General features: G+C 37.8%; 1 protein-coding gene across 3 annotated transcripts; it reads right to left on the bottom strand.

Annotated features, from left to right (window-relative positions):
• Positions 1–44,304: 44,304 nt before the first annotated feature.
• LOC102234981 (ephrin-A3-like) lies at positions 44,305–115,783 on the bottom strand. Of its 3 annotated transcripts, none has more exons than XM_014472541.2 (6): positions 115,129–115,783; positions 114,759–114,982; positions 59,381–59,673; positions 57,453–57,518; positions 56,514–56,591; positions 44,305–48,542 (listed from the first exon to the last, which is right to left on the bottom strand). In XM_014472541.2, exons 2-6 carry the CDS (start codon positions 114,866–114,868, stop codon positions 48,424–48,426), a joined length of 666 nt encoding a protein of 221 aa, XP_014328027.1. In that variant the 5' UTR covers positions 114,869–114,982; positions 115,129–115,783; the 3' UTR covers positions 44,305–48,423. The 3 variants fall into 3 exon arrangements, with proteins under 3 accessions (XP_014328027.1, XP_023187155.1, XP_023187156.1); XM_023331387.1 differs by having other exon boundaries at positions 115,231–115,783; XM_023331388.1 differs by having other exon boundaries at positions 115,064–115,149.
• Positions 115,784–144,179: the final 28,396 nt, after the last annotated feature.

Raw genomic sequence — 144,179 nt, 5'->3', positions numbered from 1 at the left:
CTACTTTTCAGTTAAGCTGAAGAGGAAAAATACATAAATATGACCAGTAATAACATTAAATAGTTTGTGTAAAATATTTCCAGAATAGGGAGCTTAACCAAGGTTTTCTAAACACAGAGGAATTGCACTGTGTTACATTACAATATGTTAACAAAGATGTTTTTTTTTCTTTTCTTTTCTGTTCAGGGCGCAACACAAGCAACTACAAAAAATAAAAAGGTAACTGCAAAAAGTTTAGCCATAAATGTTTTCCCAGGTCAAACAAAAGCCTATTAAGTTAGCTTTAAATAGTTAACTTAATTCTGAATGCTTTCTTTAGTACATGTTCATTGCTGTATTTTCCTACTTGTCCTTTGTGAATTCAAGCTCTTTTTGAGCCCCACTCCAGCAGGGTGCCCTAAGCAGTTAAAAGCCGATCCTATACTGCGTATGCGTATTCAGATAATAAACTTAAGATTTTCTTTGGTGTATCTTAAAGGGCTGGTTCAGGATCCCCAAAGAGAGGTTCTGTGTGAAGGTTATAAGCAGTTAATATCTGACCTGGAGTAAACAACTCTCTAGCATCATGCCAGGAACAATGACGAGGGTTTATATCCATATAAAACCTCAGTTCTTTGGCTGGAGCTGTTTATCCTCTCCAACAGAGGCTGGTTGAAATGACAGATTTTGCTCCTATTACTAATATTAAAACACCCAGTGCAAACATGACAGTGGTTTGGATGTAATAAAAACAGTATCTGTAAAAAGCTCAAAGATAATTTTAGGATTGGTGCCACACAGTTGTTTGCTGTGGTCTAGCCACTCAGAAAAGCGGTTAGCATCAACCTCTGGGATCCACTGGATTTATACTGGAGCTGCTCAACCCATCAAATTGATGTAATTGCAATATTAATGTCATAATATTGTAGTCATCATATCGCATGATTAGATGCAATAGTTCAAGCAACAATAGTGTATGCACTGCATATAGATAATATCTCTTGACAAACTGTCGTTACCCTTGATGGCCAGAATTGTCAAAAATTTGGATGGACAAAATATTTAAGATCACTGAAATAGATGGTAAATAAGAATGATGGAAAACAAAGACAAGGTTAAGAAAAGATGGTGATAAATTGCAACAGATATCATCATCAAACAAGAAAAAGTAAGTTCTCTTCTGCAAAACGTAGCCAGGAGGGAGAAAGTTATATTGATAATGGCTTTCTATGGCATTTTAAGAGAACCTCACTACAAAAATTTAGAACTATATCATTAAAATCTTACATTAAAGTTATAAAACCCCTGGAACAAGCTGCACAACATGTGACAGTTTTTTTTATGACAAATGTCTCCAGTCTGTGTTATAGCATGACAAAGAAGGATTATAATTATCTCTGTGGGAACATGTAAGCATTAGTTTCATAATGTTGTTGTTTTAAGTGATTTTAACCATTTATATCACTGCATAAGCTAAAAATATTTCCTCTGCAGTATTAGTGTTTACTGTTGTAAACACTAATTCTTTTTTATCTAGAATACAAAGATAAAGTAAAATCCTACAGACAATGTTTTGTGCCAGTCTGATTTGGTGATGGCATATTTGTTTTTATGTGTCGTAACGCTATTCTCAGTTGCTTTAAAGTTAAGCTAGATGCCTCTATGACGAAGTTTGTGTTGCAATTAATTGCATGTTGTGCTTACTTGGTATTTATGTGATGCAGCCTGTAAATATGGACTAAACTGTATTGTTTGTAGTTACTCTCTTTATCTTTTTGCAGCTCAATAGATTGTTGCATGTTTTTTCTTCAATGTTTTGCACTATCTGCATTTAAGTCCTATAAATCTTTACAACTAAGCATGTGTGGGCCCAATTTTCCTGCAAGTTGTTGCTCAGACATGCAGATGCACAGATTATGTTTTGTCAGATAGTAAAGCATTATTATCATCTTGTCAGTGAGTTTTATCTCAGAGTCTCCACTTGGCTGTGTCACCAGACAGGTAACTACAATAAAAAAAAGTTGGCAGATGGAGGAGATAAAGTCCAGAGTGTTGAATGTCTGCGAGACTGTGGCCTCAGCAGGAGAGGGGCTACCCTCGGGCAGGGATGAACTCATGCTGAGGTGATCTGGTGAGGAGCTTTGTGCGTCTGAGTGTTATGAGTATAGAGTCTAGCTGTCCCAAAGCTTGGTTGGGCAAGCACACACATGTCTTAGCTCTCTGATCACCAAGACACATGCTCAGGATAGATATTGAAGGCAGTGGGGCGGGGGTGCTTTTCCACTCTGTAATAGCTCCCAAATAGGAGTGGCAAGACATAACAAAGACCAAGAAATACTACTAATCAGTAGTTGGGCTGTAAGATTACCTACAGGAGGCAATTCAACACAATACACAACACGGGGTTCAGAATAGTGAACAGGAGTTTCAATATTTGAGTGAAACTAACTTTTTTTGTTTGTTTCCACAAATGGAGCAAAGGTTTCACAAATCGTAAGATTCTATGACCAGTGAAGGATAATCATAGCCACAGGTTTGACTAATCCATATTTTGTGGTTCATTTCATTAGAAATAGATCCCAACAAGGAATAAAAGTTTTTTTAAACTGAAACTTTGTTTTATAAAAAATCTAATCAGCATCAGAATTTTCCAAATGAGCTTAGGCTTGTCTGTGTTCAGCAGCTTGCAACAAAAGTATTACAGAGGAGGTGAAGTGCTAATCCTACACAATTTACACAACAACTACTCAGATATCAAAGCAATGACCAAATAATGATATTATTGAATTTCATGTAACACAATGCAAACTGTATGTGGATGTAATTTGAATGGATGCCTTGATTGAGATAAAAAGAAAACTGTTTGGGGGACAAGAAATTGGTAAAATACACTATAAATAAATGAATCAAATACTGTGATTTATCCAGAGACGTGAGATTTTACATTTACATCCCATTTTGACTGTAAGTCACAATGTTTCGGGGCTGGTGCTAACTCTCCAATAGCAGCAAAAAAGTTTCTAGATTTTTTTTTTTTTTTTTTTTTTAAATTGCCACTAGAAGTGAATACTTGCTGAATATAGGGTCAATCACCAACTGTGAAACGCTGCAATTGAAGGTGTAGTCTGGATTAGTTCAAGCACAAAGGGACAACTAAAGAAACACGTAATTTTCTCACATTAAAATAAGAAATCTCAAACAGATTTGGGTTTCTAAAAAGCACTTATACTTTATCTACACCTCCTTCACAAGACAAAGCCATGTTGACAACAACTTATTAGCTCTTTGCATAAGAGACTCAACAATAAATAGCTTGGCAGCCAAATATTCTGTCATTTTCTGAGTTATTGGAGTGTATACAGTACTATCAATTTCTTGCTTACTGGTAGTCGTGCAAAGTAAGATATTCAACATCTTGCCCTCTGGAGACATTACACGTCCGACCTATGGATTGATTTCCAAAGTGGAACGTCAGAAATGAAAATACTGTCTCAGCAGCTCCAAAACTAGCCTGTGATTCACTGACCTCGGAGTACCAGCAACAGGATCCCAGTTCTCACTTTGAACACAACACTCAGAGAGACGGCTGAGTGTCCCCTCATTGCCAGCAGACTTCCGCTGCTCATGCATGGGTTCTCCTCACTATCCATTTATCTAGTGCATCACATGTACCAGAATGATTCAGAAATTCACAGTCTACAAATACACCTCCATTTTATTGCTGCAGCATCCGACAGTGAGCTAATTGGGGTCTCCTCTGCCAGCTCTACCCATTTCTCTACACATGAATTCTGTGGATGTACACAAACAGGAAAAGTCTTCATCTTTGACAGTGTTGTGAGTAGAAACCGCAGATGACACTCAGTCTTCCCACAGCCCATACAGGCACACTCAGGCTGCCAAGATCGGGGCAAAAAAAAAAGAAAAAAAAGTTAAAAAAAAAATTATGACAGGGAAGCGTTTGAGGAGATGGAAAACTTGACAGGTCTGAAAGTGGATTTAAAGGAAGTTGGGGGAAGAACTGACAGCCGAACAAACCATTCAACGGGCGGAAATCAGGCTTGTTTGTTTCCAAAGAACTTGTCTCTAGGCTTCACGGTATCTACCACGAGTTATTTAGATTAATGTTGAAATACCACAGTTGCATAACCTGTATAATTAAAAAGAACTTGTGGTGCTACTGGTTCCTGATGATACTTAGTTTTGTTTCAACCAAGGTGTATGATAATTGTTTTAGTAGAAGGAAGCAAACCACAGAGTTTTGACTGCTCATGAGACTCATGTATTCCTGGTCGCAGGAAATAATTTGAAATAATTTAGATGTTATGGACCAGTAGCTAGTTTTGCAATATTACAAAAGGAATTAAGGTGAGTGTGAAATGAATTAGCTGGGGGCAGGAAATGAGCAAAAATTTTTTATAATTAGTTAGAAAAAGATCAAATAAAATAGTTCAACAATCACATTTAGCAAGCACAATAATAATAATAATAATGATAACAACAACAACAACAACAATAATAATAATAATAATAATAATAATAATAAAAACAATTATAATAATAACAAGCCAGTATATCAAAAATTAAACCCAAGTCCTATTGAGCTCAATGTTCCTTCAAGTTGTTCATTAAGTCAAATTGTGTTTTTGGGTTCAGCTCCTCTTTTAGTTTGGTTTGTTACCACTATGATGTTCCCGCTGAAGAGAAAATCATTCATTCTTCTCTGGGTCGTGCTCTCATTGAATTAACATAATAAATATTTAGAATTACCGTAGCTTCTGGAAAGTGCAGTTACTTTTATATAATACTTTTTCAGTTAAAAAGAACACAAGTGTATTAAAGTGAATAAAATTAGAGGAAAGGGTCGTTTTCTTTTCTGGGTTACACACATACTAGACAAAGAAGACAAGAAAATTGCATAAATTTAAAAAAAAGTCCCTTGAATGCATGGAACACTACAACATACATAAAGACAGATCCCCCTCAGCCTGTTAGCCTATTAAATTTTCAGTCCTGCCTCTCTGTTATACTCCTTCTTTGCTGGCATTTTGTTGGCCTCAGGCAGGGATCAGAGCTGGCCAGGGACCTCTGTCAAAAGACTTAGAGGGTTTTCTTCAAACACACACAGACTGTGAAATATGACGTAGAAGGGCTTATTAAAAGAGGGGAAAAAATCAATCAAAACGAGGTAGAGTGAAACTTTTGAAAAGAAGTTACTGAGAAATCAGTAAAAGAAAAGAGGTGGTAAAAAGAAGGTGTTAAGCCACACCAAACCATAATAATTACTAAACAGGGATGGGAGAGAAAGGGCTTGTAAGCCGTTTAAACAAGTTTGTGAAACAATCTGTGTAAACATTATGGCTTTTACAGGAGTATTCTGATTTCTAATGCTGCTGCCTGTTTTGTTTTATGGCGGCATATTTCCATTTTCTACTTAACTTGAATTAATATTTTCTATATTAATTTGATTTGAAGAATTATGCTGACAGAAAAAGAAATATCCTCATCAAAGTAGCAGTTATTAAATATCAAACTGCTACAACCTCTTGTATAATTAATTGAATCCTTGAATATAATCCAATTGTAAATTATTTACTGAAGTTTACCGTTTTTCTTTTGATTGATGTGTTGAGCAAAATCTGGACAAGACACGTTTTATTAGGTATATGAGATTTTTGTCCCCAAACAAAACCCAAAAACAAAATGATCTGCTGATGGATAACTATATTTATGGAAGTAAAACAAAACAACACATTGTTCAAACAGGACATGCAGAGCATAGTTTTACACGCATCACAGACTGTTTTCTTCACACACACATACAACCTGTAAATTTTATCTGCCATTATTTATCTATAATCCATTCCCTAACATTCTTGTATATTCTGTGTAATTTGTGCATATAGCTCCCATATTTATATTTATACACAATATCTACAGTATATCTCTTGCTATAACCCCTTATAGTCCATACATACATAGTCTTGTACATCTGTGAATAAATATTTATATCTCGTAGAGCACTTCTGGATAGATGCAAACTACATCTCGTTGCTTGTACTTGTGACAGTGCAATGACAATAAAGTTGAATTCTATTCTATTCTATTCTATTCAAATTATTCTATTTATTTATTTTTCTCATGTTCTGAAATGTAATTGTTTTTGCTGATACTTCAGGATCATTGTTTTTACATTTCACAATCTAAAATTACTCTGCCAACTACTCCAGAGACATTTGACATTAGAAGATCTTATTCTATGTATTAAGGGGGATAAGGGGCTGGAAATCACTGTAATAGTCTTCCTATTGACTCTAACTGATAACAGATTGCATTTCAAAATGCCTTTTGTAAGTCCGAACTCTGTCATTACTGTTAGTTTAAGCTTGTCAACACTTGGTATTGTTTCACCTCCATTTGGACAGCTTGTCACCCCGCTGCCCTCTGTCCTCTTTACCCCCCAACTTTGTCCCTCTGGCGCATATTGGCACACTTTCCCTGTGTCTTCTGGCTCCTCTGTTCAAGCCCATTCATCTGCGTACAGGTGGTCCTTCACTGCCCCCCTTGTTGGCACACTTCTTGCTTCACTGAGTTCAGCTGCTAGTGGTGGGGAAAATGTTCATTCTTGCTGTGATAAACTCGTTATAACATTGCGGTTCTGCTTTGAGCATCTTCTGGAGAGTTGCCAAGGAAGCTGTTCTGTTTTCAGCCATGCAGCACATAAAGCAATCAAAACAAACTCCATCGACACACAAACCATAGATGCTGCTGCATGAGTGTGTCAGCAGGAGGTAAATGAGCAACCTTCCTCTTTCCAGGATTAATACTGTCTCACTATTCAGACCACAGGAATCATTAACTCTCCCAGTCAACAGGCACACTCCACTTGTTAGCTCTCTCTGTCCTCCTTTAAACACACACACACACACACACACACGCACACACACACACACACACACACACACACACACACACACACACACACACACACACACACACACACACACACACACACACACACACACACACACACACGCGCGCCTATACATGCCCACACACCCACAAAGGCACAAACAGACCCTGGTGAAATATTTAACCACAGAGCCCATTCAGCTGCCATCATTTTTTATACTGTAGCTCCTTGTCTGTACCCCTGTTTGTTCTCTCGGCTCATCTGCTGTCTCTGCTGTCTTTCCTTCCTTCCCTTTCTTCTGTTCATCTGTTCAGCTATTTCCATAAAGCTCTCATCTGCCCCTGGTGAGAACATACCAAGTACAGCTCGTCGTGACTCTGCTTTCTGTTGTTTTATTTTTGCATCTCCCTGCTTTGTAAGTGCCGCCGGTTTCTTCCTCACGTTTTTGAGTCCTGTTGCTTTCAGGACTCCAAGCAACAGGACTCCTCTTTCTCATGCCCGTATTTTTGGCCCTAGAAGTCTCTCAAACAGTGCATTTTGTTAGGAGAGAATCCATTATCCTCCCCCATCTTCTCGCCTTCTATCCTCTTTATCCAACTCCTTCCAGCCTTTTCTTTCCCTGTCATTTCCTCACATGCTCTGGGCCCCGTCCCTATATTCATTAACATAGCGTTAATGATCCCAGATGGACTGACATGTAGTCAACGGGGGCGAAGTGTGAGAGCCTTCTTCCAAGGGTTCCAAAGGATGAGCGTGGGAGTATGCATGTGCTTGAGTGTGGGCATGCATGGCTGGTGGGTACATGTGTGCATAACCCTGTCTACATGTGAGGATGATGGGGTGTGCATGTGTGCATGTTGTCTGGTTTACATGCCTTCATGCAAGCTTCTGAAGAGTGATTGCTTGTTTTCCTCCTGGCAAAATATTTCTATGTTATGATGACTGTGCCTGGTTGGGTTCATGACGAACTGTGATGGCATTTGAATTTAAAAGGTAATGCACCTGTTTTTTCATGGAAGTCTTAAAAACGTAAAGACGTTTTACAACCATTCTGCTTTTTTGCACAAATGGCCTTTATTGAACAGTACTAAGAGAGGAAATAGAGAGGAGAGAGAGGGGAAAACATACCACCAGACCTGGTATCCAACACAGGACAACCAGAACGAGAACTATAGTCTCTACACAATGATCTATGAAATGAGCCACCCAGCACCACCAACACTTTAAGACCATTCTTAATATTCTGCTGCTCGAAAAATAAGCTTGATAGGTTTGCATGCTAAATCCAATTACATACAGTGTTGCAATAAAGTATTTTCTCTCTTACATAATTATTCAGGCTTTTGATTGTTTCATCTTATCAAACAAATTTTAATATCAAACCGAGATAACCCGAGTGAATGCAAAGTTCTTAATTCATAAAATTAAAAGACGAAATGAAATTATGAGGATACTGTATACAAAGAGTACTACTCTCTTGCTATATAATTAATTAACAACAATTTTTTACTTCAGGTTATCTAGATACACGCAGGACTGATTACAGTCAGATCTGACAAGAAGTAGACTAGTAAATCTTGAAAAGCAACAAATTATGTCCCAGACCTAAGAAATTTAGGAAGAAATTAGAACCATATTCACTGACACCCATCAGTCTGGAAATGGTGTCAAAGAAATAAGAAAGAGTCAAAAAGTGACATTCATGGGAGAGATCCAAGTCCAACATCTCAGATACCAAGATATGCCTCATATAATCATCTTTTGCAAAATATTTTGGATTTCTCATTGCATTTATTAATTTTATCTTGGTCTGATATACATATCTTTATCTGATGTCATTGTGGCATAAAAGAGCAGAAAACTGTAAGGGGACAACCACACTTTCACAGCATTGTAGAAACAAACAGGTTAATGAGGAAACAGCTCATAATGCTTACCTACTCCTGCATCAGTTAAGGCCTGGTCAATATTTAAAGGCGGGGGGTCAGATGGTAAATTTCTGGACATTTTAGTTAAAACCCTCAATAGGATTGTGCCTATTTGTGCTAAGCGAGAAGTGAAAGGACAGAGTCTAGCGGCGTAATGTGTAATGTTTTAACACGTTTGTTGTGTAAGAACTCGACCTGCCAGCAAGGCAGCCTTGATCTCTGCCTTGTTCACTTCCAACAAGACAGATTGGAGTGATGACAGTGAGCCAAGGTTTATCACCTGACACCAGAGATCCATTCCACTATAATGTTCTTATGTTCTTATGGACTGGAGGAGATCCCTCTAATAATGTTCCAGCATTTTTTGGAAGTCATTCATGTTTTACATATTCATGTGGTGTTGGTCATGTTTTATAGCTATTATATGTTATTTCAAAAACAAAAAATACCCAGATCTCCATTTATTGATTTTGTTGTTCCAGTCACAGATCACACATTGTTTTCACTCACATGAATCTAAGCTATGCAAAATGACTCAACAGGCCAAAAGCATTAACAAGTCACAGAAGCCAAGAAGTTAAAACCCTGCTGCTAAACAAGTTTAGGTGCAAGTGGTTCACATGCACAAACAAACATGTGGACACACACACTGTGTGCTAAGGTTACAATGTTACAGGTGCAAGGTCAAAGTGCATGCATGCCATGGATACACAGGGATTCTTCAAATGCATACACTCACTGGCTGACACCCCCTCCTTCCAAAAATAGTTTGCTAGTTTTTTTCACTTGTTACAAAAGATCACTTGTGTAGAAACTATAAAAACAAGATTCACCCCAGCTTCTCTGCAAACCCCTAACATGTCATATAACTTAACATTCAAATCTGTCTCTGCTGCAAAACCTTTTTTTTCTTACTGGATTTTCTGTTTTCTTTTTCAGGAAGTTTTCCAGTCCTTTCATGCTGTGCTCTCTCTCAGCCTCCTGTTCTGTCTCTCTGTTCTTTCTTTGTCCATCATTTCGCATGGTCACGATTGTTGCATAATTGCACAGTTGCCTAATTGTCAAGAACGCTCAGTCTAGCACTTACCATGCCAGGAGTCTGTCCTAATTCCCATTCTACACCAGAGGCTTCAACCTAAGCAATCATGCACACAAAACTGATCACTGTTCTTATCTGATCAATCATCCATGCCTCTGTTGTTTTCCCTCTTGAGAAGAAGTGGGGCGTAAATTTGACGCACCGCTGCAAAAAAACACCTGTCAATGCAATTATAGCAAGCGCAGCATCGCATAACAAAACCAGATTTACTACCATTTAGCGACGCAGTCACACTGACAATCATCATGCACCTCTGGGGGATGAACAGTTTTTTGTATATGCCATTTTGCAAAGATCCCAACAATTAATTGATCAAAATGGTGAATGTGATAATGGGTGCAAGGAGAAATCCCTCTACACCAGAACCCAGATGTGATTCTTGTGGAGACAGTCTTTAATGGACCTGGAAATCAATTTAGAAATTGAAGCTTACTAATTACTGATGTATTTTCTGGTCAAGCAGATGTGTATTTGTGTGTTTTTTGTGTGCAGCCTTGGGCAAAGAACTGTCGCCATGGTGATCTTTTAAACCAGGTTCTTTTAAGTGACACAAGTGGGTGGTAAAGTCTGCCTATCAGACTTTAGCACAAACACACATTGGCTTTTCTATTACATTCTGTACTCTGCTTTGACAGTGTTTAGCAGCAGAAGTGTTTTCTTGACAAATTTAATACCTACAAATGCACAAATGAAGTAATGGAGCAATAATGCAACAGAGTAAGGTCTACATATTCTTAAATATTGTTCATAATTTCTATAAACACGCAATCCACTTACTGACTTTCCATGAATCATTGAAAAGCTGTGGAGTAAAACAATTCACCTCCTCCATCTATAGACAGTAAACTATCCTTGGCTCATGTGATCATTCACTTCTCCTCTGTTTACTAGAGAGGTTGGGCTAACCTGCTGGTGATCCATATCTGAGAGCTATGTATTGCATACTGCATTTATACTTGTGTTTTGCAGGAAAAAAAAAACGCAAGAAAGGTTTCCCTCCAAAACACTCATTATATATATATTTTTTTACAAACTCTGTCTATGCGTTTAAAAAGTTAAAAAAGTAAAATAAGGTATCTCCCATGCTGAAGGTTATTTTGGGCCACTTTGAGACTAATAAACTGTAGAAATTATTTCATTGACTAAGCATTATTTCAAGACTACATAGACAATCATGTGCTTTTGACTTCCATTGATAGAAGTAAATTCATACATTACTTTTGATGTAGGCTAGCAGGTACGTTATGTTACCACATAATGATGTGTCTACTTTATAGAAGATGAAAACTAGATTTCCTTTTTCATAAATCAAAATAGCGCAATCTGAACTGTCACATTGCCTTCTACAGTCAGTAGGTGGACTCAGAAATGTCCTCATCTGATCTCAGAGCTAAGGTCTGTCCTCATACAGCAGCTTAAGCAGACCACACACAAGCAAACATACACACACATGCTTGTCCGTGGCAGATGGACACATGGACAGCATGTTCATGCGTGGATGTTTTGAACCATCACTAAAGCTGATCAGCAAAAGGTCATTCATGCACAAAGACAGGCATGCTTAGCTTGAGTGATTTATAGAAATCCGAGCACCAAAATGATGACCAAAATGGGTTGAGGAAGTTCAGGTCAGACTTTGGATATTATAGGGAGTTAAAACAGGCAGTGACAGAAGAGGGTGGTGGTCTTCACCCAAATTCTTAATGACTAACAGATGGCGTCCCTTACTAGAATGAAGCAAAGGAATAAAACTACCATGATTCACTAAGAAAAAGGCAGAAACACATTTATCCTGCCAGGGAAGAGTCTCATAGCTGAGGAGAAATGACTCTGAGATCATTCAGTTTTAAAAGAAAGGGAGGTTTATTGAAAGAATGATATTTTGTAAGCAAAATCTTCAGCACATTGGCACATTCTCAGAAATTAAAATGAAGCTGTTCAGAAAATGCATCTTGCAATTAGATTTAATCATGATAAAGACACTTAAGATAAAAGTCAACTTAGAAAGAAATCCAAATTAGATGGGCGTGTTGAGGGATAAAAGGGATTTTTTTGATCATATTTGGCTTTGATTGCTACCGTCTGTGCAGACTCGTTGGCCAAATCTATTGAGATTTTGGAACAGTTTCCACATGTGGATCGCTCAGATCTGGGTGTTGACTTGTCCTAGATATGAGATAATTGAAAACCTAATTCTTGAATGCATTACGAATGATTAATTCATACAATGATCATATCCCAAAATGATCATATCCCAAAACCTCCCATGTTCAGCTACAAGTCCCAATTTCAAAGCTTCTCTATTTCTTCTCATCTTCATGCATCATTGTGTCTGCAGTGGAGGTAAGAAACCCATTGTAACTCACAAACGTAGCGTAGAACATTGTGAACAACTAGCAGTAAAAGAATAGCCTACGGCTGGATTACAATGTTCTTGGAAGTCTGTATTATTAGGCCATTAAAACCAATTGCATTATAGGGGCCCCATCTATAGAAAGCTGATAAAGTGTGAAAAGAAAGCGCTCTAAGTCTGGTCTTTACAGGCTTACAGCTAAATGCTATGAGCGTCAAATCACCTCGGATTATTGTTGTTAGCTCTCAGTATTTGTCCACTAATCCAAATGGCGCCTCACCTGTAAAATGTCAGACCTGTTATGGCTGTAAACATCTTTGAGATGGAAAACTGTGGTATTATAATAAATTATACTGTTTCCCTGAGAATCAATTTTTATAATTTCTTCAGTTCACATGATACTTCCTTCCTTTTGCTTTACATCCAAAGAATAAAAACCCGATCCCTGAGAGATATTTTATAGAAGTGGGTTAACTGGACTAGAAATGCTTATTACTATCCCTATTTCAACCTGGATATACTCACATGGAGAGAAGCTGCAATTATAATGTTTTATTGACATGAATGAATTAAAGTTTTGGCGCTCAGACTCTGGCAGAAGACGTGGGCGGACACTGTTGATGGAGGTCAAAGAGTGGATGGAAGCCTGAAGGAGTTTCACGAAGGTGGAGCAGAGACAGAGGAGGTTTGAGCTCCTGGGCAAATAGAGCCATGGATAGAGGTCCATGTAAATGAAGGCTTGTTTGATGATTGGCTTTGATGAGGCACAGTAAAACACTGATGGGCTGTGGTAAACATGCAAGATGCACCGTTTGGATGATGTAGGGGAGTCTGTAGAGTCTTACAGTTTGAATTTATCCCAAGGCTCCATTTCATACCTGTAGCAATGTAGAAGGAAAACTCAAATACAACTTACTTGTAGGATGAAAGTGAAAAAAAGGATATGTAAGAAGGATGCTACTAAGCTGAGGATGGTTATACAAAAACTAAAATAATAATTATAAAAAAATAACACAAACATGGATAAAAATTGATATATACACACATATATTTATTACTTCTTTTAGGAAGTAAGAAGTATACTTCCATAGGTTTTTGTGGTAATGAAGGAACATCTTATTCAAGACCTTAATGTTAATAGTTTAACATTTATGATGAGTCCTATTCTTTATGTTCATGGGTTAATACCTGTAATCCCATCTAGATAGCCATGAAAATAATTCTTTTATGTTTTTTTAAACAGCAGTTTTCTGAATATTTCTTGAAAAATTCTTACAAACCTTAGCGTGTTAGTTCTTAGTGCTAATATTTAATACTTGAATTAAACTTTTCACGGATATTTTATTTCCACAAAATCTTTCTGACAGATAGTTTTTTTATAAACTTAGAAACTGTGCATTTCTCCACACTTCTTATAGTTCTTTTAAAATGATTGAGATTCCTACACAAGATTTTCTTGAGGAAATCTGTGTTTGTCCCATCAATACAAATAATTTCAAAACTTTTTACATCGTGTAGCAACAGAGAGGAATTGATCTGCGCATCAGTGAGGTTTGAGTCTGTGTTGTGGCTCAGACTCTCTATGTATGGTTTGGCACTGTCCACATGCTGCCCTTCAGAGAACCGTAAGAGTTGGTTATAATAAAGCCAGAGTGAGGGAAGTGTAAGAGCTAATCCAGGAGGATGTGTGCACGGAACTGTAGAGAGTTTAATATATACAGTTACCGTGCAAGGCAGGCCAAGCTCGAGTCAACTGACTTCAGTTTGTTAAATTACATAGAGCCAGTTTACGACAGCAGCAATCTCAGGGCACTTCTCAAATGGAGCAGACAAGCTCTTGGTCCAGTCAGTGTGAAATGTTCTGCAGGTCTTTCCAGCAGCCCTGAGAGATAAGTGAGATTGATGGCTTTACAATCATGTTCTTTCGGAAGAGACAAGCAATGTAACAATTGGCACTTTAATACAGAAAGCAACAAAGCTCAAAAGTATTTCATCTTGCTTACTCTGCTAAGCTTGATTGTGCAGAGAGGCTTGTTTGTTCTTTCATTATTTTATTTGATCTTATTGTCCGTGGGGTGCTGAGTGTCTCAGAAAACACAGAGACCATCTTTTCCCAAACTTTGGAAGGCTGCAGAGAGGAAGAGCCTTTGGGATAGTCTAGAAAAGCTGTTAAAACACTTTGGGTTGAAATGAGAAGAATTGTGTTTAATGCAAAATACAACAAGATATGCTGTATATGCATTTATTTTTCCATCCGCTCTGTGTAGAGGGACTTCCAAAAGCCCAGTAATATGCATCATATTCAATGCAGTGCATGTTTTTCAACGGAGGCAACAACCTGACTGGACCACCTATGCATCATTTGCTTTTGCAAGAACAAAAGTCAAACTGCTTGTCTGAGTGTCCTTTCCAACAAATGGCCATATATGGGCATATAGGTAATCCACCAAACAACCTTGATGTAATTCAATCAAATGTCTCCTTTTGGAAATGATTAGTCTCTAAGTCACATGGCTCAGCACTGCATATTCAGTGAACTGGAAATTTTAGTAGAGGTAAGAGTGTTGGAAATTTGAAATGTGATTAAAGAAAAGTCGGTGCATGATGTGAATACAAAGTGATAAAAAAAACCTTGTGACTGAGGAAAAAGTTCTCAAACTAAGCTCTCCCGAGGTTGTTAAACAACCTAGTTTGCTGATAATAAAACACACATATTGATTTTATCTTATTTTTTTGCAAGTTCGACACAAGACTTTGAGTCCATCGCATACTGTAACAACACAAGTTGTATAATTTATATTTTGACAATCTTTTCCTCAGTATTCTCAATAAACCTCCATCTTAATTACATCCCTTCACGGTGGTTTGCAAAGCTCTATTCATGTGCTTTATCAAATGCACACACATGCTTAAAATCAAGGTCATGGGTTTAGTCCCTGTAGTTTTGCATCATCTCTCTACTAGCCTTCTCTCCATCACAACCACACTGGATTCCCTCACTGCGAATCGCTGCCAGCGGGGTTGCCGGTTTAACTCCCACCATCTGTTTGTCTTGTTTGTCTAAGCAGAAGCAGGTCAGTAAAACAAGCAACGATACACAAAAGGTTAGCTCTGATATTTCTAATTAAAGAACAGGGCATGGTAGACAGGAAGAGAGAGAGAGAGGCTTTTAATGCACTGTGGTCTGCTCAGTCCAGCCGCTGTAATTATGAGTTGCCTGGACTCAGCCTGGCACAGCCCCACTTTAACTGTCTATAGGGCCGAGGTGTTAAACCACCCGTGGTGCTCATTAGAAGACATGGACTAATGAGTGCACCACACACACATGCAACAGCAATACAATGAAACACATTCAAGTCATGTCAGAAGTTCACTGTGCTTTTATTACACTCTGGCAAGCTTAATTTCACACTTCTGCCCTCAGTAACACACGCGCCCGTGCCCTGATATTATGGTTGTGATTTCAAATGCCACTATTATGAGTGTGCCTGGAAAAAAAGCTAATTACAAGTTCATGATTCTAATTATTTCATCTGTTTTACTGCATAGAAAACACACACTGCAGGAAATGAGCATGAGGCTAGCATTTTTTTTGTTTGTTGTTTTTAAAAAAGCTAATAAAATCATTGAAATGTAGGAAATGTTTGCAGGAGTTTGAAGAAACTGGAGAGATTGAAGAAGTTATAGAGGGGGGGTCACTGAGAGAGCAAAGAGAGGGAATAAGAGAGCTGGATAGTGGAAAAGGGTGAGGTGTGTAACTCGATCCTTACCCCGAGAAAGCCAAATTTATTTTGAGGGGGCAGAAACAGCTCAGGGTTACTATGCAGATTAACAGAGAAAAAAAACAAGTACACTGTTGAATAGGGCTGCAGTCATTAGGCAAGGTGTGGTGTGAAATTCTCACCATATAATAACCTTAAGTAAATTAATTATTGTAAATTTTTGTGGTTATAAAATTTACAATAATGTATAAAATGATCTATTTAAAAGGTTTTACTACAGAATATCAAAAACTAAAACATATCTAACATGTTGACCTTCACTGTCACCCCAAAAACACTTTCATGCAAATCAATGGGTCCATGAGGAAACCAGTGTCTGCATGACACTTAACGGGTTAATTGGACATCTGTGTTATTTGAAACTAAAAATAATTCAACCCAATGATATTTTTGTTGTAATCAAAGAAAAAGCAAAGCAGTCTTCTATTAGTCAGTTACGTGAAAGTGCACAGCAACATGGGGAAGGGTATTTCTGTCTTAGCTTGGCTTCATACAGACAGACAAAAAATAGTGGTTTTGAAACTAGAACTTTTATATCAAGAGCCAGCCCAAGTCATTTGACAGTATATTTAAGTAATAAAAATGAGATAAAATGAGCCATGAACATGGCTACTTCCATGGACTACTTCCTGTCTTAAAAACATATTACATTGCAAGTAAGGGAGAACTAGGACAGATCAGAGGTAGCGACCCAATTATTGATATTAGGTCCAGTGAAAAACTGGTGAGAAATCCTACTGATGTAAATAAAAGGAGTTTAACTTGGTGATGTCAGTGGAAAACACCATGTTGGTGAGATCATAACTTCATGAGTCTCAGGGGCTTGGGTGGCTTGTTTCAGAGTTTTAGGTGGGCTCCAAGAGCGTTTAGATTAGATGCTTCCATGTTCCTGTTGGCTCTGAAGATACTTTATGACTGTTGCTGTTGACTTTTCTGGGTTATATGACGAAATGTGGACTAAATGAGACCAGCATCTCTCAGATTGTCTGTCTGACCCAGTAAAGGATAGACCAGATTAAAACACATACACACATGTTGCTCGTTCAACTTGTCAGCCTTTGTCCAAACGGATTGCCTTGACCTATATCCAACCGTCCGTATTGTATCAGACAGTTAACAGTAGGCTAAGCCCTACTTATGCATATCATTGCACCGCAGGATGCTTACCGGATCTTGTTCTACTACCATAAGAACATTGTTCACACAGAAAATAAAAGCTGTACATTTGTTTATGAGCTAGGTTGAATGGTAGCCATAGAACAAATTGCATTTGGGTCACTTTCCGCTTTGATCCCAATGCCTTTAATGAAGGGTCCAGTCCATGGGAGTCTCAACAAAAAGGACGAGTTATTAGAGTCAAACCTGGATTGGCCATTTAAAGTCCCTGAGGTCAGGAGGATCAGACAGATTCAGACTGACTGAATTTAATTCACTGACGCAAACGGTACATACTGAGTCAGATACCAATAAAATAGTTGTTCTTTGTAGTTTCTGTCAAGCTGAGAATCCAGCAGATGAAAGGGGAGGAAGAGTTCTTCAGAAGGAGAAAGATGGGTTTAGGAACAGAAACATGGGACGCAAGCGGGGGGGGGGGCAGACTGTAATTACGGCCTTCATTAATGGGTAGTAAGCCTGAGAATATCAATCAGCCATAACCGAATAAGTGAAATCTTGGTGAAATATCCGCCCATCCTGGGAAGGTTGGACAGATCCTCCCCAGGATAGATAAATAGATAGGTAGAAATTTATTTATACACTCTGATCATAAAATGGAATGATTCATTCTAATAGGTTGACAAGAACACAATGAGAGTTCAATTATTTTGGGAAGACTTAAAATCCCATTTTATTTTATAGAAAGAGATAGAAGGCTTAAAGAATCAGTGTAAAACATTCCAGTCCCATTTTGACCAGGTCTCTACATAGAAGTTTTTATGGTGGCCTATTTCCAAGATGATCCAAATGAAGGTGGCCTGGAGGGCGGGTGACGTGCTAAAACAAGTTTAATACACTTCAAATCATATTTTTAATATCCTCTTACATTGTAAAGAGACACTGAGGTTTAAAATGCAATCAATGTGTTTTAGACATTTAGTTAGAGACACATAAATGTAGTCCAGATTCCACCTTTAGTTTTCTTAGCAGTAGTTACCCACTTACAATGATGCACTGTCATGTTGTCTGTCACAGTTGGTGTTCCTTAATTTACCTGAGAACCCAAACTGTATTCACATACGACATTAGTGATGTATGGATGTAATTAGTGTTGGCGACCACGCCACTGAACATCCTCATTAGTTAACACCGTAAAAGATCAACAAATTTAGAAGTTCTTCCTTTCTTACATCAAAATAAGAATTTCAAACATGGATACAGTAAGGTGTACGTAAAAAGCACCACTCTATCATAATTACACCCCTAAAGATAAGTCCAGGAAATAAAAACAGACAACTCTCTCCCCAGTGACACACTCCAGCTGAGGTATCCTTAAACATTCTCCTATACTCAGAAGGGATCTATAGTAACTCAAGAAAGTGTTAGAGCTGCTTTTGTTTGTACCGCTTGGCTCCCAACAGTATAAACACCCCTAGTAAAATGCCAGATTTTTTTCTGTAATTTTGTTCCTTTTTTATATCCTGTGCAGTTAAACTAAAGAACATAGTGATTTGAAAACAATCTGCAGCAATCCAGCAAGGTAACTGCTCATATATTGTTCATATTAACACTTTATTAAAGCACCATTTGATTCAAACTCAGCATGTAATCGTCTTTGGTTGGAGTCCCCATCATGTCCACAGATTCTCTCTCAAAGTTAGTTCTGATCTCTGGCTTGGTCATTCCAAAACTTTAGCCCTATTTTTTTATGAAGTTAGTCATGAATTTAGATATATGCTTAGATTAAATGTGATGAAAACCTCCTCCCGAAATGCCTCCTCGTCTTCTCCTTTCTAACCAACTCCTGAAAGTTTTGGATTCAAAGCTGACTTGTATTTGCAAATACAAGTCCGTTTCTGCATTCTGTTCCACAAAAACTCCAGCACCGTCTGAAGAAAATTAATCCCAGAACAAGATTCTGACACCAACATGTTTCACTGTAGGTGTGGTCATTTGTTGGTATTGCTGCTGTTTTTTTCTTTCTTTCTTTTTTTTTTTTTGCCAAACACACCTTTTGGAGCTACGGCCTAAAACTGCCAGGTTAGTTTCAGGCACATCCTCCCACAAGGTTTGGGGACATTTTTGTGAGGTCTAGTTGATTTCTTTTGAAGAAAAGGTTTCTGCTTAGTAACCACAACCCTAATCATAAACAAATGAGTTATGCAGGAGATTACTGTCACAACACGAATGGTAGTTGGAAATTCCTGCAGCAATCTCCACTGTTCCTGAAGTTTCTCTATTGTCCATTCAGTCATTTTGGAGAAATAAATAGTTTTGTAATGTCGCATACTTTTGTGGGTCCTATGGAATAAATGGAGTGCTGTTGAACATTTATATTGCCATCTAATGACTGAGGTTTTTGTATAATGAGACCCATGATATGCTTTCTGCAAACTATGGTTGCAGCTCAAGAAAACAAATGGGTGAAAATCTAGAAGGCCAGACAAGGACATACTAACTTTTTCAGCATACTGAAGACTGATTGTTGAAAGTAATTCAGAATGTGCTTAGTCCAAGATGGTGCACAGCTCTGTAAATGGCACATTAAATGTGGAAATGAGTTATCGTGGTCTCATTTTGTCTTTCAGTACAACTGGACAGACCAGCATTCATTTTACTGCAGTTGAGTCTAATCTGTGTCTCCATCTCCCATTTTAACCCACGATCGCTCACAAACAACATTTTGTGATGCTTCTGTTTCTTTTCTCGAGTAAAATCCAATATAAAACTGGTGGTATTTTCTCATAGTACTGACTGTTGTTACACAACCACTCTTCTAAAAGAGGTCAAAAGTGCTATATTGATGTTAAAAGAAAGCAAGCCTTGAACATGACAAATTGCTCGCACAATGCCAATGTTACGTGATATTTTCATCATGCCCGTGATTAGTCACTAGAACTAGCGTACGTGCATTTGATCATGCCAAACTGTATTCAATTGCAAAGGTGTGCGAGTGTGCACTTTTCACTAGAGCAGATAAGAACATTGTGAAGAGAAAGAGTTGTAAAATAATAACCTGGCAACTTCTTGTAACTGTTATCATGCACTGATAAAACTTTTATTACATAAGGGTTTGTGCAAAGTCCAACTGTGTTTCTGAAGAAGATACTGTGAAAGCTGGGTTATTTTGGCCGAACAATAAGAAACATGAAACTCAGCTCTGAAACCTTCCTTTCTGCGGAACTGTAGAATAAATTAAACTCCCACAGAGACAGGCACAGTGACGCTCTCTAGGCTCTCACAGGACGTATTGTGCCAGCATCAAACCACCATTGTCCCTGTTTGTGCATGGATGTGCATTTTGCATTGTGCATCATGGTGTGGAAGGTATCTGTTAGTGTACATAGGGCTGTAAATTAATGCACACACAGATTATAAATTCTCAAAGTTCACAAAGAGTCAGTGAACTTTGGTATTCATGGACAAAAACACAAGAACCTCCCTGTGGAACTTTGTCTTATCATATTAAACAAGGTGACATCATGAGTGCCGGTAAGGTGGACCACTGATACTACACTATTTGCATCACCAGAAACACTACTCGTGTTTACCTCACCATACACTACGTGTTCCCCGACATGACTCAACCACTAAGGTGCTGCATTGTCCTCTGCTGCTTGATGTTGGGATGTGCTCAGCAATATTCCTGGCAGTGCAATCTGAAACCCCCTGCGTTAGAGATATAGTCTTTAATGCCAGATTAGTGATTGCACTCTGCTATGGGTAATTGCAGCTTGCCTCTTCTTGTTTGTTTAAACAGGGTTACGGTAAGTTTGATTTGTTTTCAGGAGACAAGCAGATTTAGAAGAGCAAACAGGGAAATTTAGAGGAAAGGTGAAGCAACATCAGCTCAGAATCGTAATTTTTCCATCTGCCACACAAGAACACAATGAGGCTTCTTCTTTTTAAGCTCTGAAATGCTGTTGATTATCTGCAGGGGCTATTGATACAAATAATATGCTTCACCACCAGGGTGCCAGAGTGCAGGTGAGCTCAAGCACTCAGGGAACAAAGTGTCATTTATCTACTGCACATGCAACATGTATTTGTTGTGTTATGCTTGTCTCTGGGTGCTCCTATTGAGATTAATTTAGCGATCAGGAGTACTGCTCTTTCTCCCACTTCCACACATTGTATTAAATTCATTGACTACACAACAAAAGATACTCACTAATAACTGACACATATCTATTGGATGTTAGACTGTTGTGATTGTGCATTATTCACCCATCCACTACATTTGTTAAAAGGATAAAATGGAGTGTTGTTTCTTTAAATTTCAACTATCCAATTTAATAAATCACACCAGACATGAGTCAATAGCAGAAAAAGCTATTTTGAATTAACAGCATTTGGTAAGTTCTTTGGTTGCTTGTTTTGCTTGTTTTGGGTGGCCAATTATTGCCACTAACAAGAATGTTACAACAAATAAACAAGTTTGACTTTTCATTGTCTCTTGACTAGTATATTGGTAGAGGACTTCCTGAAAACATTTCTTAAGGCGCCTACCCAGAGATAGTCAAAAATGTATCAGCTCCGGTTTCAAAGCCCATAAGAAATTAGGAAATTTGTGACTTATCATACGCGAACTGCCACTGCAGCAACAACAAATCAAAACAACTGACAAAATAGTTTAAAATCAAGTGATATTTCACAAGTACAATTGATGAAAAGTTGGTGTTTGTTAACTTCTTACACATGGCCCATGGGAGGGAACTGCAGCCAATGATGCCCTGGACTGCATCTTAGGTTCTTAAAAGAACCAAGGTGGAAGAAGACCAGAGAAACATCCATGCTCACACCTGAAGGTAATTTAGAGCCCCTGGTTAATCTTACATGGAAGTTTTTTCACTGTGGGAGGAATATGAAGTACCTGGAGAAAACCCACACATAGAAAAATCATCTACACACAGAAAAGGCCATGACTGAAAGTGATGACCTTCTAGTTGTGAGGCAACATAGCAGACAAGCTGATCAGCCTTTATTTTGTACTTGATTTATTTTATTGTAAAATGAATAAGCTCTGGAAGCTTTCTATTGTATTAAATTTATTTTAACTGGGTAGCTACTTTCTGTTTGCCACACTATGCGAGTCTCAACTCCTTTGTGATGCTCCATGCAACAACAAACCCTGACTGTCATGTTTAATTTAAGGAAGGATTGCAGCTATGTTCTCCAGAAATAAGCCCATCTAAATAGATCTGTAAGGAGTTTTATCTGTTTCCAATGCATTGGTGTCGTCTTCATACAGTAAAAGCATTGGTGCTGGCTAACATGAATCATCTGTTACTCCAAGATCTCCTCCTATAACCTCCTCCTGTCTATATCTTACACATGATCCCACATATGATGTCAGACACATGCTCTTTGGAATCCAGCAGAACAAAATCCATCTGGGTGCTGGGGAACTTTGATTCCTGTATGTTCCTCATGTTACCTGTTCACTATCTGCCCATGAGTCACAAAAGAGATGATGATACTTTCAGTTTTTTCCTTTGGAGCTTGGTCAAGTCATTTTGTCTGAGCATCATACCTTATTGTGTACATCAATATGAGTAAATTGAATAACTGGACATTGATAAGAGGAGTCATAACAAAACTAAACAATGTCCAGCAGATAAACAGTATCTGACAGATATGTCATTACTGAATATGAGCAAACAAGTACAGCAAGTGTTTATTAATTATTTGTTAATGAAAACATGAAGAAATGCACAGTGGTGCATTCCTTGAGTTTCAGGACCTGTGAATGATTCATAGATCAGAGGTACAGTGCCTTCCAAAACATATTCATACCCCCTGATTTTTTGCACTGTTTTTTCTATTGCTACACATACACTTTCAAGTATTCTGGGGGGATTTCATGTGATAGGAAGTGGATTTGAATATTACATCAGACCAATAACAATACATTTACAATACAGAAATGTAGGCTAAACAAAATGTATTTCCAACTTACATGTTGTTTTCACCAGGTAGTCTAAAAAACAAGCCTTATCAGACTCATGTGTTATTTCACTGAATATGACTGCATAAAATACTCAGAGATGACAAGGCACAGTGCCTCAAGTTTATGATGTTTTGCAAGCTGTTGTTTTTAGAATTAAGCACGCAAAGCTTTTACCCAGGCTGTCTGATTTTTTGAACTGTAGTAATGCTGGTTGCAAGTTTCTTACTACACGTGCAGAGTTAACAGGTTTTCTGATTATTTGTCAAATACCTTAGGGCTATTATTTTACTGTTCTTGTCCTAGCTTTTATGTCTGTATTTAGTCGACAACTAGTGTGATCCAGCTCCCAGTTTTAGCTCAGAAAAGATCAAAGATTCTTCTCTGCTCCTCCTTGTGATTGGAATCATTTCATGTGGCTATCAATTAGACAATTTCCGTTAGGTTTCCTTGTTGCACAGAGCTCCCTGTGAGAGTGTCAAAAACCTGTTTGTTTCTGCCTGGTGATGGATCTAAAAAGAATTCTGTTTTTGTCCAAAGGGAAACAATTAGAGCAGTGTGTGCCTGGCTTGGTGGGTGTATGTACCATCGTGGGAAGAGCGGGCTTTCAAGGCCGTCTCTGAACAAACTTGTTAACTGACCATTTGTTAGCCCTGAGACAGGTCCAAACAAAACCCAAAGAAAAGAGGAAAATAGAAGGAATTTGGGGATTAATGAAGGAGAAGAGAGAGAATTGAATTTGTGGCAGAGGGAGAGAGAACGTTTGTTCAGGCTTAATGATTATGCAACATTTGCTAATCGTCTCGGTCAATCTGAAAATCCCTCTCTTTTGAGTCAGCCATGGCAGTCAGTGCTGAGACACCCACAAATCGGATTCTGGGTTCGCAATAAACACGTTTGTTTTCGACATTAAAAGTCATACAAATAAAAAAAGACAAGCCAAAGTTCAAACATGGTCAGTTTTAGTTACTTTCTCGTGTTGGAAATCCTCCTACCTTGGAGTCATCTTGCAAAAACCTTTTGTGGGGTTTCATACTTCAGCACCATAATGGGACAGCTAGTTTTAAACCGGGTTTAGGATCATTAATGAGCTTTTGGCACTTATCAGGCAGAACTTCTGTTTGATTTGGTCTGTTTTTTCTTTTTCATGAAACGTTGAAGCATGCCTAAGTAACATTAAGACCCCGCTGTGGCATAAATAAAATTGCCACAACAGGCATTGTCTTCTTTGCAAATTTTCAGCAGCCTATGAAGAGCACAGCATGGTAACCATTATGTGTAATAGGTCACGGAGGGTTATGAGCACACACAGAACTCGTACCAATTTTGTGATTGTTGACAATATACCTTTAGATACTAATTACAGTTGAAACCAGAAGTTTGCCAGGCCAGAAAACTTTGAAAGAACTTTTTGTTTTAGATTTTTTGGACATTTTCTTCCAAAAAGGAAAATGTCCAATTGTCTTTACTAACATACTAACACATTTACTAACATACAACATATATAGAATTTATTCACTTGTTTCATTTTACTTTGACTTCATCAGTTCTCAGAACCATCCTAATAGAGGCAAAATGTGATACAGCAGTTAAAACCTTGAAAGTGAATGACTTTTTTCTATAGTTTTGTGACTCTTCTGACTAATATGAAAGACTCAAAGAAAACAAGGCCAGGTTTTTCATGAGAAGCCATCATTACGTTTTTTCTGGGAAGGAAAAATTAACACTTCTGGTAAGTTCTTTATGCTTTGATATATTCTGGTAAATCACAAATGAGTAATAAAAACATGCACATTCCCATAGACCCTATTTTGTTTATTTGTTGATTAAAAGCAACTTTCTAAACAAAGCGTACTATATAATGCAGCTATAATCTCATAGCTAATGGAAACATGAAGCCGTTCCAGAATGAAACAAACCAAAACTTGTGATGTGGGCTTCATAATAACAAATCAATTGGTGCACTTGAGCATTACTGCATTGTGTGCCATAAAGAATCACTTGTGGATACAGAAGCTGATTACAAACACTAATCTCCTACAGAGTTCAGTTTTTTATGTTCATTAAATTCAATCACGTTCCTTCAAAGCATCCTAATTATTTCATATATATATATAAATATATATATATGAAATAATTATTGAACTAGGATGCTTTGAATATATATATATATATATATATATATATATATATATGTGTGGCGGGGGGCGGGGGGGGGGGGGGGTGTATGTGTCTGCTGATCTTTTTAATTGCAGACATTTGTACTTGTTATTCCTACAACATCACACATTTGACTCCAGTGATTGAAAATGGCCTTGTTATGCACCTGTTTCTTAGCAGTGAAGGACAAGATAATACATTCGTATAACAAAAACTTGTTTAGTTGAAAAGGTTTACACTACTGGGTCTGCTGGTCCATGGCTGCAATTTCAAAATGACTACATTGAATAAATAGAGATATATTATTTTAACTTTAGTACTTATTTCTAATCTTGAGGTAAAACACTCGCTGCACATTTATCAACAGAAAATCTTTATTTCTTTTATGCAACAAATGCTGCTTTATTGCCATATTACTATATTCAATAATATACTCCTCCTACTATTATTATTTTAATGTGATCAGCTCAGAATCACAAATATTCTGATTGCATTGAGGTGTGCAATCACCTCAATGTAAATTGTCCAGTACAATATAAAAAATAATAACAATTAATGCTTTCATAGATGATATTGCATTATGATTCTCTTTAATGTTGACCTGTGCATTTTTATTTGAAGCACATTATTATGTGAAAGAGAAGATAATGAACTGCATCTTCCTTCATAGAGGTACTGGTTACGAATACACTAGATAATGAAGGACTTACAAGATTACAACACATTTCTACATTAACTCATATGTACTTAGTTATTATCTGTTTTTTATCAAGTTAAAAAAAGAAGAAACTTAGTTAATAGACCAAAAATCCATTTTTTCTGATCTGCATTAGACATGCAGATCCACTAAGAGCCGATCAATAAATTTCTGGCCAATTAATTGATGTATCTGTGGAAAATAGGCTTTATTTTTCAGATCACAATAAGCTGCTAAAATGTTTTGATTCACATCCAGTTAAAACATTCAATTTCTCTGATATGACACTTAATGATTTCTGCCATTGATGTTGATCAAAAATAGTCTTGTTCCTTTATGAGACTATTTTATTTTGAAACACTTGCCAACATAAAAGTCCCAACATCTGATGGAAGGCATTTTTGTTTTTGCGAGATTTCGGATCAAATTTTACAAATGCATTGGTCAAAATTAGTTTGTTCACAAATATATTTTTAAAACCTGCTTGATCATAATGAGACAACAACAAATCTCAAGATAAAATAATTTCTTAACATGCCCTCATTTCACCTGTGTACTTCTGTCAGTCCTTGGGTGTGCTTTGTGTTTTCCATGGCTGCTTTTTTTATTTCTTCCGATCTTCAAGTGGAGCTGATCACTTACAGGTTGTGCAGCTCTCCCACCTGCATGTCATCAACTAATCAAGCCATGGCACAAAAAGACCAGCAAGGATCACAATTGGTACCAGATTGTCCATCTTGTTTGAAATAATACAAACCCTCCTTGATGCCTTGTGTCTGTTTTATCCAGGAGTTTTTTTTTTCTTTGTTTAGTAGTTCTCTAGAATGATACATTTATATGAAACGTTTACATTGCACAAACAACAGCATAGTCCAAAAGAACAACATGACGACATGAATCATGTATGTCAACATAACAAGACAGAAGAGGTTGGAGTCAAAATTATGACATGCAATGTCCTGGTTAAAAAAAAGCAAAACATTATAGGCCAAAGATAACCATAGCTTTTGTTTAAAACAGTTACATCTTAAAACTTTATTTGTCGGCACAGATATCTAATTACTGTGGGTGCTCAATTGTAAACATTACAGTTATGAAATACAAAAGCAGCCAAAATTCATGATTATAATTAGAAAGTGAGTCTGGCATCTAAATACATGACTCTACAATTTGATTTTCCTTGTTTGTGCATACCTCTGGCTATTATAGTATGCTAAGTGTCACAATGATTCTTGTGATAATTTCATGAAAAGAACACAATGGGTAACATTTTTACCTGTTAGTTGCCAGTAATACATTTTGTTTTGTGCATGTTTTACAGTGCGAGTGATCGAGTAGGAGGGTCAAAAACTAGCAATATCATTCCAGGTGGAAGAGTCAGTGAATCCAAATATAACGTGGTCAGAAACATTTTGTGTTTTCTACAAAGTACACACCAACTCCCATGTCCTCCCACCTCAGGACTCTTGCTGTCTGTTATCATTATTCGCTTTGCTGTTACTGCTGAGAGCTGCACCTGGATGTGAATGGCTCCGTTTCCAGAAGGACTGTGAAAGATGTTACAGGAAATCATCATGAATAGAGTGTTGGAAAAGAGATTGCCACGCAGCGTTTTAACTGAGAGGCGATGAATAAAGAAGCAGCGAAGGAAACGGGACACAATGTTGTGTTTTAAGCAGGAGATTAACAATAAACTATTTCTGGTCACATTTTTGTTCTGTCAGCCTATGAGAAAAGGGAAGAGCACATGAACAGACATTTTCCAGTATAAGACACCACCTCGGAGACAGCATGTCCAGATGTTCCCAGATTATTTCTCCATCATCCATCATCCCTCCCTCCCTCTTCTGTGACGTCCCACTGACTTAGTGCTGCTGATATGTGTAATCCCCTCTTTTATCTCCTTTTTTGCTTCCACCCATAGCCACGTCGTCATGTATTTGTCTGTCCATCAATCATTTCCTTTAATCTTTTCTCTAATTCAAGTTTTATTTTTGGATGTCTTGTATAACCCCTTTTCAGATGGGCCTATAAAACGGAGAGGTTGAGTACAGTAAGGCTTCAATAAATGTGCATATGTGGTGTTAATGTGAAATCATATGTAGCCAATACTGCATGTTATTTAAAAAGCATTTGTATTTGACAACAATTTAACAAAAAACTAAAAAGGAAATAAGTAATATAATAAACAAACAGTAAAAACTATGAACATTTTAAAACAAAGAAAAATTGAACAGAAAATGCAAATTCCAGTGAGGAATAAATGAGGACATCTTGACACTTATTCCCACTTTGGCTAGAATCACACACTGATGTGTCACATTGAGCTAACAGGAGGTTTGCTCCGTCTACAGCTCAGACATTTCCAGTGATGTTATCTTGAACGAGACTCAACAAGTTGAGAAACTTTCAAACAACTCCAACATGCCTTGGTCTGGTCATCTAAGAAAGTTCATCCAATCTAGCGGACTACAAGATGCTAGAAGTCTCCACAAAACCTTAAAATGACCTCATAAGACATACTGTAGATTACTTCTACTATTAATACGACACTGCATGTCTGTGAAGACAGAAAGAGATGGCAGATGTTCAAGTGTGAACTTTTTAAAATTGTAGTATTAGGACACCAGGACAGAGGATATTGTTGGCATGAACCTAATGCAGCATTGCAGGAAAAGAACTGAACCCTATAAGATAATAAATATAAAACATAAGATCATGGGATCTCATAAGCCGTTGGGGTGTTGAAAACCAATGTTTGGTGACAATTTTGATTCATGACTTGTAAACGTTTTTCAGCTGTAAAGAAGTCACCTACCACAGAAAAAAAAAACCACACAGACATATGACCCTTTCTTGACAAAGAACTGAATTTTTAATATCTTTTACTTTTCCCATTGTTGTGGATTAAGTAGGTTATGTTCTGTATTATGTGTCCACTGCTGTTTGTGCATACTGAGTGTGTTCCTCTTTTACTGGAGTACTCTTCCAAATATGATCATCCTGAGCAAAGACCCAGAGAACATCGGATCAAATCGTCTCTAATGCATTACATCACTCCTACACACATAGTCATTTTTATCATAAAAACCCCTAAATGTGGGGTTTTAAATGATCATTCCGAGTTTTAGATAAAACCAGGATTAAAACCTTAGCTCAATGTATGCTCTCAATGACGAAAATGGTGAAGAATCAAGTTAAGTGCCCATAAGGAGTGGGTTGATTTGGACACATTGTTCGGCATGCATACCCCACACGGGTGTGTAGATCTGAACAAGCCCCAGAGGGCTTATATAATGATTATAATCATAATGGTGACAATAAAACATGTATTTATAAAGCACTTTACGGGCTGCTTAATTATGCTTTACATAATAACCTAGAATGAAATATGATGCAAAAATTTTTAAAAAGAATAAGTAATATGCAGCTGGGTTAAATGTTGGAAGTCTTTGAAAGGAGGAGATTGAAATTGGGACAATTCTAAACACAAATATTTCAGTCATCAGTTTTTTCTGTCTAAATGTAGTCTATTTTACTTATTTGTTCTCTTTGTGACATGTTTACACTTTTATAGAATCTTAGTGAAAAAATGTATTGCTATAGTAATACTTTTGTTCACTAAATAACAGATACCTTATAAGAAAACAGGACAATATAGTTTCCAACTGATTGAGTAGTCTTTAATTTCATATAAATCCAGAGAATCTTTGGGTTAAACTGGGCTGATGAATGCAGTGAGATTACTTTTCACATGTATTTCCTTAATTGGCAACCATAGTTTACTGTAGAACATTGACTGAAAGTTTGGCTTTCTCTAAACAACACCAATTCATTTAAACAGCTTTTATATTCATGTTTTTTCTGGTCTTAAAAACTTGGGGCCTCATCGAGTCTAGTGGCCGATACCTGAATGAATTGCCCTCTTTGGGTTAATAATTAGATATTCTACTCTGATTAGCTCAAAAAAGTGAAGTGCTGACTAATAAAATGTTTCAGTTTTATTTTTCAAGAAATGTGGCATCAGTGATTTTAATTATTTCTTAATATGAGATGTTTTTCCTTCACTGAATAAATGTATTCAAATGAAGAGTTGGATTTTTCTAAACTTGTCAGCATGAAACTATGCCACTGCAGGAAAAGATCACTTTATTTTATTCTTTAATCCTTTTAATTAGGTGCTAATTAGGTGTTTTGAAAATGTTCAAAATGTTAAAGATAAAATAATTTGAACTTTGAAATCATTCTTATATGGACACAAATATAACACAATATACATTACGATTGAAATGACAAACATACTGATTCTAATACAGGTCATTTTTGACCCACTTATGGGTCAATCATGCATATAAGAGTTATCTGCTCACCTTAAAAGGGTCAACAAGTTTGGATAGCACAAAAAAATAAAGCTGTGAAAACTTATGCCATAATTCGAAGAGCTCACAAGACACGATGTGGTTTGTTTTTCTTCTGGCCCAAAGCCCCAGGTCCTCACCATCTGAGGAGAAGAAACAAGCTTTTTTTAGGATGTCAGTTACACTGAGGGTGTGAGCAGCACTGGTACAGTGTCTCTGTAATGTGTTCAGGCACAAATACTCTGGTTTTTGGCTCAAACGGCTTCATAAAAGCGAATTGTTGATGATTTCTGATTACACACTGATGATTCTAGAACACACAGCGGAAAGCAACACACGCCACAGCATTTTGCAACATCCTCTCAACAATACAGCTTATGGTTACAGATGATTGACAAAAAGCACACAATAGTGATTGTTGAGAAACAAGTGACTTTTTAATGAGCAAACATTGCGTACAGCAAAATGAGCATTAACACAGTTTAAGACCTTCCCTGACTGCAGTGGATCAGTGCAGTGATTACATTGGACAGATTGAAATATTAGATAACATAACTTTGAATTAGATAACACTCAACTGTGTCATGCAGGTCATTAAAAACATATTTTTTCCTACAAAATGATGCCTCTAATACACTTGACTTCAGGGTCACTGGACTTAGATTGCAGTCCACTGTTTTAATGGGACATCATCAATATTAACCAGAACGACTCAATCCATATTATGAAATTCCCTATTTGAAAGCATCAGCTTATACTTAGATTTGTCACAGTAATAGCCATAATTGTGTTATACAATGGTCATCATAATACCCAAGTTTTCATTGTCATTATGAAAACAGTTGGTGTGTATCTGGCATCTGGTGGATGCCGGGGTCAGGCCAGAGGAGGGCATGTCATGGCGGAGCAATGAAAAAGTCAATAGATTAGGTTATGAAACCAGAGCAAAGAATGTTTGAAATGAAATCTCATTTTGAAGAAAGAACTTGCATCAGCTTATTTGTGCAGATTAATAGAATAATGTTGACATCACCAAAAAGAAACAAAATGCAAAAGCATGAAGGCTTAAACCTGTTTGTATTAGTTATATATATATATATATATATATATATATATATATATATATATATATATATATATATATATATATATATATGACATCTGGTGTTTATTCTGCAACTTTTTCTCCAGATATATTGTAGAAACTGTTCAGATTGTGGGTAGATAAAGATTGATCTGTAGATAAAGATAAACCTAAAATCCTACTTGGAATTTCAATTTTAGACTCAAACAGGTTACTTGAGGTAAAATACCCACATAAAAAAATAGAAGTTTAGGACATGAGAACAACGCTGGAATAAAGCTAAACATGAACCTCTTGCAGCATTAAGCCAATGCTGGAGTGTAATTACACGAGCTAAGAAGATGAGCTGAGGTTTAGCACATGTCTTGACAAAATGAGAGAGGTTATTTGAGGTCCAGCAGCCAGTAGGATGATTTAAACCGGTGCACTGCTTATACAGGGAGTGGCTCCACAGATTGATGTCGTCTTTTTTCTTCCATGTACAAACACACGTGTGATAATTAGACACAGGATGAAACTCAACCATGTGCTCGTGCTCACATGTGGTGCTAATTTTATGAAATGTTTTTCCTGTTTTCCATTTCCTGTGTCATGCAAACATGTCCTCACCTTCACTGAGCTATGTGGCTGACAGCCTGATGATCAGTGTTTGAGTAACTGTGTAAAATAAGAATGTAACAAGATCTGGTGGCACAAGATTTCACAATATTAACACAACACTTCTCATCATTGTGAACGATGTCTTGTGTGCTGCTGTCAGCGCGTGATTTATAATGGGTGTCAGAAGGTGTCTGCTTTCAGCGTGATGACCTAAGTTTGAAACAATTATTTTCTCATTTCTCGAGTTGCCCAGTTACGATGAAACATCTTTTTTTTGGTAAAAGTCAGGACTCCATTTGACATTCTCCAGTTCAAGATCTGAAATATTTAGAGACATTCATAAAGACATTTGCAGTTGCTAAATGTGAGCAAACCTTTGTTTATGTCTACTTCTAATTCAGAAAGTCTTGTGATACCCAATTCAACTGAGGGCAAACTGTATTGTGTACAGAGTTATGGGAAAAATCTGCTAATATTTATTAATGTTCATGCTAATTGCAGCTAGAACAAATTACTTAACATTCTCAAAGTTACGTTATTGCAGTTTTGTGGAGAGATACCATTCACTGAAAACTATTCTTTATTTTGCTTATTGGGACAAAAGGGGTAAAACTGACCTGCTGCACTGTTGCTTTCACATAAATAGGTCAGAGATGTCATAGAAGGCTAAATTTATTACTTTTTGCAAAAAAAAATTATTTTTTTTTGTTTGTGAAAATTTCAAATCCAATAAACTGCCTGACTTTTTATTAAGTCTCTCACTGGCGAAAATAAATTTTGTGGGAGGTTCTATGAAATCTTTCGCAACCAGAGATTAATTTACAGAAAACCTGACACCAACCTGGGTGCAAAATATCTACTGGGATTGATGAAATAAGAGGGAAAATTTGCTTTACAACTGAGGTACATGCTTTTCTAATCGTGATTCAATATTTGCAGAATCACCTATTTGCAATTTGTTTCTGTGGAGCACAACTTCAAATATTTTGTGAAAATTTTTCAAGAAAATACATCTAATATATATTAGAAAAAGCAGTTTAGAAAGCTTAAATATCTAGTGAGAAGGCTTTTTGACACGCTACTGGCTGGCATTTGCAAAGCATCCAATCTAAGTGCATTATTCATTTTCCTTGCCACTGACTAGCTGTAGAGCAAAGACAAGGAAAGGAAGACTGTAGAAATTAGCTTCTCTGATAGCGGCTAAGTGTTTTAGCGGGGGTTCCAGGTATTGAGTTGCTGTAGTCCCTAACCCTACAAATGCATAAGAAAAAATATCTGAATGGAGACATTTTACACAAACAAATGTTTTAAACACATCTATTTCTTAAGGTTTTTGTGGCAGTAGTGACCTTAATTCAGCAGTTAATGTAAAGTAATGTATGTAGAGAGCCATGTGGCTCCCCGTTGGAACACACTTTCTAATTTAACAATAATTGTTGCTTCTTTGACATTAAAACCAGCCAGTCATAAAAACTGTAGGGGGCTGGTCAAACTGAGACCTGAAATCTGTACTTATTACAGAGGCTTTAAAACAGCATGATTTTGTGTGACCTTAACATTACTGATGTCTTTTTAAAGAGGGGACAGTTTTGAATTTTTCCAAAATTCTGACTAAAACCAAATCTTATTTTGTTCTTGTGAACTCGGCACCATGTATCATGTCTTTGTTAACTTGATGTAGCTTCATCCCCCTTGTGTAAAACAACGGAAAGTGTCTATTGCACCTGCAATGAGTCATTTCAAGGTTTCAGGTTTGTTTCTAAAGTTCTTTAGAGAGATTTGGGAAACCAGAGCTGTTTTCTTGGAATTGCTTTATGGCCCAGTTTCAGAAAAGGATCAACATCACCAATTGTCAGAAACCAAAACCAACACAGTGATCTGTAAGAAATGATAATAAAAAAGATTTATAAAATATATTGTGCATGCCTTGCCACACACTGCTCAGCATATCACAGCCATTTGAGATCTGCTATGCACTCTCACAGACACATTGTCCCACCAGGCCATCCTGTTATTTATTTTTCTCATTAAATCCTCAATTTGGCCGGAGCAGCACTTATCACGTTCCAACGTGCTCACAGCTTCAGTCATGCCCAGCAGCTTCTATAAGTGTGTGCGCAGGCCAGATGGTTCAGCTGTTTACCTCAAAGTTGTTGGGTATTTGAGCGACTACTTTGGGGTTAGAGCTCTCGTAGTAAAGAGGTCTGTCTGTTTTTTTTGTTTTTCATTTGCAGAAAAAGAAAAAAAAAGAAAAACAGTTGGACAAAATGAGACTCAGGAGAGATTTAGAGGAAATCTAGCGAGAAAAGAGGGCGCCATATGCTCCATGTTCCATTACCCAACACTTCACTGTAACTCGCTTTTATAAATGCCATGGATTTTAAAGGCTCTTCAAAGAATGGCAACAAAAAGTAGAGCATTTAACCATTTTTGAGGCTGTTTATCGTTTAATAATAAGTTACTAGAAAGGGGATTGAGGAAAACGGGGGATTTTGATTTTTAATAGTAAAATTCACAGAAAATCATTCTGAGATAAATACTTACCCAAATGTATCTTTGATTGTCGACCAATAATCCTGAGGATTAAAACATCCTCTCATTATTTAAAGGAGTTGTTCAACATTTTTGGGAACAATAACAAAGTTTAATCTTCAGCTGTGACATAGGTTTAGCAGAAATTCTGGGAAAGCTACTTAAGAGTCTGACCCCGGCTGAAGTCTAAGGATTGACTCTCAAAATTATTGAGTTTTAACATGATCAACATGCAAAATACAATGTTACAATTGAAAAGTTTACAAGAAAAAAAACCATGTCACTGTTCTACATTTGAAGTGAGGTATTTCTGAACTGGAATGACAGATTGTTGCCCTCCCCTGTCCTCAATGTCTTCATCAGGACTCACAGTTACAATTTTATACTGCCTAATAATTTCTTAGATCTGGTTGAAGTAGGCTTTTTTGATCAGAAAGGGGCTTAGCTGAGCAAGTGACTGAGACATAAAAAAGCAGTGACTAATGTTTGAAGCTGATTAAATGCTCTAACTTCTTAATGGAAAACAGTTTGATTGTGATATTACTTACTTTGAGCCTAGTCATCATCTACACATATACATTCATCCATATGTATAGACCCACAAGCACAGTTGGTTTACTTTTTTTACATTCGTCTTCACTTGTTGCACCAGCTTTCGCTAAAAGAAGAAAACAGGGTTGGATCAGCAGATTACCTCAAACCTGCTAATTAAAAATAATCAACAGGTTTGACTATTTTTAAGGCGATCAAGGTGTGTATGCAATCACACGTATATAAGTAGCTGCGCAAAGTTGTGCTGCGTAATTGTGGAGGCTCTGATGGAGAACATCGCCAATGGAAGGATTCAGAGGGAGCGATTGTTCAGAGATCATATTGATCTGCTGGGAAATGTTGATGATGGTTTATGAGCGTTTAGATTGCTCTGACTGATCATCCTGGAGCTCTGAGCAAAAGAGCCGTACCGGTACCGGTCCAGCGACAGGGCGGACCAGCAGCTGCGCTCTATTTTCAACAAATTAGGATTTATAAAGGAAAGGTGCGCGGCCACGGCTTTATGCATCTGATTTTTTTTTTTTTTTTTTTTTGTGCGCCGCACTTTTCAAAAATTTGCCTACGCCAAGTTTTAGTGTGAAAACTGCACACTCTCTTATGCATGAGGCCCCTGGGGATTGCACAGTACAAACAGTGTTTAACTGAATATAATCAGAAGAATCTGTAAAAGATTTTACTAACAAATTGCCAAAGCCAATATTAAAAGCAATATTTTCAGTTATGCCAAAATTACATATGATCAGTTTATCTCTTAGTTATATATTTTATGTGTATGTTGGCAGCCATCCATCCATCCATCCATCCATCCATCCATCCATCCATCCATCCATCCATCCATCCATCCATCCATCCATCCATCCATCCATCAGATCCAGATGGGAAACCAAACATGCCTCTCCCCAGTAGTGGTGTGTAACTCATTTGGGGGAATCCCAAAGCATCCCCAGGCCAGAAGGGATATTTAGTTACTCCAGCAAGTTAATTTAACGCAGGAGAGCAGAGGCTATTCTGTAAACCCTTCCATAATTACGCAGCGCTCACCTCAATTTATACAGCTGAATTCAACTGGCCCAGGGGCAGCAGAACTTGGGTTAATTTCAGCCACTTGAATTCCCCTCCACAGTATCCCCACTTTAACACGGTGGAGGGGTTAGAGTACCCTTATGACAACAGTGTTTCTCTCCCAGTTGTCCTTCAGAGTCAGACTGCTGGTCCTGATGGCATGCAGAGGGCAGATAGCCTTACCCACTCCTGCAGGCTCCCTCAACATGAGCCCACGAGCAAAAACAGAAGCTGAAGTTGGGCGCCATGTGAGCTGGGTGGAAGGCAACAGTAGAGGCCTGGACCTCATAATTTAAATAAGCATTTCAGATCTTTTAAAAGAGAAATAAGTTTAGCTTTGTTCAAATTGAAATAAGTTTGATTTTAAATCTATCTTTAACAAAATGATTTAATGTAAGATATTATGACACAAAGAGTCAAATACTCTCTAAGGTCTCTAATGGCTAAATTTTAGTAGTAAGTTGAACATTTTCCTTCACACTAGGCATTTTTTTCTATGTCATTTGCACTAGTTATCAGCTTTTTGAATTTAAAATCTGTAAGCAAAGTGGGGTTATGGTTTAGTATTTTGTTGTTGACACCTATTCATTATCTGAACCAGTGGAATACGCTGTTGTTGTTGGGATCAACAAAAGAAAAGAGACTAGATTGTCACACCGGAAATCTTATCAAAGCGCAGATAATCTGGCGATAAGCGGATACAAGGGGAGAACATGGCTTGTTAGCTGTCCAATTACGACACTGAAGATCAGATTAACTCATTAGGTCTAAATTAATTAAGTCAATCTGAAACTTGGTCCCAAAGTCCTATCCATTTAAAGAAATTTTCCACACAGGCAGGTTCAAGTCAGGCCTTAAGTAATGCCAGGAGCATTTCAGGTACACAGGAACAAATGGAAAACATCTACACAGAAAACTGAACATGATATGTCTTTCACCTTGGTGTTTCTGTTTCTATGTGTGCTGTGAAGTCACTCTATGAATGTGCATGCCAGACAGTGTAAATGTTATTGTCCTTCTCTGTTGGGTCTGTACATATGCTGTCTGAAAAACAGTAAATTAAGGCTAAAGTTAGAGAGAGAGGAAGAGAGAGAGCGTGCAGGGGGTATGTGATGAGTGGATGAGGGATAGGCCAGGCAGTGACTAACAAAAGGAGGCGACTGACTAAAGCCTGACAGCTGTTTAGAGGGAGGATGAGAGAAAAGATGGAGGATGTTAAAGTAGGGAGTTAGGGATGCAGAAATAGGGTTAGGAAAATGTCCAAATAAAGAAAATTACAAAATAAAGAGAAGAGATCAAATTATTTCTGTAGCTATAATGCTTTGTGCACTATTAAATAAATATGTCCAGTCATTACAAAATAACGAAAGTGCTTTAAGGGGATAAAACCTCTTCTTCTACTTAAACTGACATTTATTTTACTTTACTTTACTTCACAGAACAGTATATGGGTATATTTTCACTTGGTGTAGCCGAGCTAAAACAAGAAAAACAAACAAACAAAAAATAACCTTAAATGAAAAACATGAACAGCTAGAGAGAGCACATTATCAGGCCCTAAGGGACACTCGAACAGTAAGAATATCATCTGTTTGCAATGGTCAAAAAAGATGTGAAAGTAAAGAAATAAAAAAAAAATCTGATTTCACAAACTTTCAGCATACAATGGTTTTCAGTGGCAGATGGTTATTTTCCAGGTTCACAAATACTAGTCTAAGGAAAGAAAACATATAATGAGTTGTTGATTTTGTATTTCAGAGGAGAATGGACAGATTGGTTTTGGAATAAAGAAAAACAGCAGTAAATAACTACTCCTCACGACTAAGATATATGCAAAATGTCATCTCTGAATACACAAAATACAGCTTCCACAGGGTCACCACAATTAGACAGTAACTGTTTATGAAGACATTACCTCAGGGGTCTCAAACTCCAGTCCTCGAGGGCCGCAGTCCTGCAGTTTTTAGATGTGCCACAGGTACAAAACGCTGGAATGAAATGGCTTAATTACCTCCTCCTTGTGTAGATCAGTTCTCCCAGCCTTGCTAATGACCTAATTATTCTTTTCAGGTGTGGTGCAGCAGAGGCACATCTAAAAGTTGCAGGACTGCGGCCCTCAAGGACTGGAGTTTGAGACCCCTGCATTACCTAGTTTAATGAGTCTGGATTTCACCTGTAACATTCAGGTGGTAATGTCAGAAACAAGAATGCACAACATGAAAACATGAAAAAAATTCTGTATAAAAGTTTAGGTTTGTGGTGTAATAATGATGGGAATATTTTATTAGGACACTTTGGACCTTTCAATATCAACACCAAATCAACCCCACAGCCTACCTGAGTGTTGTTACTGAGCAAATGCATCCCATAATAACCACAGTGTACCTGTCTTCCAATTTCTATGTTAAGCAGGATCAAACTCAATGTCTTCAAGCAAAAATCATTTCAAACTAATTGATCATGACAGTGAGTTCACTGTACGCCAATGGCGTCCACGGTCACATCTGAGATTCTCATAAAACAGCAGAGGAATGTTTCCAACACCTTATTGAACTCTTGCCCTGAAGCATTAGGGTGGTTTTAAAGACAAGGTGTACCTAATAAAACTGATCATTGAGTTAATGTTGTTGTAAAACTTACTAGCCTGCAGTGTTTATCTGTACAAAGAATTTTAACCCAAACTGCTTTTTTGTATTCTTAGTGGTCATCAGTCTTGGCATCTTGGAGTGAAAGCTTTAAGTAAAAACTTATTCCTTTTTGATTGCTGTTCTTAACCTGGCTAAATCTTATCCTTACTAGAGTATTTTTCATCATCCACTTCTCTTTTATCATTTTCTAGTTTAATAAAAATTACACCAACTTCTAAAATTTTCCAGCTTTCTGAGTTTGTGCCCTTTCCTTGAGAGTTTTGCCTATATGCTGTCAATCTCAAGAGTCACAAGGAGGCTTTTCTTTTCACTGTAACTTCCCCTGAAGCTGGTAGGAGACATTGATTTGAACTTTGAATAAACTTTTATTTCCACCCACAGGCAGCGAATACAAGTGTTTGAGAAGTATCACTGAAACAATGGCCGATCAATTTCTGTTAGCCTGAACTTCCAGACAGGTTGAGGAAGTACAACCAACTTGTTAAATGCTCAGAGGCACTAAGGAATAGTCCTTTTAAAAGGAAGGTTTACCTTGACCATAACATTGGTTTAAACCAAAAACTGTTTTTATTAAGATATACATATCTGGATAATAAAAGTTAACTTGGCCATAAAAAGCAAAATGAACACTTTGAATTAGGCACGTTCCAAATGGCAGATCAGGTTATTGATTTTAATTTCCTTAAATAATTTGTAACCAAATCACTGGTTATCAGTGGTTATTCTTTTATCCCAGTTATTGATCCACACTCTGCAATTTTAGCATGCTGTGTACAAACCATTTGCATGTGTCTGTTCACGTTGAGTACACTGGTTTCATTTCATTGCCCTTAGACATAAATGTCTGCATGGATGTATGACTTGTGTGTCTCCACGCTGCACTTTGAAGGACTGGAGATCCTGCCTAATACGTACTACACTTCTTGCCCATTGATCACTAGAGATGGTTTTCAATCTCCGAAACTCTGCCAGGATTAAACAGGTAAACAAAATGCATTTATAGGTGGAGAATACTGGTGGAGGTTGAACAGGAGTATCTGGTTTACTGTACTTATTTCTTGAGAAGGCAGAACAAATTTCCCCTTAGTGCTTCATCTGCAACACATGACTGATAATTGCATCACGCTGGTGATGAAGTAGGCTGACGGTTTTTGGATAGGGGTTGCAACATGACATTAGTAACTCAGTAGCTCTCACCTTCTGGAAAGGTTTTTCAGAGATACTGCGTCACCCTGCACACGCACAAACATATGCTCAGAGATCCACACATAAACGTGGGTTTATGTGTGGGTCTATGCATGTTACATAGCCAGTGAAACGTATTGATGGGGTGGCCCTTATGTTGAACAGATACACGTGGTAGCCATACAGCAAGGCACGTTCTCACTTGAGTCAGGCAGCAGGTGTTTTAGGCAGAGGGAGCATAAGGCTGAGTAGGAGCACTCTCCTGACCTCATGCAGCACAAATCACATGGCTCAACACCTAACAGGCAGGTTGTGGGAACATGGGGAGTGGGGTTTGTCAGCATGTATGAGGTCTCAAGATGCAGAAAAGAAAATTATATGGATACAAACTGGATCTTACGGCTTGTTTGATGACCTGTTTCAGACCATGACTTCATGTGGTTTTTGAAATCTAAATGTTAATCAGTTGGAGAAGACTGATATACTTTCTGTTTCCATGGTGTTGAAAACTGATTAGAAATATTAAGAGAACAGAGCTATAACTGGAAAGGGAAGAAGTCCCTTACAGTTGAAAATTCATAATTTCTGCCAAGCATATAAAATGTAATCCAAGTTCCCAGAATAAAGTTTATTTTTGTTTTAGGCCATCTGTATAGCATTAAACAGGCAGCACACAAGGTACTCTCTGTGCTTTAAAACTAAAACTGAACATCTTTTAGTATTTAGATGCAATAAAAAGAGAAGTATATTGTTATTGGCTTGCATTACAATTAGCTGTTTCCGTAGTACCTCCCCACAACAATTACCAAACCCAAATTTATTCCTTACATGCTACCAGGGAATCACTCAGGTGTGATGAGCTGAGTTTCAACCTTCAAAACATATTGAACACAGCCTGTATAAAGTGCTTTAACATGGGGCTTCACCTTGAATTCACTTATAAATTTATTGCATACAGTTTTCTGAACAGGAACAATAAGCTTAATTTTAACATAATATCATCATACAATATCTTCTAGAACTATTTATATGTGCAACCTTTAAATACCTCTCAACCCCAGTTTTATTTAGGTCCTGTGTAGTAGTCCAACAAACTGTTGAATGATTGTGACAAAATTTTATCAGCAATTATACTTATATTTACTTTCTCATTTTGGTTTCATTTCTATGAATATCAATTTTTCCTGATTGGTTTTGTTTTCAGTTTCCCATGGACCACATTTCCTTTCTCTGCTGTCACATTAGTATCTAAGTTCATATTTTGTGATGTCCCTTACCGTGCCTTTTTTAACATCAAGGTTGACTTTCAGACTCATTTTAGTGCCTATTCTCTCATTTAGCAAATGTTCATTATATTTCATACATTCTTACTAACACCACATATTTTTTAGCACAACTAAAATGACTTTGTTGTTTTTACAATGCAAAAATGTACAAAACTTCCAGTTTTTGACAGTAACTGTTATGCTTGAGATTCCAAAACATCCTCTGAATGTATTTTCAACCCCTACAGAACAATCCTACAGTCGACAGCTTCACATTCACAAGTTTCTCCATGCATAACATTGGTCCCTCTGTACAAAGACGCTCAGAAGACGTAAATGCTGTTTCTTCTCCGCCTGACTCATTGTGATAAATGAATGCAGCAAGAAAGGCTGCTTTCAAGTCCGTGACTGAAAGACCTTGAGTTTACACAGTCATTTGCAGACCTTGGATGTCTATTCATTGCACTGCTTTTTTCAGCTCACTCTGTGAGGGTGGAAGTTAACAGTCTGCACACAAACACTTTCACTTCTGAAGGAGCTAAAACAAAACCAAAAGCTTTGCTCTTATCATCATGTGCAAAACTAAGCTGTTATATCATCAGAGCTTAATGAATTTCTGTTTAATCTAACAGCTCCAGTTACACAACTGCCATTGTTGGTCTAATGCCTTTTTGTTTTCTAAAAGAGGGTAAGCACTCAGAAAGGAACAGCTCTAATAGCTGAAGCTATGACTGAATAGTGGCACCATGTGGTCATTACTCAGTATTACAGTGGGGATTAAAAGGATGCCTGATTTAAGGATGCCATACAATGCATGGCTCAATCTTATACACTGGGTGCATAATTATTAAGCAAGTGAATATTTTAACCATAACAGTTTAAGTATATTTTCTAACTCCCAGCTGGATGAATGTTTAATAGATTTAGCAGATTAAGTACATCTGTGTAATTAGGGAGGGTGTGGTCTAAGAAGGTCAACACTCTATATCAAAAAGTGCACAAAAAATTGATCATCAACAGATCAAGAAACGGTCAGACTTCATGAATGGAAGGGTGAAACCTGTTAAAAGAAGGCTGGCTACATTGGTGACAGATTCACTTTTGTATATTTCAGAAATTTTTATTGGAAAGTTTTGAGTTGTTTGTTTATAATTCTCACATAAAAATAAGAAGCAAGATACACCTGCGGTTGTTATTTAACTAAAATACATTGCAATCTGATGTAATGGTTTTGAAAAATTTCAAGCAGCAAGTAAACAGCAACTTGGACGAGAAGCGAATGAGCATCTGAGGAAACACAGGTGCAGTGTGCTAGGAAAGCAGCGTCAGTGCCAGATATGGGAGCAGACTGTTCCACCTCATTAAAAATGAAAATTGAAAACAAACCTGAACTTTGACTCAAACGACTCTCCATCATGGATAGTCCACTCCACCTTCTTCACAATACCCTGCCTGCCTGCTCCAACATTCAGTGGAGCTCTTTCTCCAATAAACTCAGAGCGTCACATTCACAAGAACTTCATCCTTAAATCATTTCTGACTTCAGAATAATGACTGAGAGCAGCTGGTAGAATCATATAAACTACTTGCTTTGACAGCAATCATTGTCAAACATTCATTGAAAAAGCAACATCAGTGGAGCTTAGAGATGATCAAGGATCCAAGTTATGCAGATATAACTGCATAACTTGGATCCTAGATCCTAGATTGAATAAATCCTGAGAACATCAAGGGACTACAGGAACAAACTGCTGGAACATCAACACATCAAGTGCTGAGAAAGTACTGAGTGATAAAGATGTGTCTGACACCTTTACCTCAACTGAAATGTGCAGCTGCCAATACTGGCTTGGCCAAATACCTTCTGAAGGAAGCTTTAAAGTTGATATGAGAAGATTGAGCTATTTAGACACAATGACAAAGAGCATGTTTTTTAGTGGTCAAGGTGAGGCTTTATATTTAGGTACATTGTATCAAGGACGGTGGTGATGGCATCATAGTTGACTGTTTAACTGACAGCAACATTACTGTATTGCAATGATAAATAATGAACAATAGTGAATAATGATGAAGGAGAATGACCTTCAGAATCATAAACGTAACAATAAAACCTACAGCTATGGATGTTCCAGTAAGACAAATATCTCAAACACATCTCAACTGGTTTTAGATTGAATTGAGCATGCTAACATTAAGCTTCTGGAATGGCACTTCCCGAAGCCCTGAACTCAAACATAATGAAAAACTGTGAACTTTAAAAACTGGGTCCATGATAGAATACCATCTAAATTAAACACTTGCTTTGCAAAGTAATAAAATATACAGTCATGTGCAAATTGCATAGAGAGATTTAACTAAATATTGGTGGAACTGCATGCATATATTTAGCAGTTTATCTATTTTTGTAAACCAAAAATAATAATTCAAATAAATCCTTACAAGTCACAAATAATTATGACATTTGGATCAATGGAGTGTGTTTATAATCTTCTGACAGGAGCATCATTTTGTCTCCAAATGTAGTTTTTTAATCTGCACTTTCTCTACACAGAACATTATGTTCTATTGGTGTCCTGTATGTGCTGCACTCATGTCTTGCTGTGGGATTAGATACTTCACACCTGTTTGACAAAACCTGTTGCATAAGATTACAGACAATCCTTCCTACCATAATATTATATCAGGAGCAGCTTTATCTCTTCATTATCCAGTTCAGACACTCCAGATGCTAACTGATGGTGTTTCCCCATTGCTATTCACATGTTCATCTGACGATTAAAATGATTCTCTTCCCTATTTAGAGCGGGTAAAGGTATTACTGCTTTACCCGCCTTGAAGCATCAACTTTGATATGTAAAATCACATATCCGTACATGGAAACAATATTATCAACAGAAAACTGAATTGAATTTCTCAGAAAACCTTCAACCTTATACCCGGTATAATATTCTGGGAAAATACTGACACTGTGTGGAAGGAGACGAGGAACTAAAAAGTGAGACAAATAAAGACACAAACAACAGTTTAATTAAAAGTAACATTTGTAAGCTTATTATTTTGTTATCTTGATCACTGTTATAACCTCTGTTATGGTTTGTTCAGTTTACATTTTATTTTTCAAGTTCACTTAAAGTCATTCCAGTCAAAGGTAAACATGATTGTAAATGTTGTTTCCAACGCTATTAAATGCTTTTGTTTTGCCAGACGGTTGGTCGCACATTCTCACTGAGCAAAGGAACAAAAACACAGACAGTGACTCACACAGTCTCTTACCTATTCATTCACACGCACGCACATTTACAGTGATGAACAGAAATCAGTTCTGCCTCTCACTCATTCACTCTCTTGCTCTCGTGTTTTGAGTTCGTAAGTGCAGCTTCTAGAAGAGTGATTTGCTCTTTCAGGGTGATCCTCAACCCTCCAACCCCAACATTTTAATACCTCACTTTTAATACTCACTCTTCCACTGAGAGCCATATGTACACATGGGCTGTTTCGCATAAGTCTGTTAAAGTTTGTTATTCATTTGTAGGCACAATCTCTTGTCTGTTTAACTTAGATTTTCTAGATGTGTGTTTGCACTTGTCAGTAAGAAATTCAAGACTTTAAAAATTTTAAAACTTTCATAACAATAATAGACTCTTTAACTACAAGCAAGAAGAGTAAACAGTAAGAGTTCTAATTTTCTGTGTTTTAAGTCATTGCAGTGACTGTTGATATAGTCAATTTTGGCCGAGTAGTTTCTGTTTGCCATTTCCGGATTTACGAGAATCAACACACATCTTCCATACTTACAATATGTTTTCTTGTCGTTACAAAGAGCGGATAAGAGAAATGGACCTCTGTATTTATGAACAAGGGACACAGAAAGTAACAGACTACTCATTAAATATTTTGAGACCTTGTCAAGTTTTAAAAGAAATATAAATTCAAATGCTTAAACCAGATTTATTTAGTAGAAACAGCTCAAGTTTCAAAAAAGCGTCTATTTCTAACTTTGTAAAGCAAAGAAAAAAGTTAAAGGTTGGATTTTTCATATTTTTTCAGGCTGAGATTATGCTACTGCAATTAAATGTCTATTTTGGGGTTTTTACACATCTTTAAAATAAATTTGGAAGTATATAATAACTCATTTGACCAGACATAAAATCATTAAAAAGCTTTGTGGGTTGTAGGCTATGCTTAACTCATACCTTTTCTAAAAGAATTTTCTTCATTGAAGGTAATACGAGGGACCAAGATTTTTTGTTTTTTTAAATATTATGACTAAGCAGTTTGTCTTGGTTCTCTTTCCTTAATTTATAAAGAACAACTATAAACAAATATTTCACAAAGTTTCTTATGATGGCTAACCTCATCACTAATTTCCAATGAGCTCCTTTTCAGATTCTTGCCTGTTTTGGACCCATGTCGTCGTTTTCTGCTCCCATTTTCTGCAAACTATTTTATACCCCTTGTACTTATGTATGAGTTCATTTTCCCAGGTGTTTAAGTGTTTAAAGTAATCATAGAGATAAAGAGTCAAATCTTGCATTCACATGTACTGTATGTTGCATATAATACCTTACTTTCATTGATTATGGTTGACTTGTGAGCAATAGACAGAATATGACCCCTTATCAAAACAACACAGGCGTGGCTTGTTGTTAGATCAATAAAAAAAAAACAAAGATGAAAAAAAAATTTAAATAAGTTAAAGAGATATTCCACAGCCCACATTTACATATGGCTCTCTCCATTTTAGTTTGCAAATTTTTACCCTAGATCATCCGCTCAACATAACCAAAATAAACATTTGAAGATAGATATTTACATACACTGTAAAAAAAGACCACCATTTTTCCTCTCAGTCTAAGTTGAGTTCTTTTAGGTCATTTAGAACAGCCAAAGTTAATTGTTGATGAAATTTAGACAACACCTTAAATTACAAACTTCCTTGTGTAATATCATGACAAAAATCTGAAGAGTCAAGATAACAGGAAGATGGCGGTGGATTTCCACAAGTTTTGTTAAACGTAGGGTAAAATTCCCAGATAACTAAAGGTGTCACCTGTTAAAACAATTACATTTGAGTAGCAGCCAAACTCAGTTCTAACATCTAACCAATTCTGTCAGGATCTGTTCCCCAGAAAATTATTCCGAGAAAATTAAGTAGAAGAATGGCCAAAATATTTGACCCAAGTCAAGATAATTCTTCCAAATATTGAGGAAATGTACAGTATGTGTTCTTAGTAGGTAAAAGGAGCTTTGCTCATCCTAAGTGACCCAAAATAGGAAATTGTTTGTCTGATTCAATGTGAGACAGGGAGGGAAAAAATGGACACGTCTTTTTACATAGTGTTAATATCTGGTTACAACTGTACCTCATTAATCAGCTACAGAAGAATGGAAAAGAAAACACAAATCACAAAAAAACAAACGGGAAAAAAACCCCAGAACTTCAAGTTTATAATGATTCTTACAGGACATTTCACTTCTGTATATTTCAAGACTTTGTAAATTTCATTCTATGTCTGTTGTGACATTTACACGAGTACCTGAATGCCTCATGTGCCGGTGGGTGAGCTGATGAATGACCTTATGGGCCAGCCATCAGCTCGCAGTCCATCATCATCATTCTTTTAATCAACAGTATAATCATCACCTCTGTCTGTGTTACCAGAGTCTACAGTGAACCACTCTCTACGGGAGATAATCAGGGGTGGGGGACCACGGTGAATAAGGTGCTAGTAACTATTGAAATGCTATTCTGATGCAACTGAATGATATAAATGAATTACTGTATCTCCCCACCGTAGCACTTAGTTTGCCTCTACAACGTGTTTTGTTTTTTGTTACTTGCCATACTTTTAACACCACCATGTGTGCATAAATTATCATTTGTTAGTACCATTTAAAACCCTTCTTTTAACTGCCAAGCATATTTTCTCACTCAAACAGAACCAGAACATCAAAGGTTTACAGAGAACATGGTGGAATCTTGGACCAGAGGGGAACTTGTTTGTTGATGCTTGTGGCTGTGTGAAGGAATCTCCTTCCTGCACGCTCCTCCTCTTCTCGTCTGAACAGTCTGTTGTGAGGAGGCGCGGTATTGCTGAGTGGCTGCTCCGTCGCCATCATGTGCTTTGTTAACCCCAGAGATGTCAGAAGAATAACTGAGTATTTTAACAAACAAGACGGAAATAATATCTAATTCGGAAAATTAAAACATTAACAAACCCTTGCAGTTTCTGTAAATGGCACATTTAAATTCTTTTTTTTTTCCCCCACAAAAAATTACAATATAGTAAAAGATTCATCTTTTAAATGCTCTGTATTTTCTCCGTTCCCCTTCTATAGAGTGATCAGACATAAATGTACAATGACACAGTTTAGATGGCTGATGAAACACTTGCATCTGAGCCCAGTGGTGTTCTTTTCTGGGTGTGTGTATAAACTATTAGCTACTCTGTCTAGTTTCCTAACCAGACCCAGCGCAGATCATTTGTTGGGTTCTATATATTTTCCTTTGCAGATTAGGACAAGCTCCCAGCATTAGAAACAAGAAAAGAAAAGGCATTATCAGTTCAGTTCTGCTGAAATCTGCTCCTTTCATCTTGGTGCAAGAAACTATGGCAACTAGCCCTAAGAAAGTGTTCTAGCCAATCAGGTCCAAAAAAAATTCTTCAAACCATTTATAATTGGGTGGCTGGAGTTCTTTCTTTTAAGTGGAGGTTTTAGCTCCTCCTCTCTGGTTGTATAAATGCTTAGAGGGCTGAGCGTGATTCAACAAGCTCACCCTGCGGCCTGCTCAGACGCGCAGGCAAGCAGATGCACACAGAAACAAAACACAGTCAATGGCACCTGCACCTGCGAGAACAGGCTGTGTTTAGCACAACTTAACAGTTCGGTCTGTGTCACCGAGTCCCTCAAGGTCTTTCGGTGCTCCCTTAAAAAAAAACAGCTGTCCAAATTTACTCATTTGCATGTTGACGATTGAAAAACGTATAGCTTAAAAAAAACCCTGCTGCTCTTCCCCTCCTGCTTCTTCATGCCCTCGCTTTTCCCTCTGACCCAGCTCTCCCACACGCTGACAGTGAACATCTTCCCCGAAAGGCATGGTGACGCTGACGGCACACCTGCTGCTAGGAGATGAAGAGGGCAGCAAGGAAGAGCATCGTCACTGTTAGGAGAAGTCGATCCCTGGATGGACTGCTTCCGCTGACACTCTTCTCCAGTTTGGGAACAAATGGGTTGTATTCATCTGTGAAATAGAAAAAGAAGAAACAATATCTTAAGACACCTTATCCCACCGCCACTTACCGATGAGATTTCCTTCAAAATCTCATTGGTAAGATTTTGAAGGAATTTGAAGGAAATCCAGTGGACATTTTGAATCTTTTTCATTTCTCACTTTTGCAGTTTTAGTTGCATGATTGTGAAGCCATTTGCAAGGGAACATTTTGTGTTAAAACTTGTGTTAGTACCTACCTTCTTTGGTGAGATTTCGTACAAGCTTTCCTAGCTGGTTTATAATACTTTTCTATTATCCACATATAGTCTACTGCAAGGAAATGCGGTTCTATTGTGTTTGAACAGGAGTCAGTTGATCTTGTGTCAGAATAAGAGCTTAAAGAAAAAAGCAGACAATTACTTGAACTTTTTAATTACTCAGTTTGTACCTACTTACTTAAAATTTGTATATTAGCAAATGATAAGTAAGTAGGTACAAAATTATTTGTTTATTGTTATCAGATGGAATTAAACTGGTTACATGTGGGTACAAAATGGCAGCAAGAATTGCAGATCTGAAAACAAAAATGTATTCGTTAGGCAAAAAACTTTTCTGCCAAATAGAAATGCGTTAATAAATAGACCATATACGTAATAGCAGCTGTTATCAGAGCTTTATTGTCTTAATACAGTGACACATTTCTATAATAATGTTGGACAGAGACACAATAAGTGCTGTAAACCTCTTCCAGCTCCAGGCATTTACACCTGGTGATAATCTAAAAATAGTTTGTATTCTTTTGTTCATGAGTAGACATCGACTGTTGATGTGTAATCAATGAACAAAAGAGAAAAAAAAAACAGAAGCAGACATCTCGCTGCATGCCAGCACCTTTGAGACATGTGCAGCAAAACACACCCAAGTCACTTGATTAATGAGCATGGAGGCGAGACAGAAGCACAATTTTTCGTCTGCACAAAAGTCAGCTGAGGCCGATTAGTGGTTCTGTTTGCGGTCTAGAGATAAGGAAAAAGTGGTGATGCGCTCAGTGTTCTCCACCCAGCACTGTATTTAGCTCCAGAATATTTCCAGCCACCCTGTGGGTCAAACAGCACAGTAATGACCGGCTGACACCTGGTTTTAGAGCAGGCCTATTCTGGTGTGCTCGGCGGGGCAGTCTAATGAGGTCTATGCAGCAGTGGCCCTCAGGTTAAATGCTTTGTCCAAGCATGCAGCTGAGGGAGTCAGGACACTCTGTTACCTCGCTGTGTTTCTCTGCAGCTGACTGACAGAGGAATGTGACTTTAAATACGCAACAAGCAGACTGGAGAGAATCTTGCATAACTAGTCTAAAATCTGGCTCTATGCCTCATTACACTGACACACACGGCCCTGTCTGTCACAGGCAACAAATTAGTACTGGCAGACGGTGTGAGCTGTATATGCATCATTGTATGGCCTTGTGGCATGGTAAAAAGATCTACTGTTGATGTAAACAGCATTGAGCCTGAATGTGTACTGCTTGGGTCTTCTTTGTGTGAATACTTTCCATCGGAGCTGGCAAAAATCATATGCAGAGTTCCACTTATTCAATACCTACATGGCACTATCTCAGATTATAACTGGTAACAAGATTTGGAAATGATACATAGCTTTACATTACAATGTCACTAGGTGAAAATGAACCCATTCAAGGACTGAGCAGATGCATATAGAACAAATCAGTGCATGGCTGTGCCATAACTTTCTTCAGCCAAATAGAAACAAAGCTAAATCTTTGGACCTAGAGAGGAACAATAAACATTCAGTGAACAGCTTCATTTTTACAGCTAGAAGCTTCTGATCAGGCCTGAAATCTGGGTGCAGTGATGGCAAAAAGAAAACTGGTAAAACTAAACCAGTATGAAATGAAGCCTCCATAACAAGATTGTACTGTTACTTCAGTGAAAACAATTAGAGGAGAAAAGTAGCCCTGGAAAACCATCATGGTTTCTGGAAAATATATATTTTATTATTGTTTACATTCACAGTTGAGACCGGAAGAGTGAAGTCAGGTTAACACAGGTGTTAAATTCAAAACTACATTTTAATTCTTCTGTAAAATGGCGGTATTATCAACCTTGTGCTTCAGTGTTGCTCTTTATTTTTGAGACAAACATTTCTGAAAAAAGAAAAGAAAAAGTTGTTTCACTGCTGTGTGCACGTTTATTTTAAGGGCATGTTCTGGTGTTGCGGTTGTATGTTTAATTATTCACCAAAGATGTACAGTGTGTCATGTTGATCAATTACCATGCTGCCACGAGACAGATGCTTCCCCTCAAGTAGGAGCTAAAAATGACCTTATAAAGAGCAGTCTATAAACCGGCATCGTTCGCAGTTATTGAGTTACAGATATAAATACAAACACAGCCGAAAGGCACTTCAGAGCATCTTTAATGTGATGCTACCCAACTGGATAATATAATATCCACACTTTTAAAGCAACACTCTGTAGATCAATATAAAGACAACATATTATATTTTAAAGAAGATGAATTTAGTCCTAACATGAGACAAAGGTTATGACAAATATATGACAGAGTTTAAGCGCTACTGTAGATTAAAAAACAAATAACATGGCAACTCAGAAATTTCTATATTAACTTTAAATCACATGTGCATCTCATAACTTCACTGTCTCCATCTTAGATAACTTATTGCATAGTTGGCTTATGGTAGTTTAATTACTGACATTTTTTATGAATTTTAGTAAAAATCTGAGGTTTTTGTATGCAACTTTATGACTTTTAAAATTTCAAAAGATAACATTTTTTCTTGTAAATATGTCAAATTAATTTGGAAATTTACTCCTTGGTGGAAACAATATTCTTCTCTTTGCTTTACAATGACCTCAACACCCAGTCATAAACATAGATTCAAACTTTGTACATTCCTAAAAAGAAAAAAAAGAGAGAGACACGCAAGAGTGAACAGTCCAGTGCAATGTTCATGAGTATTATTTAGGACACTTGGTAGAAAGACGGAGTTGAGTTTACAGTCTCAAAGAGAGGTACAATAGGCTAAATTAAACTCATTCTGTTGAAACCTTTAAAGTTCACAACCTTTAAAAATTATATTTCCATGTGATTTTAAGCTCAACGCCAAAAAACAGCAAATTGAGTTCTGAATAAATTAATGTCCAAATAAGAGAACAGATTTTCAATGAGTTGTAACACAGTGGGAAAGTGGTAAACTTTCTGAGCAGCTTTTTGAAACTTGAATTACAGGCTAAACAGAACAGAGCCTTCAGATGTGTTTATATTTATTCCAAGAAACAATTTAAGTCTGCTAAAACTTCTTCTGACGATCATTTCAACAGATAGTCTCTTACAGACATTGGATGTCCAGGGATATATTTTCTCAACAATTTCCACTGGGCAGCTGTTCTCTAATTTAGCTTTGAAAAATTCATTCTAAATTTTAAGCCATGTCAAAATTTAACCAGAGCATAGGTGTTAGTAAAACAGCATTTTTAAGCAACTTACTGTCCAACCATTAGATGAATTACCAGCTCATCCTTTTAACTGTATTTTCCTAAGGTATCTGCTTCTGTACAGTACAGTAATTCTATAAACCTATGAAAAATCCTGTTCTGCCTTTCATAAAACCATGTTTTATGCTATTCTTTAAAGTGCTTTTTTTTCAGTAGTAATCCAGTATTTCTGGAGTCTTTGTTTGAGCTTTGGTAGATTTTTTGTTGATTTTCTTTCTTCACAAATTACTATCTGAAGGTCGGATCTGGCAAAATATGCAACAGTCTTAAACAGAACGAGGGAAAACATTATCTAGCTTGATTATACTGTGTGAGATACAGTATGTTTTCAACAGGAAACCTTATGAATCACCTTATCAATGCTAGAATAATATTTAAGAAAAACACCAAAGTAGTCTTATCTTTGGCATTTCTCAGAGATATAACCAAAGAAATTGGAACATAATGTGACAGCATTACAAACAGTTTTTCCATGACTGCAGTCATTAAAGTCATGATTTCAGTACTTCAGTTTTTAAGAGTATGGAATAAAAAGGAAACAATTTAGCTCTTTACCCTCTTCTGAAATATACATATTGCATACTGCATTACTTTAATAAGACATATTGTATATTGTATACAATATTGTATACATACTGTATATATTGTATATGTATATTGAAAAGTGTCCTTAGAAAAGAGGAGGGGAGTTCCCTTAGTTTATTGTTTTGTATTATTTTATACCTGAGTAAAATTTTGGGGTATTCTACCCACCTATGCCATCAATTCAGAGCCAGCTTTTGGATGTTTTGTTGAAACGGTAGAGGCAAACAGATGTGTAGCCAGCTTTAGCAGATAACAGAAGGTTTCTATTCTCTTGAGCTTTTAGCATCTGTAACGGAACATGATGGATTTAGAAATGTTGTCAACCTCTAGGACATTTCACAGTGAAGGTAAAATGATGAGGCTGGTGAAAAGCACAGCTTTATGATCACCATGTAGCTGTGGCTCAGATGTTGCTGTTTGAGTGGTTTAATAGAAAATAATGGGATTGTATTTTTCTAATGCAGTTGATATGTGCTGCCCTTTATAGCTAAAGTCTGCCTTGTCTTGAGGAAACAAAAGAAGAGTGATGTTTGTATTAATGATTCTAGCAGCACATTTAGTGTTAAATGCTAAAATAAGATGCTAAAGACATAATAATTTAATGTTGCTCCTATAAGCTCTAGTATTACAGCGGCTGCTCTCTATCAAGCACAGTGGGATGTCTCCTCTGCTTCTAATGTAATCATTTCTGATCACTCATTGCAGGAAGGTCACCAAAAATATTTTGACTCCAGTACAAATAATATGTTATAGTTCCCTGCTAAGTTGTGAACTGAAGTAGTTCATAACTGAGCAGTTAGAAATGATACAGAAATCAGAAATTGTCCACAAACCTCTGATCGGTGCATCTCTAGAGTTAAAACTTTTGAGAAGTGCAGCTGTAAATAAGCATTAATAATGGGTAGAAACTGTAATTGCCAGAGTAAATGGAATTAAAGAAAAGTGCTCAGATTTTGCCTTTGATGGTCGAACTCGATCGTCAGTTGCAGTAACCTCCGCCAACACAATGTGTAAATGAGCCTCCTCCCACGGAAAGCCATCAGTAATCACATGGCTGCACAGGGAGCTGCAATCTGTGTTGTAAATGAGATCTAAATGAAATCTAATACTACAGGGCATATTCAGGGGGGACACTCAGTTGAGCTGTGGACATTGATTGAACGCCTAGGAAATAAACTATGAGCAGTGAATGAGGAAAAGAGATGGGGGGGCTTGCAACATTCAGGGAAGTTCACTTAGGGCTATCTGAGTACCAGTTGTGATGTGATGAATATAAACATCAGTCAGGGATGGAGAACGGGAAAACAACTACATTTCTGTTTACAGTTCACTTAAAAATGCCCATCTCATTTTATAACTTGGTCTTATGCCTCTGAAGCTATTTATTTAATGAGGGACATAAAACTTCAGGTGAGACTGGCCCATATAAAAGTCTCGTTGATCTGTACTCAGCTACTGTGTCAGCAGTTCAAGTTTACAACAGTTTCCAGCAATTCAGGGAAAAACACCTTAGAAGGAAATTAAAGTGCACATTCTAAGTTTTACATGCACTCATTGTTGAAATGGATATCATAAATCCATGTGTCCAGGTTTCAACCACTGATGTGATAAACTTGAGGAGTTTGGAAATAGTTTTCCTCTTTCATTATTCTACACCAAAAGGTCATCAGCAAAGATGAAAGAAAAAAAAGAAAAGTGAAAAAGTTAAGAAAATGTAGCTTACTTGTAACTGATATTGCTATTATTGTATTTACTATTACAATTACTTGTCACACTCTGATGAGTGAATATTTGGCATAACTTAGAAGTGTTGGCCACAATTGCATTATGTTTTAAGGCCTAATTTTGATGTTTTCAAGACATCAATATATGTTCCTACAACATATTACTTGGTATTAAAATAAAAAAGAAAGAGAAAAATTTATAAATGTAACTGCATCTATTTATATATATATATATATATATACTGTATATGTACGTGTGTGGGCATGTGGGCGTGTGGGCGTGCGTTGTGTGTGTATTAAAAGGGAAAAACTCAATTTCACACATCAGAAGGTGAATAAACCGATTTAAGGTGACTTTCCTCCTCACTGCACCACTACATGTACTCCAGAGGGGAAAAATGTAAGATGGGAATTAGAGGGCAAAAAGGAAGGAAAAAAAAGATGGAGGGAAAATATGATTGAAGAGTGATGGGAGGACAAACGAAGACGGGGAGGAATTTGAACAAACTGGCATGACCTGGAGCTGTTTGTCGCAGCTAGTCGGGAGTTTTCTCCTGACGGCTATTAAAACAAACTGATTTATTACACAAATGCAAATGTGCATACAGACACACAGCAACAGAGCAACATGTTTTACAAGCTGCATTACGTCTGTACTCTCTGGTTGTGTAATATTTGGGCTTGGCGTACATGTTGGTTTCAGTTGAGGTGCTGTTGTCATAAGAAAAACAGTATACCTTATTATCCATGATGCCAGAGTTTCTTACACACTTAATTTCATTAATTATTGATTAATTTATTATTTATTATGTATAGCTTATTTATTCACAGTTCTTATTCATAGTTGTTGTTTTGTCTTTGGCTTTTTTTGAGTGTCAACAAATTGACATTGTAGGAATACAAAGACAAATGCCGTCCTTGAATCTTTGATTTACTGCTGTAATAAATTGAGACCTTTTCGCTAGCTCCTCATCTACGGTGGGACTCCAATTAGAGAGGTGACATGGAAGCAGAGCCCTTAATTTAGCAGAGTTTAATGAAGGTTTGCACTTTCCATCCAAATTACAGAACCAGTTGTATGGTATCTGCAACACAACAACAGCAAAAACATAAAGTAATTATACATATAATGTCTATGTCATATATGTGACATTCAGCTCACTAATTAGCTTATTATCAGTAACACTGATGAATTACACTGCAAACTTATAGTAAACAAAGTCATAACAAGCACTGCTGCAGGAATTACATCCTAACATGACTATAAACCCCATATCAACATCATAAGAAACAATATAAAACTCACATTTTCAGTCACGCATACAAAGTTCCTTGCTTGCTGGGCTGCAATAAAGAAATGAAACTCCTAGCTGTTGCGTGACCCAAATATTATCAGTCCAAATTTGCGCTCTAGTGGGGATTCAGAACAACTGCCAAGAAACAGTAAATGTGGAAACACGATTACTGTAAATTATAGGTATGCTTTAATTGCTGTCAATTAAAACTGACTAAAACTAAGCTATGTTAAACGGGAAAGTGTTTTAGGATGCCAAAGACAAATACATAAGATCTGAATCAGCCTTTTTTTTTTCTTAATGATTTTTTTCAACACTATTCTCTGTGTGATAATCACAAAACTGTATGTACTTTGCAAATAGCCTGGAAATATGCAGAAGAGGTGTAAAATGAATATTCATGCAGTTGCTTAGCAAGATCAGTTCTCTGACAAGCCAGCTGGTGCTGTGAAGTTAAATGGGATGAATGTCATTTTGGAAAATGGCACATTTCACCCTCGTTAAATGTGTGCTGCCACTCAGATGTTTCATATCAGTGACCTATTTAATAATAATCCAGGCAACCCTGGAAACTTGTGTGCAAAAGCATTATTAATTTTCTTTAATAGTACTTATATTCTCAATATTTATATACGTATTAATAGTACACACCATAAGTTTTTCTCTAGTTCACTTGTATTTCTTTATTTATCATGCTTCGTAACACCCATGCTTTCCATCTTTGTATACATAATGCTACAGACTACAAATGTTACTGAAATTTAATTTACATTCACACTTTTCATCAAATTGCCTAGATGTCATGAGTATAGATCTGCATGTTACACTCTAACCTAATTTCATTAGTATGTTTTTAAACACTTACCAATATCATCGATTTTTAGGCCTGGTCTCAGCGTGTAGTCTGGTTCTGTGGGCTCTGGCTCATCATCCACATCAGAGGCTTGCAGGGAGAGAGAGAGAGAGTGAAAACAGAAGAAATTGTGTGAAACTAAATCACAGCTGACCAGAGAGCTGGGGTTTAAACTACTGTTCCAGCCTAAAGGATTTTAATTACATCCATTCTGACATCTTGAGGGGGAACATGCAAGAGAGTGGCAAGACAAGGGTGCAGAGGTTAAAAAAGCCCAGAGCAGACCAGACTGACAAGCTGTAACATCAGCAGAGCTCTCAACAAAGAGATGGGAAAGAGAGAAAGAGGGCTGTGAGGGACGGCAGATCAAAACTGAAGAGGGCCAGTGTGCGAGAAGAAAGGGATGGAGTTGCAGAGTTGAAGGAGGGAGGAGAGGTTAATACTACAGGGCTGTGGAAGTTAAAAGGACCGGACAGGCTAGGGATCAAAGACTGTGTGTACACGAGCATGAGTGTGTGTGACCGCATGTGTGAGCGGGCGGAGAAACTGAAAGGTGGCAGCAGAGAAAGAGAGAGAGAGCAAGAGAGAGGGGAAGCATAACGGTACGTATACATAGCCACCCACTGACCGAACAGAGCAATTAATGGATTCTGACAGGGAGCGGTGGAGAAAGGGTGAAAGAGCAGGAAAGAGAGGGGAAGAGGACAGGAAGGAGGCGGAGGTGATGGGGTCTTTAAAGCAGAAACTACTCTCTGTGGAGGAGGAAATCGGGGATAAAGGGAAGAAGGGGACAATGAGGAGCAATGAGAGGGGACTTGTGTGTTTTTTTTTAGATTGAAAAAGGTCTGTGGTCTGACAGATGGCGGTCCATAGGTAAAAATCTGCAGCAAAGTCTGAGCGCTTCAACAGAGGTCAAACCGCATACAAACAAAGACACAGCATGGAGCATACCTGTGGAGCAGCAGACGTACACGCGTAGTCTAAGACAGCTGCGTCCGTGGTGGTGAGTGGGCGTGGCTGCGCAACATAAAACAAACAGCAGATCAAAATGGTGAACACACAAGAGACAAGTTTGTTTCCTCTTGTTAGCTGCAGATATTATGTACAGTAAAAAGTACCTTTATCAGGGTTTTAATACGATGTGGTATTCTTTTGTTTAAATTTTACTTTAATTTAAAGTACCAAAGGAACAAACCACATATTTCATTGCTGCTCTATTTAATAATAATAACACTAGTGAATTTCATTTATAATGCACTTTAAATTTATAGAAATCTTAATGTGCTACAATCAATAAAACAGTTAAGAGAAAATAGATTAAATATTTAAAATTTGAAATTAGAACAAGATACATTCCTTAAAAGGAGATAAGAGCAAAACGAAGGCTTTAAAATTGTTTTTACCCAATGTGCAAAAAAGAGAATAGGAAAAGTAAATTTTTTTACAGTTTATTCATGTGAAAATTCAAGCATGAATGACAATAATTGTAAAAGAAATCTATTCAGCTCATTTGGTTTCTGTTTAATGCCAGGCTGACAGGTATCAGTGCTTACAGGGATTCTTACAGACTTAATAACATCCAGGCACCTGCACTTTTCTAGCACTGCCTGGTGTCATAATTATCTAGAAAGCATGTTCTAAACCTCTCTTTTAGAATTTAAGAATAGGTCACATACTCTCTTAAAGCTTAGAAATGTTTTATTTGAATAATTCAACCAAACAACTCATTCAAAAATGGAAAAATACGTACTTCCATCGGATCATTTTAAGTCAATTATGAGGTTTTGGAAACAACACCCAGTGGAAAACTAAACAAAGACCAAGACATAACTTCTGTTTGTGACAGAGCTGAGCAGCTTTCTTACTGCTGCGCAGCGGAGCAGAACGTTCTGGAGACATCTTCCATTAAGCATTGTGGGCTGAATGGGCACGGCACTGATTATAGACGTTTGTTTATGACATTTGTTGTCGAACTGTTTGCTGACGAGACCCAAAGTTCATTACTCATGTCATTTTGGCACAAGGTGCAGCGAGTTAATTTGATGAGCAGTCAACAAAATGAATGAGTCTGCTAGACTGCAAGGTGATGTGATTAGATGTGAAGCAGTAATTTGTTATCCTGAAATGATACTGTGTTCTACTTGGCTCGGAAGTCAGATCTGGGAGTTACGTGTGATCCAACTTAACCATTCTCCAGTTGAATGTTGGAAAACCAAAGGGATTTGTTAATTGTGGTGTTCAGTCACAAAGCTAACCACAATGAGCAATAACAGCCTAAAAAATATGCCTAAATATCTTTATTCTACCCATTTCAACCTAACAGAATATTTTTCTTACGATGCTTAATACATGCCATGTTAGATTTTGGAGGTGGTTTTGGTGAGAAACTTCACGTTTCTAAGCCAGATTATGATTTTGAGAGCATTTAAGTGAGTTAGTAATGCAATAATATAATTCAGATAATTCTAGTCAGTCAATTCTAGTAAACAGTAATCATCTGGTCATGTATTAAAATTCATATATATATATTTTCCAATCAGGGAACGCAGAACACATTAGTCTGAAGGTGCATTTCTTCAAGGAATTCCAAGTGTGAAAGTAGTGCAGCATTACCATAAGATAGACTAACTAATTATGTTAATTTTATGTCAATTTACATAAAATTACTAACTAATATGAGTATCTATAAAATGTATGCCTGCATGTAGGATTAGCTTATTTAATCTTAAAACTAAGTGTTTGTCAACTGCTCCCTCTCAATTTACAGTTTTCTCTTTAAACCTTCAGCAATTCATTATTTTTTCTGTCCTTTAACACTCTAAGGACATCAGTTATACTGACATATTCTCGGTGCAGGTTGCAAGTTCAACTCCACTCACAGATGTAGTAGTATTCCTGGCCGACGTGGAACTCGTAGCCCAGCGAGAAGGCGCTGTAGCGCTGGAACTTCTCCGAGAACTTGATGGGTGCGTGGGGGGCGTGGGGCCGGTTGCACTCCCACCTCTTGAAGCCAAGCTGAGGGTCGCAGTTCCTGTAACCACGGTAGCTGACCATGTAGAGGATGTACTGCTCTCCGGTGCCCACCATGCGCTGGCTGTCATTGTAATGAGGGCAGTAGATGTCCAGGTAGTCGTTGACGTTCACCTGCATCGTGTAACCCTCCCTGCGGAGACTGTGCAAACAGGAAAAACAACACTGAGTATGAAATTCTACATTAAGTATCTAAATTGGCATTAAGCTATGTCAATTTAAATAAATTACTATATTATGTAAGAGTTGCTAATTACTAATTATAATTTATTAAAATTGCTAATTACAATTTACATAAAATTACTATGCCATTTTACATAAATTATTCCACAACTTATGTAGGTGTAGCCTTTTTCTTTTTTCAAATTATTTTGAATAAACTAATCACTCAGGATGTTCAACGAGTCCGGTCCATTCTTTCGATTTACAAACTAATAGGTACTAATGAAATCAATGCACATGATAAATTACATCTATTCAGAACCCTAAAAATGTTTACATATTGTCAAGTTTTATGTAATAAACCAGTATTGCAACCAGCTTATAAACCTGTTCTTTGTAGGCTTCAGAGGTTTGTTAGAGAACATTAGTGACCAAGAAGCATCATGAAAAACACACACCAGACAGGTCAAGAAGAAAGTTACAGCTTAAATAAGCGATGGATTATACAACAATATTAAACTTTGAACATAGTATAGAGGCAGGGGAGGATAGTTTTAATTAAGAGACAGCTGAGAGGCATGTGGTAAATCTGGAGCTGCTGCAGCAACCCAGAGCTCAGGTGGAAGAATCTACTGACAGGTCAACTGTTAAAAGGTAAGCAACTACCCAACGAAAATTACAAGAAATCAAGTTTACTACTATTACTATGGTTTAGCATCATGAAGGAGACACAGCAAACATATAAAAGAAGACTCTCTAGTCAGATGACACCAAAATGAAACTTTCAAAGTGTGTGCAGGAAAATGAACACTGTAAATCACCCTGGACACCCCTTCCCCATCGTAAAACATGGAGGTTCCAGTATCACCTGTCAGTATTGATGCACTGCACATATTCATAAAACGTTACACAACTTTAGACATTATAAAACATTATGCAGCATTTTTGATGAAACTATGAACATTTAAAAGAGAATCAAAGCAAAAGTTCCACCCTTTTTTTAATATGTAGTATCTTTCAATCTTCAAACAAGTAAAAGTTTTAATTATCAGCAGATTTGAGCAATTTCATCTACACTCATGTTAGCCATGTAGTCTGCTGTTAAAATTCCACCAAGACGTGATGCAAATACATCAGAATGTAGTGTTTGCATTCTTTCTGCAGGAATGCCTTCACCTTATCCAGATATTAATAACACAAAGCATGTGTGTGTTTGTGTTTATTCCTGCCGGGTTATTGTATTTAAAGAACGTAGAGCTTCCTCTTCAGGATGGACTCAAGGGCCCAGGGCCACAAGCTTCTTCTCCTGGTGTCAGCGCTGCATTGTCCCCTAACCCCTGCGCTCGTACATCAACCGGAGCGCAAATGCTGTGCTCGCATCAGCCGTCAAAGTCCTGGCAATGTTCCTTTCCATCCTCCCAGCTCATATATCAGCGTCAACCCTAAAAAAGGCTCCGCTTGACAGAAAGATAAGGTCTGATTGTGAAGCTGTGTGGGCGTGGGCGTGCGGGGGTGTGTGTATGTGTGTGCGTGAGACAAAGTAAAATAGATTCTTTCCTGTCACCCAAAGGCCTCTTCCTTTCCCTCCCCGTCACACATACACAGGCCCATATCTGTGTGACACAGACCGTTTGCAGTTGTAAATCATACACACATTGATGGTCGTCTGTACACACTCACTCACTCAAAAGTTAGATATGTGGCAGGATAAAGTCACAAGGGGGCAGCAGAGTGTAATCTTTAGCCTCTCTCCCTGTTTGCCAGTTCTAGGTCACGTCTCCAGGGAGATTATTATTCAATTATTAAATGAAGATCGAACCTCTGTTCCCAGTGTCTCTGTCTCTCTCTTTCTCTCTCTTGCTGCTGCGTTTCTCGGCTCAGTTAAAACCCTTCCTGGATTTGTCTTTTTCTCAAAGCTCTTTGTTTTTTTTTATGTCTTTCTTTTAGTAACAAAGACAGTTAAAAACTCATCTTCTGCTCTCCACTCACCTTCCTTCACGTTCCCTCATTATGTCATTTACTAACCCTTTTTACTTTTTAAATATAACATTAGAAGAACAACAAAGTTTCTTTCATGTTTCCTGGAGACATAAACCAGGACAAAAACCCCCATAAAGAACAAAAGTGAGTTTCGGTCCACGAGGGAGGCGTGAATGCAAATTAAGAGAAAGAACTCTGAGAGCAGGAATGTAACAGACTTAAAAAGATACAGTTGGAGTGTTTTATGCTCCCAAACAAAAGCAAGTTTACTGAGATGAAGGGATAATGGGGGGAGGGGGGCATCTGGGGGCATCATCCTGGAGCAATCTGAAAGTAAATGACTTTCCAAAGATAAAAGCTGGCTGTAGGATTCCCACTGTACATGCGATGTTGCACAATGCACAAAACAAACACTGTATTTCATGCAGTGAGATCTAAGGGGAATATTAAGTACACACACACATGGAAACAAATAAGTGCCCAATGAAATTTTATGTAAAACTCTCATCAGAGTGCTTGAACAGCATAAGGCGAAGTAGTTTTATGTCAAGGGTAGTCAGAAAATAAGATGTGGTCAATTTAATAGTAAGATTAGATAACAGGGAGTATGCAGGACGGAGGAGGCGCATGAAAAATGTATTCAGACAATCATTTCAGATATCAAACCCTTAATCTTATCTGCGCAGGAAAATACATCTGCTACTATTATGAGCACAAGCATGTTTAAACAAAATGCTTCTCATGCATGCAAAAAGGAACTTTGAAATGACTGACAGTAGAGCCTTATTTAATCTGTACAACTTAAACCAAATTACTTGTTTGTTTTCTATAAGAAAATGAACAAGATACAAACTGTAACCTGAATTTTTTTGCTGAGAAACAAATGAGTGGAGTCGAACAACAGTTGGTACATCTTCTTATACGGTAAATTTTATACAGTAAAATTTAACATATAAATTTAATCGTAACCATATGGTAAAATTCTGGCAACCACAGCTGCCGGTATTTTACTGTAAATTAGAGTTGTTGTTTTTTCTTTTTCTTTACAGTGTAGTTGTAATAGTCTGGTAAAACTGTCATACTGTTCCTGCAATCTTCTCCATTCTACAGGGGGAAATTGTAAATATAATCATTTATGACTAAAACTCATTTCTAAATTATTTATTAGTGTCACATTGTTCCAATCTCTACAATCATGTCTTTAGGTTTCACTCTCATATTTTTCATGAAGAGTGATGGACTCATCAATTGGCCAGTTTTGTTGTGAATGACCGATGAGTGATTGGCACTTCAAACAATGGAAACTCTTCTTTTTTGCATGTTCAAAAATGCATCAAAGCTAAAAAAAAAATAAGACACTTTTTAGCTTGTAAATGTTCTAAGCTCAATAGAAATAAATATGCAGATACATATTTTGCAAAAGATTTGAGGATATTCTTTAATTTCTGTTCAATTTAAAACTATTACCTCTATCAAGCACTGTGCAGCTACTTACTACTTGTTACTTTTAAGTGTTGAAATAAAAATGAGCTCCAGTAAATCTTGCTGTATGTTTTACAGTACTTAGAAAAGAAGTGGAAAACATCAGGTCAGACCTAAAGAAACATGGAAGTTAGTATCAGAGAGTTGATATTATCCTACCTCTTGCTCTTTGACTGCGACTGCGTATTTGATTATGTTCTATTAAATTGTGATTTTTTTTTCACATTTTTAAAATCCCCACAAATTTTCTCTCTTTGAAGTGCCACCTGCCTAGTTAAAGCTGATAAGAGTCCAGTTCAACGAGTCGCCTCTTCAGCAGCACAACTCAGAGGAGCTGAACAGCAGTTTCCAAGAGCCAACACACACTTATATATAAACAGATCCTCCAGCGAGATGGAGAGATGGAAAGATCGGCAGGAGAGATGGAGGACTTATAAGATGAGACAAGGGGTAGTTGGGGTTAAAAAGCAGCAGAGTGTGGCCACTGGGGAGCAGAGAGAGATAGCAACAGCTAAGAGCAAGATCAAAGAAGGCCCGGATCAATGTCACTACTGTAAAAATCACATCAGTGAGGGTGTGAGGGGGAGACTTACAGAGGGCATGTTGCCGATATAAATCAGTCAGAGGCAATATAATGCCACAGAGTTGCCCCCTGCCTGCCTATTATCTGCCTCGCCTCTCGGAGTATCGTGCTTCAATAAAACACTTTGACAGAGAGCGCAAACAGCCCGTTTTGTAGAACGAGCTTCAAGGACTGCCTTACTTCTCCTGCTGTTCATTAAAAGGGGCTATTGGGGCTAAGATAGTATTGGAGGAAGCTGCACAGCAATGCAATCCCTACGGCATTAAAAAAAAGATACAACAGAATAATAAAAAGATTTTATTTATTTATTTATTTTTGAATTAAGGTGAGCTGTGTTATAATGAGAGGCAATGCCTAAGTCTAGAAAAAAATCTGAAAACATGAAGGTACACCTTTTAAAGCAGCTTTCAATACTGGAATGAAAACAGACAAATAACAGTGCACATCACAACTATCTGCAATTATGAGACTCAGCTACTATTATTGCAACAAATAATAGTACAGCCGCCTGTGTTGAGCATTAGTGTTGTGATCCTGGTCCTTAACTGAGATTTTTCCTTATATGACTTGTAAAAATGTCATATGTGAAACTACTACAAATATTCTTATGATCTAAGGTTTTACCCAGAAAGTTAGCTCTTTCAGGTTCTTTTCCATTTGTAGAGCCGACGGTGGAGTGTACTGCTAAATATTTACTTGGTTAGTCAGATACGTGCAGTGTTGCACAACTGTATGTGTTTTCCAATTGATTTAGTAGCAATATGAAAAATTCCAAAGGTATTTGTAAAGCGTTTAGTTGAAAATGCTACAAATTATTTCATAATTCCACTTTTTAAAAGTTGTCATCTTTCTGCAGATACGTTCCAACGCCATGTTGAAGGGGAGGCGAACGCTGCTCAACAACAGTGCCCGATAAGTGGGTTTATCCCAGTAGGTGATATTCAGACACTGAGGATTTACGTGTCTAAGTTTTTCTGTTTACTATTTCTATCTGCTGAGCACTTGGCCATCAAAGTACAACCCTACATGGGGTTGATTAGGCTGCAGTGGGTGTTTGAAGCTGTTTGACAGTCAGCAAACTACCAAAAAAGAAAGATAAAAATATAAATGCCAAGATAAAACAAGGTTACAGAAATCAAAGGAGGCACCGCAGATGGACATAAGGTTGGGACAGATTAAAAGTTGTCCAGTAGCGTAACAAAAAATTGCCAATCAGGATTTTTAAAAGCTTCTCTGCCTCCTGGGGCCTAAAATCTTAATCGCATCTCAGTTTGGTACAGAGATGCGAACACTGTTGCGGGAGGACTCCAATCAGTCAGCGGAGCGGTAGGTATAATTGAATGGCTCCCCTGCTGAACGGAGACTCCCAGAGATTTGTAGCATCAATGAGGCTCTCATCAAACACAGACAGGAGTCTTCCTCACTGCATCCTGCTCCTCTTTTCTTTTCTCTCCTAAACCCCATTCGTTCCCTCTGTTTCTGTTTGGTATTGCCTGACAGCAAGCATGTGGAGCTGATGAAAAACTTACGTGTATACGTTTGTCTGACGCCGTGAAATGGTTGACTTGATTCTAAATCCTCCCCATTAAAATCAGTATGTTTCTAGAGTGTGTCTTAACACAGCAGTATATGCTCCCTTCTCTACACACAAACCCACACTTTAACAAGCATATATAGCAGTCTAGCCCTACGCAGCGTTGGTTCATCATCGGTAATTGATCAAAGTATTAGAGCTAACAGGGATTCTTGATTAGAGCCCTCACATATGATCCAATTAAACGGGCATCTTTTCTCTTCTCCGTCCTTTTCCCACATTTGCTTCACTTTTCTGCTCTTGCCTTACCGTTTGCACACTACTGTATTTCCACTTCCTCTCTCTTTCCTTTCTCTCTTATTCCTTCAGACGTCCTCTCAAAACCTCACGGCCCGCTTTATTGGCCCCTTTGATCGAGCTGTCCGGCTCCAAAGTGGAGCCACATTCAACAAGCATACTGTCCAGCACGATTATGCTCGGTAATAAGCATGTTCTCCTCGCACAGGCATCCATCACATGTGCTTTTATTGTGGGTTCCATTCTCGCACACGCAGATAGTTGGAAGGGAGGAAATGAGCATGAAGGGAAAAACAGATGGAGAAAGGCGAGGCCAAAACACATGCTCGACCAGAAGATGAAGGAAGGAGAATAGAGATGTCAGAATACATCAGGTCAAAGAAAATAAAGAACACCTGAATTTTGTGTTGGTCTGCAATTTGTTATCTCCTGGACAAGGATCTCTTGTGTTTCTCCAAATATCTGCTGGAGCCATTTCTTTAGTGTGGGGGTCAATGTCCCGACTGCTCCAATGACCATGGGGACTACTGTTGCTTTCACTTGCTAAGCTCAACTTTCTTGTGTTTGTATTTCCTAATAATTCGATCATTTACAATGGCGCATTTATATATAAATATATATAAATATGTTTGTACAACATACCACAAAGGTGGACTAAATTTGCCAATTAGAAAATTGGCTGCACTGTATTTTAATTTGGAATATCAGAGTAAAGGGGCGATATTTAAAGCATACTCATCAAACTTTACTTAGTAGTATTTTTAAAAATGCTGGAAACTAAGCACTATTTTCCATTCACTTCAGTCATGCACTACTTTGTGTTTGTCTAGGACATAAAATCCCAATAGAGTACATAGAGGTTTGCAGTTGTGATGTGTGAAAATGCGTAAAACTTCAAATAGGCATGAAAACCTTTGCAAGGCACTGTGTCGATCACTCAATATTTGCAAAACAAACCCGTCTTTCATTCCTCTTCTGCCACTTTGTTCCCATCAACCATCTGTGGGCTTCTATATCCCTCTGCTTCCCTACATCTCCCTCAGTCTCTGTTCCTAAAGTCCTTACACGAGCAGCAGTGATCCCCTCAGACGCTCGGGACATCAGAGGTAAAGAAACGCACTGAAGAGAAAGAAAGCATACGTTCACTAACCTTCTACATGATTGATGGTGATCCTCTCTGATGGCTTTGTATAGACTCAGCACTCAGTGAGACATTACCCTCTGACCCAGCTATTGATTCCTACATGCACTGTCCCAAACATACAACACTAGCCCTGACCCCCTTGTGCCCACAAATAAAAAACATAAAAAAAAACATACTAACATCAGTACACTGCCCTACACATTGATCGCTTGGAAGCGTACTGTGAAACCTGATCAATCGACTGCATTACAATCATTGCCCCAGCCTGTTTGGGCTCACTTCCTGGCAAAATCACGTGGCAGTACGTGTGCCGCTGACTGATGTGTTTGGGCCGGCTTCTGGAGGCTTGGATATCAAGACCACTCCGGAGCAGGGATAAGCCTGTAGTCCCTACAACAGCAGCTTATTACTCAGATCCCTCTGCAGAGCCGTTTTACTGAGGGATCTGGGCTAAGAAACGGGGCTCGCCAGGCGGAGGGACTGGCGCCATCAATCAAGCAGACCTGGGTCATGGAGAATTTGCAAATACCTCTTTTTCTGCATGCACTTGTTTTAACCCACTTGAACTACAGGGTGGGTGGGATGATTCTGCCTCATAAAACATAAGCACTCCTAAACCCCACTCACATGCCACTATATTAGGAACACCTGTTCAATTCCTTGCTAACCCAAATAGCAAATCAATTCTTTCTATCTGTCTGTCTGTCTGTCTCTGTCTGTCTGTCTGTCTGTCTGTCTGTCTATCTATCTGTTCTTTTCACCCGAGACAGAAAATAATTCAAGCAACAATTACAAAAAAGTTGGGAAGAATATCATCTCTGATAGCAGAGGTGATATTCTCTGCTTCAAGCCTCGAAGCAGATGGGCTACAGCAGGAGAAGACCACACAGGTTGCCATTTCCCACTGAGATAGATTTCATTTCAGGTCGAAGGCAACATGGAAACCTCATTTAGACATGAATCTAGGATGCGTTGAGTCATATCTGTGAGTCAGACCTGTGCATTTACATTAACTCAAATCTGTTGTAACCTTGTCCTTACAATTAAAAAAGAAATGCAGGGTTCACAAAACTCAAAGTGTTCATTGGATTTAATGTTACATTTGTTATTTTTTTTCAATTGTAATCCAATATGTGTACAACTATTTTTGTTTATTGGATTGCAAGAAATGAGAGAATAGTGGTAAAAATAACCAATTATAGTTGAGCTCAAAATTATTTGTACCTCTGGCATTAGCATTTGTTTTATTGCTCAAGTTTCAAGCAATGAATCTGCCTTCCATCTCATACATTTAGATATAAATACATAAAATCTAAAGGACATAAAAAGATTTAAAGCAAGAAAAAAAAAATCGTACTGGTAAAGTGTTCCTAATATTGTGGCCAGTGAATATATTTAACACCATGATCTGCTTGTTAGTGCCGTGCCCAACTGCGTAGCCGTATGTGGTCAAGTTTTCCGATATATTAGGAAAAACCTGGGGGACACTTTATGCAAGACAACAGCTCAGAGGAAACTGCAACTTTTATTTAACCCTCACACTAAATTAGAGTGCAGTTAAACACATGGCGTATTTTTTTTCCTTTGTTGCTCTAAAGGAAGCAAAGAAAAGCAAAACCGAGGCGAGTGCCAACTAAGCTCCAGCCTAATGGGCTTTCAAGACAAAACCTCAGCTGGCTTTCAACATTAGTCTCTATGACGACCAAAGAAGTCCTCGATTTTAGCAGAAATAGAGGGGAAAGAACGAGGGTGGGGAGGACATCAGGGGTTTGTGCTAAAATACACCCCCCTTTACTTTAACATCCTCTTTCTCTCTAATGGCCAATTAAGCATTACTTATTATCATTCTGTATTATCACAAATCATCTGCTATTACTGTGCCAAAACATGTTTTAAAGCAAATTAAGGTGGGGAATTTTTAGTTGTTTTTTTTTTTCGTTCCTTCTGGGTCCAAAAAGAGTAGGCTGAAAGCAGTGAGGTGGAGAAGAAGTGTTGCTAAATCTGCTTTACCGTACGACCAGTTTTATATGTTTCACTTGTCCTCCAGGGGAGACGTCCACAAAATGAAATATGGTCAGAAGAAAAGACTATGTTCTTTTTTTTTAAAAAAGGATCTCTAAAAATATTCCTTAATATTTGTATTTTCAAAAAGAGACAGAGAGAAAGAATATTTAAGCAAACGCTGCAATCGGTTAGGCTCAACACTAAAATACCAAGCAAATAGTGCCATGAGATTAGAGGAAAGTGATAAATATCCTGTCTCTTAAATGTGAAATGTGCTATTTTCTTGAAACTGAAAATGGCATTAACTGCACATATACTCAACGTATTCATATATTCTCCCAATATAGCCACATTTCATCACAGTGAGATTGTGAGGCAGATGCAGCGTCCTGCTTCATGCATTGTAGGCAAACTGGAGGAAAGAGTTACTGTAAAGGTTTGCAACATGACTTAGGGACTTGTTTATACTGCAATGTCTTTGAATGTCAGTGTTTATTTTGACTTTTAATTTGTATTACCTTCTTTACCACCAAACATTAAGGGAGACGCTAAGTCTCACTTTTCAGGCTGATTCAGGGAGAAAAAATAATTACCAGAAGAATAAAGACAAGAAAGACATGTTAAGCTTGTTGTCACACACAGGCGTAGCTGGTCTACAAAAGCTGCTGAGTAATGTAGTCAGACCCCTCACACGCAAGTACAAAAGAACAAGGCAACTAATAGTTTTGAAGAAAAAAGCTTTATATTAACAAAGAAATGGCCACATAGAATTAGTCTGACTTCTCTTGTGATATTATTAGTTTTGTTCTCTCTGAATATTATACTTTATTTGTATTCATTTGCTTCTGAAAGAAGAAAAGAGAAGCTTGAATCTGCTGTCATCGATCAAGCTACACTCAAACAAAGTGTGCAGCAAGAGCAGAAGGCATTTACTCAGTGACTTCCTCTTTTGCGATTGTATTCAGAAGGTAAAAATCAGAACTTCCACCTTCTATAAAGATTGTGCATATTTTGAAAGCCAGACAGAACATCTTAGACAGGGCATATTTCAGTGATTCCTACAATTTACAACAATACTTAAAACAAAGTGACCAAATGATTTAATTAAACAAGTAAGACAGCCCAAAATACACAAAATTTGATATGGTTGAAAAATCACCTTATCCTAACGCAAAATCTTTTCATGAAAACAGTGTGATTTTTCTAAAATTGACATGTTTCTATTGAGCAAATTTATTTCCTAAGTCCATTTTGCGCAATTGGACATGTAGTCAGTGAAACACAGTTAGAGATATTTATTGCTATTGGATGGTTATGTGAAGAGAACAATAAATGTTATCACCGGTGAGCAACAGCAACAGCTTCTCTTAGCTTAAGTATAAGAAAAAAGATGGACAGTGATGGCACCCGCACACACACGTCTTTTAAGTGTTTAAATATGTCTGGGTAGTCTTGTCAGGCAGGAGATGACATTGAGCTCCAATGTTTCTATTAATGAACATTGACATCGAGAATTAATTAAAGGCATTCAAACATACTTGGTCACAAAGGCCTGAAATTAAAGCATGCTGATGGAGGCCCTTTGCTAATCTAAACAATGAGAGCTCAATTACCCGTTTAGGAAAAATTGAATCAATGGAGTGAAACAACGAGCGGAGGAAAACGAAAGCTTGCTCACCAGGAAACAATAATGATCAACCTTACCTGATTGTGAGCTTTCTATTTTTATTCTTTGTCAAAGAGGAACATAAAAGACAAAGAGAGCATACTGATGTGTTTGCACAGAGAAAGCATGCAGGCCAAAGTGACAACACAAGCACAAGGCTTTGTTGGCTAATGAATGAGCAAACAAGTTTTTCAACCCCTAAATAAAAGTCAGCAAAGGCCTACAAATAAAACACAAAGTTGGAACTTGTGTAGCTTATGAAAGAACAGAACGACTGCCTGAATGTATCTATAGCATGTGAAGTCCGTACTTACAAATACATAGGCTTTGTTTCATTACACTCAGTCAGTTCAACAGCAAGGTCCTCACTGTGCTGTGAAAAAAGGATTTGATTCCCCATATATTTCTTCTCTGTGTAAAATAAGATCTTAATGTTAAAGATAACCTGAGAAAATACAAAACAACTTGGCCACTGTGTTAAAAAGTGATTGTACCCATAACCTAAAAACTGGTTGTGCCACACTTGGCAGCCACAGCGACCATCAATCATTTGTTGTAATTGGCAACGAGTTTTTAAAATGCTGTTATGGAGTTTTGGCCACTCTTTTTTGCAAATTTGTTTTAATTCCAATATTCTGCCGGTGTTTCAAACACAAACAGTCTATTTAGGTTCATGGCACAACATTTTAAATAGTCATGCAAAACCCTTAATTTTGTGTGACCGAAGAGTGCTCATCTGTTTTGGAACAGCCAGGCATTAAGTGTTTTGGGATGTTTGGCCTTCTTCATGCTGTGAGACAGGTTCTATCTAAGCAGTATCTTGGTTCTATAGACCTGCCTATGAGTCAGGCCAAGGTGTGGCTAGAGAAGGTGAGCTAATATTAAAAAAAAAACTGTGATTATTCACAGGTTAGTCAAGACTTAATAAGAAGCCAAAATGTATTTTTCACCTGGGGTAAGATTGTTTTGTATAGTTTTTATTCTTTCGTTTCTTTTCCACTTTTTGCACTCATATATTTATCAAGCTTTTTTTTTGGAAAGCAGGTATGACAGAGACAACATAAAATGCAGTACCAGAAACAGTGTACTAAATACAGACAAACCAAACAGTAACTAGAAAAAGAGACTATAAAACTGAAAGGTAACTGAAAAAACAAACAAATAAAAAGAAAAGCAAATCCTGAATACATGCTAAAGTTTGAGATACTCTCAATATGAAACTCAGTATCTTTTATCTTTTCAAAAAATAAAATCAAATTTTGCAAATTGCCTCCTGTGTTTAATCAGGCTGTCTTTGCCTGATATTAAAATGCATTTCTTGACATAAAACATTTAACTGTTACAAAAATAAATCAAAACAGAAGAAATCTGTAAGGAGAAATATATTTTTGAGAGTACTGTAGCTCTCCCGTGCAAAAACTTTAAGAGTACAAATGCAGGGTCTAATGAAAATATAAACCTGTGAAGGCAGAGCAGCAGAAATATTAAGGTAAAAAACAGAGACAGAGTTTGAAGGGATTACAAACGGAGAAGGATCTTGATTTGTTGGCATGTCAGGGGGTGTTTGTGTCAATGCTTGATGATGTGGTCGACTCTCTCCACTGAACATGAGCAGTCTGTCAAAGTATCAGAGTATCAGTAAAACATCCCTCCTCTCATGTCCCACCCATCCACCCTGCCCCCACTATCAGCCATTCTCTTATGTCTCCTCATGCTTATCAGCATCCTTCCATCTGTCCAATTTTTACTTTCTTATTTCTGGTCCAATCTTTGACGGTCCTCTCCTAAGAGACATATTCCTCTGCCAGCTGTCAATCTGTCACTCCTTCCTTCTCACTGTCCTGATTCTTTATACGCCAACAACTTGTGAATTATCAGATAACTCCAAAAAAGGTGCGTTCATTTGCAGAGGAGATCATATTTTAGAGCACATGGCAACACGTGTTGCAAATAAAATAGATGTTTTATGTGTATTGAGATGCATGAATGTCAAGGACACTGTATATGATTAGTCCTTTTGATGCAAGGTGTACGTTGTTGAAAGTTATGTAAAATATTTCAAATTGGAAGCTTTTAGTGGGAATCAATATTTGCGGGAATTAACTGGAAGAAGGCATGATTTAAAAAATGCATCATATTTAATATGAGCCTTTTGTTTTGTCATTTGCCGATATTCAATATAGTATAAACGACAACATTACAATTTAACAGATTATATGTGTACTGCAGCTACACATATTACACATATACATATTTAATAAATTCATCTTTAGTTTCCAGTGAAACTAAATAAGGCAGCTCTGTAATCTGGTATTTGTTTGACAATTCAATTTTATTTATTTTTTGTTTGTTTTTTTTATCACAACAAGTTGGAAAGCTGTGATTGGCTTAACTCTGAGCTAAAGTGCAGCTCTTTGGTGTAAATAATATTTCAACACACATACACTCATGACAGCAATGAGCAGGTGGGCACCTGGGTTCATTATAAAGCAGATAGCTTTAAACCAAATTATAGTTTATTGGTGTTAAGGTGTCTTTTAGAAATGTGCTGTATTTATTTGTATTCTGGCATTTACTGGAAAAAAGGGAGGGAGAAAGGAGGAAAGCTGTGGGATGTGCATTTGAGGCCTCATAAAGTCTTCCCACGTCCCAGTGCAACATCCTGGCCATATAAGCAATGCCTGCTCCGCTCAGCTTTGCTGCTGGAATATGAAATATGCATGGCCCATAAAGAGCATATGGACCATCCATCTCAATATCCGCTACAGCGAACCATCAAAAAGATCATTAAACCGAACACACACTCGCCTGCTCGCACACACACAAGTACACACCAAATGGCACATAAACATGCACTCCCACGTCGTGCATAATGGTTTATCAGTTTTCAGCACCAACTTTTTGCTGACAGCGTGCACGCAGTGAAAAGCAAAGGCATGCACACGCTCATTTAGGAGATATGAGGGGATGTGACATTAGTTTAAGTAAACTAGCACACCGCAGAATTTTTCCGTTCATTTTGACACGTTAACAGCTGCCGAGTCAGAATTGTCTTTGTAAAGAAAAATAGTCCCTGTTTCTGCCTGTCTTACATACAAACACCCTCTAAACTGTCACTTTTGATATTGTTTTCACCACACCTCTGTTAAGCTCTGTCAAAATCAGGTCTTCTGGCCATCCACTGCCGGGAATTCACATTTAACATTGGGAGAAGAGACAAAGGCAGATAAACAAAGTGCTTAGATAAAAAAAAATGTTAAAAAACTCTCAACAAATTAGGAGGACAAAAGAAAACAAAAGGTGATTATTGATAAGGGAGATGGAGATTAACTAAAAAAAATAAATAAATCTAGGAGGAGAGAGTAAGTTCTCATTCAGATTTTGCAGGAAATGACCACTGAGTGAGTATCTTTGCATCCAAATCTGCCCTCTGTCCTCTTTCATCGCCTCTTTAACCACCCTATCTCTGTAATCTTTTCCTACAGCAGGTGTCAGCGCAGAGCCTGACACTAAGTCAGCGTCATATTCTATCATCCATGCAGACAGAAACGGAGGTGTGCACAAACAGGACAGCTACAAAATGACTTTCCTTTTTATCTCATCTCTCCGCTCTTTCTGCTGGTCTTCATTTCTTCTCTCCATCTCACTTTGCCGAAAAGTTGTCAGCTAAGGTGCTCCTATGACATCAGCCTGCTAATGGGTGCCGCACTCTCGTTACTTTACGTGCCAACTTTAAAAGGCTGTTTCTTTTTATGTGTAAGAATGATGTCGGGCGGGACGGTGCATGGTGTAGAGGTAGAGCGGCCGCCCCATTAGTCCTCCATATAGCTGATCAGAGTTTGATTCCCAAATCTGGACCCTTTGCTGCATCTCCTCCCCCCTATACTTTATGCTTGTTTCCTGTCTTGTCTGCTGCAAATAAAAACCACTAACACCAGAAAAGCCTTAAAAAATCGTGCCAGACAAAGAGAAGGAGGCGTCTCTGTGTGTGTATGTGTGTGTGTGTGTGTGTGTGTATCTGCATTCCTGTGCCAATACTGTTTCTGCTGTCAAACTTCCCCTGAAAGTAAAATTAAATAAGATTGTTTGGATGTTGATGCTTCTGCAGAGGTAAAACCATTACAGGAAGCATTATTTGTAATTTAAACTCTCATTAGACAACATGTAATAACCTTTTCCTTCTGGTAGAAGATGGACTGCATCTAGCATCCCATGTGCTCATTCAGTGTAGTTGAAAACACTAAATGCTGGATACATGAAAGAGAAACTGATGCCTAAATCTATATTCTTTTTAATTTGGCTAAGAATTATCTGATCACTTGCAGGCACTCACAAATATTTGAAATATAATTCCCAGGTAGTTAGATGTTACTTCCATTTAAAATAAATAAAGCAAGAACTTGATGTCGTAGTGAAAAGTTATGTATCCCATCCAGACATACTTCAAAGATATGATAGGATGTAATCTGCTACATGCCCACAAATAAAAGCTTTGCAACACATTTTATGTAATATGCCAACATGTGGGGAGATGGGAAACAGTGTGACAGCAACTTAGGAGATCCTGTATAAAATTCTATAATTAAAATTGTAACATATTCTTCACAAATGCAAATCTGTGGTAAGTGCTTTTGTATTATAAGCAAAAGAGAGACTCCTATTCATAAGTTGTTAGGAATGCAAAGACTAGAACAGAAAATTTGCAACAGTATCCACATTATCAACATAGTAACAAATCCCTAACCATTCTAGTTTATAAACTAAATCAAACTTTTACTCTAAGAAGCCTAGAGGCCCAAAACACTTCCTCCCACTTTTAAACTCGATTTCTCTTCTTCCCACCTGGGGATACTCTGCTCCTCAAGCATATGAACATTGTCAAAATGTAAATGCAGCAAGAGTTTGGAACCGCCACTGGTGTGCCGCTGCCTCCTGGTTGCATATTTAAAAATATCTCTTTTGAAACCACGTTTTAGCCACTCACCTCGGCTGCTGAGGAGCTCTTTTGATAAACCGACTCCCTGTCTTGTTAGCAGCTCTTTGATTCAGCCAATTTCAGGAATACGAAAAGATGTCGGTACGTCTTGAGAGACCACTGAGCATTTGTACACGGATGTTTGTGCGTGTGCATCTAGTTAAGCACTGCACATGAGAGGATAAACTTGCTTAAGAATACAAATAGGCAAGCCTTATATCACACAAAAAAACATAGTAAGTGCAAGGGAAAATTGACTGAGAAATGAATCGTTGGTGTTTGCTTTTAGACATATTTGTTCCCTCTGGCAAGGACTTCTCTCTCTCACCCACTGTCATCCCTCACCATCAAATACTCTCTATCCATGTCTTTTCTGCCTCTGCTTGGCATCACCTGTTCCTCTCATCTCCTGCACCTCTGTCTTGCCTGTCTTCCTGTCTGCTACTGCCAATCTATCCACCGTGGTGGAAAGTTGTAATCCCCTCTTTCTCTTTGGCGGTTTACTTCCTTCTCTATCTTAGTAATTATCTCTCTGCTCTGTCCCCTTGTCGCAGCCTCCCCCCAACCCTGTCATCCATCTATCTGCCTCTATGTAAAATATCTCCATCTGCTACCACTTTCATAATCCATTTCTCATTCCACACCCTTCCTTATCTCATTGAGCTGACCCCTTCATCTTTCCCCTCCTTCCAACCATCTTTCCATCCCTCCTCCTGGTTGTGCGCTGATTGAAATTCAAACCCGAGCTTTGCTGGCAGCTCGTGCGGTCAGCAATTTGCTTACTGCACGTTCCCATCCAAGTCTGCAGAGGTTGGGAGCAATCTGGTGTTGGGTGTTAAGAGAGAAGATAAAGCCACATCAGAAGTCACGGTAACAGAGTCCCCCGCCCATTATTTTGCTATAATGTTTATCATTATCCCTGAGCTAACACCACCAACAGTTAGTCAGAACTCACATTTCTGTCTGAACTCTCAACTAAGTTTGTTTCTCTCCTAAATTAAGCACTGCATTCTCCTTATCAGTCTACTATTTGTTTCTTTTGTCATCTATTGAAGAACCAGAACAAGAGAACATTAGTAATGTAGTGATAAGAATAAGTTAAGTTAAAAACTGAAAGCAACTGGAAACGTTGGGCATTGAAGGTAAGAGATGGGCAAAATAATCAATACTTTCAATTTCACCCCCACTTAACATTTAATTGACTTGACTCACGCACCAAAGAGTTATGTTACTCTTTGGTGCATGCAAAGGAAAGGCAAAGTCCCAAACAAGAATTCTATACAAAATGAATGCATCCTCTGTTTAAAGGTCTCTCTCAAATATCTTAATCATTCCTCAGTGTTTTAGGTCCTTATTTGGCCTGAAGAAATACGTTTTGTGAGCCACAATTTTTGATCTGCCAGCAATTCAGGTAGCGCAACATACAAATTCCAGGTTATGTATGCACTGACTCCCTTATTAGCCTCATTAGCATTAAACATTACACATTTAAAGTCCTTGGCTATTTTGTAAAACTGATCAACTGATTGATGGGGAGTATAGCTTTAATATTTGTAGATATTTGTGTTAACCTATTCTTGGATGACAAGAAATTAAATTGCATATTGTGTACGCTGGACTGCACAGTGGAATAGTCCACGTGCACGTAAGCCTTACGTGCTTACGTAAGGTAACGTAAGCACTGTTGCCTTACGTCAAAAAGGTTATGGGTTCAAATCCTGGCCTGGGGTCTTTCTGCATAGAGTTTGCATGTTCTCCCTGCATGTATAGATTATCTCTAAGAGGTCCAACTTCCTCCTAAGGTCAAACAGCATAACTTTTAGGTAAATTAGTCTCTAGGTCGGGTGTGAATATATGTGTGTAGGGTTGTTTGTCCTGTGTTGCCCTGTGATGGATCGGCAACCTGTTCACCCTGAACTCTGCCTCCCACCCAATGAATAGTGGAGATAGGCACCAAACTAGATCCAAAGCAAGAAATTCAAAGTAGCTATGCATAGGAATATGTCATAAACATTTTTTAGACATGTTAAAGATTACTCACATGATGCTCAGTGTAAAAAGACTTTAAACTGAGGCTTTAAAGTTTATAAAACAATCAGAACGCAGCTTGGCTGATTTTTATGTATTTGTCCAGAAGCTCAAAGAAGAAAATATTTTCTTTTTAACGTGCAAGCAGAAGACAGGTTCCACACACGTTAATTTGTGTCACAGCTGTCTTTTATAAGCTTTGGTGTTTGTAGGGGTGTGTGTGTGAGAGAAAGAGTCAGTTATTTTCATGTATTTGTGTACTTTGTGTGTGTGTGTTTGTGTGTGTCAACCATTAGGCTTTCTTGTGCAGGACAGCTGCTTCAAAGATGGCAGCGTGAGCTTTGTCTTTCACTTAAATCAAAGTGATTCCCCACAGCTCAGCCTGCCAGACAAAACCAGCGTCATCCAACACTGGGCTCAAAGCCTGGCTCAATCGGACAACGAGACAAACAGTGAGAGAAAGAGGGAGGGAGAGAAAGAAAGAGAAGGATGGAGACCCGTGGGTGAGAGGCCACAGAGGTCTGTTTCTGTCTCTGGTGCAATGTGATGAAACCGGCAGGCAGCCAATCAGACATGACGACAAGCCAACCGGGGAATAACCTGCAGGTCAGTAAACACACACTTACACACATGCCTACAATCAACAATGGCTGCTTGTTTTAATCACAGCTTTGTTCTTTAAGGTCCAGGCACAATTTTCTTCATATCAAGTGTTGCACGTTAGAAGGCAATTGGATTGGCTGTAATTGGTTGTGGTCTGCTGATTCGAGCAGCAAATGCTGGCTTTGCATAAACACACAAATTGAAGGCCTGTTTATTTTGTGTGTCAACGTGTGCACTGATCTATGTTGGTGCATTGAGGTTGGTGCCAACCTTAAGTCTGCGTTGTGCACAGTGGACCGAAACACACGTCATCAAACGAAAAAAAGATAGTGGCATAAAAAAACGAGTGGGAAAGGTTAGATTGGTCAGAGTAAAAACAAAACATGAGATCAGATAAGTCAAAGAGAAAGTGAAGAGCAAAGTGAAGACAGTGCTTATGGAGGCATAACATGTATCTCAGGTAACATATGAGCATGCATTTGTGTTGGTATCATGCCCTGTGTGAGGCGAGCCTGCAAGCAATATATAACAGAGAACAGACTCTAACAGTAGAATAAAATAATGTCAGTCAAAGATGTGCATTTTCAAGTCAAATACGCCACAGAAAGGTTTTATGACCTGTAGATGTAAATTCTACTTATGCTTATTTTCCAACTGCCTCACTCAATATTAAGAGTGAAATAGAACAAGGCAACATTTGTTCGGCTAATTGGAGATGTTGGAGGTCCTGGAGTGGTTTGTTTGATGAACTGCAGCACCCAAATGAAGGATATTGTCGAAAAGTGAGCATAAAGCATCTGGATTACATCAGAAAACACTAGAGGTGACTGTTTTAAAATTGTAATGGCTCAGGTGTTTTGGTTTAAACCCACTAATACCAGAACTGTGAACACAGACGAAAGCATCCAACACTGATTTAAGAATTGTTTTCCGACAATATTGTGGTGATTCATACATTCATACAGCAGAAGAAGAAAATTCATACAAATACTCTCCAAATCATTCCACATCAGTGCATGCGAGTCAGAAGTCATGGATGACTCCAGGTTGCTCTCTGTAGCACCGAGGCCAAACATATGCTGCCACTGGATAATAAACTACCACAATCTCACCAGAGTGTCCATTCTGAAAACAGTCGGCAACTACTGAGAATCTGTCACACTAACTGAGGATGATTTTTGACGCACCCCATTCAGGTTTATTTTTAGTGTTGTGGTGCAATCTTGGTCCAGTACAGATGTGGCTTTAAGTGAGATGTTTTACATCAGTAGAAAATGTGCTTATTGTACTATAAATGTGTTCATCTATATGTACACACTCATCATTACTTGGATTTAAATGCTGAAAAAAAAGCAAAAAACTTCTGCTTGGTTTAAACAACACATATCTCTCGACCACCTACTGAACAGAACTGTGCTGAGTCAGCCTTCATGCCTCAGAGTCCCTTTATTACCTCCATGTCTCTTGAATCTTCTTTTCATCTTATTTACTTTCCTGCCATCCTCACTCCTCCCATCCTCCCCAGTCACCCCACGGCTCCCTCTATAAGCAGTTGAGAAGGAGCAGTGATATGATGTCAGTCTTCTGCGAAGCAATCTGTGCCTTTAGGATCTAAATATATCTCACTTCTCTACATCAAACATTCTGATTTACAAAAAATGTTAATCCACAATATTTTCCATGTTAAGTGATTACAGTGAACAAGTGCTAATTTTACATAACCTGTGGCATAAACCTGAGAGGGACAGCTGAACATTTCAGAATGTGTTTCAGCTTTGCTTTGTTTTCTGCATGCATGAGCAAGTAAAATGTCAAAAACACAAGCAGACAGAGAAAGTTTGGACTAAATGGGAAAAGGGTGACAGACAGGAGGGCAGAGCTGGACTGAGTTAGGAGACCGAGGGTGCACACTTTTGTCTGTTCATGTTCAAAACCTTTCAATCATGATTGTGCAAAGACTTCCTACATTGACCAGCAATGGATAAACCATCAGACATCTCATTCGTATGGCATTAAACTACAGGTAAGCTATAACAATACATTTTAGCAGGTTTGAAACTATAACTTTTTAAAATCTTGAAACTTGATATAACAAGCTCAAGTCAACTTTAAAAAACTGCTCCTTTACTTTGGGGTTTATTAATGTGAGTAATGCTAACATTTCAGAGATACATAGTAGTGATAACCATTTTAAAAAATGTATTCTGGATTTCTTTGTAATTTAAAGACTTTTTCAAAATGGTTTTTCAATGTTATCTGAATGTTAGTTTTAGAAATATACAAGGTTTGAGTGGAATTAAGCATCATCTTGGCATTAAACTGTCCAAAAACACTCCATGAAGAGAAAATAAAAACCTGAAGCTAAACCTAAAAATCCTCTCTCTGTCTCTTATCACTCCCGCTCTGTAAAGGTTTAACACACTTGATTGCTTTCTATGCAGCTGTACCATGAATACGATCACAGAGGTTTTACACTGCATTAGTGTTTGATTTGAAGCAAATCAAATTTACTTTAGATAAAAACACTAACCGAGTGAACGCATTTAAAATTACATGCTCCCTTTTAGCATTTCTAAAATTCTCTTTTCAGATACAAGCACCATTTCCAAACAGATGCCTCTTTGAGGCGAAAAATACATGTGTAATCGACTGCTTGTAATGTTTTTCTGCAACCTCACATTCACTGTGCTCCCTTCTCAAACATTGACTCAGATTTTATCTCAAAAGGAAATACTTGGAGAAGAGATTCAAGCTTTACATCAAGATTGTTTTTATATGCAAGATAACCTTGCAATGTGCAGCGCTCTACATCTTGCTACCAGTCTTCTGATGCTCCTCTTAAAAGAAACAATAATTAGCTTCTTATTCAAACTGACTGATTACATTCTATGACTGAATTAGAGGTCTCCGAGGTTTTCTGTGCCATTTGTAATTAAATGGAACTAATGAGCCTTAGAGGTAAGGCGAGACATACTTGAAATTGCCTTTAACCATGCATGTTAAAACGAAATTAACAATAAAGCGATCAAAAATGTAAAACATGAGCAGAAACCTTCAGGCAACCGTCAAGTGTCTTACATCAAAACATTGTTTGGAGAATGAAAAGATCATTATGCTGATTGATCATTCAGAAGAGTTCACTGGGTAAGATGATTGTCTTCTCTAGAAAGTGTATATCTGTACAGCACAGTTCTTCCTTTTTAGATTGCATGAATAGCTCTTCCTGAAGATGTAGATATTCTGTACATACTGTATATGTTATGCTATATGCTATATACTGTATATATATTCAACTATCCAAGCAGTAACTAGAATATACACTTATTTAATCTATAGATAAAAATAATATGTTTTTTATTTCTTCCTTAATTAAATTAACTTTAATGCTACTTTAATAATCCCCAAGGGGAAATCACATAACAAATTAAGGAAGCAATTAGTGAAAACAGAAGAACTATTAGAAAGTTAGCAAAGTTATCTTAGGCAAAGGAATATTGCTGAAATGAATGATAAATCCTATAACATTCAACCTGCTTTGTTTTTTGGTATTTATTAAGTATTTAAGGTATTTAAAGAGGATTATTAAGTGGAACCAGTTAACACAGAAATAAGCATGGCAGAGGTATCCCAGAACAGGGGAGTGAAAACTCTGGTGTGGGATGGGAAATACAATCTATCTATCATAGATTCCATATGATTGCATAACAATCTATTGCATATGAACGATAAAAACTCAACAAGCTCCTTCAGTTGCACCTTAATAGAGCACATTCAGCCGAGCAGCATGCCGGAGCAAAGTCAGCTTCTCATTCAAAAGTTATTGAAATACTTGCTATGAAGGCAAATATGTGGTGACAGAAAAGCGGAGTGAATACGTAGAAAAATTTTAACATTCTGGTCCAGCCCACCGGAATGGAATGACTGAATTATCTCCACAGCATGTAGTCAACATCCACATAGTACTGCTATTAATTTTTTCATTTTCTTTAACTTAGAAAGTATTCCAACATCAGTTCTTTTGTCTATTATTTTGTGTATATACTGTCTTCTCAAACCCACCATCAGACATGGCAGAAGGCAGAACGTACTGAGCCAGGTTCTGCTGTCACTACATGCACGCTCAGTATGAGGGGTTGCTATAAAGTAAAGGACACAAAGCAAACGATTGCCTCCTGTCTCTACATGCTCATTCAGGAGGATTGAATGCTGCAAGTCAATGACTGTGTGGAATGTGCTTTTTAACTGGCTCATCTCTGACTACTTTTGACAAAAGAGACAATTTATTATGAAAAATGGAGGCATTATCTGCAATTAAGGTACTTACTGCCCATAACCTCTGCTTACAATCCCCAAAAATATTGAACGTTTACCATTTTCTTCCAATCAGTCCTTTTAAATGGTCAGTCTTATCCAGCCACATAGTACCATTTAATAATACAATCAATCAACTATGCTACCCACAATTGCATGAAAGAATCAAGGCTATACTCCAGGTATGTATGATTTTGATGAGGGAATACTTAATAATACTTAATAATGTCCCTTTAAGCTTAATTTCTGGCAGCCTTCCAGGCAATCAACTTCAAGGATATTGGGGTTAAGCAGTATTTTTTTAATTTACTGAGAACAGATCAGTCTTTTCCCCTCTTTATTTCAAGAATTCGGTATTAGCATTACTCAGAATTTGAGTTAAAAAGTGATGAAAAAGGATTACGTGTTCTGCCGCTCTATGCTGGGGTGGGACTCATTAGCAGGAGATATTAATAGTCGGGGTCGGAGCTTTGTGTCAGATACACTGACACAAAGTGTCAGTGTATCTGACACAATGAATGAAAAATCCTTTTCATTCAGGATTTTTGTTGCTTTTCCAACAAAAATCCTTGTTCTTGTTTTGACAAGATCAAGCCCATGCCTACTACGACTCATTTATACCTCCTCTTTCAACATTTTCTGTATTTCACAGAAATACACACTTTCCATCTCTTTACTCACACACAATTGTCCTCACTACAGGGCCAAACCACTTCCCTGCGGCGTTGTCTATCTAATCCTGTTTTCCATCATTTCCTGCTCTTTTTTTCTCACGATAAATCCTCAAGCCAACCTCCCCATCGGTCACCATACATCATTTAATAACATACTCGCACCAAATCCAAATCACAAATCATCTTTTACGATTTTTCTCCCCTGAATTCATTCTCCTTTGATACAAATAAATTTCCAACAACAGTTTTTATTTGTTTTTTTGTTTTTTTCATCTTTCCAAATCCAGATTAGGACTGATTTCTGCAAATAAGTAAGTGATTGTTGTTTTGTAGTAAGGAATGCAGAACTGATTAACAAAGCTGTTTATGTTCTATGTTATGTTCAGGGTAAAGATTTTTTTTTCTGTTCCCTCTGACCATCTACAAATGTTCCACATCTGTATGTCGGCTGTGAATTTATGGAGCCACGCATAAGGAAACACATGTTAACTGAATCAGATGTCAAGCAACCTTTACCTGAACTCCTGACGAGACTATGATGTTTGATAGAGACTGTTTGTCAAGTGACAAGGTAAGATTCACAGTAAAAGTGGCACCAAAGATATAATGTATTACATGGCTTTCACCAAACAGAAGAATACAAGATCCTTTACAAAACAGACACATCTTACAAGAAAAATAAAGATTTTCACAGATGCACAGATGGACGGACGGATTGACTCCACTCAACAAGCTGATCATTACAGAAGCATGCAAGTTAGGAACTCATGACACTCAGAATATAAAGCGTCTTTCTTTGTAAAGCTCTTTCTAAGAACTTTACTGAACTATTAAATTATTGATCAAGAAATGTTACTGAATTTTTTTAAATTTTAGGCAGCAACTATACAATTAGATAATTTTTAAATCTAAAAAATCCTTACTTTATAAAATGTGTGATTTTGATATTTTAAATTAAACTAGTGAGAAAAACTATAAAGATCTTCACTGAAAGGCAGTAATTTTCTACCTAAGATTTCTTTTTTATATAATAAATTATTTTTAAAGGTTTATTGGCTCTAGTGGCCTTTATTTGATAGTTAATTGATTGGAAAGTGGGTCATGAGAGAAGGGGAAGACATGCGGCAAAAGTCACCAGGCCGGGAATCAAACCTGCGACAGCCACCACAGCACATCCCTACCTAAGATTTATTTTAAAAATATTATTAGATATGATCTGTCTTTGTGTTTTACCCAAGTCGTTTTGAGGTTACAGTTCGTGTTCAACTAAATAACCGGCTAAATAAACAGTTTATTTAGTTTCTTACAGCACTATTTATGCATGAAAAGTAGCTATGTAATTTTTTTATAATGAGTTGATGACACTTTACTGTAAAAAATTAGGGCACTATACAAGTGCAGACACTATTGCCATCTATTGCTTACAGTTTGAAAGCATATTTAATAAGATGGAATTTCTCATGACCAGCATCACTGGCCATAAGATCTTAGATAAAAATTATATTTGTATCTTTGGACAGAAAGATTAGGAAACCCCTGCCTGAAAAGGCCATCCAAACTTGTTTCAATAGACTCACTACAACAAACAAAAAATCTGTTTGTTGTCTAACTCTGCTCATATGGTATTCTGGAGGAAAAAAAATGCTAGGTGAAAACCAGGGACCCATCATTTGTGAGCTCACAAGCCCCCACCGAGAGCCTAAGATACATGACCCATAAAGAAACACTTGAAATTTAGGTTTGACTGCACACCACTACAGGAGGATTATGCACAGCGAAGAGCAGACAGTTATATTTGAGCCCTATAGCAGGAATGAAAACAAAGAGCAGAGATGTGTTGTGCAAATGGAGTTCAAGAAAATGTATTTTATGGACCCCTGGAAGAAAAACATTATATTTCAAACATTCAGGGAGAGAATGTAAAGTAAGGTTTACGCCAACCTATTCTTCCCATTATCTTGTCAGAGTACACAATGATAATGCATCAGGTGCAATAGCGTTTGTGTGTCAGAGCAGTTCAGGAATGAACTGAAATGGATGATCCACAAAGGGAATATGAAGATATGTCAAATAGAGCATCTGTTTATTATTAGGAGTATAAATGATCCAGAGAGTAACAATAAGCAGGCATTATGCTTGCTCTCTCCTGCTGTGGTATTTATTAAAGTTTTCACAATCATCAGTTTCTTTACCATTGCAACACATGAGGGAATACTGACTTCATCTTCATCTAATGTTTATCCAAAATTGCTTTGGCCATCAGTCTTTCACTGCTTTTAATATTCAGAGATAAAATCCCAACTCAATTAAGGTGTGATTGTGCTAACAAGTGCAGAATAAATTAATAGATCATAAAAACATTAAATCAAGTGATGAAAAATCTCATCATCTCAGAGAGCGTGTGTGAGAGGAAGTGTATGCACAAGCAAGTGATCGGTCATGAAGCCTTTATGAAGCCTAAAGAATCAGAATCAAAATAAATCTATTTTTTTAATAAAAGTATTAAGAACAAACAGCTGGACATATATATAAAACATAGTTTTTTATGTACAAGGCACCTTATTCAAGGTTCACAGTTTGTTTCATGTCAATCAAGGTACCATGTTTAAAATGTAATACATCTGTTACACTACTCAAGACATAATGCACCAACATAACTTTACAACCCATTTAGAAATGGCAAAATGAGCAGCATGCTTCTCTTAAAGCACACATAAGCTCAACTGCAACATAAATATTGCAGCAATAACCCATTAATTTCATGCCATGTTAGGTAGATGCTTTACTTGCCTCAACATATTTAATGCTTGAAATGGATAATGAAACTGTTGGCAGGACTGAATTTCCTACTTCAGCTAATCACGTTGAGAACTCTAGAGTAGTATAATTTCATTCTCAAAAAAATTACCCTTTTAATATTTAAAAGATAATAATAAAACAAAAAGCTGTCACAGGAAAGTAACATACATGGTCATGAAACAACAGTATAACTGTTCAGAAAGGAGTAGGATTTGTGTGTCTCATCAAAAGCAACACACAAACGTCAAGGATCTGACAGTACATTGTGGTCCACAAAATGTCTAATTTTTCACAAATTTAAAACTGCGGAAATCTTTTAATATCACAGATGGCAAGATGGAAAATTGTGTAAAAGGAGCTTAATATTTGCTCTGTGAATGTGAACAAGAGGAAAATAAGGAGAAAATATAGGCTGTTTGCTACTTGAGAATGTAACTGGTAACTGGTCACAAGATATGATGGGTCATTATCATCATGAAACCGGAGTATTTAACAACTTGAACGATGCAACTCTCCATTCTGTGTTCTTCTTGTGCTATTATGAAGAGCCAGGCTGAATAGTCTTCAGTCTTTGATGGTTGGAGCAATGTATCATTTTACAGACAGAATAAAATCATTTTTATACATACATGGCTCTTCCCTCTTCCTTTATTGCATGTGGCTTCACTTTAACACTTTTTATTTCTTGGTAAAACCAATACACCTTCCATTCATTCTATAATAAATTCCCTCATTTCTTTCCCATCATTTTATCTCTTCTCTCATCACTCCTCAGTTGAAGAGATGTGACCCTCCAGGTAAAGGAGCTTGAGGGAGGTATTTTACAAGGATCGGAGAATAAAAACAGGCAAAGTGAGGGAGGTTGTAAAGGGTAAAGTTTCCATTTCACAAAAGATAAATATAGTGACTACACAGAAGTAACCTCTGTAAATTGGTTTTCAATCTTAAATTCACAGCAAATTCCTTTAAATGTTGGCATAAAGACCAACTTGAGATGGGGAAAATAAAGAAGCAGAAAAAGTTTTAAAACAAACTTGTGAAAAATGAAACAAATATTTTTACATTTTTCTGAAAAATTCTATATTCTTCACATTAACTTCTTCTCTTAAACACAAAACACATTTGAAAATGAATCTACTATGTATTTTTCATTTTGCTTATTTTTTTTACAGAAGCATAAACTCCCAAAAAATATTTGACGCTATTGAGCTTTGAAATTTTTTAAATAAACTTGGATCCTCGTCCAACCTCGTTTATCACAGTTTCAGTTTGTAATCAACTTTTTTTGTTGCTCTACTTTTTTCCCCATTTTAAAGAAAAGCTACAAAATATTAAATAAAACTTCCTCCTTCCTTCATCAATTTTAAGAGGTGAGGAAAACTTGATATCAATTTCCAAAGGTGTCAATTTGAAAAAGTCTGTTAATTCAATTAATTTTAAATGAATTCAGGTACTAGGTTCTTATACCTTCATTCTCCAAGAGTAATCAGGACTGGCTACAATCTGTTTTGGCAAATCTACGTGTAACAAAAATAGTTATTTGACAAAACTGTGATCAGTAACGCTATTTTTGAAAATATTCTTCATCAGAGGTGCCAATGAACGTGGAGGGTGCTGCGGTGCATATGCTACAGATGAATTGAATCTTTGTGGAGGCATGAACCTCACTGGCCGGTTTCTGTTACAGGGTTTTCCACAGTGTCTATGGGAATCATCAGAAAATTTCACATTTTCTGATTTTTGATTAAACATGAAAAAGATGTGTCTAATTTTATTATGAATTCATAAATGTACAAGTTAAAAAAAATTTTGAGATTGGCTGAATGTAGTGTTCACGCATGCCTTAAATTTTAATTATTTCCCACCTTATAAGAGTTGCATTAAACTAGGTTTCTGTAGAGACAGATGCAGATAATACAATGCTTAGCTAATTAAAGCAGTGCAAATGCATAACAAATAAAGTTGTAGGAAAAAACGAGAGAAAGGAAGAAGGAGAGAAAGAAAGAGCTTTTAATAAGCTTGATTATTCTTTTTTGTTTATTCGTTCACAGTCCAAATTGCCTCAAGGTGCTTCTTGTTCAAAAAGTAATTCTCCTCCACCATATTTAATTGTTTTATTGTGTCATTACTTCATGTTGTCGGAGCATTAACGCACCGCTCATTCTACTATGCCTATTAAATCGTAATGGCTCTACAAAGCAATACACGTTGTGAAGCGATGCACAAACACTCTCCAGTGTGCACGTACACACCCCTACACACGCTATTAGGTGCCGATGGTGCTAGAGAGCGATACAAGGCAATATTGCAGGCTGATGAAGTGTGCAAAACAGTCATTAGAGGAGTTGTCATCACCGTTCAGTTTACCACACACTTAACATCTTAACGAAGAAGCGGCATTGCTTTCACACAGCCATGGCTTGTAATCACACACAGAAATGATATGAGACTGTAAGGCACACACACACACACAATCATGGTCTGTAACACCATTGCACTTCAGATAGTCCTGCTCCTTTTTTTCTCAACTTTTCCAGTTGTGGGTTATCCTAAATCATTTTAATCAAATTGCCACAAAAGCATCTATTACATATGCAAATCATATGATAATAGCTGTGTATTCACTTCCATATAGTTAATAATTCATATTACTCTACTGTGAATGTGTCTCAGCACTTTGAATATGTTTCCCCACTATGAACCCCTGGTGAGAAAAATGAAACAGCTGTTTTATGGACTTTCATAGAGGGAAAAGCTCTGGGAATAACACTGAATATGTGGAAAAAAATGAAATAAAAATCAGAGTTTGTAGCTAGTAAGTCATTTAGATAATTTGATTTAGTATGTTGTGTTATGTTAACTTGTTAGAAGCATTCACAGCCCGTAAAGAAATGCTTCCAATATTACATCTCATTTTTTTGCAGGGCTTCAGCCAGTGAAAATGCATATTTTATCAAATTTGGTGCGTGTGAGGTCTGAGCCAGACTGACAGTAATACATTGGTTGTACAGTGCAGCACATATAAGTGCAAGCCAGTGAGAGAAAGTCTTAAATGTTTCTGGGAGGGTGTAGAAAAGTAATAAGATGAGTGGAGTGCGTTTGTCTGCCGAGAGAGGGATGATGGATAGTTGAGGAGAGGCAGGTGAAGCTGAATATCTCCCAACAGGGTGGGTCATAAAACAAGAGAACAGTCGCCTCTCCAACAACACAATGAGATCAAATAACCCCCAGCGCCTGTAACACACGCTCACACGCACCCATTCGAAAGCAGAAGAAGAAGCAACATCAGTGGGTTGCACCGACGTTCAGGTTTTGCTGTGTTTTGAAAGATCCATCAAACTTTCTGGCAGAAGGAGCAGAAATGTAAAGGCAGCGACTCTTTCACAACCTCCCCATCGCACTCCACTATCTCCTGCAAAAACAGATATGGAACACATGAAGTATGTTCCAAGATCCATGCACATCAGCTCAGAGTGTCTGCAGCTATAGGGGAACTGAAACTAGATGAAGTGGTAAAGGAGGAGATCAAAAACCAGGTCAGGGAGATCAAACTGAAGACCTGAGGTGGACGGAGCATCACTGATGTGATTGATGTTCAGAACACAGAAATAGATTAAGATTCAATTATAGTGAAGATCTACTTCACAATGCACCTTCACTCTTACCAAAATCATCAGATAGGCTGTGGTGTTTAAATGATGCTCAGTCGATGTCAAGGCTTTTAAAGTATCCCAGGAAAATACTCCCCACACTATTAAACCATCAGCCCTGCTGATATAAGACAGGAAGGATCTATGCTTTCATTATGTTTCTACTATACTCTGACCCCATCGTCTGAATGTTGCAACTGAAATTGGGACTCACTGAACAAAGGCAACCTTTTCCAATCTGTCAATGTCCTATTTTGAGGAGACTAGCTAAATTGTGGACTCAGTTTTCTGTTATTCGCTGAGAGGAGTCACACCTCATGTGGGCTTTTGCTGCAGTTGCTCATCTGCATCAAAGTTTGATGCAGATGGGCCGCAGATTATGTATTCAGAGACAATATCCTGCATACACTGGATGTACCAAGCTGATATTTTGACTACTGCTGTCTCATCTTCTTGAAACAGTCTGTTCATTCTCCTCTGAGATCTGACACCAATAATGCATTTTCTTCCACACAACTGTTGCTCAATGGATATTTCCTCTCTTTTGGACATCGCTCTGCAAACCTCAGAAATGGTTTTGTGTGTAGACAATCTGAATAAATCAACAGTTTTTTAAAAATATGTCTAGCTCTAAAATATGTCACAGTCTAACTCAAAAACGGTGTGTAGAGAGTTCCAAAGAAGGGTTTTTATGGCCAAGTGGCCACATCCAAACTCTAGATCATGAGGTATACAACAAAGCACAAGAAGCAGTAGTGTAAAGGGACTAAGCCACTAAAGCCACTAAGCTCTAGGGCAGTGGAGATGTCCTTTGTTTGGCAGTTGCAGAGAGAATAGTATCCGCCTGACTGCATTGTGCCAAATAAAGAGGATATATGGTGTGGATTTGCTTTGAATTGGTCAAGTTTGATCCCTTAGTGCCAGTTAAATAAATTCTTTATGCTGTAGATTTACCTGCTCTCGACTATGTGGCAACAGTTTGGGAATAGCCCCTTCGAGCTCCGTAAATATGAAGTTGAGCTAATTTAATAAGGATGAATCTGACTGGTTTGTACAAAGCCATGACCTCAACCTCATACTGACTACGAACCCAGATCTTCCTGTCCAACTTTAATGCCGGATCCCACAAATGCTTTCCTTGAAAAACGTCATATATTCCCTTAAGCACACTCCAAGCCTAGTGAAAAGTCTTCCCAGGAGAGTTGAAGTTGTTATAGCCTCAAATAGTGGCTCAACTCCCTATTAAATTTCATATGTGTGTAAAACCGACAGCTTTTGCTGCTATGAGAAGTAGCAGCAAACAGACTCAAATTTATTTTGTGAGTCCATTACATATCTTTGAGTATCTTATAACATACCTAAATATATCAGTTTATGAACAAATCATAAAAAATATGTTGCATTTGGATGTCTATATATGCTTGAGTTTTACATGGCATAAAATGGGCATTAAAGGCCAGTGTGTAGATCAGTGTGAAATGGGATTTGTTATTGCCTTATGTGTGAGATATAAAGGAGATGGGAAAACGACGAGAAGGCAGTCTTGCAGAACCTGATGTTACATTTTCATAAAAGTAAACTTGAGAGTATAAGACAATTCATTTTAGAGTCAGCCAAACCTTTCCATCTTCCACAGTCACTAAACACCCACCCTGACTTCTCGCTTTGCTGTCTTAATAAGTGCTGCAATCTGTCCACATGTGAAACTCCCCAGTGAGACGTTTCAAGCTGTAATCGTTAGGAAGCGCAACACATGGCAAACAAAGTAATCCACCCAAAAACAACAGGAAGTCAATCAAAAAGACCAACCACGCATCACATTAATGACACAGTCTCAGTCTAATATGTTACTTGGGGTTGCTTTATACTTATGAAATCCCATTTATATTTACTTCTTTTTAACCAAAACAATAAAACATAGATTTTATTTTAACTTCATCTGGTGCAGATCCTGTTGTGCTCATTTCTATTTAAGGAAATACCTACAGCAGCTGATACAGTTGTTAACTTTGACACCAATGTACCATATTTCATTTCCATGAATTGATAAATAATAGTTACTGCCCTGCAAACTCAGTTCATACTTGACCTCTTGTTCAAATGGTCTGACTTTGTAAATGGTGAATATATAGCACTTCTGGGGATCATCTAGTTTTACCAACCACTTGAAACTTAAGATGCACCAAAAAAAGTGAATGTTGGCTTGAAGCAGACATTTTTACATTTGACAGGCCATCGCAACAATAATTCTCAATATACAAGTACATTTACAGTGAGATCATACCAATTACAAGTCCTTGAATTTGTTATTTTAGTCATGAACTCACCAACAAAGCTTTCTGACTTTGCTGGATGTTGTAGCCATTTCTCAGCCTCCTCACAATTGTCCACCATCTGTGGTCAACAGTAGTCTGAACTTAGCAAAATTTGCTCTAGGGGAAAAAAAGTAGGTTAATGCAAACTACTTTATTAGCAGTCTGTTAAATCTATTATCAAATTCTATTAAAAGTCCATTTAAAAAGTTGGGATATACTGTATTTCAAACATTTAAAAAAAGAAGTTAGAGTATACAAGCCAAGAATATAAATAAACCGGATGAATTTTGCCCATTAGGTGTGGGCTCAGATACCTCATGAACGCTACCAGAAGACAATATATGATGATGCATTATGTTTGCAGCAGGTTGTACAGCAAAAGGGTGCTCTACTAAGCACTAAAGATACTTGTCATGAGACTACTGTAGTCTTTAAATAATTTAAAGACTACAAAGGATGCCTTTTGTGTACACTTTCAAGTAACCCCGTAATATTAGACATGAGCTATTTAAATTGGCCTTGTTTTATTTGTTTATTGCAAACAGTAGACTGTACATTTTGCCAGTAAACTTCATTTGTAGTGTGAGTTGATGCAACTTTCCCATCCAAAATTGACATTCAAATGTCATGGAGAGCTGCCAATTAGATTGTCATTGAGAATCACTGAAGAGGTGGTCCTGGACAAGCTGGTGAGATGTTTTGCCCTCTTTTGCAGATGTTAAATTACTCGAACAGATTAGTCCTATTACAGCGTGGACACACATGAATCTAGCTATATTTTTAATGTTTCCTCCATGGAAAATTCAAACACACACACACAAACAGAGTTGTTGGCTACTAAACCTTAAAAACATACACCAGAAATCCACCATGCTTCTCGGGGCTAATTTGGGATTAGGGTGTGTGTGATGCTGAAAACAGCCTAAAACATGCTTACATTGATATGGAAATGAGAGCAATTTACCACTGGCACAAACAACTAAAAACAGTTGCTTAAATAACAGTTTGTACATGCACGCACGCACATACACCCAAACACAGATATGCATATGAATGGCATGCAAAGGGATCTGTCCCAGGGCTCGCCTGTGTCTATCAAAGCCTCGTCTCTCCCGGAGACCAGTCGAGGCCCAGCATTACACACTTAGCATTAGAATACATCAATGGCACAAGGAAGGAGGCACGTAGGCTTTCATACTCAGACAACCCACCTTCAGCATCTATCTTCCTCTTTTCATTCTCTTCTTTTTGGTCAGCTCAGCCCTCCAACCTTCCTCTTTGCCTGTTCCTATTATCTCTCTCTCCTACACCTCCAAAGACACCCCCACCCCTTCACTCTTCTCTCAAGAAGGAATCTTTCTTAACCATGACCACAACTCAGAAGTGCATTACCATGAACACATGGCCGTACAACTCAAGATAAACAATTTGTATATGTGTGACACATGTGTTGCGGAGTTCCTGAAGGCTTTTCATGTTAAAAATCCATACATTTTGAGACCATTTTTTTAAGAATACTGTGGACCCCTGCATATTTGTGGTTTAGTATTGACAGATTTGCCATTGTCTGATTTTTCTGTGGAATATAACCACAAATTATTTGCAGAGAGTTTGACAGCAAACAAATTATTTAGAGGTAATCTAAAATATTTAAATGAAAATGCATCTTAGGAAGCAGGGATGTTTAGGTGCAATGCTACTTGACATGTTATTGGCTGTCATTTGCAAATCAACCAATCCAGAAGCACCATTTATATTCTTTGGTACTGACTGGCTGTACTCCAAAGAGCAGAGAAACGAAAGTCCATCAAGGTGGCTTCCACTGTGTGTAATAATGCATATCAGTGTATATTTTGTGTTTGAACTATTGAAATAAGCAGTTATAAGTGTATTTAGAGGGGCTCTCAGGTATTCTCAGATTTTGGCTGTTCACAGGTGATTGTGGTCCTTAACCCCTGCAAATACTGTGGGTCTACTATACTCAGGTATTGTTTTTGTTCCCAAATTAGCTAATACAAACACCAAATAAGAGATATTTCTAGGGAGGTCACACTCTAAGATTGGCACCTGCAAAACCATCAAGGGATGAAGAGACGGGTCGACAAGTTCATGGCTGAGCAAATTGATTGATACACAGACAGTCAATGGAGAATGGATGCAGTTTTTATACATTTGTCCATGCTCATTTCCATACTTCCTTCTCTTAAATGCTTTTCCAGTCTGTGCTGTAACTGTATTCTTAATGCCTACTTAATCCTCAATCACCCTCATTGTTGTAAGTGTCTGGAACAAGCTGCTTCAGATCCTGTTCAGCTCTGAGGGATTCTGCACCACGGCCATCAGCATTCAGCCTGGCGATGCACCGACTAACTGACAAACTCCACTTAATGGAATCAAACTTGGCCCATCAACTGTGTGTCAGTGCATGTGTTTGTGCGAGAGTGTCCGCCTCATCGCTTGTCTGTCGATACAGAGAGACAGCCCTCAGCAGGAGAACAGAGGAGAGCTGAGGGGGGAAAAAACAAGCCGCTCTACCTTTCTCTCTAATTACAAATGACAAACCCGCTACCAGGAGTCGGCCTGCTACCTGACGCCACATGATAACCTTTCAGCTCTCTGCCGATACTCAGTGACAGATCTCAAGTGGAGACAGACAGATTAAAACGAGAGTTGGAAATCAACGTCCTGCCCTGTGGCTCTAAGTTCCAATGACAAAACAGGACATCTATACTGCCAATATCTTACCTGTCTTCCTCACTCATTTAGTTTATCCTCTTTTACTTGAATTGATTTTCTTTCCAATAAACTATCTTCCAATCTCTCTCTCTCTCATTTTCCGTCCCTTCTGCAACATTTAAAAAGCAGCCCCTCTTCTTCAGCTCATCCATTTCCTCCCTGTTGCGTAATAATCAGGTTAAGACTACTTTGTGGCTTGTACCCTTACTGACTATTATCTCTAATGCCATTTTAACAACATAAAAGGCCATATACCGCTGGAGTCCCGTGATACAATATCCTCCCAGCACAAGGAGGGAATAACCTGCTCTCACAACAATAATCTCCAACTCAGTTTAACTCCTCATTTTCAGTCATTTTTGCTAGAAGCAAACCCTCACTGAGGAGGAATGCGCAGATTTCATACCTGAATGCTGACTTTCAAACAATGCAGAGTTTCTTAAGAATCTTAAGTTAAGTTATGCTTTAAGTTGCTTTCCTCATATAAAGTGACGAGATACCCATTTCCAACGACCTTAGGAGTAAGCAAAGTAAATTACAGCATTTAACAATGTAATGATTGTGGTTCTAATATAAACACTTCGCTTAGTTAATTTTATTATACCACCAGAAAACAGCAGAAGACATTTGGAAAGTTAAGATTCCTATAAAATCTTGTCGTTTTATCCAACAAGCAATATAGCCTTATGCTATAAGGCTATATATTTACACGAGTTTGTGTAAATAGGAGTTTATATTTACACAAACTCATGTTGTCTTTGACTGTCTCCAGTGGTCATTTGGTGAGAGGTGGGGAACAGCATTGGCAAGATGCCAGAAGGAATGGGTATTTATCATATCATCGTTATCGTGAAAACTGAAAGTATTGTTGGCATTTTTGCTTTAACGATTTTATGACCAACTAGCAACATTAGAGCAGCAATAAATATCAATATTATTAGGAATGTAATTAATTGCTGCCTACTGTGTGCTGTCTAGTAATAAAGATGCACTACTTATTAAAACTACACTACTTAAGGTATCTGGTGTCCACTCAATCTAACAAAATAAATTGAACTCTTTGTGTCAAAAGATCAGCTTTTGGTACTTGGATGTTATTTGTTGAGTCTATTAAAAGTACCAAAGGTAATCCAATTTAACTGACAGGAAATAGTAAGTTACCACAAATGGTGATGAATAAAGCACTATTAACTGAATACTGAAAAAAAAATAAAATGCAGCATCTCATTTCTCTTTTAAGCACACACATAACTCAACTCAGAATGTTTTCATTGTGAAGCAGAAATAACAATGAGAGAAACCATTAAAGACCAAGGAAAATCTTTAAAGTTACTGCAAAGAGCCCGAAGTACAGACCAACAATATATTTAAAAGATTAAGGCAAAGTCTCCGTCCTTGCAAGGACAAGAAAGAGTTCAAACTTCTAGTGGCTGAACCAACTGATAATGCTGAAAGAATGACCTGTTATGCTACTGGAAAAGGGTTTAAAGAGATAATGCCATGAGGTGAAATTTAATGTTTCCCATCCCTCTGGTATCTACTGCCTTAGAAAAGAGCAGCAGTGTTTGCATAAAGAAGTCAGACTGTCAGACATTACCAACATTAATGAATATTGTTCAATGAAAAACTTAAAACTTGTCAGTGCACATGTGGCGTATTGTGCTGATGTTGCACATGTCTTATAACGTTGTGGCTAAGGTGTGCAGTGGCTGAGTTGGTCTTGAGACTTTAAGTTACAGGTGAGAGCTGAAACATTTAGGATTTAGATCTGTTTTCATGGCAGAACTTTCCTCAACAGGTTTCTGTATTTCTACTGGGTTCATGACTTCATATCAAGCCAGACTTTGAGTGTGGCATCTCATCTGAGCGGATTCTGCCGCAGAGGTGGAGTTTCAATTAATTATGATTGCTATTAACATACGTCAAATCCGCTGTGTATAACCCTTAAGCGAGTTTTAATTTAGTGTGTTGTACTCAAAGCATTTCAAACGTACCAATGCTTTAATATTATTGCACATATTGAATGTCTCCTTAAGACTGCTGAGCAGGGGTGTACCCAGGACTATATCAGTGATGATCTTTAGGAGTCACCAAAATAGAAAGGGCTGTTTAAACTTTACAAAAGTGAGTGACTCACAACATAAATAATTCTGATTAACTGAAGCGTTTAAACATATTATCAACAGAGCCTTTTTCATCAGATGGGATTAGTGGTGTGACCTAATCTGAGGTGGTTTATTATATTTTTCTGAGCAGAATGATTGTCCTAACTTCATGGTAGAAAATGTTTTGTATTTTGCTTTTTTTATTATTATTAAACAGCAGTACTTACAAGAAAGATGTAAGTGTGACCTTGAACCACTTTTAGCAATGAACAGTTTAACTGTCTGATCAGAACTTGCATAAGAGAAAATCTGATTTAAGATAAACTGAACAAATATTGGATGTCAGCTTTGGAGAATTATGAATTGTTATGCTTTGGACTCATTTCAGTTGGCATAACAAAACTATTCAACAAATATCCAAGCCTTGAAAGTGCTTGTAAGAAGGTGAGAACAGAGTGAGCCAGAGAGATAAAGCAAGAAAGCGAGACACCCACAGACTCGTATACAGGCACAGACAGAGGGCTGAATGCTCTGCAGACACGGGTTCACGCTACAGGAGTGAGCTTACACGTCTTTCCATTCACACACAGAGTATTGAGTTAGCATTGACACCCCAGTGAATAGCTCCTGATGCTAACCAGGAGCACTATCGCTAGCCGCCCTGCTCCTTGGCGGAACAGCCGGGGCGCCATTGATATGGTAATGTTGGGGACGTTTCAGGGCCAAGGCTGGGGGACCGTGGACTCTCTGTGATCCTTGGAGCCCAAAAAGGACAGATCTCCAGGGCATTGTGATTTCCCCAGTCAAGGCCCTGAGTGATCGGGATAAGCTCGTCTGCGCTGCTTTAGTGCTGTCAGTCAGGCGCTATTGTGGTCATGTGAACAGCCATTTTCATTACAATTGTCCCTGGTTTTGGCACCACTGTTCTGCAATGCCCTCTCTTTTTCTATTCTTTGGTGCCCTCAGTCCTTCCCCTTCACCCTCCATTAGGTTTCTTTTCTCTGCCAGGTCTTATTCTGTCCTATTTTAAAAAGACCAGCAGACACCGCTGAGCAAAACTGGTCTAGGATGATGGTGGCAAGGCTTTTTGATTGTGTCAAAGGATTTTACAGAAAACAGCAACACCTGGTGCATCACAGATGTTGTAGTGTTTACTTTAAACAAGCTTAGGGAATTATTATACCATGAACCTTTCCACATTTTGTCATTTTACAGCCAAAAGCTTCCAAGTATTTTATTGGGATTTTATTGGGATTTTATGCTGTAGACCAGTGGTTCTCAAACTTTTTTCAGTGATGTACCCCCTTAAAAATATAATTTTAGTCAAGTACCCCCTGACACGGGCAAAACATTTTTGGAATAAAAAAGAGGTACAGTGCTGTAAATACCCTGTAAATACTGAATATAAAATTCAGTGTATGAACACACATTTATATTTTATCGAACTTTTTACAAAATAATTTTTCCCAAGACTTATTATGAGGAGCCTACTGATTTTTTAAAGATATTTTGAAAAGCTTCACGTACCCCCTGCAGTACCTCCACGTACCCCCATTTGAGAACCACTGCTGTAGACTAACATATATATATATATATATATATATATATATATATATATATATATATATATATATATATATATATATATATATATATATATATATATGTATATATATATATATATATATATATATATATATAGTACAGACCAAAAGTTTGGACACACCTTTCTAATTTAATGGGTTTTCTTTATTTTCATGACTATTTATAAGGCAAGAAATCCCACTTATTAACCTGACAGGGCACACCTATGAAGTGAAAACCATTTCAGGTGACGACCTCTTGAAGCTCATCAAGAAAATGCAGAGTGTGAGCAAAGCAGTAATCACAGCAAAAGGTTGCTACCTTGAAGAAACTAGAATATAAGGGGTATTTTCAGTTGTTTTACACTTTTTTGTTTAGTGCATATTTCCACATGTGTTATTCATAGTTTTGATGCCTTCAGTGTGAATCTACAATGTCAATAGTCATGAAAATAAAGGAAACTCATTGAATTAAAAGGTGTGTCCAAACTTTTGGTCTGTACTGTATATATATACGTATATATATTCCCAAATAAAAATCTAAAACCTATAGTGTTCATTTGCTTTCTAATCCCCTAAAATAAAATATGCACCAAACACCTGCCTTTAGAAGTCACCCAATCTGTAAATAAAGCTCACCTGTGTGTAATGTAATCAGAGTATAAATCCAGCTGTTCTGTAAAGGCCTCTGAGGTTTGTTGGAGAACATTGCTGAACAAACAACATTATGAAGTCCAAGGAACAGCAGACAAGCCAAGGATCAAGGCATGGAGGCGTTTCAAAGAGAGTAAGGTTATAAAACAATATTCTTCACTCTTAGTGAACTGACAAGACGGTATTAGTAAGGAGGAAGAGGTGTGGGTTACATACAAATGCAAGCCACGCTTTCTAGATGTTTTGTTGTAAAAAATAAATTAAATAACTGTAGAAAATCATGTCTATTTTCTTCCACTTGACAATTATGCACAACTTTAATGGATAAAATTCTATTAAATTAAAATTATGTGTATTGTTGTAACATGACAAAATGTCTAAAAATTCAATAAATACTTTATGAAGGAATTGTAGTAGTGATATGAGCAGCTATTCATAACACATAGAGGAAGTGGGTGTACAGTTGGCATCCCAATGATTTATTCAATCACACTTTACCAAACAGCACTGGATAGAGTAAGTTTTTCTATCTGTTTATGTACGGAGGAGTGCATTCTCTCTCTTTGCTCTATTTCATTTGATTGCGGCTAGCAGAAAATAACAATGAACTCCCTTGAGGAATCTGTGGGAGGTAATGACAGAGATTGTCCCTGTGAAATGAGTTTTCCCCACATTATATGTATGTGCCAGAATGTTAGTGAAAAGGATGCGTGCGTGAGTGTGTGTGTTTATGAAAGTGAAAAATACAGAGGAAGAAATGAAAACAGATGTAAAGGTGGAAAAAAAAGAAATATGCATATGTATGGGTGGATAAATGGGGGTGGGTGGGACACTCGTGGGCCGTGGGCACCAGTTCTCATACTCAAACACACTGGTATCTGCACATAGTAGAATGGGAGGAGTATTTTCCTGGATGTGAAGAACTCTACTCTATCAACGCATCCTATTCTACTACATCTCCTCCCACATTTCCCTCTCTCCCTCCTCCACCACCTTTATTTCCCACTCTCCCGGGAAGTGACACAGAATCCTTTTTAACTGCAGTACATTCATTACAAGAACCCTTCTACCCCCACATCCTCCATGGACACCCCCGCTCCTCCAGTTCTCTCCCCTTCTATCCCATAAGCAGAATAAGACAGCGTACCTATCCACCTCAAGCAGCTGTCTTGGACTTTACACTCTAATTAACAGCAAGACAGTTGAACAGGAGAGACGATTTTGCTGCAAAAGATCGTACGCGCTCATTCATGTGCAGCACTGGCACATTTCTGCACCTCAAAGCGTAGAAGCACAGAGCAGAGCCTGCAGATAGCGTGGGTGTTGGAACCAGGGCCAGCCAGAACTGCTAGCTCTCAGTCTTCCCCTTAATGAACGTTCCTACTTCGAGCGAGCAATGAATCTGCATTTCCCGCAAACACACGTGAACCTAAAAATAGTCACGTTGTGAAAGGTTGAAAACATAAGGATGTTACTCATAAAACCCAGACAAAAATGTTTAAAAAGACCTAAAATAATCTTCTGTAGACATTTTTTTTTAGAAAAATCCAACATTTAAGTTGAGTACATTTTACAAAACCTCTCTACCTGAATTTTTGACTATTCCACTTTGAACAATCTTACAAGACAATCCAGGATCTTCTTCTGCATCCTATTCATACTATTGCATATACATTTCAATAACTGCCTTAGGTAATTGTGCCTCTTTTACAAACTTCAGCATTTAATTTGTATCATACATTATTTAATCATCAGCTAAGCCAGGGTGCAAGACATTTTTTGAAAATGTTGAAAAACGTAAGGGCGTGAACACCATAGTTCTCACACACTCTTTATGCTAACCATGTGTGTCACTGCCACACCATTTACACAACCACAGTACAGATAATGCAGCAATGCCAACCTGTGCATAATGGAGTCTTAAAACTGACGGTGAAATTAATTGTCAGTCATTTGCACTGACTGACACTACTTTTTTATTCAGAAAGTTGGTCATGAAGTCAGTTTTCGTAACAATCTGCTCACTCAGAGCATTGAATTTTGATTCCGAAATGGTCAATTGACTCTTAAATATGGAAAAGCCATAAAAGATGACTGTCATCAAGAAAAAAAGTATCAAAATCTTGTTGGATTCAGCTGAACTCTAACTAGACACCATTGATCTCAATCCATGTGAAAAGGTCTCATGCAGGCTTTCATAACCTGACAGAACTTGATACTTCATAAAAATCACCTTTACATTCTCATGCTTAGACCAGTGTAACACACAACTTTCCAACATACATAGCAAGGTAAGAACAGCATCTTTATAGACTTTTTTTCCTCTTCTCAGCTCACTCCACAGGTTCTATTTAAGATTTACATCTACAGGCTGAGATGGTTATGGAAGAATAGTTGATTTGGCAACATGTCTGCCAAACATTTTCAGTTGTGAGAAAACTTTTTACTGTAAAAAGTCTGCTTTTTCAAGGTCTCATCGAAACCATGCTCTCAATAAGATTTCCTGTACCCACTGTACCCAATAGTGGGCATGGAGTGTTTTTCCACTCATCCTTTGTTCTATGGCCAAACTCACCTGGGGTGTTTCTTGCTGAAAGGTTTACCATTGTCTGGCCTGACTAAAGGGAAGTTCCAGTTAAAGTTTGAGAATGGGAGAAGTATTTCCCTGGTTGAATTTAGATTCCTGAGATGTACAGTAACCTCCATAAGCATAAATGATGCTTTGTCAGAAAATAGTTTTTTCTTGCATTTAGATAATGCCCAATTGTTTCATAGTCTGTGCTGTTTCCTGAGACTAGAGTTTTTTACATTTTAAACACGCTTAACATAAAATAGATAAAGCATTGAAAGATTGGGCAATTGATGTTGCATGTTTCTACTGAGACTCATTAAAGGATGTTTTCAGGAAATATTGTTTTTTCATTTATTTTGTGAATTCCAAGAAAAATGGAAGCTTCTGCCTGCTGACTTATACTAAAAGCTTTTTCACATTAGTCTGTTACTCTTGTTGTGAATTTTAGCAACTACACTTCATAGTTTAATCCTGCATGGATCTGAGAAAGGCTGATGGCCCCTAACTAATTTATTTATTTGGCAGGTGCTTCTGATAAATGAACAGTCTTCAAAAGACAGTAATGACAGCAATATAATATAAGTTTTAAGCACTGTTCATTGTGACAGTTATATGTAATCTGAATAATTAGGCTGGCTTCTTCTGAATTGAATGAAAAGGTTTTCATGTGCTTGTTATTAGTTATTATGGCTAATTGTGTATCAATGGTTTCATTTATTTCTTCACAATATTTCAATGTCATTTTATTTTTTGATACAATTTCTGTCTTTAGCTACAAAGTAGCACTGAAAGAACTCCATTTCGCACAGCTTGAGTTATTATGAAAAAATCTCATTTATTATAAGCCATGATGATTTCTCTTTACAAAAATAGGTAGAAAAACATTACTATATGAAAACAATAAAAAGGAAGTAAGGGTTGGTCCAATAAAAAAAAATATATATATATATATATATTGAGCATGTAAAAGTTGTACAACACATCAAAAAATATCAACCGTTCTAAACTCTAAAACCAAGCTATTTATGATTATTACTTCCACATCTCCACAAGCATATTTTATAATGCTTTGACAGAAAACCTTTTGCTGCCATTGAGATTGTGCCCAATTGTTTCATAATTTGTGTAGTTCTCTGAGTCTAGGTTTTGTACATTATTAACAGCCTTAACATAAAGCAGCTAAAATGAAGGTTCCTCCTCATGGATGAGTTTATGCAGAAATCTGGGGACAAAGATTTCTGACCACCACAAAGGAAAAGTCCAGAATGCCATCACAAGCATTATTGTGAATAAAATCAGACCAAAACAACATTCATACTATAATGTTTCATTGTAGCTGAAGGTTAAAAGTTTGTCACTACAAACTGTGTGAAAATGTGTAGCTACAATGTACTTTAAATTAAAGACAGAGATTATAAATTCCGTGATATTGTGCTGATGATCATTAAGATTGACAGTCAATGACAAAATCAGGCCTCAGATACATCTGTCTTATCAGCTAAATAAAATTCTTCATATAGTTTCTAGTACATCCAGATTTAAAAAAATATGGAAAAAAAAAACATGAAATATTTTGGAAATCATTTTTTCTACATTAGAAAATAATCATTGACTCAGATATATTCATAAACACACACAAAAGCACTTTAAAAACGAGTGAAGGGCTTCTCTTTCTGATGAGATTTAGCACTTGACCACATGTTGTCCAAGATGGGAAGACAGATGGAATTCATTGTAATAAAGCAATCTGTCCAGAAAATATCCAAACATATGCATGCATGGTGAGAGCTCATTGTCTGAAGGGAAGAGTGCCTGGAGAGTTTACACTGATGCAGATGAGGAGAGAAAATGATGCCTCGAGGCCGAGCCGACAGCAAAGACTGAGAGGCAGAGAGAAGGATGGGAGGGCTGGATGAGGGAGAGAGAAAACAGGCTGAAACATTCAGGAGAAGAGTGGATAGTCTGCAGGACGCCATCGATCGAACACCAGCAGAAACAGACAGCCAGACCAGAAGCATTGCAGGCTGACACGCAGCAGAGCTGCTGACCCCACACACATCTGAAGAGCGGGATTAATCAATTAGTCTGAACTTAAAGTAGTGAAGCAATTTGTCTACTCAGAAGCAAGCATCAAAACAACTGACCTTTTATGACGTGCCGAGTCTGACTCTGCTCTATTGTAACTTGATGGAATTAGACTGCATGTCAAAATATTTCAACCTGAATATAACTGTATGTGAATCAGCTGCATTCAGCTGAAATGTGCATACTCCACTCTATTTATTAAGCACAGGTTTGGCCAGTCTACTTATTGTTGTGTTATTGTTTGTCTGATTGTAAGGTTAAAAGGTGGTGGTGCTACAATTAATTCTCCCTTTTTATGCTTTCACAAACAGAATACAGGTTTCTTAAGTCCAAAAACTGATTTAAAGATCTCAGTGATTTTTGCAACTATCTGAGCTCAGGTTTAATTAGTTCAAGTGTTTCAGATAAAAGATGATCAAATGTAGTCTGGACTGAAGCAATACTTTGGTTTACCATCAACAGTGAGCTGTGAACCACATGCTAACTTTGGCGGTTACTCTGTTAAGGTACTTTCAAAAGGCTGACAAATCATATCTGACACTTCTGATTTCCACTGAAGCTGAAACACACAATGAAAATATTCAGTGAAGCCAAAATCACCACAACAAAGGTCAGTTTTTGATTGAAAAGATGTTTAATTTTGTAAATCAGATATCCTGACAGCAGAATATGGGATGAATTTGTTCTAAAAGTTAAAGTTTAGTAGAACAATCTGGATGGTGCATCTAACTTGTTTATTTTTTTTCATTCATTACTGGAAAGTAAAAATTAACTTACGAAGACTAAACAGACTGAAATACAGTCTAGTCTGAGCGGCATAAATTTAGATAGGTATTTTAAGGGCAAAATCAGGGCTAAAATTAAATCTTTTGCCCAGTTTGAAAAAAAATGCTTCTTTATCAGTCATTGCTCACCTCAATACAGAACTTTAAAAACATAAATAAAAACATCCTTCAGGATTACACCCCATGTAAAGATTTAAGAACTCTTCAACCAATGTCTTTAATTACAGCGGCATAATCTCAAACTGAGTTTCTTTGAACGATCCAGTCAATAATTTAAGTGCATTGATGCGGCAGAGAAGAACAACCAAATGTTTGTTTAATCTTCTGTCTTAATCAGAAAATCTAATGACCTGTTTCTCTGGAATAAACATATGATGTAACCAGAGGCCGACCTCATAAGATCGTAAGAAACTGTGGAAAACATGAAAGTTAGGTTAGGTTAAAAGAAAAATAACTACTGACTTAAACTTGGCCATGTCTACAGTCGGAGCCACCACTAAAAAGTTAAAAGTACTGGACGTGTGATAGACAAGTTAATCTTGCTGCCACCCACAATAAGGAGGACTGTAAAGGAGGCAAAAAAAAATCTCAAAAGAGAAATACAGCCAGAGTGGCATCTTGGGATCTCCAAGTCTCCATAACATCTACTAATTTAGAGGCTTTCACACACACGCTCACCAGGGATGCCAAAAAGAAAAAAATGTGGAAAGCACTGAAGTAATCTGTCCTAAATCCAAATATTGAGCAGATTTACAAAGTAACTGAAAAATGATACAACAACCAATACACTAAAGAATACACTCAGCCTCTTCACCAAGGATAAACTTTCCACCAACGGATTTCCGATTTGACAGTATCTCTCTGAGTGGTGAGTTGATTGACTAGTTTCCCTCTGACACATCAGGCAGGCTGAGTGTCAGCCTCACCGGCTGCTCGCTGTTGCCATCAGCGGCAGAGTGCTCTCTGCGCCAAACATTTTCTGCCTCCCTCTCTGGCCTGGCTGGGCCTGATTAAAACCTTCTGCTGAAACAAGGTCATAATTCACTTAGCCATTTCCCAATTTCCGCATAATTACCCTCCCGCTTTGCGAACGCTAACACACACACACACACGCCTTCACACCACATCGCCGACACAAACACATCTCCTCTCTGATTCGTGTCATTACTGAGAGGAGAGTGGTTAAAAGGTTTCAGAGTTGGCCTCTTAGTGACAGCTTAAATGGATAAAACCTCAATTAAAGACTCGCTCGCTCTCTACCACGCTCTCTCTCAGTGGATGGAAGAAGAATAATTCTGTGCAGTTTGGTGAAGCGAGGACTCTTCTTTGGCTTGTCTTTTTTTTTTTAAGCTGCTAAATTGAACCTTCAAACTCAGTGAGACTTTCTCATCTCCGTGCATAATTAATTTTTACAAAACCTGTTTGAGAGAAACCGTGGACATTATTCATAATCAAGGCTGAACAACTAACAATAATTTCTGCCCATTGAGGAGTTACATTACTACAATGGATGGATGGATGGATGGATGGATGGATGGATGGATGGACGGACGGACGGACGGACGGAAACAGTTTTCCAAACTACCTTCGTTTTTGTACACTTCCAGAAAAGGAAAACAATCATTACTTTGTTGCATTCTAGACTTCTCACTTTTGTCAAGACTACAGCAACGCTGTGTAGCACCTCTGTCTCCCTGCAATCAATTTCAACATGTGCTATTGATGAAAACTGCAGCCATCTAACATGAAACTGCTCAGCCTTTATGTAGCAGAGCACTAATTGTCTCATCTGTAGAGTTTATAAGAGTTAGGCCGCTCTGCTCTGCTCTGCTCTGATCGGGTTCAGCATATGGCCTCATAACTTCTGTTTCGCTGCTATCATTAGCCATGATATCAACACACCATATGAGCATCTGTTATCTTCATGTGTGTGTGCGCGCGAGTCTATATTAGTTACCCCCTCCTCCTCCTCAAAATCCCCAGTGCCTGTGGGAAATAGAGTAGGTATCAATGAAAACGCTCACACACTTCATGCACGCTAATGCCTAACCCACTTTGAAACAGCTTGTAAACATCACAGCCTTGTTATTAGCACCTGATTACGCTCCTGGAGCTTAGGCATCAGCTTACAGGGCAACACTAAGATCAACAACATCTCATATGTGAAACGGTACACGTGTTTTCATGCACTGCTAAGAACACAGTCGCTGTGGGAGTCATTGCTTTTTGAAAACTTCCATATTGTTACTAAATGTTGCTAAAGGTGAGGGAAATTAGAGGACGCAGTCATTTCACTCTATAAAAAATGAACACTTGCAGTTCATGAGACAAAATTTCAAGTTATAAAAAATGGATGATGCTTATAGAACCTGCCATGTTGGACATTTCTAGAGTACAAAAAGGATTGAAGCAGAGGGACTGATGAAAACACATGGCCAATTCAATCTCGCTTTAAGAAATATCCCATAATCATTTTTATTCAACATTTACTGCCTTGAGCCATCAATGATTCTTTATATTAGTAGCAGAGGTGGCGCTACACTGTGTGTGATAGAACAATAACTGCAAAACAGGATTTTACTTTTTTAAAACAGTGGATACAGAGTTGATATGTTCAACTAGCTTCATCATCTCTTATTACAGCCAACATCACTAATTGAACAGTATCTGTTTGTATTCCTTAGACAGTTCGGATCATTTGCTTAACTACTGAAAATATGCCTAACATATTCTTCTCCAGCACGCTCCACGACAGCCAAAAGTTGAATGCTTCACAGCTTTAATTTTGTTTGTATTTCCTTTTAATTCCTGTAAAGCGCTTTGTATTGCCTTGTTGCTGAAAATGTGCTATATAAATAAAATTACCTTTACTTTTACCTACCTTTTTACTTTAAATGTCAGTATGATGTGCTTTTTCTGACATTTCAATGTTAGTTTTATGCCACATGTAACAGTAGGCAAAACTTTCAAAATGTTTCACTTTTGTCTCTTGAGTCCAATGGATATTTTCACAAGATTTTTGAGGATCCACAAGATGTTTTTGTTAAATGTAAGACGAGTCTTTATGTAGTTTTTTTTTTCTTTTGCTCAGCAGTGGTTTTCATTGTTTAGCTCCCCTCTGGATGCCATTTTCTTTCTTTCTTACTGTTGAACACTGATCTTCATTTAGGTAAGCGGGGGCTACAGTGCTTTAAATTATGTTCTTGGTTCGTTACTAACCTCCAAGACGACTACACTGCTATTTCAACATTCTCTGCCTTAGAGGATAGCCCTTTTCTGAACTGACCAATTTGTAGTCTGTCCTTAAAATGTCTCAGATCGAGGCATGATGTTGCTTATTATTTATATATATTTTTATATACTTCAGGTTGTCAGACGGATTCCCAATAAGCAGGTTCTTGATTGCACTGGTTAGCCAGTACTAAGGCCTGGCCAAAAAAATTGAACAAAGAAAATGTGAATAATCACAGATAATTCATAATTTAACAGGTTTAGATACAATTCTTCCCTTTCTAATATGAATGATTATTTCAAAACAGTATTTTGTATTTACCCAAGTTATTCATGCCTGGTATCAAAAGTTGTTTGATGATGAATGCAAACAAAGAAATAACAGAGGAAATCTGTGAAGAAGCAAATAGATTTTGCTTCTTTAGGTTCTTGTTTTTTATATTTGAGTACATTTTCTTTTTGTTCTCCAGGTTGTGTTGTATCTGATTGGACTTTCTTTGCCTCCATATATTCCTAAATATTAAAAGCATGCAGCATTTATTGAACAAGTCTCATTCTGATTCTTGTCCAGTTTTGCTTGTTTTAATTCAAGTATTTCCTAAGAAACTTTCTTAATCGTACATCTCTAATCAAGTAAAATTGCTGCCTTACCTAATTACCTCCATTCTAAACCTCCCATCATATAACACACGACAGTAGATTAACACAGAAGTCCCTAGGTGATTTTAGATGCCAGTTTTGGCTCTAGCCTTCTGTGATTTTCACAACTATATTTCCCTGGAAATCAGATTAAGGGCTATCAGTGCAGTAGAGCAGCAGATTGTGGTCAGCAATTGAACCAGCAGCACAGAAGGAAAGACTCCACATTTTGAACTCCCTGCGTTTTCGCATCTGTGCACACCTGGCCAGACCCCAGGTGCATCGGTCAGACTGTTGGTTTTGGAATGTTACTGTAATCGGGCGTCATGGACAGCAGCAGAGGGAAGCTTTTAATCATCCTCCTACTGTTCAGAAAGCACCACAGTGTGAGAAGCAATCACTCACCCTCACAGTGACATCTTTAAGTAATTTACACCGTCCTGTAAAATCGTTCACGTGTCTTGATGAGATTCTAGATAACAAGCACATGTTCAGAAAGCTAAATGGAAACCAGATCTCAGATATCTACCCCCCCAAAAAATTACCGATTGTTCAATTTATAATAACAAATAACAATTCATCCTGTTTTGAGCTAATTTTCCGTATTGCAACTCAAGGCCCATTAATAACTGTTAGGGCTACAGCTGAGAGGTGGCCTCATGCATTACTTTTATTACAGCAGATCACTCAATAGTCCACTGAAAATGAACAAAGCCTGCATAAATCCACTGCTTTTGTGCAGTTCTTAATTTTCAAATTTACCACGCTACACAGTCAGCTCTTTTGAAATATTGAAAACTAAAAATAAGTTATTTGGAAGCATTAGCTTTGTTCCTAAGATACTATCATCCATCCACAGCTTTAGTCAAACTGGCTCTTCACGAAACTGCCTAAATTTGAAATAATAACCAATTTTGGTACAACCCTATTTTTTCAGTTAGCTTTTTTTTGGTTTTGTTTTGTTAAAAACTATGTTCATCCTGATCAGTAACATTTCTGCCAAATTTTGAAACCAAACTGACAGCCTACCCGTCTTTAACACAAATCAGGTTTTTCTTGGCCAGTTTCATTGCTCATTCTGATTTTGACCCAAACTGATTTCTAATGACTCCAAAGCAATTTTCTTGACAAGGATTGTAACATTAAATCCATCAGAAAGCAAATAAATTATTTTAAAAATTCTCCATTTATCTCCATTCATCATAAACCTTTGTCTCTAATCTTTATCTAATTTTCAAGAAACAGAGCCTCACAAGGAACACACTGCCTGATCACACATTTGTAGACTGAAAATTATGCTTTTTTAAATATTTTTGCGCCATTTACAGGAAAGCAATAAATAAATTAAACTTAATTGTCAATGTCAGATTAGAGCTGATTGAGAAATATTGATCCATGTGGCTCTTTGACCATTCGATACGTGCATCTTTACTGCTTTACTTAGAATCTAAACCATGGCACTATACTGTCTCAAAATTAGATCAGTGCCAGCGCTTCATTCTCTCTTCCACTTTCACAGCTCTTCCACTGATTAGCCAGTCACTACAGTAAAATCTATTGAAAAAAATAAAACATTCAAGACAGATTTATCACCTCAATATTTCTCGGTTTGTTTTCCTAAACCAAATCAAGGCCAATGCGTATTTTTTTCTTTTATTTGTTGGTTAAATTCTACAAAAAGGCATGTTTGTGAGGTCAATGCATAACAGAGCTTTGGTCAACACCTGAAAGAATGTGAACATTCATAAAGCGTAGCCGTAGAAAAGAAAAATAAGATCTCAAAGCAAGGAAACACATTTTAATGTAGTGGGAAAAGTCAGACCAACCTAATTTGACAGTTTCCCATTAAGGTACCCCACAAAACACCACCTCCCACGGAGGGCTTCATGTGAGAGGAACTGAGCACAGTCCTAAAAAATCCAACTTATTAAAATGAGGCGCGACAGAAATTTCCCCCTGCTCCCTTTTAGCATGCATGTCCCGTATCCCTTCGCTCATTTACAAGACAAAAAAACCTTCCCAATCAGAAAAAAAATATTATTTACTTTCACAAAGAGACTTGCAGCAGCATGGGAGAGCCAACAACATTGAATCATATTATGCAAACACCAGTGATCCATCACGCAGGAGTTCCCTATTGCTTTTAATTAATGAGGCCTCAGTGCAGAGCATCTGCACACACATCTTCACACCCGGCAACCCGGATCCATTCACCCATGCACACGGCACGGCCTTATTATTCTTCACTAATGAATTATCTGATTCTTATGTCATGTGATTAGGACGGATGGTGTGGCTTCCATACGGGAGGCATGCAGGTGTCAGGCTCACACACAGGTGGAAGCTCTCAGATTAAAACTTTCTTTGAGCAGACATACTTTGGCCTTAAGTGGATCTGGGATACAACTGGGTTTGATGATATGCTAGAGGCAGAATGTCAGGCCTCTCTGTCTTGCAAAACACACACAGAAAAAAATCCATCTGACCAGAGCTGAGCACTATTACTATTATTGTGTTGACCCTTTCCCCCCTTTTTCTTTTGTAATTCAGCTCAAAATTCATCTGCACCCTTCTGGACTTTCCTCCTCTGTCCTCTCGCAGCATCACTCACTCTTGTATTGTTTCCCTCCCAGCCTATGTGACTCTCCTCGCTTTCTTCAATGCAAGGGGAGCGGCATGAATAGAAAACAATTTCCAGCTCAAGATCAATTGCTAAACATATGGAAGCTCAACATCATAATGAAAAAACGCCGCAAGCGACAGCTGGCCACGTTTCAATGACCTGCCTTAGAGGTGACACCGTCATGGACGAACACCTGAACGCAATATGAGCAGAAACAACAAATAACACAGGACGTAATCACTTACAAAATATGCAACTGATAAATTGAGAGATATCGCTAATCAAGTTAACGGCTGTGTTATTGAATTACACTCGTACACATGTATACGGTTGCTCCCAGCGGTGGTTAATTGCCAGGTGGTGGAAGATAATGTGTGATTTAACGGACTGATGGATTTGCCTCTGTTTCCGTCACCCATCAGTGAACAGAGACATCTGTAGCAAACACTTACTCCCACACATAAAAACACACATCTAAAGAAACTTTTATGCCCTAATAAGGGAGAAACCTCCAGAAATGTGTGCGCAAACTTGTTGGAATTTCCCAAGCTTCATGAATCTGTTTGCATGTGTTAGTGCATGAGGCTGTTAATCCTTGCTAGACCGTTTCTTGTGGTTGATAAGTGGCCCGAGGTTAGGAGCTGCTCGGGAAGCTGCAGCATCCCGAGGCTTTACAATGTGTTTACTACTCAAACTGACAGCAATAGTACAGCTTATTATTGGCCTTGCAAGCCTCCGCACTACGCTGCGAGTTAGAGGAACTCCAGGGAGGCTGACCGCCAGTGGCTACAAGGCATGCCAGCCAAGCCTGTAACTATTGGCAGAGATTAAAATAAATGGTGGAAACTGAACCCGAGAAACAGAAAAAAATACATATTTCTGGTGTACACAAGAGGCGGTTGGACAGTTTTTTTCTTTAGTCTTTTGGTATGCAGGCATCAATGGCTCTTTGCCTGCAAATTAACTAAGAATGGTATGCTTGTGTGTCAGAGATGCATTCATCAGGCCGATCCAGATTTTTGGTTTTCTTTGAATCTGACCTTCTGATTCAAGATTTTTTTTTCTGTAAAGCAAAGATTCCCAAAGTGTGGTGCGTCCCCTTGAGGGAAGCAATTGTACTGGTGGTTGATGAGGGGGATGAGTGTCCCTACTGATACTGTTTTACTTTTACCCAAAAGAAACTAATGCATGTTGTAGTCTGAATAAAAGGAACTGAATATTTCTGCCCTTGTTTTCTTTCTTATTGCTGTTTAAAGTCCAACAGAAAATGAAGAAATTTCTAGACAGATGGACAGACAGACAGACAGACAGACAGACAGACAGACAGACAGACAGACAGACAGACAGACAGACAGACAGACAGACAGACAGACAGATAGATAGATAGAAAATGTTAAAGTAATAGAAAAAAATAAATAATAGCGCAAATAATAGCAGAAAAGTACCATAGTTAGTTTGACATCAGGTAGTTTTCACTCAACCTTGGTTTTGAGTGTCCATGACTAAACACATAGAAGAGAGACTATTGTGCTTTAGGTTTCTTGGTATATACTTTATTTATTTATACTTTATATATTGATTTTTTTTATTAAACTGAAAAACAATCTTATTGATAAATGCATAGTGGGAGTTTTCATTTTTAATGCATTTAACCAATCAGAAAAAAAAAATTTTTGTTCTGATAATCACCAATCACAGTCAATCAAGGGGAAATAGGTTGATCCTAATTTTTTTTTCTTCAACGAAACACAAAAGGCAATTTTGCTCTGTGCTTTTCAGACATGAAATTTTGAATCTAACAGAAAATGAAGGATTTACAACATTATCTCAATTTATGCATCAAAGCACACCTTCCCAACCTGCATTTTATTACGTCCTAAAATGTGTAATAAAAACCATATTATTTGTTGAATCACTCTAAAACCAAAAATGATGTTCATTTTTAGCATCAGTGCATTATTTGAAAAAGGAAAAAGAAATTCTCAGCATTCGATTTGCCAATCACTAATTAGAGCTGATCAGGAATAAATTGGCAGGCTTCAATCTCCAACCGATTGATGGGTGCACCTCTGAAAAAAAAGTTATTGCTTCTTACTGCTCAGGCCGCTGTCATGGTGTCTGAGCACAGAGAGAACAGAAAAAAGGCTGCGATGTGAGGATCAGGGATGAGACAGGTCCACAGAGATCAGAATGTTCTTTAATTAACCACCTCTTCTTCTCTTTTTTTCTTTGTAAAAGACACTCACACTGCACCAGCTAAGAATATTCTGCCTCTGGGATGAAAACAGTAGCGGTAGGAAGGGAGGGGGAAGAAACTGCTGGGCTTTGCAGAACTCGGGTCCAAGAGCGCTAGGTTAAAGGTTAGGCATGCTCCATATTACTTTTATTTCTTTTTCTTGGAAAGAAAATGCCTCTTCTGGCTGTGAATGTGCAGCATAGATCAACGGACAAACGACAGAACTAAAAGCTTTGTCAAGGTTAGCGCTGCTCGAGTTACGCCTTGCTGATTGTGTGATCGTCCATTCCTTTGCTTTTCTTTATGCCTTTAAGCATCCCTTGCAAAAACCAACTTCTGTCTCAGATATAAAAACTGAGGGTGGAATTTCATTTGCATTTATTACCAAAATTATAATTCAAAGTAAGGGAGTTGGGGGAGATGTTAAATTATGAGGAGAAAAGCAAGAAAATTTAAGCTAAAACACTTGAGCACTAAGTGTGCAGCATTTTCCTGCAATTATGCTTCCAGTAACACGTCACAAACTAAGACCTTAGTGGTTTCCGCTTCTGTTACTTTATCCACTACTTACAGCTCTCCAGTTATGAGCTATAAAATAATCTCCCTCGCCTCTAATAGTTTTATTTCACGCCGCAAGCTAGAAACTGCTGGCCTACAATTGGAGTTGGCACCGGCGGACCAAATCATTTAAGTTTCCCCCCCCGTCCGAAAACAACAGCATATTTTCTCAAGCCTTACATGATGTTTGTACCCTTAATAGTACAGAATCATTGTTTTTCTCAATGCTCAGCCTTGGAAATAGTAGATGATGCAGAACAAAACACAAGATATTCTGAGCGATGCCTAGTACCAGAAACCATTCACAAAGACAGGACTCACTCCATGGTGAGAAAAAGGAAAACGGTGCAGTAAGAGAAAATAAGACAATTTTTGTAATTGAATTGTTTTGTGAACTCAATAAATCAATCTGCAAACAAGATTCAAATAAAATATTTCAATACTTCCGAGACAAACTGCATCAAATGGGCTCCTTTTCATATAAATGTACATTTGCATGAACGATTTTTACTGTCCTGCTGCAGACTGGTGCTGCATTCCTTATAAATCCGGTGGCACAGAGCCATACATGAACTCAGGAGGAGAATGTTTAAATAAAAAACAGAGGAGGAATAAAAAAGACAGAACCGGGGAGCAAAGGATTAGGAGGATAAAAATAAAGACTCAGGCTCTGTGTGTAAACCAGAAAAAGGGGAGTTAGGGAGGAACAGAAAGAGATGGCAACTTGGAGAGTGAGAGATTGAACGGGTGACACTGCTGCAACACAATGGGGTCAGCATGAAGAAGTGCTCCTAATTGAATCACACAGAAGAGAAGACGGTAAGACAGAGGAGATGAGAGATGGAGGAGTCACATTCTCTCCCTCTCTCTATGCATGAACGTAGAGGGAATAAACTGTTACAAGCAGACTACAAGGAGCAGGAATATAAATATGTCTGAGCAGCTGTGGAGCAGAGGGTGTTGAAAAGATGTTTTGGAGCCACCTTGACCACACAGCGGGGGTCTGGCAGAGCAGGATTCAAAAATAGCTCCACTGAATTTCTTTCTCGGGCTTGTGCAACCTTTTCCATCAAGAGGAAAAAATAGATGGGCGTGCAAAAAAAGAAAAAAAGAAAGAGCACATACAAAGAGAGCAGGGAATGCATTAAAAGTGTAAAACGAGCCGTCCAGTATTAATAACGAAGATAAAGAAAGATAAAGACGGGGATCTTACTGTATGTTGGAGCTGTTCCAGTAAACGGAGTGCCTGTTGGCTGACACCTGGAGCATGCTGCCCCAGGTGAGACTCGTAAGCACCCAAAGAGACAGCGCTGCCAGAGCCATGCTCCCGGCTCCTCTCTCGGTCTCTGCGGCCACTCTCTCTCTCTCTCTCTCTCTCTCTCTCTCTCTCTCTCGGTCACCCCACCAAACAGCGCGGCTCAAACATCCCAGCAATGCCTAACAAGCGAGAAGGAGGCAATAAAAACAATGAAAAACATTTTACAAAGCTTCACGCATGCATGCACACAAACGGGCTACTTTCAGAGATGCTGTTTGGGTAAGAAGTGTTGTAAAAGTCTGTTGTAACACCAGACTGTGCGAACCTCCTCCTCCTCCTCTTCCACCAGCGGATCCCAGAGCTTCAAAGAACGGGGTTTATGGTCCGTGTTTATAACCGAGGCGCCCCCCTCTCCTCCTCCTCTCACCGGGGAACTGCTGCTGCTGAGGCCGCCAGAGAAGTGTCGCAGGTCGGCGTTGGGTCCAAGCGGGAGGTCGGTGTTCCTCCGGGTCTTTAAAGCAGTCCGAGAACGAGTTGTGTGCGGGTTATTTTAAATAAAATTTAAAAATATAAATAAAGGATCAACAGTAAAAAATAAAAAAAGAAAGAAAAAGTCCTCCTCTTTTTAAGTGTTTTTTTTTAACTGTTGCAGCTTATTTTCATTCTTTCCCAATAAATGCGCAGACGATCTCAAAGCTGCAGCAAAGCAACTAAAAACAAAATCAAGCTTTCTTCCCTTCCACAACCATCGTGCACGGTGAGCAGGCTGCCCGCACGTCGCTCTCCTCCTTCTCCTCCTCCTCTCTGTTTGGTAGGCACCACTCGTTCACTTCCTAACTCCACCCCCCTGCGAGCGACAGACAGGGGGAAAAAAAGGCGCATTCCTCCAAGATTTGTGGCCGAGTTGCAGCACATCACCGGACATCGGCGGGACTTCAAGGTTTTTCCTTCAGTACCTGCGCTTCACAGTGATGCTGCAAAAGTACATCCCGCTCTTGATGAGACACAGCGAGCATCTGCAACCAGTTTATTCCATCAACGTGCAGCCTTTTCACCACAGTGAAGCACACCTGCACGCACAGTTGTCTTATTAATGCAAAGACGGGGGTGAAAAAAAAGCATATATCCATATATAAAATAATCCCGATTCCCCTCCAAACACAGTAGGTTAGTTTTATTCATCTTCAGTCCTCCTCATAAAGGGGGGAAATCCCTCTGGGAAAATGTGACTCACCACAAAACTGAACCAAATGTACTTCTTTTGTAAGTAATCCACGTTGAAAGCTGCTGCCTCGCAGAGAAGAATTTATGCACACTGAACCTTTTCACATTTGTCATTTTTCCAACCTAAATCCTCAATGATTGTTAAGCTGAAGAGGGTAAAAAATATGACATTGCTTTGAACGTTTTTGTGTTTAACAGATACAAATATGTAAAGTATTTGTATTCATCCGTTTCTGTTGGTGGGCTCCAACAGAACAGCTGGTAGGCAGAAGCATTGCAACCATTCCTCGCCCCAGACCCGGTATTTTTTTTTACAAGTGATCCCAAGGGATCCCTTAGAAAAATCTGTCTTGTCTTAGTCTGTTGCTATTTCTTTTTTCCGTTTTTATGCAGCCGGTCTAAAAAGGATGCTCATTTAATTTGATTTACACCATTTATTTGTTGCTTCCTGTTTGGAATCCTGCTCAAAGGTGAAGCTCTGCCCCAGACTTTTTGTGACCAAAGAGTAAACTTTTGGTCACATCTGGCACAGGTCACTTCTTCTCTGCATTCTCTCTCCTATGACTTTAAACAAGAGCCTCTTATTGGCTTTCTTTCAACGATGACTCTACTTGTCACTCTTCCACAAAGACTCGATTTGTGGAAAGTATTTGACAAACAGTTTTCCTATTGAGAGTGTAGCTGCAGCATGTCTGTAAATCTTCATTATCTGTCTTAATTTACAGGAATCAGATGTCTGATGAGTTGACTGACCGCTGAAGCCCGGCACCTCCATCACCTTCGATACACGTCTAGGGTATTATTTGTTGTGAGAGAAAGGGCAGACTGGAAAAAGAGACAGGAAAGGGGATAGAAAAAGAGAGGACTGGTGTATAGAAGTGAGATTGTTACAGTTTTCTTTTTTGCCTGCTGGGAATGAGTTGGTTAAGGAGAAGTCAGAATGATTTATTGGGAGAAAAAAAGGAGGGAAATAGGGAAAAGAAGAGCAAGAAAGAAAGAGAGAGAGAGATGAGATGAGATGCCATCGGGGAATCCCTTTGTCTCCTCCAGTCCTTCCACTCCTCTCATGAGCTGTCCATTTAATCCCCCCACCCTGATTCCTCCTCCTCTCACCTTATTCAGGGAGGCTCAGTGAAAACTTTTTTTCTTTCCACCGTTGTGATCCCTGCTTTGTGCTTGTGCTAGTTTGGTTCTGTGTTTGGGCCCTGGTGGTCTTCACGTCTGTTCTGCTTCTGCCGGTTTCTCCATCTCTCAATGTTGGACATGAGAGATTGAATATTTTTATGAACACGGCTTATTTTCTTCTTGCCATTTCTGCTCCATCATTCCTTTCCTCTGACTGGGTTGCGCATTCTAGGCAACCACAACTGTTTTTCCTTGGGATAAAATCTGACAGACCAGAGAAAATTATTTGCCCAAGGTGCATATCTCGGGAGACCGCTAGGTGCCAGGGGGTGAAATACAAATAAAATTCATTCCCTCAGTTTGGCAAATCCGAAAACATGGATTTCTCTCTCTATCTCTCTGTCTCTCTTTTTTGGTTCAGTGAAGCTGGAGGTGAATTAATTCTTGTATTCAGAATCAACAATCTCAGTCACATCGCCCCAGCTCCAAACAAGCTGGCGACTCAACTTACCTTATTTTAAAGCTTAGCTGAGGTGTATTTCTTTTTTCTAAAAGCTCAGCGACACAACTCTGCATAATGAAGCAGATTTCCACTGGAGGATTTCACAAAAAATACAAAAATGGTAAAAAATCTCATGGCTTCAATGTAGGATGATGAAGCCATGTCAGGCCTGACTATGTCTGTAGGCTCTATGGCAGATTAACAATTTGAAATTCTCATGTTGATGATTTTCTCTTGTCTGTCAGACTTTTCAGCCGAGGAATACCTCTCAGATGAAGAAGATTTTGATGAAGTTCAAGCAGATCGATTGTTTTAGCTGTGATTGGTTCCATTTTTTAAGCTACATTTTCAGCCTGGATATTGTGTTTTCTACAAGGACAGTTTGTTTGCAACTGGATTGTCTCTGATTAAAAAATGTGGCAGAAAAGAGGAGTAGATTCAGTTTGTCTGATTGGCTACATATAGGACGTGGGCACCTTGGAGTCTGGCAACTGATTCAGACACACAGAGAGCAACAACACAAAGAACAAGGAGAATCTCAGCTGAGCCAGAAACAAGCCTGATCAACTTGTCCAGTTTAGGTGTGATAAATGTTTTTTTTGTCTACATACACATATATGCCTGAGCTTTAACTCTCTGATTGATCTCTTTAGAGGTTGCCCCAGTATTTCCACATGATTTCACTTTAGGATAATGGCATTTATCTTGAGAAATGCATAAATCCCAAAACATCCACTCATGATTTTCCAAATCCTTACAGACCAGATTGTTTCCATTTTAGTTTCATCAGACTAGACAGTTTCATGTTAATTTCTGGACATGCCCAGAAATTAAGTTATTTGTGCTTGGGTGCTTTGCACACTGTAATTTGACTTTTTATCCCACTTTTGAATTAATCGCGTCTCCTTCACCGAGTGGCATTTCATCCCACTCAGTGCAGGATGTTATTACTATGAATAGTAACATTCCTCTATCAGCTTCGCTCAGCACCTTCACGACGTCTTTTGCTTTTGTTCTGCAATTGATTCACACATTTCACCCTAAAACACGTTCTTCTCTGGGTCACAGAACCCGACTCCATCCCAAACAACATGATGACTGGACTGGATCTTTGTCTTGATTGCACTCAAGAAAGCAGTGCTCTGAGGTGCTGCCTCAAAGTACATCAACAAGTGTGCCTCCATTGTACTCAGCTGCTCTAAATAAAGCCATAATAAACATACAAAACCAAAACTGGGCTTTCCTAAATTGACAATCATAGTAATCTCAGTATATATAAACTGACTTCAAAGACAGAAAATAAAACATAATTGTAACAACATTCTTTTCTTGTTCTAACTCTCATTATTGTGGTATTTAGCAAACAAAAATAATTCTAACTGACCTAAAGCAGGAAAAATTCAGTCTGATTGAAATGTGGAAAAATAGGTCACCCATTATTTCATGCAGTGCACGCAAACATCTGGCTTCAATTGTAAGAAACCAATTTTAATTTAACTTCACAGATATTGTTCCAGGATAACTGTTTTTGAGGCCTGGACAACAGAACCGTTGGATTACCTCTGTATTGGAAATGTATGAGAAATGACCGCAGCCCCGGCTGCATATGTTGTCGCTGGAGGTCTCATGACATTTCCAGCCCAGAGCTGGCACACAGCACGTGTGTCCAGAGATCCTGAGTGAAACCTTGGAATCTAATCAGAGCTCTCACTTGGCACTAATGATTGGATTTGGGCTCCTGCTTCTTTTCTTTGTGCTCAGCAAGTAAACAACGCATACGTGAGCTCAGCGGGACTCCTAAATATGGAACGGGAAACATTTTCCTTAGTATCTGTCTCATTCCAATGGATTTCTTGATTCAGGAGTCTCTCTTTCACTCCACCTAATGCTTGCTCTCTTCCTTGGCCTGCTTCACTGTTCACTGTTGTGTTAGTAAATTGTACTGACACTCTTCCCCCCGCCTCTGTCGGCTCCCTCCTCTGCTCTCCCTCCCTGTCCCTCTTTCACCCGAGTGACTGACACGAATTTTCAATTTCTCTGTTTACCTTTCACTGCTGTGCCTAAAACAACACTGATACAAACTAAGAGCAAGGAGGAGGCTGGGGCAAAGCGAGGAAAGGGGGTGGGGGGAGATGGAGATGAGCGTGGAAGGACCAGGGGGAGAGGTGACACTAAGACTGTGGATGAGGAGGTTGGGTGGGCGTGGGGGAAGCTTGGGATGCAAAATTGAGAGAAGAGCAGAAAGAGAGAGAACAGGGCTTTCTCTGTGTTTTTGGTTGCAGAGGAATCCAAGAGGGAGAAAGAAGGAGTTGGGTCTGGGAGGCTGGGGGTTACAGGAAGGAGAAAAGGAGCCGATACTTCTGAACAGTCACGCAAACTTATTCAAGAGTGGTTGGAGAGAGGAAGGGATTGACAGGATGGAGGAGATTGTGAGTGGAGGGCTGGGAGAAAAACTTCGATGGGGGCACAGAACATTAGGAGTGCAATGAGATATAGAGAGAGGGGGGAGATTTATGAAGGTGCAAAAGGAGAAGGAGGACAGCAAGAGTGATGGGTAGAAAGGCTTTCTTTTCTTCCTGAAGAGGAAAAGAGTGAGAATAAAGAGTGGAGAAAGAAAGAAAGAGAGAAAGAGCTCAGAATAGATATGCTCTCAGCAGCATGAAATATTGAACGAAGGAGAGCGAACACAAGGAGGAGCGCAGAAAATGGAGGGACTGATAAAGACAAATACAATCGTTTTGTGTGTGTGTTGTTTTGGGAGAACAGAGGAAGAAGAAGAAAAGTGGGTGACAGAAATATGAAGAATAGCAGCCCGTGGCTGGAGAGCAATTCACACGTGTACGCACACACCCATACACACACATATATATATACAGAGGCACTCTGACGGGGCTTTGAGTTTAGATTGCTCCCATGTGTGGCGGAGCTGTGCAGAATTCGTCAGTGTTGAAAATATCACACTGCAGAATGTGTTTCATCACTACTTGCACCAAACCAACACACGCACACACACGCACGCCCTCACGTTTTTGCACATATGCATGCCCCATCACCACCACCGAACCCTCCTCCTCCTCCACCCTTTGATCTCACTTCTCACTGATCTTCTCTCCTTCCATGTCAAATATTTAGGCTGTGTTTGGCAGGTTTGACAAAAATTACCATGGAGAAATGATTTTATTTATTTAACTTCCACATCATCAAAAGTCGACGGCTGTAGCTCCAAATAGATAGGAGTTGAACCAGTTAAAAAAAGAAAAAACAAAACAAACATAATGCTCAGTGTAATGTTTCACATGTAACAATAAAGCTGATCTTTGTTGAAACGTTTCTTAAATTCACACCAGGTGTTTTAGTCAAGCAGGGAGAACTTTTGTGGTTAAGGAGACACTCCTGACTGTCAAACACACGCAAAATAATGAGTCAGCACAGAATTTCTGGGGGCAAATATAAATTTTATTGCAGACTTTGCATCAAATTAGGAAACTTTTTCCTCTTCAAACATGGCTTTAGCAGCACAAATCACAAAGCTAAACCTCATACAGAGTGGCAGTGCTCTATCACTATCTGTGCTTTTTAGAAACTCAGAGATCTGCATTCACTTACTCTGCATTTTTCTTACCATACATCATGAATCAAATGGGCGTTTGAGTGAAGAGAGGGAGGAATTCACAAAGAAGGAGCATGTAGCAGGGAATGTACGACATATCTCTGACCATGAATTATTTCTAGATTGGAAGCTAATAAGGGGAATATGTATCCTTCAAAAGAATCACAAAACAAAATTTTATATTATCAGAATGATACATTGAATGAATCACATTGTCAGTTTTACTTATTTCATTTAACATATCTCAAAAGTGTTGGTCAAAGTATTTCATAATTGATCAACTTGGCATGAAAATTTAACATTTATTCAGAAATGTTTTTGAAATATTTCAAATAATTGATTCAGCAGTTTTAATTTTACACTATTCATACACAGTATATTTCTAACTATGTAAAAAAGAAAGCTAATGTAGTCTGTTTATGTCCTTATTGTATTTTTTTTCAGGCCACAGATTGTTTCTGTCCTACATAAGGTCTCAAACAAAAGAAAATTTAAAGAGAAATTGGTTCTTACTACCGACAAAAATAAATTCTCCCGAAACATACCTGCTTTGTTTGTTTCAAATTATTTTCAAATTGTATTCACTTATATTGGTAAAAATATTGCTTTGCTTATTAAAAACAATAGAATTGTGATAAATGAAATAATGAATAAATGTGTTGATTTTGTTATATTATACATATTAACCATAAATACATGTTCGATGTAATATGATTATTTTTTTCTATACCGTAGGTATTGAATCTTTCAAAGGAAAACAGATTTTTTTATCCAGAATAAATTGTCTATGGAGTGGATAAAATGGTTGAACATGATTTTTTTTTTCTTTCTACAAGCTAACATTTTTGGAAGAAAAACATTTAATTATTATAATTATGATTATTATTGAAATCAATACAACTAAACATTAATTTGCACATAATTTGCACTTTCCATTATTAGGAAATCTTAAAGATCATGCATTTTATCTGCAAAACTGAATTACTAAGCAAGAAAGCAAGTATTAAAATTAATGTTCTTTTTTTTTAGTTTAGTTCTGCATTGAAATGATCATAAATAAAAAGACACACAAAAGTTCTTTATGTTTAATACATTTTTTTGCTTATTTTCATAAGACATTTTTGACTCAATTTAATTCATGTTGTAATTATTTTCTTTACTCCAATACCAAACCAAATATTAAATCAGCAATAAAAAAGGATAATGAAAAAAAACATTAAACAAAACCTAATATGTTTTGATAGCCTGTATTTTTGTAAGATGCCCATTTTTTCCCCAATGTTTGATTAACAATTTTTATAGTGTCAAGTTAAGATATAGAGTAGGAAAATAATAAGAAATAGTAAATACATCCTTTAAGGTGCCTTTACAACTATTGTTACACAGTGAAATGACAATGATGCCCACCAGTTTAGAGCAGACACCAAAATTGATGGCACTGATGTTTAAATGTGCATATTTTACCTTTTTGAAAGGCTTGACCAAGCCGATACGTTCATTTGACTGATAGGTATTGTAAGCCAGCAGAACCAATCCCACTTTTGATGGATGGGGTTTGCCCTGAGGAATGGACGTGAATCTCTGCGGTAAGAAATGTCAAACTTATTGACATCCTCCAAGAGACATGCAGTTTCAGCTGCAACTACAGAAAACTACAGTGTTGACTTTGATTTGGCTAAATACAAATTCACTATTAGGCTTTTTATCTGGATTGTTCTTTTGTTTTGCACCTTGATTTTTTCATAATTAAAAATGCTCCACCTTCAACACAAATCATGTGGCACTGATCAATAATATGTATCCACACACTTTTCAGATTTTTATTTGTATTTGTTTTTGTTTTCCTTCCACTTCACAATTGTGCTGTACTTTGTGTATGTCCATAACATAAAATCCCAATGAAATACTTTGGAGTTTGTGGTTGTAAAGTCACAAATGTCAAAACATTTGAGGGGTCTAAAAGGTTTTGTTACATGTTGTGTATCCAAATTGTGTTTCCTTGAATATCTGAATCCAAATTTTCAGCAAGGAACCATGAAGCGTTCAAGCCACTTTAACAAATTATTAATGTAATGTGTGTTTGTGTATCTGCGGTTCATGTGCAACTTTCTGCAGCATGGTTGCTTGTGCACAGCTTAGACAAATGTTCCTGATACCTCATATATCACAAGTCTCAGTACTGTATTATCCCATGAGTGCACTTCTGCAGACAGTGCAGAAACAATAAAGACAGCCGGTTTACACACATGCACACGCGCCCAGACAGACAGCCACATACACAAGAAGAAACCCCCCTCCCATGGACAGACACACATGCAAACACAAAGAAAGGAACAGGTGCATGTTGAAAAAGCCAGCTGCCAGCCCTTCTTTGAAACATCTACATTTCATCAGGCATGGCGGAGGCGGTGGTGGCAGCGGGCAGCAGCAGCACAGGTGACACCGAGCCCAGTGGGCACCGAGATTAAGAGACTGGGAGGAGGTTTAACATAGACTGTCATCTCAGGTCAGATTTGCATTTTCCTTTTATTGTTAAAGGTTAGGTTTTCCAGAGGCTAAGCTCATCTGATAAATGCCAAAAGGGACCTTCCACCCTCAAGGACAGCTTACTCGAGCATTTGATGGCGACATCATGTGTGAAGTGAGTTAAAAGGACGGAGGGAAGATTTCAGCCCATTTGGATCAGCGTTATCGGTACCCAGTCGGTGTCCTCTGCTCCTATATCGCTGTCTTTTCTTTTTTTCCCTCTTTTTCTGCCTTTCTTTCTCATTGCCTGTAGCTTCCTCGTTGTCATTCCATCTCTGTTGCCTTTTTTCCTTCATCCTCTGCTGCTGCTGTCACCCTCATTTGGGTTATCTCTGTTTCCCTGATGCTGTCGTTCCCTTTCCTTTCGTTCGGCCGGTGTGAGAGTCATGATACATTAACCTCTGACCCTCAGCAGGAGGTGGCACCAATTGGCTTGTAATTGCTATCAATGCAGCATGTGTGTGTGGTGAGCATGTTTTTTTGTCCCCCATTTGGGAAATGTGATGAATATCTGGCTGAGTTTGGACTGACAGAAAATGTAATCATTTCACCACATTTTGGGTTGTGATGGTGGATTACATATGTGCAGTCAGAACCACAACAGATGAAAAATAAATATTTCTGCTTCTGTAAGCAAACTGGAGCTTACTTACTCCATATTCACAAAATTCTCCAAAATGTTATCACACACACACACGCGCGCGCCCGCACACCCCGACGCACGCACGCGCTCACACGGAGAGAGAGAGAGAACTGGGATCATACAGGCCTTTGCAAAAGAATTCACTCTCCTTTACGTTTTTTTTTTGTCATGCTAAACTAACTTCCGAGCAGTTTTGGGGATTTCAAGTAATAGATTAATACGACTTCTTGCAATTGTACAATGGAATACATGACTTTTAAATTATCTGCAAAGAGGAAAAATATGTAACTTGTGGTGAAATATGCTTTTACTCCCATTAACTCTGATCCCTCTAAATAAAACCCAATCCAACCAACTACATAACTAAGTGCAGTAAACTTGTGTGTGATTTAATCTCACTGTAAATCAAACTGTTCTGTGAAGGCCTCTGAGTTTTGCTAAATAACATCAGTGAACAAACAGCTAAGAAAGACAGCAAACAAGTCAGACAAAAAATTGAGAAGATGTTTAAATCAATATCATAAAATTTGAACATCTCAAAGAATACAGTACTAATCAAAGAAGCAGCCAAAATACTTTTCCAAGGCTGGTTTAATGCTGTTTGGGGCCTTAAGCAGAATCTGATTTGGGGCCCCCTGTCCTGTTAAGAATACAAACACACCCACAAACAACCTTTAAAAAAAGATGTGATGGAATCTGGAGATGGAGTCAGGTTTAACTGGTCAAGATGGCAACCAGTGGTGGATAGTTGATTTTTATTTGCACAAACCAATCAAGCTCAACCACAAAGAAAAGATTAAATAATAACACATTCGTTGTGAGAAAGCAAAAGGATTTCCTACATGTGTTGGAAGTCATGTGGGGGACAATGCAAATATCTGAAAGAAGGTTCTCTGACAAGTCGAGACCAAAATGTAACTTTTTTTTTTGCCTAAGTGCAAAACATTGTAACTCACTATGCCTATGTTGAAGCATGGTGTAGGAGGAATCATGCTGTGGGATTACTTCAGCAAGAACAATAAAGCTGACCATAGTTGATGAGAAGCTATACTGAGGTAAATACAGGACAACATCTTTTAGAGGTTGTAAAAGACTTGGGAGATTTACCTCTCATCTGAACAACAACAACAACCTCAAACGCACTAGAATGGCCTAATTAAAGTCTATATCTAATGCTAATTCAGGATCTGATGTTCACAGACACTCTCCATTTGACCTGTCTGAGGTGGAGCTAGTTTATGAAGGAGAATGGAAATGCATTTCAGATCCTTGATGTGGAAAGCTGTTGGAGACATACTGTAAAAGATCTGCAGCTGTAAATGTAGTGAACGATGATTCTGTGTTGACTCAAGAGGAATAAACACACATATCAAACTTCTCACCTTTTTGTAGTAAAACTTTTTCTTCCTCTCCCACGTTACAATTTGTACTACTTAGTATTGGTCTATCACATAGAATCAAAACAAAATGCATCCAAGTTTGTGTCTCCAGCATAACAAAATGTGAAAAGGTTTAATTAGCAAAAAAATAAATAAATATGTAAAACATTGTAAATATCTGTAAATTGTACCTCATTGGGGCAAGTGTGTGTTGCCTTTTTAATCGGGTTTCCAATTGAAAAATGTCCATGTCTTTGTGTGAGTTCTATTTTCACTTGTGTGTGAAGCAAAGACTCTGACTCCCAGCAGTCCTTTGTCACACTGACTGACTGCTGAAAGGCTGAAAGCAGGAAAACCATTTCAGACTGTGGAACTAAATGATGGCAGGTACTCACCTCTCCTCCACTCGCCACAATAACACCATACAGACCAGTCATCAGCAGCCCTGTCATCTCCATCTGTAAATGCACTTCACAAAGCCCCCTCAGTCTCTCCTTCTCCTTTGACTGCCAGTCAAACCTGTATTGCTGTCTCATAAACCCATTTGGTCTTCATACAGGAGAAAAAAAGTGTCACATGCAGAGGAAATATAAATCTGTTTGGAGTTTCTTTTAATTTAAGCCAGAAGTGCTCAAGTAAAGAGCAATCAAAACAATTCCAGTGTGAATAATCTGTTTTTATATGAGAGCTAATAATACAGTTCTTCAAATTACGGGCCACACAAGAGTGAAAATGTACAATTTACGCAGAAGGTTAGCAAATGGCTCAAAATTCAGATGCAGCACTTGGGTAATCTGTATTATCTTTTATGTTCTTTGGATAACATTTTTTACAATTTTAACAACAAATCCTCTTATTAAGCAGATAAACTTACATATCTGTAAGTTTACCTGTTTTGTTTTAAGTTTTGGTTAAGCATAACCAAAACTTAAAGCCAGACAACCAGTCAGCCAGACATTTAACATCCAGATTATTGACGTAAGGATTGTGATCTCATCAAATAAATCCTCATAAATTAAAAAAAATGCCCTAAATGTAGCATCTTTTTCAATGCATTATAATTATCTGTTACTCCTCTCGAGTTTAATCAAGGCTAAACGCAGTTCTTGGTTTCAACAGCCATTTATTGTATACACGTCTTACAAAGTCCCCAAAAATGCCGTCAGAACTAAAAACAAAAGGTAACACAAACCCAAATCAGTTCACAATAAATGGAGTATTTGCATAAATAAAGATACAAATAAACAAAACCATACCTCATTAGCCGCATTGACTCCAGAGGAATAAAGTTTAATTTCTAGCGATCAGCTTCTTGAGCTTGAATGCCCCATGTGACTCTAAGTGCGCCAGCTGATGCTTCCCCGGGCAACACATAGTCCGTGGAACAAAATAAAAGTTCCCCCCACATTTGAATGTACACCTAATCGAACTTAATGAGCATCAACACAAATTTACTAAAACTACCACACATATTAAACTTAATGTTCAATATTAAATAAACTTTAACTACTGCCACCTTAAACCAAACATCAAAAAACAATAAACCAAATGCAGTTGTCTTGACAGCAGCTACAATCAGTATTTTACAATAGACAGAGATGTTGAATTCAATGTAATGGAGACTCAGATTCAGGTTGGAGATGATTATATGTGATTCATTAAACAGAAGATAAACAAAGATAAAATAACACCTAAATCTTTTCTCCTTTTTTTTAAATACGTTTAAAGAGCATTTCAAATGTTATTTTCTATTCTCCAGTTTTCTTTTCTTTTTTTTTTAGACATTTTTAGTGAACTTTTAAGTCTCATTATTCACCTGACCCATTATTTCAGACAGAGGATGTCATAAAGTGTCCTAATTTTCCCATAACTATGTACTTGACCATATGAATAAATAAATGCAGATAACCCCAATTTTTTAAAACCAAACCATGCTTTTAGATTGTTTTAGAGTAACTGCTGAGCTTGATTTGCTGTGCTGGTAGAAGGTGTCACTCGACTGTAACTTATGACTCAGTCTGACCAGCCATATATTTCTTGTGCTGCTGTTGCTACTTCTTGAGTCTATTGATGAAATTAATGACCAGGGTGACTAAATGAGGTGTCACAATATATGGCTCCAGAGGCTCTCAGGAGTGTTTACACCAACCAGGAAGCGACACCCACCAGAGAGAGACTGAGAGAAAGGAAGGAGCCGAGTTTTTTTCCAAGAAGAGCTAGTAAGAAAATAAGATATCAGACGGGACAAGTTGGATGCAGTAAAAGAAAAGGAGGTAGAGGATGGAGAAAATAAAGGTGAGTGTGTGTGTACGTGTAGAGAAAGAGAGGGAGAGCAGGTAAAAGCAGGTCTGGTCCAGGTGGGGTTCAGACAGTCAGTATGTTATTTTAGGAGGGCAGAGGGAGGGAGGATGAGAGAAAGGGATGGATGGAGGGAGGGGAAGATGAATGTAGTTAATTAAGATGAGCAGGCGGAGGAGACAGTGTGGAATTACACAAACACTAATTAGAGTCTTCGTTAGGGGGCACAAAACGAGAACAGCACATCCATCATCTCAACTCTCCATCCCTTCCTTTTTTCCGCTTGCTTTATGCCGCTTCTGTTTTTGCTTTGCAACCACATTTCCTGCCGCCATCCCCATCTTCACTGCCCCCACCCTCTAAAGTCATCCTGTGCTGCTCTCCGTCACTTTGTTTACCTCCATCTATTTTCCCCGCCCCTTCTCAACTCCCTTGTCTTTTTATTGATCCCTTGAGTAGTTGACTAAGCAGGTGCAGTTTAACATCTGGAATCATAATTGAAGCAACCTGTGAGCCAGTTATACAGTTCAGTTTGATATATATATTTTTTGTTCTGTTTTCTAAATTTCTGTAATAAGATTTTCCTAGAAAATGTATTCCTGTTACACACAATAATAAACACTATAATCAGCTCTATTTTTATTGTCTCAGAAACCAGTTCAGTGGTTCCTACAGTTTGCTGCACTCCTATGACATAAATTATATACATAAATGAAAAATGCTTTCCTCTTTTAGCATCATATTCATGTCTTGTTTCGACTCTCTCTCTCTTTCAGTCATCTTATTTACAGCGCCTTTGTATTTTACTAGGATTTCAAGCCATAGATAAACACACAGAAGTGCATTATTGTGAAGTGAAAGACTTTTTTTTTGCCAAGTTTTTAGCGAATGAAAGTCTGAAAAGTACGGCAAGCATTTGTTTCCCACTCTCTTGAGTAAATACTTGGTAGAACCAAATTCACCTGCAGTGATGGCTGAAAGTGTCTCAGGTTTTAATGCATTTCTATAATCTTTCATTCATGTATCCTTCTCCTTTCGCTCCACAGCGTCCTCTGGTCATGTGTCAATGTGCCAGTAGGCAAGGCACTTCACCTCAAGTTGCCTACTGATCTGAGTATATTGGGAATGTTCCAACAGTGTAAAGTGCTTTGAATGTTTGCTATGTATCAAAAAAGTGCAGAGTAAATTCCGTCCATTTGCCATTTAGCTTGCTTCGGTCTAACATAAAATCCCACTCACTAAGGAGGAGGTCAGCTTCATTGCTGTTGACTGCTTCGTTCTGTTCTCCTGAGATCAAAAAGAGCGATTAAATGATGTGGGATGAGAGTGGAGGGGTTCAAGCTGGTCTTTGCTTCAGGCATTTGTGTACATTCACAGTGAATGCTGCAAAATTGCCAGTATAAAATGTGGCCCCTATTCAGTATCTGGAAAGCGGATGTTAGGTATGTTTGAAATATTTTATAAATTGCTATTTTACTGTTACGGGTGAGTGTTGTTAAATCTGTAAGTGGATTATTTAGTAAGTTAATCTGTAACTGTTCATTGTTTCAGTAAGCTCAAAAGTTAACGAATTAAATGAACATTCATCCTTTAAAGTGAGCAGCTGGTCAACTCATTTTTCACTCTTGGTATTAAAATTTTTCTTGATCCAATTTTTAAGTGGATTTTTAAGTGAATCCATCATTGACCATTGGACTTTCAGTGAACCAAATGAGGCAAAATGTAACTTTTATTTTCATATTAGACTTTATGATTGAACTGGAGTTTGTCCAGTCACTCTTTGTTTGTTTTATGTGTTTTGAAAAAGCACAACAGCTTCGTTCAGAAAATCCTGTGGGCACTAAATGCCCCACAGCTGCTGTTATGGTCATTCTAGCCTCTGAATAACCTGAGCAAGAGAGAGTTTAGCATCGCTGACACTCCCAATGGGTGCTTACTGTTCTTCAATGCTGCCTTTCATCACTTATTCTGGTAATATATAATATAATATATATATATTTGGGAACATTTCTGAGTACTGCCAAGTTGCAGAGAGTCTGCAATTCAGAGACGACAGGGTCTCTCCTTTATACATAAAGCCTGGTCTTATTGGTTTCATTATCTGACCTGCTTGCAGTACAACTGTTTTGAATCCTAAAAATATTACAAATGTATTTGTTCATTTAAAGTATGTGATTTTAGAAATAAATAAATGGTGTCCTGGTTTGTTCCTCCCCTGTAGTTATTTTATCCCATTATTTTAGCATAACATATTTAAAGGTATTTTCTTCAGCTTTTTTATATTACTTGAATTTCTCATGTATCTAATTCTATATCTAATTATCCACATGTGTAAATATGTTGGAAAAACACAGGCTTTGTTTGTGTGCAACATATAGTAAATAATGCAGGTAAAAACACCACATTGCAATCTATAAATATAGATAGATCAATTGATAAAATAGGATCAAACTATGAAGACAAGGTATAGATTTAAAAATCATCAAACTTTCAGTAGTTATTAGATGTTTACGAGTACCATTTCAGAAGAAAGGCCCTCAATGGAGGAGGGGTTTTAGCTTAGACTTTAAAGGAAGGAAATAAAACACCTCTGTACCTCATAAAACTCTAGAAACAGTAAGATGTGTCGGATTAAACAAGTGCATATTAATATGCTTTACATGCACTCTGAGTCATACAGAAGATGGACACATGCTACCTAAACATAGCTGAATTATGAATCGGTTATGGTGAACGACGAAGTGAGAAGAATGCCTTTATCGTTTGCAGATGTGCTCTAATGACAGCCAACACAGCAGAGCCAAACATTAATATTGTAAAATGTTTTTCCACGCTCTCATTTGAGGCTTCCCTGTGAGAATATTTACTGACTCCTATTCTCCGGACCTGTGAACCAAACCTCGGTCTGTTGCTGCGGGGTCACCTGCAGAGCAACGCCCCTCCCCGACCGTTTGAAGCTCCAAACTTGGGTCAGAGGTTGCAGCGCACTCACTGCTGGAGGCTGCTAACAAGCTACTGTCCACCCACCCGTCTAATCATGATGAACCCAGAACAAATACGGCCTGGAAATGTGGTGACTGCATTTTGCCACACAAAACAGGAGAAGATTTAAATGTGGACATAAAAGCAAGCTGTCCACTTATCATAGGCTTATGGCAAGATGCAAATTATGCAGACACAATCATGAGGGTCAACTTTTTCTCGGCATGAAAGCAGCCACACAAGGTCTGCTTCAGTTTACTGATTTCTTTCAGTCTTTTGTGGATTTTGAATTTTTTTAGTATTGTGGTCGGACATTTTCTATATGTTATCATAGATTTCTGCACTCCAGCTCTGAGGTTGTAAGATAAAACAGGTGCATCTAAATAAATTTTATAGTCAAATGTTTATTTTGGTAATTTATTCAGAAAGTCAAATTTAATACACATATCTATTTTAATAGATTTCAAATATTTATTCCCAATAATTGAGACGGTTACAGTTTAAATTTGATGAAAATTCAATCAATCAAGTGTTTCCAGAAATTACAAATAGATTACATGAGACCAAGAAAAATATTTTTAATATTGAAATCAGCCTACTGAGAAGTCTGTTTATTTTATATGGGCTGAAAACGTGGTTGGACACAGTGGACAAATATTGCCAAGTCAATATGCAAGATGCCGCCAGACTCCTTTGAAAGAAGGCTGACTGTTGAATTTCAGTCAGAAGGTGGTTTAAAGAAAGAATACAGCCAGATTATTTCTTATTTTTTATTTATTCTTTCCCTCAAACAGATTAGCTGTTTTCAGATGAATTTTAGAGGATACATTTGTTGAAAATGTTTTAAAATCATTCATCCTGCTCTAATTTTTACATCATGAAAACCTACAATTTAAGCAGGGGTGTATCCCTTTTAGGAGAACCTCAACATATAAATGTGGTTGAATTTGGCTGAAAAGTAGTGTTACCTTCTTCATCCCTTTTCCACACATTCAGGAAGTTTCTGAAACTAAAGTCTTGTCAAAGGTTCCTCCTAAATCCTCAAGCTTTATTTCTTTACCAAGCAAGCAATGGATGAAAGTTCTTCATACACTTCCGGGAAATGCTTTTATAATTTATGTCCGCCTCACAGGTCTTCGAGGTTGAAGCTCTCTGAGCCATCAGCTGGGCTGCTCTTGCACCAGAGTCCACTAATGCCAGCACTGAGAGCATCACCTGCCTGCTCTTCCTCTTAGTAACCTACATTGTGCTGGCCAACACAACAGCAGCATGCTAATTCACTGTGAAACCAGCATAGTGTGTCCCATCACTGCTCCTCCTATAATCCCTGCAGGTGAGAAAGACGGAGAGAGACGGATTCCTGAGTATCTGACTGAGCAGCACACAGGATGAATAATTGATACGCGGGTTCTCCGTCCCAGTAAAATATACTGGAGCCCAAACACTAACCATCTCAGAGCCATCTGTGTTTCATACTAAACTAACCCACCGGACAATATAATGCGTGACTCAATAAGTAGCAGCACACAAAGCCAGCGATACCCTGTGTTTATGAAACGGTGATATGTGTGTGCATGGCTCCATGTTTGTGCATGTGTGTGGGCATTCTAAATACAGAGCTGAATTAAGTCCATTTGTCAAAGTAAAACCAGTTATTAATGTTAGGTGCCACCCCACATCTCGTTCACAGCCTGAGGCCTGCAGACTCGCATACTGAGAAGAAATAACAGACACACAGTAACAATAAAAGTGCAAACTAACAGGCTGTTTAGTAAATTTAATACCAGAGGAAATTTTCTCATTTTGTGTTCATAGCAAAGAGAATTCATCTTCAGAAGCTGTAGAAACAAACAACGATGCAAACGTGACAGCAGGCTAATGTTCTCCCTGAACAATCCCTCTTTGCTTTTCTATTATTCATCGTCTTGTTTTCATGCGCTAACCGTTGTCGACCACGAGCTCTTCCAGCAATGTGACGCTGTCAGTGTGCTTCAGGTCTGTTTGTAAGGGTCAGAAGTTGACCCCTTCCCCCCAATCCGCAGTCTCAACAAACAAACAAACCAAAGGCAACTGGCGTATACAGCTCTGACCTTAAGATTTTAATTGCTCTGTCTTTGAAAAGCCCTGTTGACTGCAGGTGAAACAAGCATTAACATTTCATCAACATTGAACACAGTCATAAAGTAAGCTTTAAAAGAGAAGCAGTTTGGAGAAAAGCAGAGTAAAATAGTTAAAACATATCTGTTACAGCCACAAATTTCAATGTATTTTATGGAGTTTTACTGTGATAAATCAACACAAATTACAGGAAAACTGTAAAATTGATCAAAATTGAAAGATGGGTTTAAAAAATGTTATAAAGATTTGATACACCTTTATAAAATCCAAGATAAACAATCGGCTATAAAAGTCACAGAAAAAATTTTATTAATGTTATTTTTGCATGACTTTGGCTGTGTTAACGCAAACAGCATCACAATTGGCCAGGATTTTTTTCCTCTTTAAATCTTTTTTTAAAATCACATTTAAAAGTAAATAGTGTAGATGTGTTCCACTCTTAAATTCTTTTTACAACTACAGTTCCATATTTATATATAAAATTACATATGAAATTGAAAGAGCAAAGCACAACCGAAAAACTACTAACCATGGCTTGCACTTGAACTGACAGGCCAGGTAAAGACCTCTTTTAATCCTAGTTCCCATGGTAACTTTGGGGGAGATGTCAAGAACGATTAACAGTAAGGTAATAGTAGTCATGCACTCCATAAAAAGACACATATGGGACTGACAAGACAGGCATTGTTAAAAGAAAGCCAGAAGAAGTTGACGTGTCAGTTTGCGACAAGACAAAACAACAAGACAGAACAAACAAGAACAAACTTTTTAGTTTACATGAAAGAAATGTGAGGGGAAAAAATTTCTGGACACATCATTTCCATAATAAAACACAGGAATGACAGCAACAAGGAGAGAGCCTTTAAAACTGATGCTCACAGATGATCCTCATCTCATATGGTGAAGTGTCAGTCCTCTGCATAGAGGAGTGTGTAAAAGTGTAACTTTCTATCCACAAAGCTGACATTCCACAAAATAACTTGCTTCAGCAAATGATAGTTCTACAAAGTAATGACACAGGTGGACTAAATACAAACAAATATAAAACCACAACTTTGAGGCTTTTATTTGTAGAAAATAATGAAAACCATTTGTGCTTTTTCCCATTTCTCTTCATAATTATTAAATGGGTGTGACCTTTCCACACTCATTTATTAAACTTGACATTAAAAAAAAACACAATCAGACTTTCAACATAGAAATAGGATCAAGATGCAAATAATTGCATCTTATCCTATGCAGGGAAAGCTTGTTAAAATGATGGAATAGCATTCTGAGATCCAAAACACATATTTGTCACTTCATTAAATGAATGTTTTGGTTCAGTAGATAAGAGATGCAAGAGGCAGAACAAGCATGTTTTTTATTGAGACATTTCTCTTTGAGTATCATTATTACCCCGAACACAGTAACAAAATCTGAACAATGCATGGACGTGAATAATTAGTGTACTGTATGTCTCAGTGTGTTTTTGGCAGAGTAATTACTGATGTCTCTCCTCACTGTAGGCCTTTCAAAATCAGGATGGTGAAGGAAAAAACCCTGAGAGGTTTATTAAAAAAAACAAAGAAAACATCAGGCACTTAGGAGGACTTGAACCATTTAACAATTTAACCTCCCAATATTGTGCTCATACTCCCTCCTCTGTTGCCATCACTGAGCTTCTCACAATCGAATTCTAATTTAGTTGGTCATTATGGAGCATTTTCCAAGAATGTTTTCAGTGGTGATTCAGATTGGAATGACAAAAGCTACTTTAAAATAGACTTCAAACTTTTATAGAATTGGCCTAAAGCTAATTCTGCACAGAGAAAAGCTTTGATTTGCATTTAAGAAACTAAAATCTTCAAATATTAAAGCAACTATCTGTTGACTTATGAGTTCAGCTGATGCATTAAATAAAAAAGGAATACACATCTATGAATATATTGTACATTATTTTTTTAGAGTTATAAATTAATATAACAAAATGTGATATAGGCTAATTCATTCATTACATGAGTTAATTAAAAATATAAAAGATATATGATGTAAGTCATATTGGAAATTAAAACAAGTTAAAAAAATTTAAAAACAAAAAAAGTGAGACTCATTTCAACTGGATGCTAAATCCTGCATTATTTGCTGATCGGGTAAAATTATAATATTTTAATCTGTGAAAAGATGTGCATTATGCAGTATATTTTCTATGACACTCGATGGTTGGTATCTTATTAAAAACAGGAAGAAATGTGTCACTTCCTAGTTGGATGTCAGTGGTCTAAACCCTACATGTGGCCCATGAGCCATTTGGGGCCCTCGTAATAATTCTGTGTGTTTTCATTTCAATGAGGAAGCTCGTCCACAATTAATGTACAATTTTTAAATATCTACTGTGATGCTACTTCAAGATGCAAACATCTCAATACCTTCCACAAATTTAAAACAAAAATAAGCTATTATGTATTATTTTTGTAAACTATTGAAACAATTATCTACTTTAACTCAATAGCAGACTTTTGCACACCCATTTACTCATTTAATAAACTTCTGTTTTTTTTAAGAAAACCTTTTTTGGGTCACTAAAGGACAATGTTGATATAAATCATGTGAGAATCTTTTAATGTTTTGGATCAGCAATAATTTACAAATCTCTTGTCAACAAAGTATCTAACAACGTTGTTCATTTTATTCAAATATTTCTTGTTTAATTTTTGTTATGCAAGTACAAAATTGTTTTGGGGCTTTGAATAAAAGAAATGTAACTTTAGTAACATTTGAGTCACTAAAGGACAATGTTGACCCACGCAAAAAGGTTGGGAAAACACTGGTTTATGTGCTTAGAGACTGCAAGTTAATGTCTCTTGCTTTAAGTCAGACGAAATGGCAGTTCTTGCATGAATGGGACCCTGAATGAGAACTTCCTTCTGCTGCACCCATACCAATTAAAGGAAAATCAAATGAGATCCCCTGGCAGCCTCCAGTGGGTATTTCTCACTTTCACCCCAATTGGTCTATAAACCACTGCACTCTTGATGCTCAGTCCTGTCATTTGCTGTGAATTTGTTTTTCACTTCATGGGGAAATTGATTTGTAGCGTGCGAGTGTGTGGAGAAAGTGTGAACTGTGTCGCTCAGTGAGACTTGAGAGGTTGGAGTGAAGATTTTTAATACATTATGCAGCACAGATATAAAATCCCAGACGTTCAGTTAATTTAAGTGTTAATGTGCGGCCCGGTGCTTTTTTTATCTCTCTGTCATGTAATTGTCTTCATAGAAATGATAATAATGATAATAAAGGTAATAGAAAGAGGAGTTTAGGAAAACATGAAGCAGAAGATTTTGTGTGTAAGCAGAAATTAGTTGGAAACCTTTATTGTTCCTACAGGCTAAAGCCTGCTGTAAAATTCCCTTTTCTTCCATTCACTTATTGAAAATTGCATCTTTTGTCTTTATCCCACCCAGGAGATTTTTTTTAATGTATTTTACATCTCATTCTTTAATCTGTGACACGCGATATCTAGAGATGTAAAGAATATTTTCTAATTCGGTGAACCTTTGTAATAAAGAAAGAAGGAAAACTACATAACATTTGTGATGAACTGGACAGTAAAAGTTTTCCAGTTTGATAAAAACAAGCAAACAAATAAATAAGAATGACTAAAATCATGCTTTTATAGTAAATAACTCCATCAAAATCACCACAATGAAATAAATAAACTAGACATTAAATAATTATATTATTGGATGTTTCATTGTTAAACTAGAAAATAATATATTTAAAAAAGTAATTGAAGTTATTTAAATGCATAATACGACATATTACTCCTAATAATTCTGTAAATAACACGTAATTAATTTAACAAGAAGACATTATATAATAAGGGTGGTCTTTACATTATTCATGCAAATCTCATACCATGCACACTCAATGTCGCACAACTTATGTATTTTTATAATTTCTATATCTCTTAATATTACAATAACCTGAGTAAATACAAAAAAACGAAGATTTTGAAATTGCCAAATAAAATTATGATTCCATTTGTTTAAGGTAAAAGATTATCTAATCCACCCTGACCGATTGTGAAAAGGTAACTGTCCTGTAAAGCTAACAACTGATGCCAGCTCTGTTCTGGAGGAGTTTTAGCCCACGCATCTTTCTATTGGAGGGTTTTTTTTAAGCATGAATGTTTAAAGTCAATCCACAGCATATCAATCAGATTTAAGTCCAGACTTTGACTAAGCCATTTCCAAATTTAGCAAACTTGTCAGAGGTGAACTTTTTATATGCTTCAGATCAGTGTGCTTGAGATGTTTCACTGCACTGTAATTTACACATAATAATTGTTGTATTTGTGTGGATTCGGTTTTGGAGTTTCACACCTGAAGATATCAGGATTGATATAAAAAGCAATTTGTGGCATTAGCCTGAACTTAACACATTCCCTACAAACTGTCTTAAAAAGACTTGTTCACAAGATGTCTGATTTATATTGATGCTGTGTAAACCCTGGTTGGGTTTACCTTGCCTGCTGGTATTTCAACCAGCAGGCAAGGCCAGCTGGTTGAAATACTCTTATTTACTCGTCTGCTTTCACTCATAGCTTCTCCTCTCCGTCTTCCCCAAACCTTCTGCTCTTCAAAATCCTTCCTTCTGGACTTGTACATTACCAATTTTTCATTTCCCTCAATTCTCTCTCTGTCTCACTCCTTTTTGCTCCCTCCCTTGGATATTTAGTTTGATTTATTGCCTCTTGTTGGAAAGGTTGGCGTTTTAATAACTCAGCTCCTCCTCACCCCAACAAAGAGGGGGAGAACATGGAGGAAGAAGAACTTTAGTAAGCACAAAATAAACGTGGGGACAGACAGCAAGTTTTTTTTCCCCACTTTCCTTTTCCTTTGCGTCTTCTTGGCTCTCACATACCTTTTTCCAGTTCTCCAGGTTCTCGCTTGGTTGGCTTCCATTCAGGATATAAAAGCTAAATAAGCAGCTGGATTGGGTGCAAATCTCTAATCTGTGGAAGGAAATAAGGTTTACTGTACAGAAAAGAGGATGAAAAAACTGACAACTGAATAAAAATTGATCATCAACTGAATGGACAAAACAAAAGAATATGGGAAAAATGAGCTTTGAAGAATGGGAAAATAGTCCAACGGAGAATTAAAGATGGCGAGAGACAAAGTCGAAGATTTCTAGCAGCAAACAGGACCTTTATTTAGATGGTAATTATTCACACTGGTCATTAGAGAACCGTATCACTTTCTCTCATTTACTGAAAGACAGCAAGGGAGTGGAGGTGAGGGGAGCATAAGAGGCTAATCATTAGACGATATCATTTTCACCCTTGTTCTGATGAGAGGGGATAAGCAGCACAGCAGACCGCCACAGTCCCCAGAATCCACGTCTTAGAGCAATAAGACAATAACTAGCGATTAATAATTCAAATCACAAGCCACCAGCCAGTATAATAGGAGTTAGAGATTAAAAAAACAGAGCTTTTCTTTTCCATTTTTTTTTCTATTTAGTTTAGTCTGTTTCATTAATTCCTGATCAGAGAAATTATGCAGCTTTTCTTGTTATAAACAGCTAAAAGAGCACAGGCATAATAACAACATGCAAATCCACTCATGTACAGTTTATTTTTAATTGCAATATTTCCCCATGGCAACATTTTCTGATCCAGAAGGTGTTTACTTAAACATTTAGTTTGGTCGTGGTGTTTTATGGGCTGATCTAAATGAGCCTATGTAATCTACAGCTGCAAATATTTAACCATATTGATATTTACTAGTCTGATGTTTCCACGATGAGCATCAAAATGATTATTTCATGTCTATAGTCTGACTTACCCAGCTTCCACTGTCACAAAGAAAACTACAGCAAGTCATTTTTTTCATTTGCCAACTTGTTGTGCAACATCTCTGTTCTGCCTGCTGCACTTTATCCAACTAATACCTGTAAACGATGATGCTTGGTACAAATTGTATATGTGATTTCCATAACAGCACATAAACTGTCTCTTACATAAATATATGGATTAAAACATGTAGAGATATAGTCTTGTACACTTTGAACAGGATAATATCATCATGGCTGCACCTTCTGCTTTCAAAGATTGAGAGGATAATTAAAAAATGGCCTCCGATCATGTACACCAGCATATTCAGCTGCTCCATCAACTCTTCCCATGAACATAGAACTAAAGTAGTCTTATTCTATATTCATCTGATGTTTTTTGTGCTTTTAGATTGTTATGTGCTTGACTATTTTTAAGAGGCTATTTTTTTGTTGGTGGAGAATAGATAGGATGGAAAGATTGGGTTGTCATTGACTTATAATGTATTACCAATCATAAACCTGAATGTGAACCACAGAAAGAAGCACAAAAGATCACCTGCAGCAGCAGAAGATTGTGCTATACTGTAGAGGAGGATGGATGGATGATCTCAGTCCATGATTCAGATCTATAATGCACAAAAAAACGAAACTTTAATCAGCAATAAATCACTGATATTGCATTAAAAAGCATTTTTAATCTTTAGTCTCTAACTTTAAGTGGTTCTCCCTGTTTTAATGTTTCCCCAGGGAACAATTATCTTGCTTTTAGTTCCTACCACAAAAGCACATCTGCCAAATCCCCCATCAGGTCAGTGCCCACAAGAACACACTCATTAGAACACAGACTGGAAAACATCTCTTTCGTTGCCTTAATAAAGGAGGAACAACAAACCACAAAGAAGTAGTATGAAATAAGTGGGCATCTGTGGGGTAACATAGATTAAAAAAGTAGATTTTATTTTTAAAAAATGGCATTAAAGCCAATTGCAGTTATTTTAGTTCACAATTTTAAAACTAATAAAAATCATGATACATTATGGAGTGAATTTTATTGCACCTAAATTATGTTCAAAATTAGCATTAAAACAGTCAATAAAACTATTTGTATCACTAGAAATAAATGAACCATCTTTTTGGCAAAGAGGAAGTGTATTTGTTTTCAGATACCAGAGCAGAAACTGTGTGTTGGCAACAAACAGAACAAGACATAACCTTCACAGTTTTTTTTTTTTTCTTCTTATTTGGCAAAGTATCAAACTGAGTGCGCACAAACTGCCACCGCGTCGTTCATCTCAAAGTTAATTTCTCTGCAGAGGGTGGAGAGCAGGAGCTTGGAGAGATGCTGCATCGTTTGGGACAAGGAAGGACGGCACACGATGGACCATGGAGGGGTAAGGTGAAAATGATGCTTGCATGGAGATGAATAGGAGAGGTGCATTTAGTGAACGGGCTAATAGCATCAACAGAAGAACAGATGGCTGTGCAGAACAGGCTTTGTGTCTTGCTTCCAGTTGACTCTATTAACAGTTCATGAATCCAGGACAAAAAGGAGGGTAAGACATGAGGGTAAGGAGGCAGGTGACAGATGTGAAGTGAAGACACTGAGAATAAGAACAGGATGAAAAGGGAAATGGTTGGTAATAAAGTGTAAAAATGCTCTGCAAGTATGACCTTTTGACAGAAGGGACTTTGACATTTTCAGCAGTAAAAATACGTGCAAAGATATCATATAATACTCAAATTTGCAGGCAAAATTTTCAGTGATGACTTACAGAAATGCTGTCAGCTATGGAAACATACATGAAATATTAGATCTGGGTACATATTATTAAAAATGTACCTGCACTTTCATAAAAAAAACACAAAAAAAGCTAAGTAGACAAATACATTATTTTTGAAAACATGTAAATGATTTAAAACATTTGTTCGATTAATGTGTCTCATCATGGTTTTCTTTTTAAATGGCATGTGCCCAAATTCCTTTTAACCATGTCAAATGTTATGTCGTGGCATATTGTACAAACAGCACACAACGTTTGCCACAGTACCATGGAGATTTAACAGCGGTAATGCATTGCTTCACTTGTTTTATTTTTTCTTTGTTACCTATATTCCCACCCAAAATTACAAGAGTTCTAAAGTTAACAGTGTCTGAAGTTAAAAATACATTTTATAAGACAATGTCAGACCATTGTCAGATCAGATTTAACATTTGTTAAATTACATTTAACATATTTGTATGTATGATAATGAAAAAATACCGGTATGTTGTCTATCACAATCACATCTATCACATTCACTGGTTGGGGGAGGACAATAATCAATTTAAAACAGGAAGCAAACAGCACACAGTTTATAAAAGAGAATAAAATGAACCTTGACTGGCCTCAAGTATCACAACATAATAAAGCCCTACACGAATGGCTCAAAGTAACAAAAACACTAAGGTTTTGAAGTGGTCTAGTCAGACTTAAATTCGTGGCATAACCTTCCACCGTGGCTGCTCAACCTCTCCTGCAGAAAAGAGCGGGTCAAAATTCCTCCAAATGTTTTTAACATGCATTGGAAACTTGTAAATCACATGTTTGTACCTTTGTAATACGAGCTTCAGATGGAGAAAATGAGTTTTTTCCTTGACTGTTTCTCTGCCCTGCTTGAAGATAATGCCCTTTTGAAATACTTTCAGACTTTTGTCTCATCTGCATGGAAATGTGTTTAAAGAGTCAGAAGGATAAAGTCGCCAGGAAGACAAAGAGGTGTCTGTCGATGTCTGATTGTTGCTGAAAACTTAAGGGTTGGGGAACTGTCTGTTAACTCTAAAGTTAGACAGAATGTACAGATTTAAAAAAATCCACATTTTTCTACATGGAGCGTTCCTACACACATTGCATGTTAGAACCGCATTTATTCCTGACTCAAATTTACGGAGTCCTTAGTACTTTTTGTCCATTTTAAATCGATGGATCTTGTGGACAGAAAGTTACGGACAAAACCCTGGAAGCACAGGAACCCTGAACTCACTTTGGTCCACATGAAATGCCCATAAAAGTAAGATTCTTAGTTTTGAAATGGATTTGTTGTCTGTGTAAAACAGGGTTGGAGTACGGCTCTGTAGGTGCACAATCAGAGTTGGAATAAATAGAAACACAAAGACACAGATTGGACAGTACTGATGAGAAGACAAGAGAGCAACAATTGCTCACATCTCAGAGTGCTGTATTCAGTGGGGGCCACTTATAAAGTCAATAGTAATGGATAGCACATCCCGAATCAGTACAATACGAGACCTTGCCTCTTTATCTGCTTACATGTTGTACCGGCAGTAACAATGGGCGCAACGGCTGCATTGAAAATCTATCCAGCGCACTCACTTCTCATCTTTTCTTTACAAATAGCAACTATTAGTCACCAAAGAAGATGCCAAAGATGCTCTCCAGACAACAAAAAGAAGAAATGGCCATCAATACATGAGAGTGCAAGAAAAAAGTAAACACGGAGAAAAGCAGGTTGGAATGAACACAAAGAAGAGAGGCTGGGGGGAGTGGGCGATGGGGCCTAGAGGAACTAAGAAAGTGTGGTAAAAACCATTTAATAAACACGTCTCTATAGTAACCTAGATGTAATTTGCTTGGTGGGAAAAAGAGAACGACAGAGATTGAGTGTGAGTGATGGAGAGAGGGGAATAGAAAAGCATTTACCATCACGGCTTGAGTCCAGAGCTGTAATTATGGAACTGAGAAGCAGCGGCAAAAAGGGGAGGAAAAGAGCGGAGGTACACACAGCAAAAATATAAGAGCAACACACAATGTGCCATTAACAAAAGGAAAAAAAAGGTGAGAAGGGAAAAAACACACACAGGCAAAGTGGCGACCCCATAAAATTGGCCCCAGTGCAAGTAAGTGGAGTGGGTGTGCAGAATAAAGGCAAGGGAAAAAAAATACAATTCAGGAGAGAACAAAATAGAAAAGATAAAGACAAAGAGGACTTCTTTTATAAATGTATGTCTGACTAAATCTGTGTTCAGAGAAAGAAAAGTTAAAAATATAGACTGATTGCTAAACCAAAAAGAAAAAAATAAAATAAAGGACGGGACAATGATCTATTGTAAAGTATTTAAGAGGTAGATGTGAAGCTAAAAGTTCATAAAGACAAACGCTGACTGTAATCTTCAAGTTTAACTAAAGACCTGAGAATAGCAGCTGTTGTACAATTGAGACCAAAAAAAAAAAACAAGTTTAGATTGCTTTACAATGTTTAAAGAAAATCTAAATTTTCAGAGTAGGAAACTTTGTTGTAGTTGAATGCAGCCAAAAGTTTCACCAAAAAGTAGGATGATGCTACTGTATTCCTGGTTGGTCCAGGGGTAAGGCTGATCAAAACTGTAGAGAAGGCTGACACAAGACCAAGATGTGGATGAATAGAATAGAAGTACTTTATTCATCCCAGCAGGGAAATTACTTCGCAGTTACAGCATAGAGACAAGACAAGACAAGACACAATAACAACGTCCGGGTGTTGAGTCTGGAGTTTGGCTGTGGTAGAGCTGATGACATCACAGGCCACCGCTGCATCAGCTGATGGGGGAATGTAAACAGCGATCAAAATGGCGGACGTAAACTCCCTCGGTAAATAACACGGCCGCATTCCCACAGCCAGAGGTTCAATGTCCGGACTACAAATCTGTTCCTTCACGTTAACATGACTGGGATTACACCACCTCTCACTCACATAAAGTGCAATCCCGCCGCCCCTCTTCTTCCGACTCTTGGAATAGTCCCTGTCCCCGCGCACCAAGGAAAATCCAGGGACCTCCACGCTGTATTCCGGAATAAGCGAGTGCAGCCAGATTTCCGTAAAGCAGAAGATACTGCACTCCCAGTACTCCTTCTGGGTCCTAACCAGCGCCGTGAGTTTGTCTGTCCTATTTCCCAAACACCTCACGTTCCCCACAATAATCGCCGGTACCACTGGCCTGCGCCGTCTCCTCTTCTACCTCCATTTAACTCCAGACCCGCAGCCCCGTCGTCTCCTCCGTAACTCCTCCGGGACCACAGGCCCGTCTCCGGGCCGCAGCAGAGGCCCACACAGCGCAATCAGCCGTTCACGAGAGCAAACAATGCCGCTACTCCGCTCAGCGAGGTTCTCCACA

This window comes from Xiphophorus maculatus, chromosome 3, assembly GCF_002775205.1.
Source record: "Xiphophorus maculatus strain JP 163 A chromosome 3, X_maculatus-5.0-male, whole genome shotgun sequence".
Classification (NCBI taxonomy): Eukaryota; Metazoa; Chordata; class Actinopteri; order Cyprinodontiformes; family Poeciliidae; genus Xiphophorus; species Xiphophorus maculatus.
The sequence above is the reverse complement of the archived record's forward strand: the minus strand, read 5'-3'. Positions and strand labels throughout refer to the sequence as shown.

Coding starts and splice junctions, on each gene's coding strand:
- LOC102234981 (XM_014472541.2), bottom strand. CDS start 114,868: ATGGCTCTGGCAGCGCTGTCTCTTTGGGTGCTTACGAGTCTCACCTGG. Junction 56,592..57,452: donor GTACGTCTGCTGCTCCACAG/GTATGCTCCATG, acceptor TCTCCCTGCAAG/CCTCTGATGTGGATGATGAG. Junction 48,543..56,513: donor CCTAAAAATCGATGATATTG/GTAAGTGTTTAA, acceptor TCTATTTCACAG/ATGAATACAACCCATTTGTT.